General features: G+C 43.5%; 1 protein-coding gene across 1 annotated transcript; it reads left to right on the top strand.

The window, feature by feature from the left end:
* Nucleotides 1–49,586: 49,586 nt before the first annotated feature.
* On the top strand, nucleotides 49,587–122,047 carry LOC126234809 (division abnormally delayed protein-like). The gene is made up of 5 exons (XM_049943557.1): nucleotides 49,587–49,692; nucleotides 56,389–56,551; nucleotides 72,408–72,534; nucleotides 92,503–92,659; nucleotides 121,354–122,047. Exons 1-5 carry the CDS (start codon nucleotides 49,608–49,610, stop codon nucleotides 121,524–121,526), a joined length of 705 nt encoding a protein of 234 aa, XP_049799514.1. The 5' UTR covers nucleotides 49,587–49,607; the 3' UTR covers nucleotides 121,527–122,047.
* The last annotated feature ends 22,132 nt before the right edge of the window (nucleotides 122,048–144,179 follow it).

Genomic DNA, 144,179 nt, shown 5'->3' with positions numbered 1-144,179 from the left:
CGTAAAATCAGTAAGCGATCCTCTGTTCATTCACTCAGCAATGATGCTGGCCCCGAAACGGAAGATAACAGAGAGAAGGCCGAAATGTTGAATTCAGTCTTCCGAAATTGATTCACTGCGGAAGATCGTGACACAGTGCTTCTTTTCAATCATCGTAAGAACGTCGAAACGGCAGATACTGACATAACCGATCGCCGAAAAGAAAATCAGCTACAATCTCTTGGTAGTGGAAAGGCATTAGAACCAGATGATATATCTATAATATTCTATAGAGATTATGCGAAAGAAGTTGCCCGCCTTCTAGCAGCAATTCATCGTAGATCATTGGAGCTACGAATAGTACCTAGCAACTGGAAAAAAGTACAGGTCGTTCTCGACTTCAACAAGGCACGCGTAACGGTTGAACACGATTATCGATCCATATCATTGGTGTCAATCTGATGTAGAATTACGGAACATGTTTCATGCTCAAGAATTATGATGATTTTGTATAACGAATATCTCCTCTATGAAAATCAATATGGATTCCGCAAACAGACATCTTGAGAAACTCGGGTCGTGCTGTTCCTTCATGAGATCCATAACGCTAGAGTCAACGGTGTTCAGGTTTATGCCGCGTTCCTTGACTTCACGAAGGCATCTGTAACGGTCCCGCACTGCCATTTAGTGAAAAAACCACGAGATTATCAAGCATCGGACCAGATTTGCGGCTTGATTCAATACTTACCTACAGACAGAGCTCATCAGGTCGCTCTTAACCCTAGCATTACCAACGGGGGGCCTCGTAGGCCCACTGACTCAGTTTTTCTATGTTGTATCCACACCCTTTGATATATGAACTTGAAAGCAAAGGTAATTGTTCGTTATTGAATGTACTATTGAGTCATTACAGAATTTCGGAATAAAAATGTAATTAAAATTCATTTACTTGATTTCATTCTCTGTGGGCCTTAGAAGCCCACCCGTTGGTATTAGCAAGGAAAGATTTACGAGGTTGAGTCTCTCGTTTCAAATTCTTACCATGAAACGAATTTTGGCATTGTTGCCTTCAGACATATTATTATGAAGCGGACCATTGTTATTTTCAGTGTTTCTGCCGCTGTTGAACCAGCAATATGAGTAGACATCGTTTACGTGATAGTTCCATTGAAAGAGTGCTAGAAGAAGTTTTGAACGAATCAGATTTAGAGGAAAGTGAAGTGGATGATGATGTGGAAGAAATTAGAACTGATTCATCGTCTGAGAATGAAGATGAGGTTGAAGCCAATCCACCAGATGATAATGATACGGAATGTGATAAATTCATTGCAAAAAGTGGACGAGAGTATATTACGAAGCCATCTCGACAATATCGGCGTTCTGTACAAAATATAGTGCGAGAAAGAATGGGGCTAGGACAACAAGGAAGAATTGCGTCTCCGAAAGAGGCTATAGAGCTCTTTTTTACACCTCAAATTATGAATCTAATAAAACTACACTGAAATGAAGAGGCTTCTCGACTAGGTATTCAGCACACAGATGAAGATGAGTTATTTTGTTATATAGGACTCTTGCTAATCATGGGTTCAAATCATGACAATAAGATACCTGTCCAAGATTTATGGTCTTTGCTTCAGGGCCGACAAGTGTACTATGGATCAATGAGTCGGACCAGATTTTTCGAATTGACTAAAATATTGAGGTTTGATGATAAGAACACAAGAGAAATTCGTCGCCAGACTGACAAGTTTGCTCCAATGAGGGAAATTTTTGAAAGCTTCAATTCTTCACTTCCATTGTATTTCATTCCTGGTCTACATACAACAGTGGATGAGATGTTGTCTTTGTTCCGTGGTCGCTGTCCATTCAAGATGTTTCTAAAAGAAAAACCTGGAAAATACGGCATTCTAATTCGAATGCTGTCTGATTCTGAGACTAGATATGTGATCAGCATGGACATCTATACAGGCAAGTCAGGAAATACACAGCATTCAAATGGACCGATGGAAATTGTAAAGAGACTAATAAAACCTATTGAAAAATCAGGCCGTAATGTTACCACAGATCGGTACTATACTTCAGTGGAGCTTGCTGAGACTCTATGGAATGATTTTCACCTCACACTTGTTGGCACCCTACAGTCTAACAGACGACACATACCTGAAGAGCTGAAGACTACAACTGGCCGCAGTTTACACTCTTCCATCTTTGCTTATACTGACCCTCAGACACAGAGGCCACCAGTTACTCTTGCATCAACGCTGGTCCGCGAGAAGCCAAAACGACTGCTGTTGATGCTTTCAACTTATCACTCAGAAGGGGTGTTGAATGAAGACTCAAAAAAGACTAACATAAATCTTTTTTATAATTCTACAAAGGGAGGCGTTGACACCATAGACCAGATGTCAAGACACTACAGCACAAAGAGAGGAACAAGAAGATGGCCTTTGTCCCTCTTCTACACACTCATTGACATAGCAGCAATAAATGCATATTCACTCTTCCTCCTCAACTTTCCGAATTGGAAAAAGAATTTGCTAAACCGCAGAAGAGTTTTTATCACTAACTTAGGTCTCGAACTAATAAGATCTCAAGTAGATAAACGGGCACAAAATTTGTATGGACTTCAGAAGCCAGTAATAATGGCAATGGAAAGCATCACACAACGGAAGCTCAGCTGCACTGTAGAACCATCATCCTCAACAGCAGAACCAGGAACACGTGGACGGTGCCACCTATGCTGCCAAGAAGCTGCATCTAAAAAGATCAAGTACAACAAGCTGGGAAAGTCAACTGTTACCTGCTCTCAGTGCCACAAACACGTCTGTGGGAAACACTGCAGGAAGACAGTGTTGTGTGAAAAATGCGTTGCAGAATGAGACAGTAAATTTTGTTTGCTTCATGTAGTGTATCGAATTAAAAAAGTCGTTTTTATAAGAAAACACTATTTTGAAACATTATTCCAAAAAATATATAAATTGAATCTCGTGATTTGTTCATTTTATTCCTATTATAATAACATCTTTTATTATCCAGTATACAAAAACAATGTCTAAGCATTTTGAATTGTTATTAGAGGTATCAGAAGTAAATAAACTTGATTTATGATAAAATAAATTGTGGTATTCTTTATGGGTCTTTGAGGCCCACCCGTTGGTATTACATGTAACAAAAAATACGTTGGTAATGCTAGGGTTAATGAAACAAAATATCAGATGTAAATGTAATCTCCAGAGTTCATCAAAGAAATGCCTTAGAACCGTTACTGTTTATAATCATTGTAAAATACATAGTAGGAAGCGCAGGACGCTCTTTAAGACTTCGCAGATGATACTGTTGCCTACAAGAAACTAGCAGTACCAGAGGTATTATCGATTTCCAGAATCACCTGCAAACAGTTGGTAAATGGGTTAGGCTCTGGCATTGACCCTAAACGTAAACAAATATAATTTATTGCGCGTCAGTAGGAAAAGAAAACAGGTGCTCTACAATCACACTATTGGTGACGAACTGCTGGAAGCACGTGAAAATTTAGGACTAAGTATCCTCAGCGATCTCCCTATAAACCACCGTTGTTCCATCCGTAAACAGACCGACATAAAACGTCCAGTTATACACAGAACACGCGGCATGCTGGTGCCTTGCAGCCTCGATCACAACAACACAAGAAAGACTACAGACCTGGATGCAAACATGGCGAATTAATCTCAACCCTAAGAAGACTCAGACTGTTCTAATCAAACACCGATATTTAAAAAATATAGTAGGAAAAGCAAACATCAGACTGAGATTCACAAGACGAATCATATGATTGGGAGTGACACCATCTTGATGTATACGTGACGGTTCTTTGCTACAACATCGTTGGTAAAAGGCATTTGTTCATGATGATTATATTGCCCGAGATCTCGGGTTAGCGTCTTTCGTTACTATCAAAACAACCTCGGTGTCGGGTTCGAAACCGCCATCGCAAAAATTTTGGTTAATAATCAGCACTGGCGGCCGAAGACTTCCGGCCTAAGAAGTCACCCTCATTCTGCCAACGGCTTTGTCAAAGAGGGTGGAGGAGCGGGCAGAGGTTCAGGGCTCTCTTGTCCTTGGGACGGCAAACTGCCACTAAAGGCCGGAAGAACCAGCAACGATCAAAGGCATGTGGGTGCAGAAGGCAATGGAAAGCACTGTATTAAAGACACGTAACGTGTATCCACAGGACATATGGAGTGTAATTGAAAAAGTGTCATGCTGATCTCTCCACTGGCAAAGTATTCCGGAATAGTCCATTATTCGGATCTCCAGGAGGGGTCTACCATGGGGGGCGGTGACCATAAGAGAAAGATTAATTAACCAACGGAAGGATAACGTTCTACGTGTTGGGGCGTGGAATGTTAGAATTTTGAACGTGGGAGGAAAGCTAGAAAATCTGAAAAGAGAAATGCAGTCACCATCTAGATATAGTAGGATTCAGTGAGGTGGAAAGGTGGAGGTAGAAAGAAGACAAGGATTTCTGGTCAGATGAGCATAGGGCAATATCAACAGCGTCAGAAAATCGTATAATCTATATGAATAGTAGGGTAGAGCAGAGAGTGTGTTACTGCGAACAGATCAGTGACAGGGTTGTTATCAGAATCGAGAGCAAACTAACAACGACGATAATAGTTCAGGTATCATTCTGTGGTATCGATAGTAAGGATGCCACATAGGTTCAAAGGTTGGCACTACCACGAGACACCGACGGCAGCGTTCTCTAGCTGGTACTGTGCAGCTCTACGAGCTCCGCTACAGATTCAGCCCATTTCATCAGGTGCAGCCAGCCAGGACACTTCGCTTCAGCTTCGCACCACATTCCACGTTATTTATTCTTTTTGCTTGAGTAAAGGGGATTTAAATTCATACAGCAGTACCGACGTGTTTCACGTTTTCCTGATCCAACCCATGCGCCGCCTTCCTGGCGGGATACAAAACATTCCGACGTCGCAAGCTGAAGATGAAGAGATTATGAAAGTATATGAACATATTGAAAGTGTACTACAGTACGTAAAGGGAGACGGAAATCGAATATTCATGAGGGACTGGAATGCTATTGTAGGGGAAGGAGCAGAAGAAAAGGTTACAGGAGAATATGGGCTTGGGACAAGGAATGAGAGAGGAGAAATGCTGATTGAATTCTCTAATAAATTTCAGCTAGTAGTAGCGATTAGTCTATTCAGTAATCACAAGGTATACATGGATAAGTCGGGTTGATACAGTAAGATTTCAGTTATGGTCAAGTAGGTATTAAAATCCATGGAGAAGAAATAAAATCTTTGAGGTTCGCCGATGACATTGTAATTCGGTCAGAGACAGCAAAGGACTGGGAAGAGCAGTTGAACGGAATGGATAGTGTCTTGAAAGGAGGATATAAGATGAACATCAACAAAAGCAAAACGAGGATAATGGAATGCAGTCGAATTAAATTGGGTGATGCTGAGGGAATTAGATAAGGAAATGAGACGCAAAGTAGTAAAGGAGTTTTGCTATTTGGGGAGCAAAATAACTGATGATGGTCGAAGTAGAGAGGATATAAAATGTAGACTGGCAATGGTAAGGAAAGCGTTTCTGAAGAAGAGAAATTTGTTAACATCGAGTATAGATTGAAGTGTCAGGAAGTCATTTCTGAAAGTATTTGTATTGAGTGTAGCCATGTATGGAAGTGAAACATGGACGATAAATAGTTTGGACAAGAAGAGAATAGAAGCTTTTGAAATGTGGTGCTACAGAAGAATGCTGAAGATCAGATGGGTAGATCACATAACTAATGAGGAAGTATTGAATAGGATTGGGGAGAAGAGAATTTTGTGGCACAACTTGACTAGAAGAAAGGATCGGTTGGTAGGACATGTTCTGAGGCATCAAGGGATCACCAATTTAGTATTGGAGGGAAGCGGGTAGGGTAAAAATCGTAGAGGGAGACCAAGAGATGAATACACTAAGCAGATTCAGAAGGATGTAGGTTGCAGTAGGTACTGGGAGATGAAGAAGCTTGCACAGGATACAGTAGCATGGAGAGCTGCATCAAACCAGTCTCAGAACTGAAGACCACAACAACAACAACAACATCAGAGATTCCGAAATCAGATACTGGATGGTAAGGCATGCCCAGGAGCAGATATAGACACAGATCATAATGTAGTTGTGATGAAGAGTGGAGTGAAGTTTAAGAAATTAGTCAGAAAGAAACAGTACGCAAAGAAGTGGGATCGGAAATACTGAGGCATGATGATATAGGCTTGAAGTTCTCAAGGGCTATAGATGCAGCAATAAGGAATAGCTCTGCAGGCAGTACAGTTGAAGAGGAATGGACATCTGTACAGAGGCTAATCACAGAAGTGGGAAAGAAAAACAGATGTAGAAAGAAGGTAACTGCGAAGAAACCATGGGTAACAGAAGAAATATTTAAGATGATCGATGAAAGAAGGAAGTACAAGAATGTTCAGAGAAATTCAGGAATACAGAGTACAAGTCGGTGAGGAATGACATAAACAGGAAGTGCAGGGAAACTAAGACAAAAGGCCTGCATGAAAAATGTGAAGAAATCGAAAAAGAAGTCATTTTCGGATGGACTGGCTCAGCATATAGGAAAGTCAAAACCACCCTCAGTGAAATTTAAAGCAAGTGTGGTAACATTAAGACCGCAGGGTGAATTCCACTGTTAAATGCAGAGGAGAGAGCGGATACGTGGAAAGAGTAATCTGAAGGCCTCTATGAGGGGGAAGATTTGTCTGATGAATAGAAGATGAAACAGGTGTCGAATTATAGGAGATAGGGAATCCAACATTAGAAGCAGAATTTAAGAGAGTTTTGGAGAACTTAGAAAGGATAGATCACATTTCATCAGAATTTCTAACGTTCTTGAGGGAAGTGACAACAAAACGACTATTCGCGTTGTTGTGTAAAATATTTAAGTTTGGCAACATATCATCTGACTTTCGGAAAAATATCATCCACACAATTCCGAAGCCTACAAGAGCTGATAGGAGCGAAAATTTTGTCTCAATCAGCTCAACAGCTCATGCAGCCAAGTTGCTCACAAGAATAATATACAGAAGGATGGAAAATAAACTTGAGGATGTGTTTGATCACGATCAGTTTGGCTTTAGGAAAGGTAAAGTCACCAGAGAGGCAATTCTGACGTTGCAATTGATAATGGAAGCAAGACTAAACAAAAATCAAGACAGGTTCATTCAAAAATTATGAGGAAATAGGGGTAAGCTATAGAGAGAGGGGTAATATACTGTATGTGCAAGAGCCAAGAGGTAATAAAACAATGGACGGCAATCAACGAAGTGCTCGGATGAAAAAGGGTGTAAGACAAGAATGTACTCTTTCGTCTTTACTGTTCAATCTGTGCATCGAAGAAGCAATTAGGCAAATAAAAGAAAGGTGTAATATTGAAATTATAATTCAAGGTGAAAGTATATCAATGAAACGATTCGCTGATAACATTGCTAAGCTGAGTGAAACTGAAGATTTGCATGATTTGCTGAATGGAATCAATAGTCTAATGAGTAGAGTATAAGGACTGAGAGTCAGGCGAAGTAAGACGAAAGTAATGAGAAGTATCAGAAATTAGTAAAGCGAGAAACTTAACGTCAGGTTTGATGGTCTCAAAGTACATAACCTAAGCACCAAAGTAACCATTGACGGACGGAGCAAGGAGGACATCAAAAGCAGACTAGCACTGGCAAAAAGGGCAGTCCTGGCCAAGAGAGGTTTGCTAGCATAAAACGGAGGCCTTAATTTGAGGAAGGAATTCATTGCATGATGGTGAAACTTGGACTATGGGGAAACCGAAATAGAACGGGATCAAAGGTGCACAGGTAGGGTAAGGAATAAGGAGGTTCTGCGCAGAATCGGAGAGGAAATTAAAATGTGGAAAACACTGACAAGAAGAAGAGCAGGATGATAGGACAAGACATCAGGGAGTGACTTGTGTAGTACGAGCTGTAGAGGGCAAAACCTGTAGAGGAAGAGAGTGATGGGAATGCATCAAGCAAACAATTGAGGACATAGGCTGCAAGTACTACTCTGAGATGAAGCGGTTGGCAGAGGAGAATAATTTGTGACGGATCGAATCAAACCAGCCAGACGATTGATGACTCAAGAGAAAATGACGCAGTCCAGCCTTTGTCTACACTTTTATGAACACTAATGCAGACTGTAAGGGCAGTGAATACTCTGCAAGATGCTCCCATGCTGGCCACAAGTTTTGTAATAAATTCTTGTGGTAACGAATTCCCACTGAACCACCAGCGCGGTTGACAACTGATAGGTCACTGGGACATGTGGGCGAGCTGCAGTATGTCTCTACAACTCGTGCTACACGTGCCCGGTAGGATTTAAGTCGAGGGCAACGGGCAGTCCAGCCCAATCCCCGAACAGCATCTCGTCCCCAGAGCTTCTCCACCTGCTCTGAACTATGCGGTCGCGCATTGTAAACTGTAGAACCGAAGTCAGGCAGGAATGAATCCATGAAAAAAATGCACGGGAGAGGTCTACTGTGTCACAATAATGTTGACCAGTGAGTGTGCCGTGGTCAAAGATTTGGATGTTCGGGATGACAATGCAATTTTAGACCTCACCGCAGCATATCACATCGACCACCAAAACGATCATGTTCAGTAATATTGCTGGATGAATTAAATGTTACCACCTCTCGCTAGATGAGGGTACGTCCAGAATAACTATTCACACTGAATCGCCACTCATCTGAATAGAGCACGCGACCCCCCCTCTCATTGGCCAAGTCCTTGTGCTCTCGACACATCGCAAACGATACGTCCGATGCACGGGTGTCAACAGAATACAACATACCAGTGACAGGGCAAAGTGACCACCCTGACTGTCCAGTCACCATACCACGGTGCAGCGTAAGACTGCGCCCCTTGCAGGCCAGCAAGTTGTTCCCACTGTATGAGGTAGATATATTCTTGCCTGTTGCACATGGTGCAGGTCGTCTGCTTTTGTGGTTGAACGTGGTCGATCACCTCACCTCCGTCTGACAGCAGTACCTGCGGTTTGAAACGCTGTACATGAAGATGAAGACAACGCTGTGATCAGTAGCAAACTCCTAACCTACACTTGCTACACTTCGTCCTCCTTCCAGTTTCTGTATGATTCTCCCCCTGTGAAGTCTTCCAAATGTTGTAGTAGGTCATGTAGTGGAAACACCACCAGTGTGTACCGTATCCGCTCGATGATGGACACACATTGGCTTTTCCCGTTCTTTCAAATGCCTCATGTTGTGGAGTCAGATTCATTTGCCACTATTGCCACACTGACGACGTCCTGCTTTTTACGCACGGCTGGAAGACCTCTGCCAACGTGCTCCTGCACTTTCATTCATTTCCAGAGTGGTTAACACATCATCCACTCACAATGCACCAGCTGTGTTCGATGTCAAAGTGCAATAACTGCTCACAGACGACGATTTTAGCTGGATGTGTGTATGACTATAGTTTTAATTGATTATTCGGTAATGAAAGGATGCAACATCTCGGACTCCACTTACGAAATGACCATCGAGGCCAGTAATGGTCCATAAAAAGTGCTGTAATACATAGTTTTGTGTGGGAATTGTTTACACAAAACAGCGATACTGGCACCTGAACTAAAGGACGAATTCAGAGTTACTCTGCCGGATGACTGAAAAGGTAAAACGCGTCTGGGAAAATAAAATATAGTGCAGCAATAGAAGGCGTTTTTATTTTTAAAAAAATCTGTTCTTGCTTCGGAGGATAGCCACTGGAAAGAAATTCGAAAATTATTTCGTCTGATCCGTTACTTCTTACGCTCTCACAGCTATGACTGATAGAAACATCGTGTTTCGAGATGTGCCATGCTTCCACTAGAAATGCTAATGTGAATATCGTTGTAGCTAAGATTAATCTTCGAGTCAATTATTGTTTATAGCTTACATAACATCTTTAGGATTGCTGTGGTGTGTTACGACAAAATACGAAATTTCATCGTCTGGGACCCTTACCAGGTTTGTTTAATGGCTTTAGGTAACAATTACCGCAAGAGCTACTACCACAGAATATTTTTTACTTACAGTCCATTGCTTGCATATGTATAGTTCTGAAAAAAAAAGACATAGGGCAAGTCATCCGCTTAGTGAGGAATGCGTTACAATGACAAAACCCATTGGCTGATCATAGCTCTTTTCTGTTCTTCGTAGGAAACAATGTGTAAGTCAGTCTTGAGGTACATTGAACGTTATGTAACAATGCATACGTTGTCAGAACGCATTTTTAATTGACCCAGTCATTGACTTAAGTTACGGCATATTTGTCTCAGAACGTTTTTTCCTGCAGGCAATTTCACTGCAAGCTTCTTGTGTGGTACAGTGTCAAGAGCCTTCCGGAAATCTATAAATACGGAATCAATTGGAAATTCCTTGTCAAATGCACTCAACGCTTCATGTTTGTAAAGAACTAGTTGAGTTACGAAAGAACAAAGTTTTCTAAATCCTAGTTGACTGTCTGACAATAGAACGTTCTCTTCGAGGTAAATCATAATGTTCAAACACAATACATACTCCTGCTGCATATCGACGTTAATGATATGGGACTGTAATTTAGTGGATTACGCCTACTACCCTTCTCGAATATTCGTGTGACCTGTGCAACAAGCCAGTCTTTGGATACGGATATTTCGTCGAGCGAGAAGTTGTGTGCGATTGTTAAGTGTGGAGCTACTGCATCGGCATACTCTGAAAGGAACATAATTGATATACATACAATCTGGACCGGAAGACTTACTTTTAATAAGTGATTTAAATTGCTTCACTATTCTGATGACAGCTCCTTCTAAGTTAGTCATAATGACAGCTGTTCTTAATTCGAATTCTGTAATATTTGCTTCGTCTTCTTAGGAGAAGGAATTTCTGAGGGCTGTGTTTAGTATGTCTGTTTTGGCAGAACTGCCGTCGATAATATTTCCATTGCTATCGCACAGAGAAGACTATGACTTCACGCTAGCATACTTTACACACGAGCAGAATCTCTTTGGATTTTCTGCAAGGATTCGAGGCAAAGTTTCGTTGTGCAAACTGTTGTAAGGGTCTCACATTGACGACCGAGCTAAATTTCTAGCTTTTGTAAGAGATCCCCAACCTTGGATATTTTGGGTTCGTTTGGATTTGGCATCCATTTTCTCGTTTAGAAAATTGCTTGACAGTTATTGTGTGACAAAGAGACTGTGGTGATCTATTGTTCTGTTCTGTTCTGTTTTGTTCTTGTTGTGACACTAGTGCAGGCGACTGTTTCAGTTCTGACGTCAAAAGTTAATGCCCTCTGCACGTCTATTTCTGTCAAGGCATTCGCTTTTATTTCATTGATTTTCTATTTGATGTATTAATAACATTTAACGATAGTTCATTTATTGTGGCTGACTTGAATCGTTGTCTGACTTTGTAAAGTATCGGAGAAATGGATGCAAGACGTAAATTTTATGGAAATCCCATGTAATGTAAAGTGGTGGAGAGGAATGTAGTACAGTCAATTGTAGAGTACATAACAAATATCGAACGAAATCAAAGAGCGTATCTGCAAGACTGCAAACTTAAAAAAGCGTTCATGCATGCAGTGGAAGCCATCAAACTACACATCGTAGAGTGAATCTTTCATTACTGTTAGGAGTTTCCTTTCCTATTCAACTCACAGCTGGAGCAAGGGTGAACGATTAAGTGCCCTTGTGCACTAGGTGTTCTCTTTCGAGTAAATTTAAAGTATCCAAATGCGTTGAACCTGCGCTCCAAAATTGATCACTAATCCATGGCAGGTATGTATTAAAAAACTTTTCGATGATCGTCATGTGTGTGTTGAAGCATAAAGTAAGTGTTCCCGACTTCTGGTTGGCGTTCAGTACAGCTCCGAGATGTCACCACATTAGCGAAATAAGGAATATCACGACGGATTTATGATTGCAGAGTAGAGTTCCTAGCTACCAGCATGTTGTCATTAACAGTACCTATAAAATTCCATTACCTTCGGAACCATATTCGCTGTTTTCGAGATAAAATTCAGTCTTTTTGTTACACTAATTGTTCTAAAAAGTGCAAGAATACACCTGGTGTTGAACTTTATGCTTCCGTTGGCTCCTGTCTCAATGTACTTGAAGTTCTTCGAAATAGTCAGCTACTGTGAAATTTCGAAACTGAAAAGTGTTTGAAATATCACGAAAGCTTCTGTTTAAGTACCTACTAAGTGACGTACTCCATTGGAATGAACTGCATTTCCCAACACGTAAGAAATACATTTTGACGGTACTATAGTTTGTAAATACGGAAGGAGACGGGAACACAAAGCTCTAAAAGCAGTCATAGTCGTAGCGTGTGGCTGTTAATATTCGTGAAGAACCATAAGGCGCTGTACAGTTCGTATGTGAGAAATAATGAAGAAGACTGTGTTGAGGTATTCAGCACGTATGTCAGTAGGACACTGGCGAACATTTGCCTGCAATCCAAAATGACGTTGCGCAGGTCTTTTCACACTTATATTGGGCAGGTGACAGCAGCTGGTTACACGAGACCAAACCGCCCGCTGGAGCGTCCAGCACGTAAGTATCGAATACGGCGTGTGCTGTGTAGCTGACCGAGGCTTACTGCAAGAGGCGGCTGTGGCAGCGGTGTTGGCGCGGCCAGCGCCTGCCATCATCCGGCACGGTGCTGCACGGCACGGCAGCTGCAGTGGTTAAATCAAGACCCAAGTGAGTGCCTCTCCTGTTGCTTTCCCTCCACTACACACGGCAGTGACGTGTGTTTGACAACCATACAGACCCCATGAATGAGTTACACACAGCTCCGACAACCAGTGGGGTTCCCTCAAGTACTGCTCTATAACAATCATTGTGCTTCGCATCTCTTTGAACTTAGATTTTGAATTTATTGTCTGCTTTAAAACTAGGATTTGTGAATTTTGAAACTTAAGGTTGCTGGTGAGCGGAGCGTTGAATTGTTTAACCAGTAATGTCATCGAGGTGAGCCAGATGGCTGCGTTCTTTGAAATTTAATGTCAGAGGGTTGTTTTCTAGCCACAGGACACTGGTACACTCTAACAACCTTGGAACTTAACGTAGTCGAATGAGGGTGATGTGCCGGTGGAGTTTACAATTTTTCCTGCACATAGCGCCACACTGCGTCGGTTTGCTACGCTTTCCTGGCTTGTCGAATTGCTAGTATCAATATCAGATTTGCTTCTGTCTTCTGTGAATAGTGAACATGTAGTACAGTCAAACCTCCGTACAACGATTACCGATACAATCATAAACCCGGATGCAGCGATAATTTTATAGAGTCCCGGCAGGTTTCCTATATGTACTGTTCTGTATACAGCTCATTATAACGATGGAGTAATTTTAGCAACACCCTGTAATAACGAAGACAAACTTTCGGGAATATAACTATTTACAGCTTCTAAGAATTTTCCATAGGGGTACGTATTGCTCCTAAAATCTCAGGACCTTCAGCGTGATATTTTCGGAAGCTTCGCTATGTACAGAGCTGGCAGTAAGCAAGTAGCGAACTCCTCATAGCCGCGGGCGACCCCTTCTCAGCGTCATAGACCTCCTGCGTTTGAACCATTGTTATATGTTTAAATAGGTGCATTGTCGAACTTGAGTTGCAGTCTTCAGTGTCGGGGGGGGGGGGGGGAGGGGGGTTCAAACGAAGTTTATTTCCGCGACTTTCGCGATTTTTGGATGTTTCTATCTTGTTGCAAATACGACATGGACTTGACTACTAAGATTTGGACGATGGCTGGAACTCGAAAACAGATAAGGTTAGAGACTAAAAAGGAGATTTTCAAAGAGCTCGATAACGGAACCAAACAGCTAGACGTCGCGAGGAAGTATCAACATTATCTGCATTCCTCGATAAACAAAAAGAAATTGAAGAAAGTTCACTAAGTGGTAAGTTTAACCTTTCAAGAAAAAGAATGAAACCGGATCAGGTGACGATGTGGACAGTGCTTCACTTCGATTAAATAATGAACTGCGAGCACCCATCCAATTAACGCTCATTAAAATTTGAAAAACCCTTAGATTGCGATAAGTTGCTTGGCGATTCTAATTATGAGACTAATAACGGCTGATTGCAGAGATTTAGATAAAGACATGAGATCATTTTTAAAGTGATTTCAGGTGAAGAAAAATCAGCACCATTAGGTGATGAAGAATGTTGGCACGTGTAAACTGGTGGAAAAATAAAGTCCCAAAAACATGAACAGTGCATATGAGACCGGGCTGTTTTACCAGCTGGTGCCAGAGAAATCGATGGCCTTTAGAGGAGAAAAGTGCAAAAGAGGGAAGCAATTTAAAGCACTCCTCAGGGTTCTTCTCTGGAAACAATGAGTCACTGAGACGGAAGTTGACACCTCTCGCGATCGGACGATCAACAAATACCTGATGCTTAAAAAAATATGAGAAACCTAGCGGGTAAGAGTACATACATTTCATCTTATCTTCCTTTCATTTTTAAGTTGATTCAGGACATTCAGTTGTATTGTTATGCATGTGCATCAAGACTACATACAGTACAGTACTACACCAGAAAAATTTTATGTGTTTCCCTTACTAGAAATGTGATTTATTTTATTGCATAAAACTACAAGGCATATTGAAAAGCTTGGATGACGTCTGCTTTCTTTAGTGGGTGGCTGCTTTTGCTTGATAACGAGATAAAAGGAGAAATAAGTATACTGCATTTCTGGTAGATAATTGTAGTGCGCATAACAAATTGCCAGCGTTGAAGAATGTAGAATCAAATGTTTTTTATTTCAGTCTTTGATCACAATATGAATTCTTTAGACGATGACCGGTTTCAGTCTGTAATGACCATCCTCAGATCTTTTTTACACCATGTCCTAAACTGATAAAGCCATGGTGTAAAAAAGATCTGAGGATGGTCGTTACAGACTGAAACCGGTCATCGTCTAAAGAATTCATATTGTGATCAAAGACTGAAATAAAAAACATTTGACAGTATTGGATCACTGTTTGTATACGCGACCATGTCGCAGTTGGTGAATGTAGAATCATGCTACTGCTCCCCGAAATGTACTCCGATCTTTCAGTCACTTGACATGGGGATAATTAAGAGCTTCATGACGAAATACCGTTCAGCTCTAATTCAAGACGTGATCGCAAATATTGAAAGAAAGGTGGACAATCCCTAGTGTAGCAAACGCGAAGCAGGCTTGTGACATGATTCTAGAATCCGTCATCGAAGAGTTAAAGGGTAAATTTACCTGCTGAATATTCTGATGATGACAGTGATGTGATAAGCGAGAATCCTTTTCCTCTGATTGAACTAATAGGTCAACTGGAAAATGTTCAGCAAGTAGCATATTCAGTCACCAGTGTTTCAGCGGAACAGTTGATTGCGTTAGAGGAGATAGAGACAATATTTACAACAAAATCTTTAAGGAAAAAGGAGCTAAGGAAAATTAGCGAATTCTTCTCTACATGAGGGTAAGGTACTCTACTGATAAGTGGAGTGAACAAATCGTGTTTTATTATTTGTTTTTAAAGTTATTTTTCATCGGAAACGTGTTACAATTACTGTATATACCGACTCTTATGATACAGTACTGTAGTAGTCGTTATTAAGAAAACCTCATTGTAAAAATGACCCTCCTATAAAAATATCATTTTCTTGGTCCCATGAATATTGTTGTATCGAAGTTTCACCGTATATGATATGCTGGACTTACCATGTTTGAAGTCTTTCCTGAAACTGCAGTTATCTTTTAACGAAGGTAAGCAATAGAGAAAGCATATATCTGAAAATACTGTCGTAGTGTTTTCATTCATACGACAGTGAAGTAGTGTTGATACTGTTGAATATTTGCGATGGATAAATGTCTGAAATACACTCATTATTCGTTACAAATGCCTTACTGCTGTGACCGTTCTGTAAGGAAGAAAGCGGAAAACCGAATGTAATAAATACCACTAATTTTTGGTTGATGATGATCTAATAAATAGGCGGTTACGAGTGATTTTTCTACAAAACGTCGTGACAAATACGCTAACTAATTCATTAGTAATTTGTAGTTAACATTTTACCGAGTCAGACTATAATGTGAGAACAGGTATTACTCCCAGCTAAATTATCCTCTCCACAAAAACCAGCAGCAGCAGAATCTGTTGTGTTTCAAATACATGACAAGTGCGTGCCCTAAGCAAGAAAGCTGCATAATGAAGAGAAGTATCCAAACTGATTAATTATCGGTCCCTTCAGGCATCAATACAGATACGGACAAAACAACAGTTTCAGTATAGAAAATTTCGTTTATGTAACCATCACCACAACGACGTGGAAAACAATGGGAAACTGCTATTCAACCACGATATTATTGCACTTGGCCGTTACCGAAAACACGCGGTGATGTTAGAGTAAACAAGTACAGTGTCGACTGGGGAAAATTCATCACACTGTCAGTGATGTCAGTTCGGTTATTCATATACTATCAACCACGATTACGCCCTGATTCACGATAAGACGACTGTAGCGTCCTGAACACAAAGTGCAATAATATTGTGGTCGACCAATACGGCTATCTGCTCATATTGTCAACATCGTACCTGCCATGCGCGAAATGCAACATAATAATTATTGACTGATGCTCCTACCAGTATTAAAATAATTTAATACTACTGTCTCATAAAAGTAGATTTTACATTTTCTCTAAATTATTCACTTTTAATAACAACTGAGAACAAAAATCTCTACCTAAACCGTCCCAAGTCCTGTTGGAAAAGAGGAGTAACGCCTCATTAAAAAACCTTGGTTCACCTGACCCGGGTGGTAGTACCTTGTAAGGGTTCCTTGCCAGGATAACGGCGAACACCTCAACAGCTGTGTAAGCGGAGCAGCAGATCATCGGAACAGTGGAAATGGCAGAAGAGGCAAGTTTTGTAAAGAAGATAAAGCATATCTAAAAGTCCGGCCACATCTGTGTGGCAAACACCGGTACCCTGGCCAGCGTCTGTTCACCATGTGAGGTGCAGCTCAACACTGAGCCTCAGGAACTAACAGCCCTGGTTCTGTCCAACCAGCATTAGCTGGAACCTAACTACAAGCAGAATAATTCGTACAAGTAACATTGAAGTTACTCCTGTGGCGACAATCAAGCTATCGGATTGTGGGGAGCTTGGGCTCGTACGCGGAAGAAAGTCGGAGTTGTCTGGTAAACTTCCACAAACATCTTACGCATGTATTGGTACTTTTAACTTTGGAACATTTATTCAGACGAGCAAACTACAGAATCTTACTACAGAACTCAACACACAGAAAATCTAAGTCCTCGCACTTCAAGAGATTAGATTCACTGATTCGAAACGAGACTACAACAACAACCGTATCTTTAAAAGCAAAACAGACATAATTTGTTATGGCGTTTATTGTGAATAAGGACAACCTTGAACCTGTTGCAGAAATAAATCCAATCAGCAACAGACTCATGATCATGCGAATTAAGCGCACAAACAAGACATATACAATTATTAATGTTCTTCGCACCGACTAGCATTTACAGCAAAAAATAACGAGGCAAGACAGAAAAATTTTGGGACGAAGTTGAAACTCAGATGACCAAACTTGGAAAGGAGTACATAATAATTCTTCTACGTGATTTCAACGCACAAAATGGTAAAGAGAGGAAGTATAAAAAACTAGTGGCAATTATCCAGCACACAAATTCACGAACAAGAATGGCGTCAGGCTCATAGTTGTGCCAACAAAACAATCTAAAAATAATGTAATCACTTCGAAAGTACCCTAAGAAGCAAAAAACTTGGCGATCCCTGATCTTTAAGCTAGGTGAATTTCAAGTAGACCATGTTGCGGTCTACTAGGGTTTCCGAAAAGAAACACACGACATTGAAATCCGAAGAGAAGCAAATATAGATTCTAACCACTATCTTACCAGAATCAAAATTAAATTCAAATCCAAAAGGAAATACCAAAGGAGAACACCACTAATTCCTAAATTTGATTTAAAAAAAAAGAATCAAAAGTTACAGAGGAATGGAAAAACAACCTACAAACAACTGAAAAGATTTCCAAACAAAAATTAAAGAGGAAGCAAGAGAACTGATCACATTAAAGAAAAAGTCCAAGCACCCATGGTGGAATTCAGATTTTGATAGTGCAATGGAAGGGAGATGACGAGCCTACTAAACTATAACTGTGGTAAATAGGAAATCACACAAGAAAAGTTTTTTGAAGTGAGAAAACAAACAGCTAAAATACTTAGACGAACTAAAAGAAAACACTTAATGAACAACTAAACTCAGTTGAAGAAGACATTAGGAACCACAAAACAGACGACTTTTACAAAACGCATGCAAATCAAATCAAAAGATACACTCCACGAAACCTCTGTTTCAAGAAACAAAACGGAAAATTGGATCTAGCTAACAAGGAAAATTGTCAATAATTAGCCAAATATTTCTCACGACTTCAAAACTGCTCACAACGATGTACGAGATTCCCCAGATTACAACCAGCACATCCGAAAGAAACTTCAGTACCGCCAACTGAAAAAGCATTAAAAAGCTCAATAATAATAAGTCATTGAGAGAAGGTGGAACTGTAGATGAACTACTGAGGAACAGTGGTCCAAATTGCTGAAAAGAGATCAATCAAGTCATCCAAGAAATTTGGCAGACAGAAAAAATTCCAGAGGATTGGAAATGTGCTTTAATTCATCTATTGCACAAAAAGGGTGATTCACCAGATGCAAACAAGCAAAGAGACATTTTACTTTTGCGGTCACTCACAAAATTTTATCCTCGTGTCTTCTAAAGTGAGCACAAAACCAGCTAGAACATACAGTTTCAATTTAATTAGGCTTTAGACCTAATAGGTCGTGCCCGGAACAGATCTTTAATCTTAAAAGTATTTTAAAAATTAAATCAATAAATACGAAACCATTGCTCTGCACATTTGCTGATTTTTTAAAAAAGCATACGATTCTATAGACAGACCATCTCCATGCAATATTCTAGAAGAACGCGGACTAGATACGAAAACTCGAAAACTGTTCGAACAAACACTGTGGGAAACCAAATCAAAAATTAAATTGATATATGAAATTTCGTAACCATTCTTAGTTAAAACAGGGGTAAGACAAGGAGATGGGATCCCGCCACTATTATTCAACATAGTTTTAGACAAAGTAATGAAAGAATGGGAAAAGGAACTAAGAAAACAAAACTTTTGGAATCCGATCGAACCAGGAAGAGGGCAAGGAAAACTGAACTTTCCATGCTTCGCGATTGCAGATGACTTAGCGATTGTAACGAACAAAACAGCAATAAAACAAATCGAGATCCTCGAAGAATGTGCAGAGAAGGTTGGCCTGGAAATCTACTTTGACAAGACTGAATTCATGTGTTCCAAGTTGGATATTCCGAAACTTAAAAAAATGAGGTGAGATCAACAGAGTCATACATTTTAACTACCTCGGTGGAATTATTGAACCAACAGGGCTTTACAAAATAGCAGAAAAAACAGATTGTAGGAAATCAAGTAAGTGGCCAGACTTGTTTTAAATTTATGTAAGAAAAAATGCCTTCCAAAAGACACTAAAATCAGACACTACAACACAGTAATCAAACCGACAGTCGCATATGCAAGTGAATCACACTCATTGAATCGAAAACTATATTTACAAGAAATTCAGAAAGTAGAGAGAAAGTTTATTAGAGAAATTTTTAGACTACGCTACACACAATATGGATACAGACTGCAAACCATCGAGACAACAGAAAAAGTATCAAACATCGAAACTGACGTCTGAAAGAGACGAATAAAGTTATATGGACACCTAGACAGTTTACCCGGAAACAGACTAACCACAAGTCTATTGAACTATGTGATATCCCTCAAAGGATCAATACCTTGGGTAACTAAAGTTAAGAAGGATTTGATAAAAGCAAAAATTGAGGTAACAAACACATCAACCAGGGATACATTCAGAAGCAAAATTGACTAGTGGAAGTTTATTCCAGAAATGGAACCAAGACGATACCGACCAAAGTGGGCTGAAGAACGAAAGAAAGTCTTGAGGGAGAAAATGAGGAAATATTGGGAAAGTAAGAAGAACCCTAAGAAACATCGAAAATCACCTGATTATCGTTCTCCAATGGGGACATTCGCTAATAATAATCATAATATTGACAAGAAACTCGAAATTTTAAAATTGTGAAGTCAGTATGCTCATAAACATTTTTGCACTTTTTTCCCTTAAACAGATCTCATTGCTGCCAATCTCTCATCTTTGACCAATGAAAGGTCTAAGCGAAATACCCCTTTCAGCTTGTCAAGTTATCATTTCAATAATGCACCTAAATATTCATTAATGGACTTGACGTTCTCCCGTAACATTACTGGAGGCAGCAGGTACTGTCCATCAGTGTCATTTGTGAATTTCCTAAATGCAGTGGCGGACTTTATGGGAAGTTTTCTTTCGTACTTGTAAGCCTTTGGTGTGAGAGTTGGAAATGTATATAGTGTCAGAAACAGAAATCCGGCACATTTTTGTTATAACAGTGGGGAAAGCAATTCCAGACTGATAACTGATCTTATGTATGAATATTTAACCCCCTGCTGTACTCAAGCATATAGCTTCCTATGCTCCAGAAGCATAAGAAAAACAGAAGGTTTTCAAGTCCGCTGAATCAGAAGATGCTGCTTGTTTAACACCAGGCTCTCCACTCAGTAGCAGTTCGAAACAGTCAGCTGTCAGTGCTTTGCTGCAACAGGTTGAACTTCACAACCTGACAAGCTCCTGTAAGAAGTGTCGAGGCTAGCAGGGCTTACTAGCGGGCTGTGGCTGAATTTTCGCGGGTGATGTGGAATTCCATCCTTAGAACAAGTGGCCAGCCGCGTTAGCTCCCTCTGTCCTAGCGTCTTGGTTTCTGACGCCATAGAGATTGCAGACAAAAGAGACAGGCCGTGGCGCGTACCTCACGAATGTAGGTCTGAACTCGATCGCTCGCTCAACTCAGCAGACAAAATGCGTTTCAAAATCCGTTAATTCATAACTAGGTGTGTATGTAGTAGCGAGAATTTCATCTTCCACTGGAATCTGCTGTTATGAAGTCTGACTGATTACTAGCCCTGAAATAAAATTTACGATCAATTCTTGACATAAATGATATAACGCCTTTTTTATAGCAGTTAGTCTTTTCTGCATAACAGTCCTCATTTCACACAAGATGTGGTACCTTATGCAACTGGTAGTCATTTGCCATGATTTTTATTTCATTGTACCCCAGTACAGCTGTAACTAATTATTTGTAGGCCCATGGACTTTATATCGTTATGAGACTACTAACAATAAAACTACATAATAGTGGATTCAAGTAGAAGATGCAATTCTCGTTTATAAATGCACACCCAGTTACGAGTTAACAGGTGTAGAAACGCAGTTTGTTCCTGAGCTGAGCGAGCTAGCAAGCGAGCTCGGCCTACCTTCGTGGCGTATGTGCAGCGGCCTGTCTTTCTCGCAGGCCTCGATCGCACCAGCCTTCAAGAGGATTCTACACTTAGGACTAAATCCCCTCTTCCTCAGTGATATGAGAGAAAAACACAGTGACCATCTTGAATTCTGTATTTTGTTAAACTGGCCTATTTCTGTCACTATGAGAATGTGACATCCAACATTTTTTCATTTCCTGCTAATTTATGCTTGGATAATTTATCTGCTCGTACCATGATGTTAGAGGAGTGGAGCAAAACATCTATTTTTTTGATTATCCTACTAATTTTTAAGTATTGTATAAAAATTTATGCGTAAATAAAAATACAGAATATTCTTTCTTCAAAGTCTCTGTCATATTCTATTCAACTACCGCGTCGCGCATTTGGACATTGTTATGTAACAAAACTTTAAAATCCCTAGAATACTGAATCTGAAATAATGAACACTAATCTAATTAAATGCCAAACGTAACATACTCTGCATTCAGCGCATACTATTTAACTGAAACTCAGTACTGAACTAGATTATCATAGTTGCATGACATGACGTCCCATTTCTTACTTGAAATCTTCACAAAAATAAGACGTCGTTCTACTCAGAAGAAAAATTCTGTAAATTAATGTGCTTGCTTGGCTCAACACCTGAGAAATCTGACTATGAACTGTGCGAAGTGAGATTTGCCCTGAAAAAGAGTAACTTACCTCTTGCTCTCGATTCTATTTTATGTCCGATGTACTGGCGTTCTGGAAAGCAAATTGAAATCGTCGGAAGCAACAGCTGAAGAGAAAATAAACTAATTACTACAAAATTTGTTTTTGCTCGTCAAAAACAATCTGTGGCTTCATGTGGAGTAAAGTGCAATGCACACTGGACACAACATTCAAAACTTCACTAAGAATAATTGACATGACTTATACTTTAAAGAAAATCTTTCTTGAAATATTAGCCATTGATTATTGACAAAAAGGGTATATATAATGTAAGATGACTGAAAATTACGAAATCCTCCAATTACAATAATTACAGACATGTAGTCAATAGTGTTATTTGTGACGCAATAAAAACAAAGAGATCAAATTAACGCTAATCATGAATCTTATTTGTCATTTAAGGAACAAAAATTTCCTCAGTTAACAGTTCTGCCGAACAAGCATTTCATTCCTACAGTGCACTGGCTATCTTGAAATATTCCTCCAAAAATCTTCTCTATGAGTAGGATCAATGACATATGTTTACAAACAAGTTGTCATCTCCACAACAAAATATTTCAGATATTTGCCTTCAGATTCACAATTACCGACTCTCTTTCTCTACAAAACTCAACTGCTCACTATTATACTTCAATTAAGAACGCCCTAGCGCTGCACAACTCACAGGCGAGCAAGCGAACCACAGATAAACACAGTCAAGGATATTACTCACTGCTCGTGCAGTGCGCTCATTCAGCTTTTTCACAGTATAGCAAACGTGAATTATTTTCAATGGCAGAAAATATACGAAAACCTTACAGTGTTGAATATCCAGCCATTTTATACATAAGGCAGCTAGACTTTGTCACATGGGTGGAGGGACGGGAGGGAGGATATCTGGCGGTGCCATCGCTGACGCCTTGAGTGAGGTACTTTGGTCAAGAGCCAGCACTGCCCGAATACTGACGTTGATAGTTTCAGGCTGAAATGAAGCCATGATTGTGGCAGCGTGTGTTTCCTTGTTTCTCCTAAGTAAAACTTTCAAACATGATTAAAATGCCAGAATGAGATTTTCACTCTGCAGCGGAGTGTGCGCTGATATGAAACTTCCTGGCAGATTAAAACTGTGTGCCCGACCGAGACTCGAACTCGGGACCTTTGCCTTTCGCGGGCAAGTGCTCTACCAACTGAGCTACCGAAGCACGACTCACGCCCGGTACTCACAGTTTTACTTCTGCCAGTACCTCGTCTCCTACCTTCCAAACTTTACTGAAGCTCTCCTGCGAACCAAGCAGAACTAGCACTCCTGAAAGAAAGGATATTGCGGAGACATGGCTTAGCCACAGCCTGGGGGATGTTTCCAGAATGAAAATCTGCAGAGTGAAAATCTCATTCTGGAAACATCCCCCAGGCTGTGGCTAAGCCATGTCTCCGCAATATCCTTTCTTTCAGGAGTGCTAGTTGTGCATGGTTCGCAGGAGAGCTTCTGTAAAGTTTGGAAGGTAGGAGACGAGGTACTGGCAGAAGTAAAGCTGTGAGTACCGGGCGTGAGTCGTGCTTCGGTAGCTCAGTTGGTAGAGCACTTGCCCGCGAAAGGCAAAGGTCCCGAGTTCGAGTCTCGGTCGGGCACACAGTTTTAATCTGCCAGGAAGTTTCATGATTAAAATGGCTCTGAGCACTATGGGACTTAACATTTGAGGTCATCAGTCTCCTAGATCTTAGATATACGTAAACCTAACTAACCTAAGGACATCACACATATCTATGCCCGAGGGAGGATTCGAACCTGCGACCGTAGCAGTCGCGCGGTTCCGGACTGAAGCGCCTAGAACCGCTCGGCCACCAAGGCTGGCTAAGTAAAACATTGTTTAATGCAAAAACGATATGAGTGACAAGGTAGGCTTACCACTTTGACACGTTCTATAAGTCAACTCAAGTGTCGCTGACTACTTCCACTGTCAATGCCTGAGAACACTGCACACCACCACAATTTACAGAACGTGTGCTACTGCTGTCTTGTGTAATCCCAACCTCATTTAACTTCACACAACACATTTCCTGTTTCCAGTCCAAAACTAGCTCTGCTCATTTGTAAGGAGTTACATTTTATGACAGGGCTGCATCTAAAACACCTTCAGGTCAGACTAGACTAACTTGATATGCGCAGTTACGATAAATTCATGCCAATTAAGTTTTTAATTGTTACATTTATGTCTATGTTTGGGTTTTATGTTCCTTTTTCAGCGCATAAAAGTCGTTGTTCAAGCATTACGTATAATTATGTGAACAGCATTGATAAGCATCCATCTCTGAATTGGATCGTGAGTGATAGCAACAGTCCTGTGCAAGAAACACAAAGAAACAATCTTGAGAATTTTTCTGTATTTCTCACGGTAGTAATAGCTCAGTAACTCTACCTGTATTGCTCGTAGTAGTTGCGATAGTAAGTTTATGAGCTTGTGATACTGCTGTAAGTGGAGCACTAAACAGGTGTGTTACGGTATTGGTAACTAGGTCCAGGCGAAGAAGAGCTGCATTGAGGCAACTCGCTGCCGATTTTGATTTAGGAAGGGCAGTGACATGTTTGTGGAGTGGGACAATGAAAAACGGAGGTATTTCTCGATAGCTCCGGCAACCTGTAGAACAATATTTTCGGCCACACTACTCTTGTTGTGACGGATAAAAACTTTAAATGAAAGTTAAGCGTGTATAAATTTTTAATTCCCCATCTGATCTCTTAATCAGCTTCCAGCACGTATTTGTAAATACACTAATATTAATGTTACCTACAGTGATAAAATATTTCTTTCGAATACGCAGGATAACGGATGCAACTACACGTTTGTTAGATATTACTTATTGCTTACATACTGGTAAGTTACATTTAGTTTGAACATGAACCATCACATGAAAGGTTTTTCTTCATTCTTTACAAGGGAGTGGCAAATTTAATTCATGAAAAAGTCCCTCGGTATCGAGTTCTGTTGCTTCATCTGTTGCGAAGTTTTACACGTACACTGCTTGTGCTGTTGAGGAAGAAATGGCAGCATTGTCAAAAGGTAAACCATGGGTGGTTTTCAGATGAAGTACGACATGGCATGGACCTGCCATGGTCTTTCCTCTTTTGAAAACAATGACAGTTTTCCATTCTTCTGTGTCAGAGTGAACATTTTTAATAGCTGTGTGATATGGGTGAGAATCAGACACCTTGAAGAGAGGGCATTTGGAGATCTTACCGCCTGCACTGACAATGTTTCAGCAGCGTCCTTAAGTTCAAAGTAGTCAGTTGTATTCATCTGAGTCGCATGGAACGAGTACGTAATTTCAGCGGATGGAACTGCTGAGGTATGCAATGCTTCTCACAAAGACCATGTAGCTTCTGGTAATGATGTTGCAAAGATTTCTTCCGTGATTTGACATTTGGAACAAGTCCAATGTCATGAAACGAAGTACTAAAATCACAAGAGCTCTGAAAACGCATTTTGAAAACAAAATATCTTTAGAACGTTGACATTTTCCACTCTTCATATATTTCTTGTCGTGATTTCTCTGGTCTTGAATACCTCTGAAATTGGGAATCACATCCATTTATGTAACTTGTTTCGTAAGTAATCAGTCACTCACATTGGATGGCACAGACGTTTCATACATATTTCAATTTTTAATCTCCCACTGTAACAGAAGAACCTTATGATCATAGACACATAACAAAAGACTAATGTTAATGAAGTTTGTTAATATACGAGTTATTAACCCATGATCTTCAGGAAATTGACAGGGCTGCTTCACATGCATAGATTGATTCAGTTTGTCTCTGTTGTAGCGTGTGTCACGTTTATTTTCCACTGTGTATATCTTTACTGTGTTACTGATGATGCCACAGATGTAGTCTCCCGCTCAGAGGATCTGTGAGCTATTTCCAGTGTGAACATGAAAGCTGAAGGTTTAACAACAAGCTATAAACTGAAGAATTTCGTTACCAAATACTATACCGAGAAACTATTTTCTTGTCTGTTCACACTTATATTATGCATTTGAATTTTGTATTGCATTTTGCGTCGTATACGCGAGTACGGCTCCTGTAAGATGATTTGGTGCGACTTCGGTGAATTTTATGAGGCACTTTAATATTTCGTCAGCAATATAAATCTCCTGTTGGACGAATGATAATATCGTAGACCTGCAACAGAAAGAGGATAATTATTCGCAGTTATACAAGCAGACAGAAGAGAAGACATCCACGTATACAAGTGAGAAATAGAAATGCATTAAAGCAAAGACATAACACAACATTTTCTTAAACCATTTTACGGTATGATATTCACCAAGTGTAGTAGCACTGTGTTACTTCATCTTTAGCCCATGATTCAGTATTTCGTCACTCTACCCTGTTGTCTGTTACTGGTTTTGTATATTTTGTGTTTGGGAAAGTTAAAATCTTAGAATAAGATTACTCCTAATTAGGCAATGGCCTGAGTCAGTTATAACATGGCAGGTCATGTCATGTCACGCCCGATGTCGAGACGTTAATATCGTTGTTGTTACAACAATTATCTAATAATTTGTATAATACATGACAGTAATTAAATGCGTTTCTAGCGTTGGTTGCTACAACTGTACACAGAACGAAAAATCTGCAGACAGTATTAGAATGTTTACTGTTATTTATAAATTTTAATTATGTTTATGCCTGTGGAGTATACACATCTTAAGCAAGTTAGTAAATACATAAACATAGTATATACCGTAACTATCAAATATGTCTGTCACAGGCAGTAAGAAACCAAGAAACCGGGATTTAAAATGCTGCATTAGTAGCAAATATGTAATTACAGGATATGAAAACAGATTCCCTAAAGTACTTCCAATTTTGTGAACAACATTTATGCTGTCATCTGACATGCAAGTTTTCAGGGTACAGAGCACTCATTGTTGTTAATTGTTACTAGATGACTAAACCCGATGCACTCGCAGGGGAAGGTCGCAGCAACCTTGGCTGAAACATAAGTTTTGCCTTCCAGCGGCAGTTAAAACGCATTGGACAAGAAAATAATTGGACGCTCCCCGAAGACATGGTGAAGTTTATACCGAGTAACGCTTCCTACGGCCTTGATAACAGCCTCACTTTCCTTGACATGGATGCATGCACAGATTCGGTTAGGAAGTGTGCCGTAAGGACGTTGTGTCCTCTGCTGAGGCATGTTGGCTCTCAGTAGCGGCTCCTTGATACCCTGGAAACTCGCAGTGAACGGGGTGTACGACCGAGCTGGCCACATGCATTCTTTGTCCAGGAGAGATCTAGAGGTATTGCTGGCCAGAAGAGTAACTCAGTATAGCCCAGGCACTTCACAGAGCCACTACCATGTGTGGAAGTACAGTGTCCCGTTTAAAAATGACAACAAGATTTTGTTGCATGAGTGGAAACTCTGCAGTCAGAGTTTACTCAACGAAGACCAGCCTTGACCTGAACTCGATGGCTCCTCAGACGAAGAGTTAGCAGTAAAACCACTTGCCTCTCCGAAACACCGGAGAAACGGGACCTCTTCCCAGTGCGCCACCATATTCGCCAGCGATGGTCGTCCGGGGTCGTGCAGAACTACGGTTCATCCCTGAACATTGGGCGACGCCATTCGTCAGCAGTCCATGCTTTCTAGTCACGGCACACCTCGAAACGCACCCACCTGTGTCGCGATGGTAACTTTATCCTATGCAGGGGACGGTAATTCCCTAGTCTGCCTGCTGCTGGCCTCTTAGTAATGGTAAGCGATTAGACAGAATGTTCAGTACCTTCTCTCGGATGGCAGGTGCGGATGTGTGCACGATTTGGCAATCCTCCCTTTCCGTGGTCTGTTGTAGAGGCCCGGAATCTTGATAAAATGTAGGCCCTCCCTCATATTCCCACGCCGTCCAATGCAAAGCAACATCGCAAATCTGGACAGTGCACTATTCGACCTTGTGGCCAAATGGAGACATTTCGTACTTTTGTCACGTGCTGATAACGCTGTATCACTCGAGTACGTGGTATCTATGTGGCTTTCACAGCGATCGCTCAACACTTGGCGTTGTTCATGCACCTCGCAAACCCTATGAGGACTGGTAACAGCGCTGGACATGAACGACACTGACGCACCGCGGTCCCCGTTCTAACAGTCACAAATTTGGAAGTCTGACCATTGACATATCCACCGATGGTACGAAGTTACAGTAGTATACGGTCATGTGTTCTGAGTGCTTCACATGTTTTCTCAGGAAGTACAAATGATTATAAGAAAAAGGAAGAAACTAAAAATTCTCGCGAAATAGCGATCGATAGAGTTGAGTGGTTTGGTCGTGAAAGTGATTCCTGTTTATGTGCCCCAATAGCATGTGAACAGTGCAGGCCTGAGAAGAAACAGCTTTCAGAATAGATCTGATGTTACCAGAACTGAGTCACTGTAACTGACGTTGTAGTAACCCATCTCTCTGTGTCCAATGTTTGCATTGTTATGAGACATTCCAGCATTTCTGCAAACGACAATGCCACGGAGTAGGGAACAGATCTTACTGAAGCTTCAGGTAGGTGAAATAGGTTGCGGCCGTTAGAAAACTGTTGTAACATCGACGTGTGAAAGATATTCGTTCTACAAGACTTTCCTTTTCCGTAGTACAACCAAATGCAAATTTTTTACTGTTCATTCAACACAATCGGCATGAAGTGGCAAGCATTTTAACTGAAACAACAATAGTAACCGTCACCTGACGGTCCACAAGAGGGAATATCATTTAGCGTTGTTACTATCACGTTCCTTCAAGATTGTTTATTTAGCAATAAGTGTTCACCAGCGTGTCTATCAAAACATATTTTATACAGCCATTCTTTAGGCTGCGTACCTTTGATATTATTTTTCAGTATTAGCCAGTATTAAATTCCTGTTTCCCTTTTTCAGTGAGCCTCTCACTCAAGCTACGATTTCTCATTTTAATTAAAACTGTTTCTGTATGAATAACTATCCGTGCTGATTTTCTGGGTCACTATTTGGTGCACACTCGCGGTTAGTCATCTAGAGAGCAACGCTGGGTGTCCCTGCTGCTCGCAAATGCCCATTCGCTCCGACATTCTGGCCTCCTGCCCGGCAGCTGCTGAGAATATGTGCGATGTCTTTGATGTGAGAGAAGTACGGATCGGTCGCAACTACAACCCTGCCTTGCTCAGAGTCAACTCTATATCCAGAATCCAAATCACAATAACTTTATTTTTAACAATACTCGCAGCACTTTCCCTTATTGAGACTGAGACAGAACTGTATCTTCATCTGTTCTCTTCACACACTACATCTTGGCAGGTGAGATGAAAAGAGAACGGGGATAGTCGAGCGTGGACTGAGAGCGGCCAAATCATTTACGTAATTCCCGTCAAACCCCAACAGCGTTCACAGAAACATCTACACTCATGAGACATTTTATTAGGACCAGCTACTTAGCTGCGTATTCGTCCATCTTTGAAGCGCAGTGCAGCAGCCATTCAGCGTGGCATGGATGTTGAACTTCTTGATAGGTTTCTGCAGGTATGGGGGACTAAACTGGAACGTACAGGTCAGGCAACTGCCACAAATTACGAACCTACTGTTTCTGGGAACGGAGCTGGGCTCAATAGTATTCCAGACGTGTCCTATATGTTTCAGATCAGTTGAAACTGGTGATCAAGGCAGGACAGTCATTTGAATGCACTGTAACATCACTCAGACAACTTTAGCACAATTCTGGACTTGTGACTCGAACAGTTATCCTACTGCAATATGACACTGCCGTCGAGGCGGCCATCAAGCAGGAAGGGATGCAGGAGGTCCACAGAAACGTTCACGTAGTTCACAGTTGTGAAGGTGCCTTCGGTAACTTCAATAGTTTAATATTTCTTCAGTATATTATTAAGATTTGTGGTAATTTTGTGTCCTGAGTTGTTTATGAGATCTACAATTGGACGCATAGGACAACCACTTTTGTGAATCTTAAGTTGAGACCTCAGCCTCGTGGATTGTTTATTCATTACAACACGGTACTGGGCTTCATTAATGGTTAGTAGAAAATTTAAATTTAAAAATTTTTTTCAGCTGATTCTTGTAATTTAGGGGCGTGGTCTGTTTTTAGTATAGTGATACTATTAGATTCTAAAAAGTCAAGTGGTTTGGAGTTGTAGTCACACAATAACTGCTGTGTTGCTGTTATCCGACTTTTCAAAATGGCGCCATACCTAGAAAAGTTCCTGTTGATGTCTGTATTATCTCTTTAATTTGAACTGATATTGAAAATTTGTTTTCCTTAAGATTTTCTTTTACGGTTTTATTTGCTTTATGAGCTATGGCAGTCTATGTGTTGCAGTTAAATGTAGCCGTGGCACAGGCTATTTTGTTGATAATAATTAAATTGTTCACATTATTGAGTAAGTGTATGGTTCTTTAGCATCAGGTGCAGTCTAGTGTGGACTTTATTACATTACTCTTTGATCAATGGCTGTACTTGAAAAAAACCCTAAACACCATGTTTGTAGGCACCAAAAGTACTACTTGTTGTGCTGGCCGCTTCTGTAATGGTAAATCGTTGAAATTTTTGCCATATGTCCTTAACATGATGATCTCTGGGAACTTCTAAACGTTTTTCAATTTTAACATGTGTTACAGGGATCCAGAGGTTCATATTCACTGTACATACTCATGTAAAACATCTGAATGAGGAGTAAATGCAGTTTTAACTGACGTAGAGACAGCATGGTAAGGGTTCTGGGTTCATTGCGATGGTTCTGACGCCACTATCTTGACCTGGAAACTATTCGTTGGTGCTACTTGACATCGTAGGCACCTTACAAAAAATTTTCATACTAAATTTTTGGTTCTTGTAAATCAAACACTGCATGATTTGGAATACTATAGGCGTAGCCTAAAAATATTGCGCTCTTCTGTGTAAAGTACTGTAAAGTGAACTTATATTGAACGGAAAACGATTCTGTTTTAACCTTACGATATGTGTATTTATTTTTCGTTTACATGTGTGGAAGTATGTAAATATGTCAAAGTATACAAGTAAAATGTCAAAACTTTGCTGAGAAACAGACTTCATCTTATACAAGCAGCACACCCCGCTGTAACAGGCAAAAGAAGGGAACTAGCTGAACAATTCTTCTGTCGGAGCACACAAAAAAAAAAACAAATACGCTTACCCAGTAAAAGATTCAGAGAGAAGTGGGGAACCAGCTGCCGCAGTCCCCTTTCCGCCTTCCACACCAAAAGTTTTTGGCATGTGAACATATTCGTGCTTTCTTGTGCTGCAAGACAGTAGCAGAGAGATACTGACATTAGAAAAGAGAGGGAGGGAGAGGGGTTGGGGGAGAAAGAAATGGATGAATGTCATAATAGTGGAAACTAAAGACAGAGGAGACAATGGAAAACAGAAAGTGAGATAACTGGAACCACACATAGGCTTAGGGGTCTGCAACCTTCCCATTCTCCCTCCCAACCAGCAAAAGTTGACAAGAAAAGCCTGCCCACTTTCTCCCACCTCACCCACGCTTTAAAGTTTCCTAGTCTAAGGCCAAAGCCTCAAGGAAACCACCCCCAAGGACACAAATGGAGAGGAGACAATGGTGGCTGAAAAGAAAGATAGCAATGGTAGTGTGACAGAGAGAGACAATGAAAGTGAAAGAGGGAGACAGTCGTAAGGAAGAGCGAGAGAAAGGCATGAAGACAATGACAATGGGAGACTGACAGACAGGAGAAAGTCCAATGGGAGAAGAAGTAGACATGGGAAGGAGACGTATGTATGTAAAGAGTAGCAGTGAGAGGGAGATGATGAATATAATGGCATCCCTACAATGAGGGTTTTGGGTAAAAGGAAATCGAATGTTCTGTATTAAAAGAGTACGAATAGTTCACATGCCAATATCCTTGGTGAGGTCGTCGGAATGAGGATTGACGCAATTGGTTACCCACTTTTCAGTTAAAGTCTTTTATAGAGGATTACATTTGCCTTCTTTGCGCTCAAATAGTGGTATTTTACTTCTGGTATATACATGCTACATTTAACAACAAGTCGGAGTTTTTCCAATGTGATCGTGGTAATGTTGCCGACCAAAGCTTCTTTTCTTTTTCACAGGTAAACAGAAGAAAATTCTCTCCTATTGTTCTCACCCTTTTTATACCCTCCTTTATTTCCTTTTGAATCAGCTGAAGTAAATATGCCACTTTTGTTTCTTACCCAATAACTTGTTTCCACTTTGTCAATTTCAACTGTCACACAAAATCCTCCTGAGCACTACTACACTGTCAATATTCTACATCCTATTATAGTATAACAAGGTGGTTCCTCAATTATTATTATTAATATTGTTATTATTATTATTATTATTGGCCCTTAATATAAATTTAATATTTATCTGAAATGGGCTGTGTGCGTTTGTAACAACCAATGTTTTATTTATTAACACTATAAAACTTAATGAAACTTTTATCAAACTTTGAACACATGTCTTTCCAGTTTAAAAAATCTGTGCGAGATGTTGGATTAACTATGATAGTCTGTAATTTTCTTAGGAGGAAGAAATTCCTACTTAAATATTTTATACACAGAAAAGGTTATCTGCATCTTTTGCGACCATTATCAGTACGTACTTGAACACGTGGAGGTTGCGACAACATATAGATAACTGCATCCGCTATGTCTTCAGGTTCCATCATAGGCGTACGCATATTTTCCAGTGCTTCAAGCGAACACTTTTTTAAGTTATTGTATATATCTGTTTTCACAATTCCTGGCGATGTTTCCTAGAACAAAAATCAAACCTTAACAAACAGAAGATAAGGTTTAATTTTCAAAACTGTTTTATTTCCCCTTCAAATTTAATATTTATCGAAGGATCATTTATATATTTCTCAAACTTATTATCCTAGTTGAAGTATATTACACGTACGACGGTTATTCGGCAAGTAAGAAACAATCGGTCACAAAGTGGAAACCACAGTGAAAATCAAAAATGTTTTACAACAGTTAGTTACAACTTCCACCTCCTTCGCTACGTAGTCGCCGCTCCGACTTAGACGTCTGTTTTATCATTGTACCAACTTTACAATACCCTCATCAAGAAGACAGCCTGCTGTGCTTTCCGATAATTTTCTACGCTGGTCTGCAGCTTGTTGTCTGTGCCGAAATGTTGCCTTCATAGCCGGCGGTACATTTAAGCAGGGACGAAAATCTTAGGGAGCAAATTGCGGGCTGTATGGTGGGTGATCAAACACTTCCCATGGAAAACGCTGCAGGAGTGTCCTCAGTGTCCCTGAAGTGTGCAGCCGTAAACTGTCATGAAGAAGATAATGCATGACAGTTACATTACGTGGAGTTGCATGAAACCAGGCCAAAAACTCCCGGTACGCATCATATTTTGTGGAAGTCATCATTCTCTAGGCATCTCTACGCGCTCATTGTGCGCTCAGAACTGAAAAAAGCGACCTGACACTATCTTCTGGCATACTAGAGACACTGTCCAACACATTTGCGCAAAGTTTGATCGGATGGTTTCCATTTCGCGACCAATCATTCCTTATTTTGCAAATTAGCCCCCATACATTGTAAAATAAAGACTAGTCCAGTCTAGAAAACATAAAGTAGAGTTGCTAGGTCAGATGCACTTTTCAAAAAGTGTTAAACTCATAAATAGTGAATAATTTCTATTACATAATTACTGTTCCCTAAAGGTCATATTTTAGATCCAAAGGAAAGTATGAAGTTGACTTTAGTAAACGTCTTTATTTGGTGATGGAGTCTCTCTTGAGAATTCAGTGGGTCAATTTGATTAGAATATTGTGCGAATTCTTCTTTGACAATCCTGAGAGTTGCGTATGTTTGTCATATGTACAGTAAAGTTCATGCCTGGTCATACTCAGTCAGCTTACTGAGCTACTATTTTTCCAGTCGTATGTAAGTACTGTGAGAAAGATGCTTTCGAGTAGGTGTGTACTGTATCCACAGAATGGTGTGTGCTCTTAGCTAATGAAGAACTTGTACATGCATCATTCGCCCAAAAGTCTTCAGAAATCCATAGCTGTTAGCTATGTTACGAAGGTAAAATTAGATAAAGACTCGCTTCGCTACTTTTAGACAGTTGAACTTTCATTGTCAGTTTTCCATTACGTTTTCAAGGCATGGATTTGTTTTAACTCTTCCTGAAACATAGGTAAAATTTATACGTGCGTCTTTGGGTTGGCTGATCTGGCAAGAGAGTGAAACGGAAATATAGGGACAGAGCTTTATACACTCATGCGCGCGCGCACACACATACAGTATCCCAGGAATACTGCAACAAACTTCGGTGGAATGGGGTAGGGGTTTGGAAAAGGGATTGTTGAATGTGTCTCGAGGAACAAATCTAGAATAGGAACCCGCGCTTAGAAACATCAGTAGTACAAGAATGCAGTAGTTTAGGAACGAAGTCAGTATTTTCCAAAATCCTAATGTGGAATACAAGAGGCAGATCGAACTCAAATGCTTCCATCCATTAAAAAATTCTTTCGTTGCTCCCCGAAATTGTACTGGATAGGCATTGCAAAATTTGTATGAAACTCTGTTTGGCAGCAATGAATCAAATCTGGAAGTCCATCTAGTTGGGAACAGTTTCCTCAGGGCCTAACTCGTCTGTTAGTCATCAGTTTCTTTTATTTGTCATCACTGAAGCACACATATATTCATGGCCCTTTGTCCTAAAACTGTTGCAGTTCCTACATATTCATTACGTAATCATTTAGTAGAAAATTTTGTTGTGTAATGAGCAACATGTAAACTCAGTACCTAGGTAAAATGCTTTACTTCCTGACTGCATACCGGAATATTTCCCATTCATAGATACAGCATAATCGTATTATTGACCACTGCTTCTATCTAGCAGTGTTTTCATCTTCGTTAAATCATTTTATTATTTACTTTTCAAAACACATAGGATCATAGCCACTTAACACCACTGCTTCCCTCATTTCAAACTGATTTCCATTTGAATTACTAAAATTTAAGTGCAAATATCTTACCACAGAAAGTTGGTCCATTCTAGAAGTAGTAGGGCAGGGAGAGAAAGAGACATCCTTGAGCCCAACCTAGAGGCGATTCTGGGGAATCTCATGCAATTGAGCTTTTCATATTTTGCATTAAGCCCTCCCCCTCTCCTTCCCCCCCCCCTCCCGCCACACACACACTCAGCACCCCTTGCACTCGTGGGAGCGAGATTCAGTTCACACTTTCAACAGCCCCCCCATTACACTACTGTTTGCATGAAACACCCCGCTACACCACTCTCCAACATTCCGCAAACCTTGGCTTCCACTCTGCAGCTATTTTTGCATTACTAACTTCCAAATATTGGTTTAAGGACTGCCTATGCCAGTCCTCACGTTGGTAGCTAAGTATCATTTGCCGTGGAATACTGGAACAAGTAAATTGCATACTTATTACTTCACAAATAAAAATCAACATTTGCTCTAAAATATAAGTAACGAATTACGAATTCTTATTCACTGAAAATGAGATTTTTACTTTAAATACTATCCCACAAGGTCTGGAAACATAAGTAACCGCAATTCCATTTTCACATCCTACTTGCTCCTCTTACTTACCAGACGGCTGCATGAAAAATCGATATTTCTTCTGTAAATAATTAAAAATCAACATTTGCTTCGAAAATATAAATAACATATTAAAAATTCGTATTTGTTGAAAGAGATCTGTAAGTTAAATGCGACTCCACAAACCCAGAAAACGCGAAATAATTGCAAATCCTAATTCCTCCAATCACCAGCAGAATACTGCACAGTAAAATCGAGACCATAGTTCGATCTTTGTACCACGCCAATAGATGGCTCCAGTGTCAATTAAAAAACAGTAGCAGCACGAAAAATGCAAAATTTACATTTCTGTTCCTGGTTAAAATTCTGTCTGATGTGGCAATATTGCAATACTGCAGTGTAAAAGAAAGTGTGAGTTAATTTCCACATATATACAGTCGTTAAATTAATGACCAAAGTCTGAAGTATGCACCCCAAGGTAAAGATCAAAAGTCGTCATTTTAGAAATTAGGCCTTAAAATTCGATATCGTAAAACTAACCTATCCAGGCCTATAGCTGCCGCAAAATATGTGCTACGTTGGCATTCAAATAGACACTGAATCTGCTGTTTCTATCATCTCAACGTAATGACGCCGCAGTTGGTTCACCTACTGACACTAAGTAGAAAACAATTATAAATTTACATTATAATGGGACTAAAGATGGCGTTGACACGATAGATCAAATGATAGGGAAATATTCAACTGAGAGGTGTTTTCTGTACTCATGTGGACATAGCAGCGGTAAATTATACACTATTTTTGTTGAACAACCCAGGTAGGAATAAGAAAAAACGTAATAAGCGACGACTCTTTCTTCAAGAACTGGGACTACAGCTCATGAAACCATACGTTGAAGAAAGGGTTACAAATATTGCAGGACTGCCAAAGGGTATTCTCGGACGGAAAATCAAGCAGAACTTCGGTGCAAAGAAAGCTCATGGAGGTAAAGGTAGATGTCGTTTGTGTGTTAGTGTAAGCCATTCAAAAGCAGAAAAGTACAACAAAGTTAACAAAACAACAATAATCTGCAACAATTGTAACAGATACTCTTGTGACAAACAGAGCAAAAAAACTGTTGTATGTTCCAAATGTGAGTAGATTCCGAAAAAAGTGGTGAATAATTCTTGTCAAAAAACTAGATTATGTACCTAAACTATTTGTACATTACCTTAAGTTTATATTTTTAATATTATATTATATTATACTTTTTTATATTATTTTATAATATTTTTTTAAATTGTAGTGTAGTGTACTTCAATAGTACTATAACGACTTTTACTACTAATTTTTCTCCAGATAATTAGACTTCCTAAACTCAACTGAAACATGTAAAACGCATTTCAAAAAACAGTTTTAAAAGAAATGTTCATGTTCTGGATCCTAATTATCCATTAATAGATCTTTCAGGAGTATGTCACTAATGTTTATTCAAGTACAATTAATGAATTTTATTTATTTTTAATTTTTTTGTGATTGGCACAAAGTACGCCTGTCTCCCTTGGTAATACACGTTACTGAAAATGGCTTGGTATTGCCAGAGTTAATGACCACCTGTTCACGTTGTTAAATATTTACTGCGAGTATTCGATCTCTACAGTTGCATTTCCGCAAAATACGCCTTGCGAAAATAGAAATCAGTAACTATCTACACTACCACAAACATATTTGTAACATAATTGTCTTATTAGGAAAGGAAGCAAAGAACAATTTTTTTTTTTACTACCAAAAATATTACTTTGGTGACAGAAGAAAATGTACAGCTTACAAAAACATACAACGAAATACGGTAACACTGGGATATGTGACGATTCCAAAGATAATGTCAGAGTTGAACCTCGGGAAAAAAAATGTGCACTATAATATACTGCGAGGCGCCTCGCACTTCGCAAGCACAGATTAAATACTGCCGCATCTAAGTTTTCTGTATAATTCATTAAAACACATGATTATCGAAATACAAACAAAATCGCCACGAGTATTCGAATTGGTACGCTTTGTATGAATACACTCCATTGCTATAAAGACTAAACAAATGCCACAACACGTATTAACGAGATGCTATTATCTATAACGTACAGATATGTAGATGTGGAAGTCGTCATGCTCTAGAAAGAAATTAGTGGATCGCAACCATAGGTTCTACCAGCCCATGATGCTGCCTCAGCTAGAATATACGCTTAATTGAAACCCTCTCCCACATCATCCATACCAGGACTTCCAATAAGAAAAGCTTACACAAAACAGCTGCAAATATTATGAGGCACGTACCTCAACATCGCAGTGTAGCAGTATGACGGTGCCGCTCTGAAGACAACAGAGCCACACTACACGGGAAATAATGTGAGTACAGCAGCAATAGTAGTGCGGAATTTCCAGTTGCTGCCCATATAACGTAATTATATTCCATAACAGAGTAGTTGAAGAGACATCAAGTTATTACCTACACTGTGTTGCACAGATATCAAACACACGACCATGTTCAGCCACGTGCGTGGTCACTTCGTAAAACCTATAAGCTGGCTACTAATAACGTTGCCTGCTTCTGGACTTCTGATTTGACACATATATGAAACATAACTTTTACTCTACATTTGTAGATCATCCATATTAAACACTCTTATCGTATAGCACAACCCTACGTGTCGCTTATATGCAACATGTCCCCTAGAACATCCAACGCTCTGCACTGCAACAACTTTACAGAACTACCGAAGCAAGCTGGTTCCGTTAATGTAGATTTATAGTGCAGTTTCGTGAGGCAGGATACGTGTGCTGTGTGCAAACTAACGGCTTCGTCTAATATTCAGGAAAAAAGAAATGCTGGGCAATAATAACGTAACGGCGTAATTTAATGGTAAATTCCGCGATTTGTGTGACAGAGTACCAAATAGCGACGTACAGACAGTACCACCGACGGTACTGCGGAGAATAACGCTTCCGCTTGTTTTGGAGTCCGAGAATCTTATTATAATAGCATGCGGGCAGAATATAGTAGTTAACGGTCTACCTTTAATCCAGTAGACAAATTGCGGAGGGGCTTCCGACCCAACGCTAGCAGCATTGGAGACACAGCGTGCAAGAGCAGGAGACACATTACCAGACTGTGTGCTCGAATACAGTGAGCGGCATCTGCTGTAAGTGGGTGATGGTAAATTGTCATGTGTTACCCAGTTCTCATGTGCTGTAAACGATTTGACTCCAGCAGGAAGGTGAAGCCGCAGCGGTGTTAACGATCAACAACAAGCCGATACTGCTGACATAGTGCTCTCAAACTATGTCACTCTACCTGTAATGCGTCATAAAGTTCGGGTATATAGCACTTCAGCAAGCCTACCGGCATGTGTAACAATAGCACCATACACCGGTGGCGATGTTAATACTGCTTGCTTATATGGATTTCCAAATCAGGTCCCTACCTCAAAGTCTGAGTGTTGCTGTATATAATTCAGACACTCCGTACAGCAGTTTTCAGTGGGTATGTATAAACACGTAATTTAGTTCGTGGGCAGGGTTATGAATTAAGTGAACTTGCTTACAAAAAATACATTTATTGCGCATTACAGCAGTTAGATATCAGTTAGATGAACTGTGAAGTTTAACATCTTGCAAAAAAGAAACATGCAACATTGGAGGAAATGAAGAGTGCACAATGCACATTTAACACAGGTGATAGCATGTCGACGTCAATGGAACATTGCGCTGCCCTCGTCTTGGAAGCAAATTTTGCACAGACGGATATCCTCGTTGCTTTATTCAGAATATCTGCCTCTGGTTTAATATTTCACACATCGTTTGCAGTAATTATCGCCTGTTTCGGTCGACAGATAGCATCCACAGAGTCAGTGTCCTTCACACGAATCCGAAACATACATTTGGAGAACCACAGAGTCTGTGCTGTCCTCGGATCATCGTTTTTCACGCTTTAAAACACCATCACAATGAAAACACACTGTTCCATTGCCACTGCCGGTGTAAAAGTACTCCTCTTAACTTAGCTCATCCGCGTGATGCTTAGGAGGGAGGGACCACTCACTGAATGTTGTTAATCCAACCTCCCGCGTGCTGTATTAAGACCAAACTTTTCCCGGCACAATTTAGGCAGAACTGTATTGAGGCCTTTATTCTGGACAGGAATTTGGACGCATTTTCGCTCTGCACAATTTACCTCCTACACCAACTGTATAAATATAGACGGGAAGGTTAAATGACCTTTATAGCTCTGCAGCTGCCGTGAGCTGGAACCACAACGCATACTGCTGCATCACGTGCAGCTGCAGTCGAATTGGAAAACTTATGACTCATAAGCAGCAGTATCATGCACGATACGACATTCTGATGCAACCTGAGACACAGATCAGGTCCAAAATACTCTTCTCGGTATCACGAAAGGTCCAGAAACTGAGAACAGCCGACTTGCACCGTGGGTTTTCTGACCTGCCTGCTGCAACTAGAGATCAGGCCGATCTTCCAGTTTGCAGCAATAGCTGTGCCGTGCCTGCTGGAGACTTCAATGCCGACCGGGCGGGATTAGCCGAGAGGTTTGGGGCGCTGCAGTCATGGGCTGTGCAGCTGGTCCCGGCGGAGCTTCGAGTCCTCCCTCGGGTATGGGTGTGTGTGTTTGTCCTTAGGATAATTTAGATTAAGTAGTGTCTAAGCTTAGGGACTGATGACCTTAGCAGTTAAGTCCCATAAGATTTCACACACATTTGAACATTTTGAACATCAATGCTAGGACGTGAGTTTACATTCCGGACCCTGGACCCTGTGTACACATTAATTTATGTTTTGGACGATTGGGATTTTAGATACACAGAGAGGCTTTCAAGGGACCATTGATGCAACTAGCAATCGACCACTAGTACTTTAATCGTCGTACTGACGAAGTATCCAAAATTGTTTCTCCTATGACGTGACGTACGTATTACGAGTGCGTCCACGTAGTGTATTTAGTAAATTTCGTGCGTTTCTATGTTTAAGAGGGTTAATCTCGCGCTTTTGTAAATGTTATTTCATCCAGTCATCAGCGCAATAGTTGCTCACTGAACAGCCAGTAACGTAGCTCTTGAACGCAGCAGCGACCATTGATGATACATCACGAGTCTTGCACGTCACATGGGACACCTCAGGTGTCACTTGTTCAGCCCATGGGCTCTGTTTCGCCGTCACAGAGGGTGAGTGGCGGGTAGTAACGCTGTCACGTCGCATGAGGTGAAGGGCCTATGTGGAGACTGGCAGCCTGGCCTCGCCCATTCACCCTGTGAGTGGACAGGTGGACGCTCCTTCAGCAGTGCCCGAGCAGGGGGAGCTGTTTATTGGTTATTGGTAGCTGTAATGTTAGGCGCGTTATGGAGCCCATTCGACAGATAGCGTTCAGGGCTGGAAAGAAAGCCAATGTGCCCTCTGTATGTCTGCTGGGGCGTCCTCATCCGAGATCTGGAGGCGGCCTTGCCTGTGGCTACAGAGCGTACATGTTGCAATCGTCAGCAAGTTGTGGCTCACGTCAGCACCAGCGATGCCTGTCGCATGGATCCTGAAGCGATCCTCAGTTCGTAAAGCCATCTGGCGGGGATGGTGGAAACTGTTGGACTCGTGTGTGGGGTGCAAGCAGAGCTAGCAATTTGCAACATCGTTCCCAGAGCTGGTCGGTGTTCTTTAGTTTGGAGCCGAGTGGGGGATCTCAACCAAATTCTTCGTCGACTCTGTGACGATCTTGGCTGCAGATTTCTAGACCTGCGTTTTTGTGTGGGGATTTGTAGGACACTCCTTAACGGGTCAGGGGTGCCCAACACAAAGGAAGCAGCTGCTCAGCAGAGTACTTGTGGAGTTCACATGAGGGTTTTTTGGCTAGATGGTAGGCTAAGGTCCCTGATGAACACTCGTCAGTAGATCCACAGAAAGGGGAGTCAAACTGACTTCAGAGTAGAGCCATTTCGTCTGTCACAATTTTATCAGTAAACTGTCGACGTATGTGTAATAAAGTTCCCAAATTTACTGCCCTCCAAGAGAGTTGTCGCCCTCAAATTATTCTCTGGACCGAGAGCTGGCTGAAACCCGAAGTGGAAAGCTCTGAGATATTTAGCGACTCGTGGAACGTATATCGTAAAGACAGATTATGGGCCATATGAGTGGGAGTGTTCATTTCAGTTGGCAAAAATATCGTCTCTTTTGAGGTCGAAGCGCCGGCCGCGGTGGTCTCGCGGTTCTAGGCGCGCAGTCCGGAACCGTGCGACTGCTACGGTCGCAGGTTCGAATCCTGCCTCGGGCATGGATGTGTGTGATGTCCTTAGGTTAGTTAGGTTTAAGTAGTTCTAAGTTCTAGGGGACTTATGACCACAGCAGTTGAGTTCCATAGTGCTCAGAGCCATTTAAACCATTTTTTTTTTTAGGTCGAAGCTGACTGTAACAGTGAAGTCACCTGGTCGAATATAACAGGTGTAGGTGAATCTATGTTCAATGTTGGACTTTTTAACGACCGCCCCATTCCGCTTTGACAGTTCTAGAATGACTCAAAGAAAATCTACGGTCTTTACTGCGTAAATACGAAGATCAAGCAATACTAGTTGGTGGCAACTTTAACCTGCCAAGTATAGGTTGGGATGTCTATGCATTCATTGTGGGGGTTACAAAACGTCAGTCATGTGAAATACTTTTGAAGAGTTTTTCTGAAAATTGTCTTGAGCTGCTAGCTAGGCAGCCCACAAGCGATGGAAATCCTTAGGCCTTGTAGCAGAAAATAGGCCGCACCTTATCGACAATGTCAGCATACAAACGGGGAGAAGCGGTTACGATGTCATTGTACCAACTACGAAAGTTAACAAATGTCAAGAAGGCTAGAAGAGTGTTTCTGCTGGATAGAGCAGGTAAGCAGATAGTAAAATCTCACTTAGGCAGTGAATTGGCATCACTTAGTTCCAGTAAGATGGATGTGGATGAATTGTGGGAAAGGTTTAAGCAGATTGCAAATTGTGATCTGGACTGGTGCGTGCCTAGTAGGTGAATAAAGGATGGAAAAGACCCACCATGGTTTAAGAACGAAATTTGCCGGATGCTGATGGTTCAGATGGCTCTGAGCACTATGGGACTTAACTTCTGAGGTCATCAGTCCCCTAGAACTCAGAACTACTTAAACCTAACTAACCTAAGGACATCACACACATTCATGCTCGAGCGAGATTCGAACCTGCGATCGTAGCGGTCGCGTGGTTCCGGACTGTAGCGCCTAGAACCACTCGACCACTTCGGCCGGCCCGGATGCTGAGTAACCAGAGGCTACTGTACCCTAGGTTCAGAAGGGGACACACAAATGATGACAAGTGCGTCTGTGAAAAGTTCTATGCGCTAAGCATACAACAACTACCAACGTCACACCTTAGCGAAAGATCTGGCATAGAACCTGCTAAGCAGATCTAAGGCTTCCATTCAGTCCCTTGTTGACCAGTCTGGTGTGGCAATTGAAGACAGCACAACGAAATCCAAAGTTTTATATTTCACATTCAAAAAATCGTTCACATAGGAGGAGCATACGAACATACCGCCATTTGACCATCGGGCAGACTCCCGAATGGACGACATAAAAATATCCAGTAAGACAACACGTCATTCGCGCTCGCAAGTAAAACGCGTTATAACCAATGGTGCAGCAACATAGGTGTAAATCAGGCGGAGACGGAAATCATTCAGGTCACTCCAGAGATCCAGAGCCACCTCGGAAAGTTTGATTTAATGATGGCTCTGAGCACTATGGGACTTAACTTCTAAGGTCATCAGTCCCCTAGGGCTTAGAACTACTTAAACCTAACTAACCTAAGGACATCACACACATCCATGCCCCAGGCAGGATTCGAACCTGCGACCGTAGCGGTCACGCGGTTCCAGACTGAAGCGCCTAGAATCGCACGGCCACAACGGGTGGCGATTTAATGATCATATGATCTGTAGTTTGTAAGATTTGAGATATAGATGCAAGCATCCATCTGTATCATATTTTTTATAGCACGATACCCAAGCAGTTTCTGGTTTTCTTGACGGCTAAAGGGCTGTGGCTGCTTTAGATAAACCACGATTCTTCTTTTTCTTTTTTTTTTTTTTCAACACAGACACAAATCGCTGTTGCAGTCAGTGTTTTGACGTTTTTCTGCTGTAAATACATGAGTACAGCCCTTACCACACTATCCCCCGTCGCAAATCCCACTATCACGCTACGATACAGCGCTACACTATTCTGTCCACTCGTGGGGGTTTCAGCCTGCCTCCCTGCGTCCCACGGAAACCGTGCACACAAAATAGCGCAATTAGGCTATGAGTTTACAGTTAGATTGGAAGCACTATTAAATTTAGATTGTATAGCAAAAGATCACGTGACTAGAAGTGAGGTCATCGTGGACAATAAATAGTATAAGAGGAGACTTGACAGCCACAACCGATCAGTCTTCTGTGGTAGTTGAAAGTGTCAACATGCTTTCCTCCAAAGTGCTTAAAATGCAAAGATTATTATGGAGGACAAGACCAGCTGACGAACCCTTTGGTTTATGGTTATTAATGGTGAACCTGGACAATCTTGTTTCTGTCACTGGCAACATAAAGTACACTGAAAGTGGTACACTTGTCAGCAAGAAGGACTTAAATGTCATTAGCCCCATTACAGAAACGTTTTGCGATAAAATTATGGTAGTTACAACTGTGACAAAGCGGACTGTCAGGGTCAATTAGAGAAGGGATAGTCCTTAATGTAAAGGGAAGACATGTATAGCTCATTTAGTTATTATCTACGTAGTAAATTGTCGAAGTTAGTCACGCCAAGACATGGTGTCCAGGCGAAGCTACCACTTCTCCTACAAGAAATACTGTGATCGAAAGAGGAATATTGGATAAGATCGACAAGGAAGCCCTGGATACCATTTTGAATGAATACAAAAATCCTGTGGCTATACCATATGAAGTGGAATTAGCTATCATTGAAATGTATATTCGAATAGAATATTGCAGCAGCTACGTGCAGACGATTATTAAAGTGGCTCTGAGCACTATGGGACTCAACTGCTGTGGTCATAAGTCCCCTAGAACTTAGAACTACTTAAACCTAACTAACCTGAGGACAGCACACAACACCCAGCCATCACGAGGCAGAGAAAATCCCTGACCCCGCCGGGAATCGAACCCTGGAACCCGGGCGTGGGAAGCGAGAACGCTACCGCACGACCACGAGATGCGGGCTGCAGACGATTATTACCTTTCGGATTTAGACATAACATAAGATTTCACTAGGAATTCTAGATTATCAATATTGCGTCCAGTATTTTAATTAGTTTGCTTCCTCCGCTCGTAGTTGAAGTATATCATTAAAAAGGAAAAGTGGTAAACTAATATAATTTAAAGATCGTTTACAAAGGTAAATTGTACGATGTGTGAGAATGCAGAAGAGATGTCATAATATATGCTAGTGCGAATTACACTCCTGGAAATGGAAAAAAGAACACATTGACACCGGTGTGTCAGACCCACCATACTTGCTCCGGACACTGCGAGAGGGCTGTACAAGCAATGATCACACGCACGGCACAGCGGACACACCAGGAACCGCGGTGTTGGCCGTCGAATGGCGCTAGCTGTGCGGCATTTGTGCACCGCCGCCGTCAGTGTCAGCCAGTTTGCCGTGGCATACGGAGCTCCATCGCAGTCTTTAACACTGGTAGCATGCCGCGACAGCGTGGACGTGAACCGTATGTGCAGTTGACGGACTTTGAGCGAGGGCGTATAGTGGGCATGCGGGAGGCCGGGTGGACGTACCGCCGAATTGCTCAACACGTGGGGCGTGAGGTCTCCACAGTACATCGATGTGGTCGCCAGTGGTCGGCGGAAGGTGCACGTGCCCGTCGACCTGGGACCGGACCGCAGCGACGCACGGATGCACGCCAAGACCGTAGGATCCTACGCAGTGCCGTAGGGGACCGCACCGCCACTTCCCAGCAAATTAGGGACACTGTTGCTCCTGGGGTATCGGCGAGGACCATTCGCAACCGTCTCCATGAAGCTGGGCTACGGTCCCGCACACCGTTAGGCCGTCTTCCGCTCACGCCCCAACATCGGTTAGCCCGCCTCCAGTGGTGTCGCGACAGGCGTGAATGGAGGGACGAATGGAGACGTGTCGTCTTCAGCGATGAGAGTCGCTTCTGCCTTGGTGCCAATGATGGTCGTATGCGTGTTTGGCGCCGTGCAGGTGAGCGCCACAATCAGGACTGCATCTGCATACGACCGAGGCACACAGGGCCAACACCCGGCATCATGGTGTGGGGAGCGATCTCCTACACTGGCCGTACACCACTGGTGATCGTCGAGGGGACACTGAATAGTGCACGGTACATCCAAACCGTCATCGAACCCATCGTTCTACCATTCCTAGACCGGCAAGGGAACTTGCTGTTCCAACAGGACAATGCACGTCCGCATGTATCCCGTGCCACCCAACGTGCTCTAGAAGGTGTAAGTCAACTACCCTGGCCAGCAAGATCTCCGGATCTGTCCCCCATTGAGCATGTTTGGGACTGGATGAAGCGTCGTCTCACGCGGTCTGCACGTCCAGCACGAACGCTGGTCCAACTGAGGCGCCAGGTGGAAATGGCATGGCAAGCCGTTCCACAGGACTACATCCAGCATCTCTACGATCGTCTCCATGGGAGAATAGCAGCCTGCATTGCTGCGAAAGGTGGATATACACTGTACTAGTGCCGACATTGTGCATGCTCTGTTGCCTGTGTCTATGTGCCTGTGGTTCTGTCAGTGTGATCATGTGATGTATCTGACCCCAGGAGGGAGGAAAGGGTTACATCTAAATGAAAGGAAAAATGCAAATGAAACTGGTGGAAATTAATTTTGAAAAGGGGTAAAGTTAATAAAGAAAGTAAATGTGCGGCCGTTACGTCAACAATTAACTAGCGGTAATTAGATATTTGAGATTTGGGGGAAATCACGGTCGCCAGTCCTAAGGACAATTACTATAGTAACTGAAAAAGAAAGGTTATTACACATACAATTAGCACTAGAAGCGTGGCAACTGAGGGTTGACACGTGTAGTGTGAAAACTGAAAGTTTGTCAGAAGTAATAAATTTCGCTACACTCTGACTTAATTTAGCAAAAGAATTAATAAAACCGGAAAATCGAAAGTTAATTTAGTGACTGAAGTTAATAGTGAGCTTTCTTTCTGAAGCACATCGAAATCCAGCAGAATACGGTTAGTCTTGGACTACCTCAACAATCATTTCAAAAGCAACTTGACTCTACGCAATTTAGAAACAAGAGATTTAACTTTGAACTTGAATTAAATGATCCTGAATAATTAACAATAGTAAAATTTAGTACGTACCAAGCTGAGCTGCAGCCACAGGTAAGCTAAAATATGCTAACAAAACTCGCACTCTTAATTTGTGCTTGTGTAATCTAACTATTGTAGCCAGCTATGCTTTAACTGCACTTGGAAACTAAAGTAATGAAATGCAATGATAGTACTTTAATGCTGGCGTCTGAATTTCAACGACACTCGGTTTCATTTCGGAAAAGGAAGGGACCCTGCTTGGTAATGCAATTGGGACAATGAGCAACAAAGGTTCATGCTGAGTTGCTGTATTTTTGCGAGGCAAATGGAACAATTTGAAAAGCTGAGGTCTGCCATACAGTTCTGAAACTTTACGTGCTTTTAGTCTTCCTTGTTAGTTGATTGAAGGTTTGAAGCCGTCGATCGAGGAGGTGGCGACGGTCACTCATTGTCGGCCGTCGCTGTTGCAGAAGCTGGATGTTGGCGCGCCTTCTTCTCGACACGGTCACCAAACGAAACGGGCTCTTGATGTGCGCCGGCTAATGCTTCCCGTCCGCGACACCGTGCCAGAAACTAACATCGCGAGTCGAGCGCAATTACATGCTGCCAAACCCCGAAAGCGCGGCAACTCGCGGGAGCGTCACACAACACACCTGCTCCACTCGCTACTCCAGCCAGACCCCGACTGCCCTGCCCGCGCTCCACGCGGCAGAGTTAACACTACCAAAGATCCTACACACTTTGATTCTTCACACGACCTATCGATGTAATCGTTCGATAGCAGTTTTCCCTAGGCAAGACCCAGCGTAAAAATACAAATAATATTTACGAAACAAACCAATTATACATCGACATAAATGCATAAATATATATATATATATATATATATATATATATATATATATATATATATATATAAAAATAGTAAAACAATTACAATATATAAAGGCACAGAAATGTCATATATTCAGGTAACAAAATAAGGAAAAAACTTACAGTACAATAGATGGAAATAGGAGGATATGCATTTCCGGCGTTACAAGTTGAATTCAGCAGTTCATCTAAGTCCGTAAACGTATTCGGAAGGAGCGGTGATCGAATTCCCATCAGTTCCTGATTTTCTCTGATTATTTCATCTGCTGTTTCGTTTTATTGTTTTAGTTTTCTAAGCTTTTTCTTCAATTATGAGTTAATATAATGCCATAAGACATTAGTGAATAGGAAAAGTAAGTTATGTTTGACATTTTCATCTCCTACATTTGATTTTACCCGCAACACAATGGAGTTCAGTCGTTTGAATGATCTGTAACACGTGGCGATTTCAGGTTCTCATAAATATAAATACAAATTTATAATACTATCATATTTATTTATTCACTCTAATGTATTATTTCTAGTGGTGTGATCAGTTTCTTTGCAGTAGAGAACTGAATGTATTCTGCTTTTTCTATGTTCACTAACAGTTCATTTGCAGAGCGATCAGTTAGTAGTTTTCAATAAATTTTATTTGCATCTTCAAATGAACTTTTTCCATTAGGCTTTATTTAGTTATTTGTTTATTTACTCTTCACAGCCACTTTCTATGATCTCAAAAGCTAAATTAGGTCACACTACTGGTATTTTTGTGTACAATGAAAAGTGAATATCATTACTACCAGACACTTTGTCAGTGAATCTCAAAACTGTTTCCCGCTACATAACTATGAATACCCATACTTACACATGTAACAGAATTTCCCTTCTTGCTTCTGTCCATTCCTAATCCATTGCTTTAAATTCTGTCGCCCTTCATGGCTCAATCAGTTTCCAGCTCCAATAAACCACGCCACCTTTCCATTTTCTCCAAATCAATAATTACTCCATACTTCGAATACCTACAAGAGAGCTTTATTTCCATCCTTACAGCCAGCTCGATTTATAAAAGAAACACTTAACATTATACGCAAAACTTCTTATACTAAGATAAAATCAAAATACTTCAACAACACTACAAATTCTACAGAGGGAAAACCCTAACAATACAACAAATAAACACAAGAAAGAAAAAAAGTTTCTACCGCTGCAAAATTACTATTAAACTCTTAACCAATTACCCAACAACTGATACTACTGTCGGTACTACCGTTTCTATAGTTAAGATCGGTACATTTTTCTTTTTGTTCATTAATCAGAGTACATAATCGTGTAGAGCTTTATGAGGCTTGATTACAATACTTTCATCTTCAGCAAAGCGAATTGTTTACGAATCATTTATATATGATCAAAGATCATTTTTAAACAGTAAGAACAAGAGCGACCCCAATATTATTCTCCACTCTGAAGATGGTTCTGCATTGTCGTACCTACAGATTGTGCTTCTGATAATTAAAGCAGTTTCCAATCAAGTTGTTAATCATTCTTATTTCTTGTACCGTAAGTATGTCTCTTAGCTGTACCTTAACTACATACAAATTTCTTTCTCAGGTGAAGAGAGTGTGCGGACCACACATGTGGGACTATGGTGTTACGGACGAGAACACTGCACACGATGGAGTCCGTTCCAACGGCACTGCGTTCCAGCAGAGCTTGCCTGGTGAGTACGTGGCTCCACCCAGTTGTCTCAACTTTTCTCCTGCCTCAGAAATCTCGACACTCAGGTTATCCCTCTAATACATGCAATACAATGGGGTGTCTCTAACTAGAGATATTTCGCGGTGAGCGAGCGCCGTTACGATCAGTGTATAAACTTTACTGCCGTGAGCCACAGCGCTTCTTAGCGGTTTAACTGAGTCGTTTCGACTACACAGATTTCTGATGTCGACCAAATGGCAACACTTGCAGCAGTATCGCAAATACAAGTAAAATAATGAGTTCAAAATTATTATTATTATTATTATTATTATTATTATTATTATTATTTTCGATTATTCCCATTTAAGAGAGCGTTTGAACTTGAATTCCTTTATCATGATTGTTTATGTTTTTTCTGAGCCCAAATTTTCTTCATGTGTTCACTGTGTTGTTTCTTTCGCTCCGCTGTCAATTTGCATCCTGGTCTCTTCTGTGTTGTGGTGTCAAATTTATGTTTTTTGATGATGTTCCTGAATTCAGTTCTATTTTCTGCATTGTTTACTGTTATGTGTGCTTGTCTGAGGTCCTCTTCAACTTCTTTTATCCATTTTGTTTTTCCCCTGCCTGAGTTGATGACTTTAAGAATTCGCTTTGAAATTCTGTTTTCATTCATCCTGTGGATATGTCCGTAGAACTGCATTCTTCTTTTCCTTATTGTATCCGTGATCTTGTCTGTGTATTTATATAATTCTGATGTTGGTCTCTTCTTCCAGATTCCTTGCTCTTGTATCGGGCCAAAAATTTTCCTGAGAATTTTCCTTTCTTGTTTCTCTATTTCTTTGATTTTAGTTTGCCCACCTATTTGTGTTGTTTCAGATGCATACAGTGCCTCCGGAAGTACGACAGTGTTGTAGTGCCTCAATTTTGCGTTAATGGATATGGACGTTTTGTTATAATAGTTCCACGTGAGTTTATATGCTTTCTGTAGTTTTTTTATTCTTTCCTCATTGGCCTTTAGGTTGATCCCTGATGGCTGGATGATTTCTCCCAGGTACTTAAAATGTGGTACTTGTACGATTTTCCCATGGGTTGTCACAATAGGCAATTTGTCTTGTGGCACTCTTTCTACGTACTGGGTTTTGTCATATGAGATTTGCAGGCCAGTTCTTTGTGCAATTTCGTGTAACTTCTCTATGGCGTTAGTGGCTTCTTTTCTATTATTTGTGAGGATTGCAAGGTCATCTGCAAAAGCTAAACACTTCACATTGAATCTATTATCTTTTCTAATGCCAATCTGGATTCCTTTGACTTCTTTTTCCCATGTCCTGATGATTTTTCCAAGAATGATATTAAAGAGTAATTTTTATTATTATTATTATTATTTATTATTTCTGTTAATTGACAAATAAGCCAGGATAATGTCAATAGTCTTGTCTTCACCACACCAGATCATAAACTTAAATTAACTTTACTGCATAAGCTATCCGGTTCACCCACTTTCAGTTATCAAATCAGGAAGTTTATTTATACGTATGGCTCAACTTATATAAAGTACTGTATCCTACTCCAGATGAAAATAAACAAGGACAGTTACGATGCCACAATAATAACAGCTGTAATCAAGCAAACAGTGTGGTAATTAAAGCATTTCTGTTTTTGCTGCTACTTCCGTAAACATGGTGTAGTGCAACAAAACATGTTTTTCAGAATCAGACGCCACCGTTGCTGGTATTGCCGATTAGTACGGTAATGTCGAACGACAGTGACGATAATGACTTTGCCGGGCTCACCGGTTCGCCGCTGTCTGCGGTGTATTGTTTCCTGTGACTACAGGCTAATTCACAAGTTTCCCACCCGCTTGCGAGGCTTACTCATTGTTTTTACTCGTTTACATAATCTACTGGAGAACACTAGAGATGGCTACGCGTGGAGTTCGGTTACACTTCCAAAACAGTTCGTAAGACAATCTGCTCCCAACGTTACAACGCATTTTATAGCCGTGACATGACTTACATGTCTCAATAGCAATACGTTACAACTGACTGCCGCAAACACAGATACAATGAAGCGTGACTTATAGGTAATGTTTGAACAGAAGATACAAAAATGTTGCCACACGGAGTGTTTACATAGTGAAGTATTAGTTTTTTGTCGCGCAAATTGCGTTCATTAACTGTGAAACGAAACGTGCAGCTTTTTAACAACTGCTGAAAAATAAACATTGACAATTTCAATGCAGTACTTGTAACTAAAACCTGATTTAACAGAGAGAAAAAAGGAAAATGAGTTTCGGCATTTAATACTTAGCTGCCATTCTTCGTCATATGTCTGCGCTTTCCTGTAGGATCTTTTTCCCGCTTTTCTTATCAGAATGTAAAACTTCGCATTCTAGATCATATGAGTGGTTTTGTGTTAAAAGGTGATCTGCAAAAGTTGTATGCTCCTTTCTTAATCTCCAATTTCTTTCATAGAAGGCTATATTTTTCGTAACTTGTTAATTCTATCTCCACATAAACTATATTTTTCCTGTTGTAGTTAATGTAACTGTTTCCGTGTGAGAAAAAATTAATAGTTTCCTATGTAAACACTCTACATGTCTTCATTTATGTGCCTTTTGTGTCTTCTGTTGAAATGACGTCTACTTAAAGTCGTACGCCATTTTACTTGTCTTTGCTACACTCACTTGTGACCTGAAGAGGGCCTAAGACACTGAAAACCAGTTCGTTACCAAATAAATATCATTTTCTAGAATATCAAAAAATGTTTCCTGATTAACATTATAAACATTACACCATAAATGGTGTTTCATGTTTCAAAAGAGAGGAAAAGATTAAAAATGCAATCACCCGTCAAGCGTCGTGACTCAGCTCGCTCTACTACTGTGGAAGTTAGTCTGTGATGTCTTAACAGAGGTCCTGTCATCCGCTCCTTTCTTCTTGTCAGTGTTATCCATATACTCCTTTCCTCGCCCTGTCCCCCGAGAACCTACTCATTCCTCACCTTATCAGTCCACCTAATTTTCAACATTCGTCTGTAGCACCACATCTCAAATGCTTCTATTCTCTTCTGTTCCGGTTTTCCCACAGTCCATGCTACAGTGCCATAAAATACTGTGCTCCATATTGCATTCTCAGAAATTTCTTCGTCAAATTAAGGTTCAAATGGTTCAAATGGCTCTGAGCACCATGGGACTTAACATCTGAGGTAATCAGTCCCATAGAACTTTGAACTACTTAAACCTGACTAACCTAAGGACATCACATACATCCATGCCCGAGGCAGGATTCGAACCTGTCCGCAGCGGTCGCGCTGTTCGAGACTGAAGCGCCTAGAACCGCTCGGCCACACCGGCCGGCTTCAAATTAAGGCCTATGTTTGATACTAGCAGACGTATCTTGGCAGGAATGCACTTTTTGCCATTGCTAGTCTCATTTGATGTCGTCCTTGCTTCGTCCGTCACGGGTTATTTTGCTTCCTTGGTAGCAGATTTCCATGACTTCATTTACTTGAGGAACACAAATCCTGATGTTAGGTTTCTCGTTGTTCTCATTTCTGCTCCTTCTCAGTGCTTTCGTCTTTCTTCGATTTGGTCTCAATTCTGTACTCATTAGACTGTTCATTCCATTCAGCATAGCCTGTAATTCTTGAACCTTCCTTTTATTTCTTTTATTTGCTTGATCGATGTATAGATTGAGCTGTATGGGGAAAAAGACTACATCTCTTACACCCCTTTTAACCCGAGAACTTCATTCATTTTGTCCCATTCTTATTGTTCTGTCTTGTTTCTTGCACATACTGTGCATCACTCGTCTTTCCCTACAGCTTACCCACATTTTTCTCAGGATGCCGAATGTCTTCCACCATTTTGCATTGTCGAACGCTTTTTCCATGTTGACAAATCCTATGAACGTGATTTCATTTTTCTGGAGTGTTTCTTTCATTATCATCCGCAATGTTATAACTGCCTCTCTTATGCCTTTACCTTTTCTAAAGTTAAACTGATCGTCATCTAAGAGATTCTGTTTTCCTTTCTAAGCTTTAGCCTATTATTCTTGTTGACAACATGGATGGACGAGCTCTTACGCTGACTGTGCGATAATCTCGCACTTGTAGGCTTTTGCAGTCTTCGGAATTGTCTGGAGGAGGTTTTTCCAAAAGTCTGATGGTACATCGCAAGTCTGACATTCTACACACCAACGATACTGGATCCTCTATCCCTTCCCCATCGACTCTTGTTTCTTCTTTCATCACGTCATCAAACAAGTCTTCCCCTCTTAGGGGTCTTCAATGTAGTCTTTCCATCTATCTGCTCTCTCCTCTGCGTTTAACAGTGAAATTCGCACTGCACTGTAAATGTTCCGCCCTTGCTTTCAATTTCACCGAAGATTGTTTTGACTTTTCTGTATTGTAAGTCAGTCCTTCCAACAATCATTTTTTTTTGATTTCTTCACAATTTTCATGCAACCATTTCCTCCTATTTTCCGTACACTTCGTATTTATTTCATACCTGATTGACTTATTTTTATGTTCCTGAATTTCTCTGAATATTTTTGTACCTGCTTCTTTCGTAGAACAGCAGAACTGTTTGCTCTTGGTTTTCTCGCCGTTGTCTTCCTTGTACCTATGTTTTTCCTCCCAGCTTCTGCTGCTGCCTTTTTAGAGATGTTCGTTTCTCTTCAGCTGAACTTCCTACTGAGCTATGCATTATCGCAGTACCTGTAGTCTCGGAGAACTTACGGTGTATCTCTTTACAGTGTAGTGCTTTCATATCCCATTTCTTTGCATGTTGGTTCTTCCTGACTAGTCTCTTAAACATCAGGCTACTCTTCACCATAACTAAATTGCATATATTAAGCAGTAGATACTAAGGAGGCCTTAAGAAGGCTACTTGCAACAGTGAACGATGTCAGTTCTCCAGTTAAATGGCTTGACAGAAGACATTTGAACAACAGTTTTTATTTAGCAGTCTTGCACCGCCATTTTTTCCTCATATGGCCAGTTTTCGTTTTACAAATAATCCATACTGAGATCTATCCTCGAACTAATTAGCTCCACATCGTACCAACTGACAGGTACTTTGTGAAAAGTATACATTTGACAATGAGTTGTTTGTAACTGCGGAACCGTCATACGCGAAAAAATGTAGGCGACTCCAGACTTGTAAAGCGGAGATGCTATTGATGAGTGCTAGCCTTCGCATCGTACCTGACGCTACATAAGGTGTATGTCCTCATTAGATTTTTTCATATGGGGTATCATAAAGCCCACGGGGTGTGAAAGCTCAGTATAATCCGGACAGCAACTGTTTCATAGGTTCTGGTTGCCTGTCTAACTGCACACAAAGAGGTTACTTTAGGGAGTGTGACGAAACGTAATGCGCCGGTGAGATTGACGGTCTTCTCCTTGAACAATTGCTATGAGGTTAAGGTGCTGCTGTAAACTGTAATTTGTTTGTGTCGATCAAAATCTAAACATTCATTTCTGTCGATTAGTTCCTAATCTTGAAGTTATCAGCGTATGATCCTCTTCCACTTATATAATTTTGGCCCTAAATATTTTGGACCTTCAGATATATACTCTAATGACACCTATGGCGGGCACAGTGGAGTGTTGGGAAAATTTCATCATACTGCACGTAAGCTACACTTTGTATACAAATATAAAACTTTTGTCACTTTGAGAACTCAAAAGCCTAACTTACGAAAAAAATGAAAGATTTATAAAATGCACTTTAAGACAAAGAAAAGATGCACCACGAAAGAAATATCGTAATGAGATGGAAATCGAGAAATGTGCTGTACGTGTACAGAGAAATAAATCGTCGCATTTTCAGAAAATTTAATGATTTATCCAGTAGAAAGAGCTGCGCAAACTGAGCAAATCAATTGCGGATTGGTCCACCTCTGTCCCTTATGAAAGCAGCTATTCGGCTTGGGACCGGCTGATAGAGTTCTTAGATGCCCTCCTGAGAGATGTGGCGACAAATTCTGTCCAATTGGCGAGTTGGATCGTCAAAATCCCGAGCTTGTTGGAGGGCACCAAGCCACCAGTTGCCTGGACACAACCTTGTTGGCAAGTGGGAGCTCGATACAACACAAGCCGGGACTCGTGACACGCCGCCGCTGATCTGGGGTCCAGTGTGAATGTTCACTGGTCCATGCCAGTAGCTGAGCTCCGTGTCGAGGTGTCAGAATTTGTGTTCGTGGAGTCCTAGTTGAAAGGGGCTTCTCAAGTCAGGAGAGCTTCAGCCGCCAAGTATGGCTCTGCGGAGGAGAAGTAACGCCCGTTCGTCAAAGATTTGTGCACTTCCTGTGTGGGGGTTTACGCGTGTGAATACATTGTGTCCCTGATAGCGAACATCCACTCTCTACAGTGCTGACCTACGCAACACGATCCGTAATGTCTGATATTCTATCACGGATTCTTGATTAGATTGTCATGCCACATTCAGAGTCGGTTAACTCGCAACGTACTGCCACGTTCAGTACACAACTGTCTGTAATAGACCGCGTAGATATCATGTCTACACTCTAACCACACTCAGCATATAGCTGCGACGTTCGGACGTCAACAAGGCACATCACCTTTCCTGTGACTTCAGACAACCCAACTGACATCCCCAAAGTTCACGAGTGACGTGCTTTATATTAATCAAGCAGTAAATTCAATTTAGTTCTACTAAGTACCTGAAGATAAATGCACTTTGGTTTGTTGACAGCACCAGACAGTGATCAGCTATCGTCGAAGCTGCAGCCCTTCATGGCGAGCCTAAGAAAGAGCCGCGGCTTCTACGCCAACCTTGCCGAGTCGCTGTGTTCCGACGAGAGCTTCGCTGAGACCAGAGACACGGCCGACTGCTGGAACGGCGAGCGCGTCGGAGAGTGAGTTCCCAGGGCAGGCAGGCGCTGGCGCTGCGCTGGAGGCTGAGAACATGGTGCCTTGTAGGCTCTCCTCCTACAGTGTGTGTGTGTGTGTGTGTGTGTGAGAGAGAGAGAGAGAGAGAGAGAGAGAGAGAGAGAGGGGGGGGGTCGGGTGAGGGAGAGGAATTTAGAGAGAGAGAGAGAGAGAGCTAGACGAGACAGAGACAGACAGACACATACAGCAGCAACTGGAACACAAAGAAAGCTGTCGGAACGTTCAAATTGGGTCTGAGAGATGCCTTCTATTGACAGAACCAGTCAGTTAGTGGCAATAAAGGCACTTGATAATGAGAATAAATTCTCGAAATGCACCGTGCTCAGCATGAAGAAATTGTAACTGGTGCGACGTTTTAGTATTTAAATCGCATAGTTTTTATCGCTTGCAATATCTGTTACACTTCCGTCCATTGTCTTATACATTTTTTTCTTTTAGTCACTAAGTGCACGAATTGAAAGTCCATTGCACTGTTCCGCATACTGTCTCACCAAAGCAGTACCATAAACTATGATGAGACAGTATGAGGAACAGTTCAATTGACTGTCGATCTGTGCACCTAGTGACCAAAAGAATAACTGGTAATGGACGCATGAGTGGCAGATGCTCAACTCAGGGGTTCCCAACGAAGTTTTCTCGAGGACCCCCTCATCGTGCATGGTTGGTACCCTGTCACATCACAGTATCAAGTACCCAAAAAAGCCAAATTAAGAGTCTTTTTATACATTTTCTAGTTTTGGTACCTAGAAAAAACATTGACATATTCATTATTGAAAAAAAATATTGGGCTTAAAACTGCTCGTGCAGGAAGCGGCCAAAACAAAAAATCTGATATAATATGAAATATATTTAATATCTCGCGGACCCATCTGGCATAGCTCGCGGGCCCCTGGGGGTCCGCGGACCACCTGTTGGGAACCACTGCTCTAACTGGTAATAATTACTTCCTTTAGGCGAAGAAAACTTACCTAACCTGAAGTAATGGTATCCGTGACTTGAAGGAAGATCAGAGTCTAGCGTGCCGTCGACGGCGCGGGTATTAGAGACGGAACGCAAGCTCGGATTACGAAAGGATGGGAAAGGACATCGGCCGTGTCCTTGTCAAAGCAACCATCTGGGAATTTGCCTGCAGCACCTTAGGAAAATCACGAAAGCCCAAAATGTGTATGGTTGGGCGGGGATTTGAACCGTCATCCCCCCCAAATTAGTGTCTAGCGTGCTAACCACTGGGCCACCTCGCTCTGTTCGTGACGCGAATCTGGAGGCTCGTTCGAAACTCTTTGTCGATAAATAAACATACATTACTGCGGCTTTTGCTTGTTTCGTGACGCTGTTATTTGAAACCAAATTAAACTAAACTCCGTCCGAACAGGCCTTGGAATGCACAACGGTATCACCGGCCGCCGTGTCATCCTCAGACCACAGGCGTCACTGGATGCGGATGTGGAGGGGCATGTGGTCAGGACACCGCTCTCCCGTCCGTCTGTTACTTTACGAGACCGGAGCCGCTGCTTCTCAATCAAGTAGCTCCTCAGGTTGGCTCACAAGGGCTGAGTGCACCCCGCTTGCCAACAGCGCTCCGCAGACCGGACCGTCACCCATACAAGTGCTAGGCCCAGCCAGACAGCGCTTAACTTCGGCTTTCTGACGGGAACCGGTGTTACCACTGTGGCAAGGCCGTTGGTTACGCTGCTATTTGAATAATGTGAAATGTTGCTGACCTCCAGCTGCAGTATTAAGAGGGCATATAAATCCAATCTAGCGTATGGATCTCGTGAAAGTGACTAACACGAGACACAGCCCATATTACTTTCATCTTAATTTATTGACTTACCAATATATGTGAGAAGTGGAACGGTAATAACAAAACATTTCAGTTTGTAATTATTTAAAGAAATTAGCTCTTCCCCAAGATATGAAAGTCCAAGGAATATCTACCTCTGGCACATGTGGATGCGGCACGGAGGATCATGTGGTCAGCACACCACTCTCCCGGTCGTTTTTCAGACTTTCTAGACCGTGCAGCCGCTACTACTCGGTACAGTAGCTACTCAGCTGGCGTAATGAGCCTCAGTGCACCCCATACTACTCCTTCCGAAGGAAAAATCCATGGCAGTGCCAGGAATCGAACTCGTGTCCTCTGCATGGACTGATCAGCCAGATTATTATGACCACTTACCTAATACCCGGTATACCCAGCTGAGCCGCGCTGGGCCGGGTTATGCGTTGGTTTAAATCTTGACTGTTACTCTGCGTTTGGTTTCCCGCGGTTATTGCGGCTATGACGTGGTTCTTACTCTTTCTACGTGTGGCAGCAGCGGTGTGTATCGATATTCGCACCATCTACTATCTTTGGTCTGGTGCATACAGTTTCCGGCTAGCCGGTGTGCGGCAGTCGGTCGGATGGTGTGGATCAGGCAGGAAATCTCCGCGCGACGCAGTGGTCCGGGTCCGCTGGCGGTCCCTACGGTGTGTCGGAGTGTGTGGGAGCTGTTCCGATTGCTACGAGGTTCGTGGCTCAGCGACTCAGGACATAAAAGTTGAGTTGTGATTTAATTACCGAAGCCAGTCTGTTCACATTGTGCCGTTGGTTTTCACGGTTGGCTGTTGGGGGTATTCCCGTGAGCAACAGCGAGTGTTCGAGTTGGAAAAAGTTTGGCCAATATCCGGTGGAGTTTAACTGTATTTTGGTTATTTGAAGTCCAAGTGCCCCAGCGGAGTTTTCTGCCCTGTGGCCGTTAGCTTTCCGGTAACCTGCCCTGGCCGCTGACGTAAAATTCAGGCAGTGTCCGTTCCTCACCGTGTTGTCGCTGTCCAACACGTGTGTGTAGTTTTGACAGCCTTTTATGTTTTGTCACTGGAGTTCCTTATGTACTGGTCGGGTGGAAAGCAAGTCGTCTTGTCGGTGGGTCTGTTGACTCTCTCTTGGTTGGGTTGCTGGTGGATCGGATATTGTTGGGTCGGCTACCCGTCTCCACTTAGCGAACGTTAACTTCTGAGCGCCGCTGACTTTACTGCCTATTCTTATTGGTGTTTGACTGTGTATTTTGATGGCTCATAGCCGATGGTTTGAATTTGAATACCTTTAGTTGGCTTTTAAGTAATGGGCCTTCAGCCGTTTTAAAATTAAAAGTTCCTTACTTGTCAAGTCTTAGATTGTTTGGGCCTTCAGCCTCTTTTGAAATATTATTTAAGGACAAAACCTTGCGCCTTGTGCCTTTTCAAAATTTATTGTAGCTGTGTTTTAAATCATGAGCCTTCAGCCGTTTTAAAAATTAAAGAGGTTGTGTCCTTAACCCATAAGATTGTGTGACATATTCAGCCGATAGTTAAGCTCGGAAATTGCGATGTAATGGTTGGGTGACTAAATAAAGTTATATGTGTTCAAATGTATCTGACAGCCTCTCAGTTTTGGCTCCTTTCGACAATTCCAACTACCTGTTCTGTCCTGCGGATTTAACCAGGCGGTTTCACCACCTTTGGCACTGATAACAGCTGCGAGGTATCGTGACATGAAAGCAACGTGGCCTTGGAAGGTTATTGGAGGAAGAGGGCACCACATCTGTGCACACAAGTCGTCTGATTCCCGTAAAATCCGGGAAGGGGAGCGATGGAGGTCTGACGCCACTTTCAGTCACATCCCACAGAGGTGTTCAATCGGGTTCAGATGTGGAAAGTTGAGTGGCCAGCACATCAGCTGGAACTCGCCGCTGTCTTCCTCGAACCACTATCACACTCGTAGGCTTGTGACATGACGCATTATCTTGTTGAAAAATGCCACTGCCGTCGCAAAACATTCCCGTCATGAAGGGGTGTACGTGGCCTGCAACCAGTCTACGATACTCCTTGGCCGTCACGGTAACTTGCACGAGCTCCACTGGACCCATGGATCCCCACGTGAATGGCCTCCAGAGCATAACGCCGCCGCTCTCCCACTGACACGATGAAGACGGTATCGGGATTAATGGGACGATGAAACTGCGCTCTGCCACTGCGCCAACATTCAGTGACGATGGTCACGCGCACATTTCCGTCGTAGTTGCCGATTCCGTGGTGCTAACATTGGCACATGCATGGGCCATCGGTTGCCGAGGCATATCGTTTGGAGTGTTCGGTGCACTATGTGTTGAGACACACTCATACCCTCCCCATCTTTAAAGCCTCATGTTAGTTCCGCCACAGTCCACCGCGTGGCCTGTTACCAGTCTGCCCAGCATAACGTCCAACTTCCGTATTGAAGGGTGGCCACCCAACCCCAAGGAGTCTGAACGTGGTTTCGCCTTGGTTTCGCCACGTGTTGAACAGCGTTTCTCGAACGCCCGACTAGTTGTACTGTTCCCAAAATGCTCGTGCGCAGCCTCCAAGCCATTAAAATCTGCCCTCGGTCAAACTCACGAGGGAATGGTCCAATATGACTTCGCGAATCACTCACGCGGCGCCGCGTAGCGGAATTATCCAGAGTCCACAGGGACCAATTTTAAGCAACTAAAGTCTGGTTTACAATGGAGCGAATGGAAGCGAACACATGCGAATGAGCACTTGCAGAAAATTCACTATCATTCGCTTGAATATAGATAGAAATGTTTGGAGCCGGCCGCGGTGGTCTCGCGATTCTAGGCGCGCAGTCCGGAACCGTGCGACTGCTACGGTCGCAGGTTCGAATCCTGCCTCGGGCATGGATGTGTGTGATGTCCTTAGGTTAGTTAGGTTTAACTAGTTCTAAGTTCTAGGGGACTAATGACCACAGCAGTTGAGTCCCATAGTGCTCGGAGCCATTTGAATCATTTTTAGAAACGTTTGGACTAGATAGAACGGAAGAGAACACGAGGTAGCGCACATTGCCTACGAACGCTGTCTTATTAGTTTTTAGTTTTGGAGCTAATATGCGGCATACAGGATACAGCTCTATCTCTTTAGAGCCACAATGCGAAACTTTGTTGTTCAGTGAGAATTATTTTGAATGGTGAGTGCACTGTTCTCGACGGAGTATGAAAAATGGCACAGGGAAGATAGAATTTAAGTGTCTCAATTTGTATGGAAGCGTGACATGCGTGGAGATCGTGCACTTTACACGGAATTGCATCCTATCTCTCCTTATCAGTGGTCCAAAACTTTTCTTATATGTCGGCTGCCATTTTTCCCTAGCTTCTCATTACCATTGAGGGGAAATTTATAATCAGAACACCAATTACCGACGTTGAGCATCATCTCAAGAGGTGACACACCTAGCGTTTCCACTACGCATGTAAGGTCTAATATTGATATGCTATTTTCTTTTTTCTAAAGCAAAAAGCGCACGCTTCTTGATCCAGGGAGCGCGGGACCAAATCCCGTTCAGACCACAACTTTTTCATTATGATTTTAGCCGAGCATTCACTTCTCACGGATGGAGTAGCCACGAAAGACATGTTGTTCAGCCGGCCGGAGTGGCGGTGCGGTTCTAGGCGCTACAGTCTGGAGCCGAGCGACCGCTACGGTCGCAGGTTCGAATCCTGCCTCGGGCATGGATGTGTGTGATGTTCTTAGGTTAGTTAGGTTTAATTAGTTCTAAGTTCTAGGTGACTGATGACCTCAGAAGTTAAGTCGCATAGTGCTCAGAGCCATTTGAACCATTTGAACCATTGGAACGATGTTGTTCGGATTCCACGTTAAACTGCAGGTCTCCATTTTCCGATTAGGCAACTGGGGAAGGTTAGGGACACATAAGGAGGTGCAGTTACGTCCTGTTGAATGGCATGCAAGAGGAAATTACACACTCTTTTGCTCGTGCTTGTTAGCTTGTTTGCTCCGGTGAAAGCCTAGCTTAAACTATGCAAACATTTTTAGAATTACTTCATATCGACATTCAATTCTTGCACATGTAATTCTGATAAAAGTGGCTACCAGAGAAAATAAATTCATGGCAGTGTCTGATGCCACAGGCGACTTCAATCAATGAGGACTTGTAATTTGTTGAAATGAAATGTGTCTTGCAGTACCACATTTCATAAAAATTCCTGTAGGCCATTCCTTATAATAATGTTTGAATGTTGTACATTTGACTATCAGTGAAACAGTTCTTTGTTTATTTTCCCTGTAGTCGTCACAAAAATGCGAAGTGTCTATTGAATCACAAAAACAAACATTTTTCTTGCACTAGGCACACCGGAAAAAGGAAAAATTGAGGCAGTCAGGCACTTCGCAGTAAGAACTAGTTTTATTTAGACAGAACTGGGATGGATTCAGAAATGCTCCCGGCCGTTATCCTGCATATTGCGCTGGATACCACGCATACTTCATCAAATTCATAAAGCACAGTGAAGCGAAGAAAACTGGTAATGCACAAATGACTGGAGCTTAAGAATACTGTTCCGCTAATACACCTGAAATAAATGAGAGGTATTGTCTGATAATTTCCTGACAAATGCTTTCCACTGTCGAAAAAATTCTTTTCGAGCGGTTGAATCGCACCGGTAGTTCCATATGGAATCCACATTATATCTATAGATTTTTCGTTGTCCTCCACAGAAGCAGAGGCGTCGTTATCTCCAGACCCTGAGCCCAACAGAAGCAATGAATTAGTTTCTCCAGCTGGTAGGAATACGTTTCGAACGAAACGTCGAAAACTTTTCTTTCCCATTTTTCCAGATTTTGATACGTCGATTACAAGATTTTTGCAAGTAAACAGTCCATTCTTTTTATTTTTGGTCCTAATTTGTCTTGCGGTTCTTGAATACAGATATACAGCTGCGGAAACAGTAAACTATTCATGCTTATCAGTGGCATTATTGTAAATGAATGTGTCATTGCATTCATTGTTTGGGTAACCGACTCCGTCTTTTTCCCACCCCCACAGTGCGGTATGCATGCAGTTATTTCACGAAACCTGACTGACCAGCGCTATAAACAGCAGTTGCGGGGATAACGGCAAGTTTCGTCTTTACATCAGCTACGAGTTTCTCTATAGCATTGTCTATCACTGGCAGCTGCTCTACACGTTTACGTGACGTAAACTTGGTAATTTTGCGACTTTCTAGTCTGTACGATTTCTTGAACCTGCATAGCCAGGTCGACGAAGCCTGGAAATTAGCAATGTTTATGTCAGATGCAATTCGAAAAGCCCAGTCTCGTCGACATCCATCTGTAACGGGGCATAGCTTCTCACGAGCAGTTCTAAATCTTGCGAACAGTTTTTCATTCAGATGGTTTCGGGTTTCCGTTTGGTGCATATTTCTTACTTCATGTAATTCATTCTTCCATTTGTACAGTTCATGCACCGATTTTACGAATCGAAAACGCCACTGCGTAACTTCAAGCGTATTCTCCCACCTACATTTAACCAATATTACACTGGCTTTTCTTTGTCGCTGAATGCTGTTGCAGTACGTGTTTCTTTTTTAGGCTTGGAAGGCATTCTTCTTCTTCTGAACTGTTACTGGCAGAAGTGACGTCCGAACCACAATTCATGGAATCGTCAAACGAAATGTCGATATCATTCGAATGAATGTCAAGGAAATCAACTAACAAATGACACATATGTACGCGCTCATGAGAAGTAGGTGATTTCGGCTGGGAACCACGTTCTTCATATTTCATCATTGCTAAATTGAGAACGTTAAATGGATTCCATATTACAGTGAAACTGGAAGAAAAAAAAGTACCATTAGCAGGCATGCCCTTCGAAAGCACAATAAGTATTGAACTTTATCTGTATTGTCAATACTTACCAGTACTTCAAAAAGCAACTGATAATTTGTAGTAGACGTTACTGGAGTGGCTAATTCGAGAGAGTAATAACTATGTACTGCAGTGTCAGAGAAACTGCCAACGAACGGTAACCTGAAACGTCCTTTACAAATTATGATCGGGTTGTGTCGTGTTTCCTGTTTAGAAATGTACCGCCGACCTCGGCTGTGTGTGTGTGTGTGTGTGTGTGTGTGTGTGTGTGTGTGTGTGTTCTACCGCCTCCTGGCGAGCTACGAATTTGGCTACTTTTAGCTATTTTTTAAGTACTTGCAGTGCTTCTCAGCAGCTATAATTTTGACAGTACATTTCTTTCGTTGTATTCTTCCTGTGTAAAACATTTCAGGGTAGGTTTCGACATGTTAAAATATTGAACCATTCCTTTGTCAGACTGCGCGCCTTCCCCAGTCTACACACGACATATTTCATCACTCCATGCACCGTGCGTGTGTCTTGACTAGCGGTTATTCCTCAGGAGATGACGCTGCTATCGCCTGGACGGGACTATATCGATAGTAGGTTGATTATGTTCTGGCCGATCAGTGTATGCTGACCACTCGGCTACGGAAGCGAACTATAAATATTTAGCCGGCCGGTGTGGCCGTGCGGTTCTAGGCGCTTCAGTCTGGAACCGCGAGATCGCTACGGTCGCAGGTTCGAATCCTGCCTCGGGCATGGATGTGTGTGATGTCCTTAGGTTAGTTAGGTTTAAGTAGTTCTAAGTTCTAGGGCACTGATGGCCACAGATGTTAAGTCCCATAGTGCTCAGAGCCATTTTTTTATAAATATTTAATCATATTAATTAAGCTCGACGCCCTTAGCGGAGAAACAGGGTAACACTTAAAAAGGTAAATATGTCTGTTGCTGTTGCGTAGGCTGAGCACTTTTACTTATTCACGAGTAGACATTCGGTTTCATGGGTCGGACCGTCCTTTGTATGAAATCTGCACGTAACGTTAACTTTACATTTGAAAATGCCGCAACTTTTCAGCATCGTCATCGGCAGGCGTTCGTCATTCACTCGTCGAGATAGGCCGTCTACTGGTTGCTGCGGCCATTAGGCCTTCAGCTATACCCGCCTGGCACAATGTCGTCTTCGCGGCCTTTCCGTGTCTCTGACACACTAAAGAACTTTACTGATCTATCTACCATCTATCCGCTTAGCTACATGTCTTCTCACCTGTACTTCACTTTATCTGGCAGTAATTGTTTGTTCCTCCCTAGCCTACTCCCTGATCTCCAAGTGATTCCCAAAATGCACCTTTCAACTGCTCACCGCAACCCTGAGTTTTTCAATGGTTTTCAAATTAAAAGTTGTGTCTCACTGTCGAAAGTCAAAGCTGGAAGTACACACTCATTGCAAAATTTTCTGTTCGGACGCATCGGAAACTTAGGTTTGAAAATGATATTTAGTTTACGAAAAGCGCTGTAGGCCAGTTTTACTCTTCTATTTATTTTTTGAGATAAGGTCTTTTTGGCATAACTTGACAGAAGGAAGGGATAGGTTGGCAGGAAACATTCTGAGGAACCAAGAATTTTCGTAATGAAGAGCTGTGTGCCAAATAACTGTAGATGAATACCAAGGTTTGGGTACAGTACGTCAAGTGTATGCAATGGCAGTAGTTATCAAAAAGGTTAGAATGGATGTGAGTTGCAGTAGTTTATCCGGAGATGGAGAGGCTTCCACAGGACAGAGTATCGTGGACAGCTGTGGCAAACGAGTCTTCGGACTGAAAACCACGACAACATTTCTTTTCCTGTCCGTCCTGTTGTTCTCTTAATCAGCGGTAAATACACAAAAGTCTTCACCCGTTTTTTTGGCATATTTGTTAATTTTTATGCTGATGTTTTCCGTGCGCTGATCATACGAAGGCTTCCAATAAGGAATGCAACACACTTTTTCCCGACCAATTTCGGTTGCAAAAATGCGAGGCTTGTGGGATATCGTGAAATATTCCGGCTTCAGCGCCCGTAGTTTCATGAAGTTCCGATAGGTGGCGGCGCTGTACGTAGCCTTCAAAATGGCGTCTGTAACAGATGTGCGACCCAACAGGGAGATGTCACTGATTTTCTTTTTTGGTGGAAAACCAGAGTATTGCAGATATTCGTGCCGTTTGCAGAACGTCTACGCAGACCTAGCAGTGAACAAAAGCACGGTGAGTGGTTGGGCGAGGCGTACGTCATCATAGCAACAAGGTCATGCAAACTCGTCCGATCTCCCACGTGCTGACCGGCCGCACCCAGCTGTGGCTCCTGCAGTGCTGGAACGTGCGGACACTCTCATTCGAGGCGATGGACGGATCGCAATCAAACGCCTAGCTGCGCAACTGGACGTCCCTGTTGGGAATGCTGACACACTCGTCCACCAGTTGGGGCACTCAAAGGTTTGTCATTCCTCGTCTACACTACAGCCCGGCTCTCGCACCTTCCTCTGACTTCCATCTGTTTGGCCCAATGAAGGATGAACTCCGCGGGAAACAGTACGCAGATGACGGGAAGGTCATTGATGCAGCAAGACGTTGACTCCCACGTCGACCAGTAGAGTGGTATCGTGCGGGCATACAGGCACTCCCAGTAAGACGGCGTAAGGTCTTCACACTGAACGAAGATTATGTTGGAAAATAGGGTTTTGTGATCGAAAGAGTGGGGAATAATACGGTGTCCTGTGAACCTGAATAAAACCGACCTGCTTTCAGAAAAAAAAAAGTGTCACATTACTTACTGAACGCCGCTCGTGCATTAACGTGGGCTCGTTATAGTAATCAAGCCTGCTTCTAAACTAGCTTTATTATCAAACTTCCTGGCAAATTAAAACTGTGCTGTACCAGAACTCGAAACTGAGATCTTCGTCTTTTGCGAGCAAGTACTCTACCGGCCGATCCATCCTACGGGATCTTGACACATCCTCGGATAGTTCAGTTGATAGATTGCTCGTCCGCGAGCAGCAATGGTCCCAATATCGAGTCCCACTCCGGCACACAGTTTTAATCCGTGACTAAGTTTCAGATCAGCGTACACTCACCTGCAGAGTAAAAATTCGTCCTTCCTCTATTACGTTCTTCCACTGTCGTATGAAGTCTATCTCCAAGACGTCTAAACTGTACAATGTTATGGGAAAAACCTACGTTCCATTAGCACGTGTTCCTTATTCTTTTTCTCATTCAAGCGATCTGAAAGCTTATATAAGACTCCAGAAGTTGGTTTTTGTGATACAGAACTTCTTTGCTGACAGCTCATTCAACTCTGAATTTTCCTTTATTTGTGGAAGTTTAATGGAACTGTAGCATTTATGTTGATATTCTTCAGTACATTAACGTAGACTGAATCATCGCCTAAGCAGGTTAGTAGAATTTTCGTAGAAATTTAGTCCATTACTTGGTTTTGGTGTTACTCCAGTGGCTCTTTTACCTGCTGTTGTGAAAGTCAGTTGTCACGACATGATGGCCTAAGAATCCTATAAGAAGTTAGTGGTTAACTAAAAGCTGTCGCTGGGCAACGAGGCAAATGTAAATATTTAAACTTGTTTTTAGGATCTGATGAAAGACGCTTTCATGAAAAACGCCAAAAGGTGATAAAAACTTTATTGTACTGTAACTGGTTTCGACAATTTGTGGTATCTTGCAGACTTCATACCTGAAAATGGTGTATTCAACATGTCTCGTACTTTCAAATACACTGCAAGACGAAAAAAATGACGCACCGCGGTGGAGTAATACGAATTGGTCACAAATTGATAGTCATACAGATATCGGTGGAAAATGCAAAACTGTAATACAGGGTGATTCAAAAAGAATACCACAACTTTAGGAATTTAAAACTCTGCAACGACAAAAGGCAGAGCTAAGCACTATCTGTCGGCGAATTAAGGGAGCTATAAAGTTTCATTTAGTTGTACATTTGTTCGCTTGAGGCGCTGTTGACTAGGCGTCAGCGTCAGTTGATGCTAAGATGGCGACCGCTGAACAGAAAGCTTTTTGTGTTATTGAGTACGGCAGAAGTGAATCGACGACAGTTGTTCAGCGTGCATTTCGAACGAAGTATGGTGTTAAACCTCCTGATAGGTGGTGTATTAAACGTTGGTATAAACAGTTTACAGATAATGGGTGTTTGTGCAAAGGGAAAAGTTCTGGACGGCCGAGAACGAGTGATGAAAATGTAGCACGCATCCAGCAAGCATTTGTTCGCAGCCCAGGAAAATCGACTCGCAGAGCTAGCAGAGAGCTGCAAATTCCACAATCAACTGTATGGAGAGTCCTACGAAAAAGGTTAGTTATGAAACCTGAACGTCAACTACCCGAGGCGATGGATTGGCCGCCAGGCAGCCCGTGACAGAGCACTTCATCACAGGCCTCCAAGAAGCCCTGATCTTACCCCCTGCGATTTTTTCTTATGGGGGTAAGTTAAGGATATGGTGTTTCGGCCACCTCTCCCAGCCACCATTGATGATTTGAAACGAGAAATAACAGCAGCTATCCAAACTGTTACGCCTGATATGCTACAGAGAGTGTGGAACGAGTTGGAGTATCGGGTTGATATTGCTCGTGTGTCTGGAGGGGGCCATATTGAACATCTCTGAACTTGTTTTTGAGTGAAAAAAAACCTTTTTAAATACTCTTTGTAATGATGTATAACAGAAGGTTATATTATGTTTCTTTCATTAAATACACATTTTTAAAGTTGTGGTATTCTTTTTGAATCACCCTGTATTTGGCGGTTGATAGATCAATAAAGGGCATAGAGTATTTGCGATTCTGTGTAGTCACTTGGACAGTATTTGTACCTCTCAAACAGGCGCGTGAAGAATATTCGCAGAAGTCGCCATTTGAGAGAGTAGGCGCAGTTGGGCTCAAAGAAGCCCGTTGGAGTAATCGGCGGATCGCACCACATTTGAATAGGAGAAGTGCCACTATGATGTTGGGAAGGAATGGGTGAACCATGGCCAAACACAGCGTCAAGAAGGAAGCAGTCGAGGTGGAGAGATCCGGGGCGCAGCTGGAGAGATCCGGCGTGCAGCCGGTGCTCCAGTGACAGCAGGGACCACTAACAGGAGGCTCACAGGAACGGCGCTGAGCTCACGGCGGCCCTTACGCTGACTGCCGTTGACCTCTGTACACGAACGAGCACGCTTGCAGCGACGTCGGGCGCTTTCAGCCTAGAAGCTCATTGACTGGAGTAGAATTGTCTTTAGTGATGAGTCCCGCTTCGAATTGAGCCCCTATGATCAGGTATGACATCTCTGGAAATGCGCCGCACAGCGGCGGGGACCATCTTCACTGTCGTTCGCCTTAGGCCCGACAACCAGGAGTGGGGTGCCATTTATTTCCATAGCAGGAATGCCTTTGGTTGTCAACCGTGGCATCCTTGCAGCACAGCGGTACATCGACGCTATTCGATGCCACGTTTTGTTGTCCTTCATGGCAAGCCATTATGAGCTTATATTTCAGCAAGATAACGGCCGCCCGCACACGAGGAGAGTATGTACTGCCTGTCTCCTTGCTTGCCAAACCCTGCCTTGAGCAGAAAGGTATCCGGATCTCTCCCCATTTGATAAAGTTCTGAGACTATGGGCGTGATGCAACCAGCTCGGAATGTTGACAAGCTAAAGAGCCAACTGGACAGAATTTGGCCCGAAATCCATCAAGAGGGCGTCCAACATCTCTTAATTAATGTACAACCGAATAACTGCTTGCATAAGGGCCGGAGGTGGGCCAACGCGTTATTCACTTGATCAATTTGTGAACCTCTTTCTCGTGAATCAATCATCCAGTGTTTCTGAAATTGTAATCATTTGTTTGTCTAAACATGTACATCACATCTACCTATTTCCGTGCCATTCTGATAGTTCCTTCGTGTTGCGCCTTTTTTGTCAGTGTGTGTGTTATGTAACAAATTTTGCAATAATACGCCATTGATATACACAACTTTAAGTCCACTAGCTCACTCCTGTAGTAGCAACAGTAGTCGTGTGTTGTAATTTAAATAAGAAAATGGCCAGTTCGGCAGAAACCGGCAATAATAGTGTAATAAAAACATGATGTAGATACTTTTGTTCATAAAATGGAATGATCGTATGTCTGTATTGGTCGAAAGACCACATCTGGGCAGTTCGGCCGCCTAGTGCAAGTTTTTCTGTTTGATGCTACTTCGGCAACTTGAATGTCGGTGATGAGATGAAAATGGAGAACAGAAACCACTAGTCCACGAGGGCAGAAAATTTCTGACCCGGTTGGGCATCGAACGCGGGAACCGAGGACCTAGCGGCAGCAACGATTAACATTAGACCACAGTCTGCGCACCATAAAATAATAAAACAAAGTGATTATTATATCCTGTCAAATAATGGTTCTAATGGCTCTGAGCACTATGGGACTTAACATCTATGGTCATCAGTCCCCTAGAACTTAGAACTACACTCCTGGAAATTGAAATAAGAACACCGTGAATTCATTGTCCCAGGAAGGGGAAACTTTATTGACACATTCCTGGGGTCAGATACATCACATGATCACACTGACAGAACCACAGGCACATAGACACAGGCAACAGAGCATGCACAATGTCGGCACTAGTACAGTGTATATCCACCTTTCGCAGCAATGCAGGCTGCTATTCTCCCATGGAGACGATCGTAGAGATGCTGGATGTAGTCCTGTGGAACGGCTTGCCATGCCATTTCCACCTGGCGCCTCAGTTGGACCAGCGTTCGTGCTGGACATGCAGACCGCATGAGACGACGCTTCATCCAGTCCCAAACATGCTCAATGGGGGACAGATCCGGAGATCTTGCTGGCCAGGGTAGTTGACTTACACCTTCTAGAGCACGTTGGGTGGCACGGGATACATGCGGACGTGCATTGTCCTGTTGGAACAGCAAGTTCCCTTGCCGGTCTAGGAATGGTAGAACGATGGGTTCGATGACGGTTTGGATGTACCGTGCACTATTCAGTGTCCCCTCGACGATCACCAGTGGTGTACGGCCAGTGTAGGAGATCGCTCCCCATACCATGATGCCGGGTGTTGGCCCTGCGTGCCTCGGTCGTATGCAGTCCTGATTGTGGCGCTCACCTGCACGGCGCCAAACACGCATACGACCATCATTGGCACCAAGGCAGAAGCGACTCTCATCGCTGAAGACGACACGTCTCCATTCGTCCCTCCATTCACGCCTGTCGCGACACCACTGGAGGCGGGCTGCACGATGTTGGGGCGTGAGCGGAAGACGGCCTAACGGTGTGCGGGACCGTAGCCCAGCTTCATGGAGACGGTTGCGAATGGTCCTCGCCGATACCCCAGGAGCAACAGTGTCCCTAATTTGCTGGGAAGTGGCGGTGCGGTCCCCTACGGCACTGCGTAGGATCCTACGGTCTTGGCGTGCATCCGTGCGTCGCTGCGGTCCGGTCCCAGGTCGACGGGCACGTGCACCTTCCGCCGACCACTGGCGACAACATCGATGTACTGTGGAGACCTCACGCCCCACGTGTTGAGCAATTCGGCGGTACGTCCACCCGGCCTCCCGCATGCCCACTATACGCCCTCGCTCAAAGTCCGTCAACTGCACATACGGTTCACGTCCACGCTGTCGCGGCATGCTACCAGTGTTAAAGACTGCGATGGAGCTCCGTATGCCACGGAAAACTGGCTGACACTGACGGCGGCGGTGCACAAATGCTGCGCAGCTAGCGCCATTCGACGGCCAACACCGCGGTTCCTGGTGTGTCCGCTGTGCCGTGCGTGTGATCATTGCTTGTACAGCCCTCTCGCAGTGTCCGGAGCAAGTATGGTGGGTCTGACACACCGGTGTCAATGTGTTTTTTTTTCCGTTTCCAGGAGTGTATTTAAACCTAAGTAACCTAAGGACGTCACACAACACCCAGTCATCACGAGGCAGAGAAAATCCCTGACCCCGCCGGGAATCGAACCCGGGAACCCGGGCGTGGGAAGCGAGAACGCTACCGCACGACCACGAGCTGCGGACCTTGTCAAATAATGCTGTCTTTGTGTTTCATTCCAGTATTTAGGAGTAATGACTCAAAGGTGCAGCTGCCTCTTTTCCCTGTACCCCGCCTCTTGTCGGACTCTGATGTATGTGTCTGCTTGCAGGTACACAAAGACGGTCGTGGCGTCCAGTCTGATCGCGCAGAAGTACAATCCAGAGCTGGAGTGGGTTCCAGTCACGCCCGACCCGCGCATTGCGGAGCTCAGCGACCAGCTGCGACACTTAAAGCAGGTAATGTAAGGCATTGCGCATCGCAATAGTTTATGTGCAGATTCCGCTACAGAAAACTCTAAAAGAAGAAACAGACTTGACACCGTCAATAAAATTCTTCTGAGTTTGAGACTGCATTGCCAACTATAAAATTCCTACGTTTCGGCGACTATTGCAAGACGCCTTCCTCAGGTTATATTGCTAACTGCGACGTTTACGTACAACAGACTTGACACCATCCACAGTACGATGGACATCAAAATAGAATTTCACGTCCTGCAATGTCCATAACTTCAGGAACTGTAATGAAATACCATTTCCTTTCCTTTTTTTTGCATATTAAAATGCCTTGCAACAGAACACATCCATAAATGGTGTACGGGCTTTTTTCTGTTAAACTGAAGCATGATGACTTGGTATGGAATCTACGAGTTGGTATCAAATATACACTGAAGCGCCAAAGAAGCTGCTACAGGCATGCGTATCAAATACAGAGATATGCAAACAGGCAGAATACGGCGCTGTGGTCGGCAACACCTATATAAGACAATAAGTGTCTGGCGCAGTTGTTAGGTCGGTTACTGCTGCTGCAGTGGCAGGTTATCAACATTTAACTGAGTTTGAACGTGGTGTCATAGTCGGCGCACGAGCGATGGGACACAGCATCTCTGAGGCAGCGATGAAGTGGGGACTTTCTCGTACGACCATTTAAAGGGTGTGCCGTAAATATCAGGAATCCGGTAAAATATCAAATCTTCGACAGTGCTGCGGCCGGAAAAAAATCCTGCAAGAACAGGACCAACGACGACTGAACAGAATCATAGAGCGTGTCAGAAGTGCAACCCTTCCGCAAATTGCTGCAGATTTCAGTGCTGGGTCATCAACAGTTATTAGAGAGCGAACCATACAACGAAACATTATCGATATGAGCTTTCGGAACCGAAGGCCCAGTCGTGTACCCTTCGTGACTGCACGATCTGAATGATCCCTGGACGTCGGCCCTGGTTGTACTGTGCCACTTCCCTTTCATGGGTGCTCTGAATATTTGCCCTGGCCCTACGCCAGTTATCCTTGATTATTTCAGGACTAATATCATTGGGCAACAAATCATGAATGGACCAGATATTTGATGAAAGGGGAGTTAATGGGGTAGGCAAACATGAGAGAAACAGAGGTAACCCTGTGCGCCTCATGTGTGGCGGTATTAAAGGCTGTATTCAGCCATGGCAAGGAAAGATTCCATTTAGTTTGAGCCTGAAAGTGGAAAACAATCAGAGAAGACTTTAGTTTACGAGTAACCCGTCTCACGAATGAATGATGGGTAAGAAAGTGTCGTGGTGATGTGTTTAACCCGTGATCGGAACAGAAGTTTCGAAACTCCCTTGCGCATCATCGCTGTCCTTCAGAAGACCGAAGCAAGAGAAAATCTTACTCAAAGCTTAATACTTTGTCTTGCAGTAAAACCGCTATTCGGAAGCAACCAGCTGAACTGAATAAACCCATCAGCCAACACATGGGATCTGCGGAAGAGGACTGACATAATAAAACGACGCTCCTTGGGAACCTCTGTCTGAGTGGATTGAAGCAACTCCCTATGCCCATCGGAACTCAGATTAGCCATCTTGCATTCCCGACACTAACCCTTTGTCGAACATCAGGATACAGACTGTGCCAAGTTAGGGACTCACAGACCTTGTGGCTAGTTTTATATACCCCAGATGGCCCCCCACAACAGAATTTTGATAATATTTGAAAACAGCCGGAACAAGGGCCGTAGGTACACATTTTAAGATCGTCATACCAGTGATCGCGTTGGCAGAGAATGTCCTTCTGTAGTTCATACTCAGGAACTTGATGACCCACTCGCAACTTCTCCCTGATGGAGACCAACTTGGGAACCTGTTCTCGTTGCGCAGAATCAGCAAACAATATTCGAAACGTGGCAAGCACTGAATTAAGGAGACCTACCACCTCCTACACGTCGCACATTCTGCACAAGGTATCCACTACAACGTTATCGCACCTCCTGAAGTGGCACACATTGAAATGGAAGCCAACCTCGCATTACGCCTAATTTTACGCAGACGAGCCAGAACCCAACTAAGGGCCTGGTTGTCAGTGTAAAGTGTGAATTCCCGGTGTTCAAGGTAGTACGCGAACAGGACAGTCAGAGCTTCCGACTGATAAGCAGAGTATTTCTTCTCAGCTGGAGACGGGCACATACAGATACAGGCTGGGAGCTCTGCTCTCCACGTTGCTCCTGAAGAAACACGGCGTCAAGCCCTGAGTTAGAAGCGTCGGCCTGGACCACGAAGGGTTGACCGAAGTCAGGAACAGCCAGACCATGGGAACTACTCAAAGCGATCTTAAGCAAATCAAAGACAGCCTCCTCTCCCTTCTTTCGCAACAGACTTAACAAAGAAAACTTCAGAAGAAATTTTCGGAAGAAGTCAAACATTTCAATGACACGGGCTACCGCTTTCTTAGTCTTAAGAGGGCAGAAACTAAGTGCTCTGGTCCTAGACTGACCAGTCCTGACCCCCTAAGCCGGGACTAAATGCCCGAGAAAAGATACCTCACCACGAGCTAAGGTAACTTTAGACGGTTTAACAGGCCCACTTGCCTCAGACGCTCCAAAACAAGTCGCAAGTGCTCCAAATGCTCGGAGAAGGTGGCACTGTAAATGACAGCGTCCTCCTAGAAGTTATACACACGCTTGAACTTCAGATCTCCGATCATGGAATCGAGTAACCTTAGAAAGAACTGCCACTCGGTGGAAAGGCCGAAGGGCACTTGGTTGAATTCATATCAGTTCCAGTCAGTGCAAAAGGCAGTGGCCGCCTTGAATTATTCGGCAAAGGGAAGCTGGCAATGTGCTTGTTTGAAATCGAAAACGGAAAAAATAGTAGGCCGTGGAAAACCATGGAAAACAACCGTCTAGACCAGAAAGAGGGACAGACGCCAAGATTAGTTTACTATTAATGATACGATAGTCCAAAATGGGTCACAACCTCCCCCCCCCCCCCCAATTATTCTTAGGCACTAAAAATTGTCGATGATGCATATCGCGAGGTGGACGGCCTTATAACCCTCTCAAAACGCACTATATATACCAACTCAGAAATACCTTCATCCTACACTATGTGATCAAAAGTATCCGAACACCCCCAAAAACATACTTTTTACGTATTAGGTACATTTTACTGCCACCTACTGCCCGGAACTCCATATCAGCGACCTCAGTAGTCATTAGACATTGTGAGAGAGCAGAATAGGGCGCTCCGCGGAACTCACGGATTTCGACCGTGGTCAGGTGATTGGGTGTCACTTGTGTCATACGTCTGTACGCGAGATTTCCACACTCCTGAACATTCCTAGGTCCACTTTTTCCGATGTGATAGTGAAGTGGAAACGTGAAGGGACGCATACGGTACAAAAGCGTACAGGCCGACCTCGTCTGTTGACTGACAGAGACCGCCGAAAATTGAAGAGGGTCGTAATGTGTAATAGGCAGACACCTACTCAGCTAATCACGCAGGAATTTCGAACTGCATCAGGATCCACTGCAAGTATTATAACATTTAGACGGGAGGTGATAAAACTAGGATATCATGGTCGAGCGGCTGCTCGTAAGCCACACAACATGACGGTAAATGCCAAACGACGCCTCGCTTGCTGTAAAGAGCGTAAACACTGGACGTTTGGACAGTGGAAAAACGTTGTGTGGAGTGACGAATCGCGGTACACAATGTGGCGATTCGATGGCAGGGTGTGGGTATGGCGAATGCCCGGTGAACGTCATCTGCCAGCGTGTGTAGTGCCAACAGTAAAATTCGGAGGGGGTGGTGTTATGATGTGGTCGTGTGTTTATGGAGAGGGTTTACCCCTTGTTGTTTTGCGTGGCACTACCACAGCACAGGCCCACACTGATGTTTTAAACACCATCTTGCTTCCCACAGTTGAAGAGCAATTCGGGGATGGCGATTGCATCTTTCAACACGATCGAGCATCTGTTCATAATGCATGGCCCGTGGAGGAGTGGTTAGGCGACAATAACATCCCTGCAATGGACTGACCTGCACAGAATCCGGACCTGAATCCTACAGAACACCTTTGGGATGTTTTGGAACTCCGACTTCGTACCAGGCCTCACCGACCGACATCGATATCTCTTCTCAGTGCAGCACTCCGTGAAGAATGGGCTGCAATTTCCGAAGAAATCTTCCAGCACCTGATTGAAAGTATGCCTGCGAGAGTACCAGCAAGGCTAAGGGTGGGACAACACAATATTGAATTCCAGCATTAGCGATGGAGGGCGCCACGGACTTATAAGTCATTTTCGGCCAGGTGTCCGGATACTTTTGTTCACTTAGTGTAGGTGGAGACAGCCGTGAGGGTGACTGCCTGACTGGAAGACGGTCGCAATGTAAAATCCCATATTCAATTCGACGTCACACCCGGTTTATCTGTCAATACTTCCTGGGAACCATCAACATTTTAATGAGAACCTGTCTGGAGGTAAGTGTGCAACTTCGAACACTGCGGCAGTAGGCCTAACGCTGGTATTACAAAGAGCTGCCCTCCTAGAATGGAGTCAAGTGAAAGTTAAACTCAAGACGAAATCCAAAATAAAATTTCCCATGGATATAATCCAAAACCAATCTCACTTTGCTCATTAAAATCACACTTGAAGAGGTCGGTGCTTGAACCCTCCGCCACCGACACCTTTATGGACCAAGAAAATTCACCGAAGTGACAAGAAATGCACATGGATCCTACCAAAGGAACAGCTTGACCATTAACAATTCTACAAGTTCTAGGTACAGGCTTTAAATTGGGAAACATACAAATGACCCGTTGTCGGGAGTACCACCGACTCATTAAGGGAAGACTGCTGCCGGAATCCAGCAGCGCACAGGGCGGCTCATGACTGATGTACACGCACACAAACGGGAGAGGATTATAGGTCACCGTTTTTACGTTATTACACTCCTGGAAATGGAAAAAAGAACACATTGACACCGGTGTGTCAGACCCACCATACTTGCTCCGGACACTGCGAGAGGGCTGTACAAGCAATGATCACACGCACGGCACAGCGGACACACCAGGAACCGCGGTGTTGGCCGTCGAATGGCGCTAGCTGCGCAGCATTTGCGCACCGCCGCCGTCAGTGTCAGCCAGTTTGCCGTGGCATACGGAGCTCCATCGCAGTCTTTAACACTGGTAGCATGCCGCGACAGCGTGGACGTGAACCGTATGTGCAGTTGACGGACTTTGAGCGAGGGCATATAGTGGGCATGCGGGAGGCCGGGTGGACGTACCGCCGAATTGCTCAACACGTGGGGCGTGAGGTCTCCACAGTACATCGATGTTGTCGCCAGTGGTCGGCGGAAGGTGCACGTGCCCGTCGACCTGGGACCGGACCGCAGCGACGCACGGATGCACGCCAAGACCGTAGGATCCTACACAGTGCCGTAGGGGACCGCACCGCCACTTCCCAGCAAATTAGGGACACTGTTGCTCCTGGGGTATCGGCGAGGACCATTCGCAACCGTCTCCATGAAGCTGGGCTACGGTCCCGCACACCGTTAGGCCGTCTTCCGCTCACGTCCCAACATCGTGCAGCCCGCCTCCAGTGGTGTCGCGACAGGCGTGAATGGAGGGACGAATGGAGACGTGTCGTCTTCAGCGATGAGAGTCGCTTCTGCCTTGGTGCCAATGATGGTCGTATGCGTGTTTGGCGCCGTGCAGGTGAGCGCCACAATCAGGACTGCATACGACCGAGGCACACAGGGCCAACACCCGGCATCATGGTGTGGGGAGCGATCTCCTACACTGGCCGTACACATCTGGTGATCGTCGAGGGGACACTGAATAGTGCACGGTACATCCAAACCGTCATCGAACCCATCGTTCTACCATTCCTAGACCGGCAAGGGAACTTGCTGTTCCAACAGGACAATGCACGTCCGCATGTATCCCGTGCCACCCAACATGCTCTAGAAGGTGTAAGTCAACTACCCTGGCCAGCAAGATCTCCGGATCTGTCCCCCATTGAGCATGTTTGGGACTGGATGAAGCGTCGTCTCACGCGGTCTGCACGTCCAGCACGAACGCTGGTCCAACTGAGGCGCCAGGTGGAAATGGCATGGCAAGCCGTTCCACAGGACTACATCCAGCATCTCTACGATCGTCTCCATGGGAGAATAGCAGCCTGCATTGCTGCGAAAGGTGGATATACACTGTACTAGTGCCGACATTGTGCATGCTCTGTTGCCTGTGTCTATGTGCCTGTGGTTCTGTCAGTGTGATCATGTGATGTATCTGACCCCAGGAATGTGTCAATAAAGTTTCCCCTTCCTGGGACAATGAATTCACGGTGTTCTTATTTCAATTTCCAGGAGTGTACATGTACTCGGCAACTTGAAAATGGTGCACGTCGTCCTTGCCAATGACTTCAGCTGGCGAACCCCCTTTTCCATTGACCTCACACTGACGAGCAAACTGCTCTCGCCGACCGCAGCGATAACACATTCCTTGGGAGAACATCTTGCTAGCGGAAACGGCACCCGAAGTGGGTTTGGCGTAAGACTGAGATAACGCCTTCTCACAGCCTCTCCATTGATCAGCTTGTTTAACCCCTCCACAAGAGTGATTAAACTATCCAAGTCACGATAGGTAGTCAGTCTCTCCACAAACAAGACACTGGAACAGTATTCTGGTTTAGTCCCTTGCAAAATGGCGGCAACAATCTCATGCTCAGCTATCTATATATCACAGGCCACGGCTGCCCTGCGTACATCACGAATAATCTCAACTGCTTTCCCTTAATCGTGTTGGACACGAAAAAAATACTGATTAACGAGACGGCTCTTAACCCTGGCAGGCATGAGCTCCCTTAGCTTGGGGGCGCGAAATTACTTTAAACAGGCCTTCCTCGCTAAAACTTCACTGACGATTTCGGCGAAGGACTCTTGAGATAAAGGACGCACCAATTAAAAAATGGTTTCCCATGAGATTTTAAAAAGTTAACTTGTTCTTATAAGGTAACAGTAAACCACAGAAATTTAACCAATTCCTGTTGGGTATGGGCGGCAAGGTATTCTATCCCTTGCAACACATTCAAGAATGGATTTTAGGTAATTTAGCAAAACTGGACTGCGGGTTCTCTGTATCAGTTCTTCTGCGCTCCGGAGAAATTTTTCGTTTTCCGGACCCACCAGATTTTCCAATTCACCAAGCCGCTGATCACTCTTCCACTCTTAGCCATTCAGACTATCATGCAAATTTATCACTGTTAGGCAGCTGCTCAACCTCAGCTTTGAACTGCGAATGGGTGATTACCGAAGCGAGGTCTTCAACTCTAAGCAACCTGTGCATAATTTGCGCCTGCGTCCAGTGGAACTGAACGCGTGATGGGGCACTAAACCGAAGACTGTAATGTCTGCTCTATCTCTGACAGGAAAGTGATGCGGTGCTGCATGGGCACGCTCTCCTGACAAATACGCTCTGCCATCAGCTGAACCGAAGTCCCTACAGCTGAGCGAAGACGCACCGAGTGCTCTGCGAGGTATTCATCCTCTGCCAATCCTTGCATTTTATTCTCGTATCTCAACTGGTCATTGCGAAGACAGCTCACTCTCACCCTGACGTGAGTCTCCGTAACAGATGAATACACCTGAATCCCAAAGCGAAAAAAACAACAGATTATGCGCATATATGATCAGTATAATTCAATCCAACTTCCAGAAACAACCACGCTACGCTCTGTTACGAGAATGGTACACTGGTACACATAGCTGATGCAAGGTTGCCTGGCGGTGGAAGGACTGGGCAAATTAAGGATTCGTGTCACTCCTCAGAAAAAATAGCGTTACCAATTAGGTCAACAGGTCCTTGACATACTGACACAAAACTATCGAACGGTTAAAAAATAATTTAAGAACAATTACTGATAATCGATCAACAGTGTCATCAGATACTTCAGAGAGATGAAATAACAAAAAGAAAAAAAATTGTAGTGTTCATTCAAATACCTGCTCTCAACTCTCCAAAAGTCATACATGGGAATATGAAGTGAGAAAATTTAAATTTACGACAAATGTTTTTCTCTATCCAAAGGTATACAAATTTTGTGCGCCACAGGTTACTATTTTTTAAATATTTACATGAAATTTCAATAAGAGAAGCATGATAATATTTCACTAATGGAAGTTACGTAACAATCTCTTCAAAGGTTCTAAGGAAGTTTTCAAAGCGGGCAGGCCACAAACATGTTTAGAATGCGTGTGACTAAAATACATCAAATAATTCAGGTTTGCCTAAAAAGGAGTTCATTAAAACAAAAACAAAAACAATATGAAACCACCGCGTTCGAGCAATGTGGTCCAGCCAAACGGACCCAAAGTTACTAAGGGCAGGCCCGATATGCTGCTCACCACACTCTGTTTCCAACCGGCCAGTGGGAAGACGCCCCAAGGCACAGACATACAATGATAGCCTGATGATGAACAGAGAAGTAGTTTTTAAATTAAAGCGGCGCGGAGTGGCCGCGCTGTTTGAGGCGCCATGTCACTGATTGTGCGGCCCCTCCCGACGGAGGTTCGGTCCTCCCTCGGGCATGGGGGTGTGTGTTGTTCTTAGCGTAAGTCAGTTTAAGTTCGTTTAGGTAGTGTGTAAGACTAGGGGCCGATGACCTCATCAGATTGGTCCCTTAGGTTTTCACACACATTTGAACATTTTAAGTCAAAACTTAAATCACCTGATTACACACTGGCAGCGTAGGCTAAATAGTTGTGGGAAGTCGATAAAAGATAAGGTAACTGGCAACGCGGTCCTCATATCGCCTGACTAGACGCAACAACAAGAAACAACAACAACAACAAGAAGAGGCTGAACCGAGTCCCATATAGAAGCAGCAAGCCTCAAACACGCGCAGGAACCGAACCAGTCACAATTATCACAAACACAGCGGGGAACAAAATCAGTCTTCACGAATGCTGCGTGGTCCCGGCACCGAAGAAACGAACTGGAAGTAGCCCACCCAGCAAACAAAGTGGAAAAACTTGGAGACGCCCGAAGATGTGTGGATCACAACGACGCATCGCTCGCCTCCAGACCTGGTTGGCCAAAGGAATATTGTCTTCACTCCCGGCCGACCGAGGTGGCCGAGCGGTTCTAGGCACTACAGTCTGGAACCGCGCGACCTCTACGGTCGCAGGTTCAAATCCTTCCTCGGGCATGTATGTTTGTGATGTCCTTAGGTTACTTAGGTTTAAGTAGTTCTAAGTTCTAGGAGACTGGTGAGCTCAGAAGTTAAGCTCCATAGTGCTCAGAGCCATTTCAACCATTTGTCCATTCCCGTTTCCGGTGGACTTCCCTAGAGTCCGGGAGATGCTCAGCCAGACTAACTTGGAACTCACAGGGCGGGGCGGCAGAACACACAGCCTCGCCGACCCGTGCTGCCCGTGGTGTCTTCCTGACCCCCGCTTCCGGAAAACCGCCTCGACGGCATTCGCGGCAAACGCTCCGCCACCCCTTCACTCCAAAGAGTTTGTTTCAGGAGGCTTGGCGTGAGTTACCGATCGCCCAACTGTTCACTCTTCTTTTACAATCATAACTCTGCCAAGGACATAGACGCATTTTTGTGCTGTGGTAGGAGCAGTTTTCATTCTGTTAATATGGTTTGTTGTAATTCCAAGAACTTATTCACGAATATGTGATTACATGTTTTCCCAGATATGTTTATCTGTTGTCGTGACGTTCAAACTTACAAATTTAATTTTTGAAATTCTGTGAAATGTCTTGGGTGCCGACTGTAAATGGCTATTTACTGATGGTATACAAAAAGAATTATGTTGGTGCAGGCACGCTGAGGGCATGCATAGTCTAAACGATCTTATGTGGTTTGTTTTATGATGCGGCATCAAATCAAGTATCATACTGTTGTGTAAATAGTTCCGCGTAGTCAGCGCGTACACAACTTTGCCAATAGAGCGCGCCCCGCTAAGCACAACAGCGCAGGCGCAGCGCTCGTCCGTCTCCGCACTACGAGATGGCGCTGTCTTAGAGACGGACCAAATTCTGCTTCCGCCGATCCGCGTATTAATATGTAACGCAGCCAATGAGATTGCTGCTAACGTAGAACCTTTTCTCCTCGCGGATCACACTCGCGCAGTGATACCTGAACGCTCGAGTTATTATAACGAGTGTACAGACCTCCGATTAGTCAGTCTGCATTAGTCTGCACCAGTGTATAGTCAAGTTTCAGTCTGCTCCTAATAAGATTATCATATTCCTGTACATAGCCACGAAGAGAAATGTATAGACACTTTGTCAACTATCAGAGATATGTGAGAATAAGATTAACGTACGAAGACCAAAGGAACTTCAGATTGTCAATTGTAAATAGCATCCAGAACCAAGTTAAGTTATATTTATGCTTGTTATTATCACGGTCAGTCTGCTACTCTAAGCGTGCAAGTGGCATTTCTATCGTCTGACCTAACGGCAGAAGATAAACACGCCACGATAAGACCACGAGACATATTGCTGACACTCGCTTACTTCGTTAGAGCGACAAGTCAGATAATCTGATGGTGTGTGTACCGAAGGTCTTACAGTACGCACACCATACATACAGAGAAAATAAAACTTCTGCAAGTTAATTGTACATAGAAAAGTGGACTGTTTGAATCATTCAAACATAATTTTCGTGTGAGATCTAACTAAACACTATGTCATTCTTACGAGATGGTTCTCAGCAAAAGTTGTTCTTAGAGTACGTACCTGAGAAATGTGAAGGTTCCGCTCCTGCAGTTTTAATATGCCAGGAATTTGTTCTTGTTACGCTACGACAAGCATTCAGATAAAACCGTCATGAAGTACTGAATTGGTTATGGCCATTTTCCGCACCCATTGTGTATGTAATATACATTTTACAAATCCAAACGCTTTTTTTGTCGATGCAATATAATATTTTCCAGATGAGCTTCCCCTATTAAACTAGAGCCATCTTCAGTGAATTTTTTTAGTTGCTTGTCCGTTCTCTCAAAATCTGCATTCCTCTCACTGGATCATAGTTTAGAAAACGCACTTCCACTTCACTTAAGAAAATTCAGGATGTATTCCGGTAGAGATAATTTTCTCGTTTCCAAACTTTTCGTTAACTCAATTTTGTGAGATACTTCTTACTGATCTGGCAAGAATTTAAAATTTATAGTGCAAGAACTGTGACTACCGTCGGAGGTTTACTCTGTGAAAAGCAGAATGCGTGGGGCATTGCTGTGCTGCAACCGAGCATAATGCCTGTTTCAAAGCTACACTTCACAGGGCATTGTAGAAAACTTGAGTGGGAAATATGGGGTCCGTGTGAATATCCTTGCGACTTGGGACGCCATCAGTTACAAATAAAATGGTGACAGAACTTTGTGGTTAGATGTTCAAACAATGAAAATATATTGCTAGTCGCACAAATCACAATTCATGTCACACAAAGTCGCAGTCGTCTTATGGTACACACCCACTTCCAGATTTTTCTGTTCTACGCATGAACCCCACGGCGCACACAGACGGGTAGAACAAAAATTTGTCACAGAACCATTCGTTTCGATAGACCTGCGGTCGGTACTTGTTACAGAATGCAGCGTGAAGGCTGTAGCCTGTACTGTCCACTTGCCTCGTTTCGTGGCTGATGCCTCCCCCCGTACATCAACTGTCCATGGCACGAGGCCAGAACAAACCGCAGTATCTTCAGGAATATAGTGGTAAATTCCAGTTGATGTGATGGTGCACGCATATCCTGCATGTCAACTCTACTTAATACATCTGGTATATCATCTAGTGCCACAAAAGAGCTCATAAACATTCTACATAGTCTACAGGTCGCGGTTCATTTGGGTGTGATCAGCTTGCAGCCTCCACTTCCGACCATTTCTTGACGGATTGCCTGACGAACTGCAACTGTTCTCCAAAATGCGTATCAGAATGTTTTTATGTGGGTAATCATAATGTTCCGACCAGTAAGTGCAGTCGAGAATCTGGAAAATAAAAATATGTGAGTGATAAATGATGTGAATTGGGAGAGCGGGTGGGAGTCACACGTTACTTTCTCTGTAAGATCCTATGCAACTACGTGTCCAGACTTTGTGCTTGTGGATTTCCGTGATCTCTCCAATTTGCTTACGGTGAATGCTGGGGTGGCTACTTTCATGAGACAATGGCTATTTCCCGTCATTGGTTCATGAATGAAGCCAAGGGAATTAATTAAATGTATAGTAAAAGCCATACGATAATGATGATACTCTGCATGACAATTAGTAAAAAACGACTGACACTTGCCGAGAAATAATTTCCAGTTTCTACGGAACAACCAACAATTCCTACGGAATACCCGGCTAACAGTACTAAAAGGAAATGTAGAGGTCGGGACGTGTTAACTGCAGCGAAGCCTGTGTACGAACGCTCTGTGTGCAATCGACACTTGGTCCAGTACGGCGTTTGACGAAGGTGGTTGTGGAACCGATTAGCGCGACATTCCACTTGGTACAGCAACAGGAACAATCTGCAAGACATCATGTGAATGCTTACGATCGTGGACGAGCAGGCGGACTCCTCGAAGCCAGTCCAAGTCTAACTGCTGTGGCCACAGTAATGCGTTACAAACAATCCTGTTGAATCTGAGCATTATACCAGAGGTTGACAATACCGCTACAGTTGTAAGGTTCTTTTATTATTATAAATATTCATTTGCTGCCAGTTACTATGATATATATATATATATATATATATATATATATATATATATATATATATATATATATATATATATATATATATCAAGCCAGTAACTGTTCTCTAAAGAACAGAATACTGTTGGTGACCGTGCAGCTTTTCCCTGGAATAAATGATGACTAACTGAAACCCACAGCTGCCGACAGGTGTTGTTGATATACCTCGATGTGGACAGCTGAAAATGTGTGCCCATTTGCCCATTCACGGTCATCAACAGTATTCTGTTCTTTAGAGTACAGTTACTGTCTTCATATATATTGTTAAAGGCTACCCAGCCATTGACCTTCGTCTGTGCGAATGCGCACAGGTTGCCCAAACTCTTACGGGAATCGCCAAAACGTGCGCGAGTAATGAGTGAATGGGCAAATGTGTATAATGTACATTATATACGTATAATTGTGGACAGTTGGGAATGCGAGTCTGACGGGAAGCGTGCAAGGGATAACTCCCTGCAGTCGCGCTATTCATCTGTGTCCTCGGTGGCTCAGATGGATAGAGCGACTGCCATGTAAGCAGGAGATCCCGGGTTCGAGTCCCGGTCGGGGCACACATTTTCAGCTGTCCACGTCGAGGTATATCAACAACACCTGTCGGCAGCTGTGGGTTTCAGTTAGTCATCATTTACTAATGTCTTCGATATGCTGGTGTACTATGCGCGTGTTAGGCGACTGTGGTGTTACGCCCATCTGCAGGTGGGTCCGCCGCGGCGCTCGGGGTCACAGAAACAAGTTACGACACCTGAAGATGGGAGTATAAGAGCCCGAAACCGGTCGTGTCTTAAATAAAAGAACCTTACAACTGTAGCGATATTTTCAACCTCTGGAGTAATGCGTTTGTTCAAAAGTGCCACCTCAACATTTAAAAAGGCCAGTGACGGTGGAAATGCTATGCGAAAGCACACCGACCGTTGTGGACGAATGAACCGCAAGAAGGCCGTTAGTAGCCCTCGTGGCGAAAAAAAAAAAAAAAGACCTCTAGGCAGATGGCTGTAGACCTTGAAAGCGCTACCAGGACCCATGTCTCTGCCACAACGATTTAGTGTTTCGTTGCGATTAATGTGATTAAATCAGGGTGGTTTGTATGCTCGAAGGCTGTTAAGTGCATCCTACTTTAATGACGCCATCGTCGAGAAGACACTATTTGGGATAGCGAGCACGTTAGTTGGGGTCAGCAACGGCGGTCCAGAGTGATGTTCTCCGACGAAATTGTGGCAAGTGATTCTGGCCATGATTCTGGCCACCAGTCAGTGTGGAGATAGGGAGGGACACATTACACATCACAGAATGTTTATAGATGTCATCGGTATGTCCTAGGCGTTATGGTGTGGGCTGGCACTATGCACAATGGCCGAACACTGCTGCATCTCTTTGCGACAGGTACCGTTACACAGTAGTGGCACTGCCAGGAGATTATTCTGGATCATGTCCATCCATTTAGGTGTTTATGGACAATAATGCCAGTCCACGTAGGACTGCAGAGATGCCGGACACATGAAAAGTGAAGATATTGAGCGTATAGAATGGCCTGGGAACTCCACGGACCTAAGTCCTATAGAGGATGCCTGGGATGCTCTTGGCAGAGGTATTTCTCAACAAACACCCCTCCTCGAACTGCTAAATTGGGGGACTTCAATGCCCATAATGTGCTGTAGGGCTTAGCTACTACTTGCTACAGGGGTCGACTGACCGAGCGACTCGTCCATTCTGATCTGCCTTCTGAACGCGGGTCAGATGACTAACTTTTCCACAGATACAGGGTGTTTTTCAGCTATTGATCTTTGCTTTTGTTCCTCAGCTATTGCAGATTCAGATCAGTGGGAAGTGGCTCCAGATTTACATTCTAGTGACCACTGCCCAGTGTGGATTCATTTGCCGCCTAGGACAGTGACCAGCAAGAGACCATGCAGGTGGATGATACAAAGTGCAAATTGTTTTCAGTACAGTCGACAGGCTATTTTTGAACTAAAGGTTTGTGCACAAGAGGCAGTGGCCCATATCACTCCTGAGATCCAAAGGGCTGCCGCAGAGTCCATCCCCAGGTCTAGTAATCACCTCGGACGACGGCCTGTACCTTGATGGAATGACGACAGTCGATTGGCAATCAGGGCCAGATGGACAGCTCTTCGGAACTTCAAACGGTGTCCTACTACAGACAATCTTCAAGTCTTCAGGTCTGCGAGAGCACATGCAAGGCGAGCGATCAAAGAACGGAAGAGGGCTTCCTGAAGGGAATTCACGACTTCCATTTATCGGTCCACTTCCGCTGCGCACGTTTGGGGCTCAATAAGACGGATTTCAGGCAAGGGTAGTCCATATTCCCTTACGGCCTTGTCAAATAATGGGGTACTGGTGGACACGCCGAAGAGATGGCTCACGTTTTAGCTGAACACTTCTTTGCTGTTACTAAGTCATCCCGACAAGCTACTGCTGTTCAGGTATTCCGTCGGACTGCAGAGATGAGGAAGCTCAATTTTTTCTCGCGTAATGAAGAAGTCTACAACCTTCCATTTTCCATGTGGGAACTGGAATCAGCTTTATCTGCAGCCAGAGACACTACTCCAGGACCTGATGAGATCCATTATACCATGCTTCGTCATCTGTGCCCTGAACCGAAAGGTCAGCTCCTCTCTTGTTTCAATCAGATTTGGTTTGATGGACAGTACTCCTCGACATGGAAGGAGGCAGTCTTAATTCCATTCTGGAAACCAGGTACGGACCGTTGCGCCCCTAACAGTTATCGGAGTGTCGCCCTTACCAGTTGTATCGGTAAGACTCTTGAACGCGTGATCAACCCCGCCTCGTCTGGCTGCTCGAGTCCCGAGGTTACCTGAGCCGCTCCCAGTGTGGTTTCAGGCACTACCGTTCCACTCTTGACAACTTAATTCTACTGGAGACGGTGATGCAGGAGTCCTTCTTACGCCGAAACCATTTAGTCTGTGTGTTTTTTGACTTCCAAAAAGCGTATGACACTACTCGGAGGTACAACATCCAACTTCATGAACGGAAACTACGTGGACACCTGCCGCTTCTGATCCAATCCTTTCTCGAGGACAGGCGTTTTCGTTACCGCATTGGCGATGCCATTTCTGATTGCTGTGTTCAGGAGAATGGTGTGCCCCAGGGCAGCGTCCTCGGTGTCACATTGTTTGCCATCGCTATCAATGGCATTTCCTCTGCAGTCAGGAGCCCTGAAAACGCTCTTTGTTTGTGGATGACTTTGCAATCTTCTACTCTTCCTCTGATCTTACGACAACGACGAGGCAGCTACAGCTGACCATTAGGAGGCTGGAAACCTGGGCCCAGACGTTTTCGGTTCACACTTGAGAAGACTGTGTGTGTCAATTTTAATCGAGCTCGTCGGAGTTTTAACCAACCAGAGCTTACAATGGGGGACCGTATTTTACTTTTGCAAGACACAGTGCGCTTTTTGGGTTTATTATTTGACACGAAATTAACATGGCTCCCACCCCTGGCGTACGAACAAAGGGCTTCTGGTTGTTGAACATTTTGAAATGCCTTGGCGGAAAAACATGGGGAGCTGACAGGTCGCGCCTCCTACAGTTTTATAGGGCATTTATTCGATCAGGCTTAGACTATGGCAGCGTGGTCTATGGATCGGCCCGTCCTTCCTAGCTCAGGATGTTAGATGCTGTCCATCATGCGGGCATTCGGATATCGACTGGAGCCTTTCGGACCAGCCCAGTTCAGAGTCTGTGTGCAGAGGCTGGTGAACCACCACTCTGGATTCGGCGACGTATCCTTTTGGCTCGACAGGCGCTTGAAATCTCAGCGTCACCCCAGTCGTTGGCATTTAGTTCAGTGATCCAACCTGCCTTCGAACGACTGTTCAAGAATCGTCCCCAAGCGACCCAGCCATTGGTATACGTGCTATGGCCTGGCATGAAAAGACACACCCAGGGATGGAACGCACTGCAGCCTTGGTGTCTTCGGAGGCCCAAAGTGATTTCAAGCCTGACGCAGTACCCGAAAAATTGTACTCTAGATATGGTTTTTGCAACTTAGTTTTCGTCTATTTTAAGTATGTATCATAGTTTTATCGTTATTTATACAGATGGATCCCAGCAGGGGAATGCTCTCGGTTGTTCTGTGGTTTTCCCTGATAGGGTTTGTAAAATGCGTATTCCAGAACAATTTACAAATTATGATGCGCAGTTATATGGCATTCTAATGGCACTGGAGACGGTTTAGAGACATCACCTCCGAGTTTTCTTGTCTGTTCCGTCTCTCTTAGTGCACTGCAAGTGCTTCACCAAATGTATGCGGGAGACCCTCTCATTCAGCTCATCCATGACTCCTTACAGCGGCTCCAACGCCGTGGCAAGGAGGTGATCTATTGCTGGGTACCTGACCACAATGGTATACAGGGTAACAATATGGCTGATAAAGCTGCCAAGGAAACATGTTGGGATAGTGCTGTCCATCAATGTCCCATCCCGTTGCATGCCATTATCTCATTTTCTGACGGATGCATCAAGCGTCAGGGGGAGACTGAATGGTTGCAGGTGACAGACAACAAACTGCGGCGGCTCAAACCGACCACAAAAGCTTGGCGGACTTCCTGTCAGCCTCGCCGCTGGAAGGAGGTTTTGCTTACCAGACTGTGCATCGGGCATAGCCCTTTCACACATAGTTTCCTCCTCCGGGGGGAGGATCCACCTTTCTGTGAAGTTTGTGGCGTGCCGCTTTCAGTTCAGCATATTATGGTTACTTGTGTCCTGTATACTGATAATAGGGCAGCCCTCGGTCTCGTTGGAGATCTGCCCACCGTCCTCGCAGATACCTATACCAGTGTTAACAGAGTGGAGAAATTTTGTGAACTATCAGGCCTCATCCCTAAACTGGTGGGAAAGGGCGGCAGACTTTAGTACGTTACGAACTGCTCTGCATGTGGGGACAGCCTTCGTCCCCACCCATGAGATGTCATGCTGACTTTTCGTCAGGGCGCTGATAACCGTGATGTCGAGCGCCCCCTCAACGCATCTCATCATCATCATCATCGTCGAACTGCTCAAGAACTGAAAACCGCTTTGACAGAAGAGTGGGGCAATATCGCCCAAGGGCTCCCCAACAGTTTGGTAGCCAGCATGAGTAACAGGTTCAAAATGTGCCTTAATGCCCGAGGAGAGTCCTATATCAACCTTTATTTTGGGAGTCTGACCTGTGCCAAACATGAAAGTCATTTTTGTCTGTTATCCTCTTTCCCATGTCGTAAAATCTCTACCATTTTTCGTTTTAAATATGCAACCCTTCCTCTGTTACTTACGTAGTGTGTTTCATGTATTGATTATTCCTGTCCAACAATGTCTCCTTTCCTTAGGAACTGTCAAGAAGTGTACTTTGTAGGTATGCTGAGTTGTTATAGGTGAATGGGACGGTGTGGGTGCTGTAGTTGTCAACGCTGTGGTGCGGATGACTGTACCGAGTGCGCTTGCATTGTATTGTAGTATGGATCAAAGTGAGTGAAACAGTATCGTGCTACAGGTACCAAACCTTTTCACTTTGAGCAGCACCGATACTGGCGTAGGTGTACAGCTCACCGCCAACAGCTGTCAAAAGTCTTGCCTAACACCACCATCACCACCCCCCACTCATCCCCAACTTGTCTCTTCACAAGACAATTCGTATATTATAATCACTTCTCGACTTCGGTATCAGCCGTGAAAGGTTTCTGCGCTTACAGAGTTTTGTAGTCATAACTAAAAGTTTGTTCCAAATACAACGAAACTTTTAAGTTCCATGATCATATTTTAGGCACTACAAGTTCGAATTAATCAGTCAGAACATATATGAAGAGCCATCTAGGCACTGCTTTCGCGCTCAGTACTGTTTTTTAAGCTATATACGGCCAGACGATATTTTGTAGCTACTGCAATTTCTCTCTTTTTCGTTCTGTTTACAGGGTCCTTCACCACCAGAATCAGGTCATCATGAAGCTACAGTGTGTTCGTTTTAACTTCAGATAACTCAGTATCTTCTGAACGACGCATCCTACAAGCAAAATGTTGTAGGTGAAAAGTTAATATTGGTAACGGGTACGTCTGTCTCTACCACAACTGGCGACCTCCCAAGCACCCATCCTGCGTAGGGGGAGGGGGGGGGGGGGCAGGTCAGTTTCTATTTTTCAACGGGAAACCCCGTTTTTACTGCATATTCGGATCCTAAGCCAAAAAATACGTACTGTTTACTCAAACCATTCTTTTACTTTCGCGGTAGATAGCGCTGTGATTGATAAATACAAAGTGTGCCTGTCGTTGCAATTAAGAACTGACGCGTCTGATTACACATTTCATTTACTACCTAAATGTAGACATTTGTGTTCTAACAATTCATATTTATACTATGCATTTACTTTAATTTTGGAAATTTGATTGATAGTACGATATTATAAGCCGTTTCAATATCTGAATATCCTTTCACTATCGCTTCATGGACATATTACCTTATTGCAATGGTCGTGGTTTGTATTTCAGCGGCCAGCGCGAAATTAACGGTGGTTGGGTGGAAAGACACATCGAAATCAGCCACTGTGGTGGCGTTGTTCGAGGATGGCCACCGAAACAAAGCATTCCGATTCTCTGCGGGCTCACCACGGTCAACCCTTTAGAGAACAAAAAGCTACGCTACCGGTCAGTTAGTTTATTTGTCAGAAAGCTCGATGTCTATATCTAGTATTTGTACTGTACAGCCACATTTGCAACTCTCAAGTAACGTCTGAACACTAGTATCAACCGTTAGAACACAAAGGTTTACATTTACCTTGTAAATGGAATGTAGAATCAAATGCATCAGATCGTAATTGCAAAAAGAGGCCCACTTGATATTTGTCGATTACAGCGCCATCTACCACAAATGGAAAACAATAGTTTTTAGTAAACCGTAAGTATTTTTTCGGCGTACACCACCTGAAAATACAGAACTGACTCCGCCATCGCAGGAGGGTGGTTCAGAGGTGGCGAGTTATCGTACAGACAGACGCCCCCTTTCGCAATATTAACTTTTTACATACAACATTTTTCTCGTACGATGCGTCGTTCACGAGATATATAACTGCCAGAGTTTAAAACAAACATCCTGTATATTCTTTAAGTAAAGTGGTTGCTACTTAATGTTACCAAGTTGTGACCGTGAGCAGCTGTAGTGAGGAGACGACTTTTGACGTGCGGCTGGTGCGCAGGTGGTGGTCAGCCAGCTGACGGAAGCCCCCACGGCGCTGTCCCTCGTCCGCTACGTGGAGGGCAGCGGCGGCGACCGAGGCCCCCCTGGCAGCTGGGACAGCGAGCCGGAGGACGCCTGGAGGGGAGAGGGCTCCGGCTCTGGGGAGAAGCCGGTCGGTAAGTGTGCGCCGGCTGCAGCCTGAGCTGGCTGCGCGCATTCCACCACACGGTGTGCGGACATTTGCCACGCCGGACATTTGCCACGATTTTACCAGCTCCGAAGGGTTGGGTCCCTTGCCTCCCCCTCCTCCTCCTCCTCCTCATTGCTTACTGAGCCTTTCCGCTGGTTTACTTAACATAGAACAAGAATCTCTTTGGATTTTCCGCCACATTTCTAGAGAAAGTTTCATTGTGGAAACTATTAAATGCATCTCGCATTGAAATCCGCACCAAATTTCGAGTCTCAGTAAAACTTCGCCAATCTTGGAGAGTTTGCGTTCGTCTAAATTATACTTTCTTTCAACTTAAGCCACATATGGTCTTCACTTACATAGTTTGGAAGGATTGGAGGCTGTCTCTTAGAAAGACGTCAACCGAATTTTGTAGCTGCTTTTATACATAGATATATTTCGCGTTTAGTTTTCGTGAATTTCTTCGTTACGGAATTGAGGCTCAGGACGACTGTGTGTTCACAAATCCCTGTATCCGTCGTGATGCTCAGAATTATTTGTGGCTAAGAGGTTAAGTGTGTTTTCGTAACCATTTAAAATTTGAATGGCCTCCTGAACTAATTTTTCGAAATAATTTTAAAAGCAGCATTTAGAAGAATTACGGAAGTTGTTTTCTATCTACAGTAGGGTCTGAAAATGTATTTTTGTCAACATACGGAAGGTAGATTGAAGTCACTGCCAACTATAATTGTATGAGTAGGGTACCTATTTGTAATGGGACTCAAGTATTCTTTGAACTGTTCAGCAACAGTTTCACCTGACACCGGGGGTCAGTAAAAGCAGCCAGTTATTAGTTTATTCCGGTTGTTGAGTATAACCTCTGCCCATACTAAGTCACAGGAACTATCTGCTTCAATGTCGCTTGTGAGCTGGAACACACATTACATAATTTTTCCTTAAGTTGTGCTTCTTGTTTCTGTTGTAGTGCAGATCATTACAATTACTGCTTATCCCTCCAAAACCTTTCTCTGTGACCCTGTAAATACCAGAGCTAAACAATGTAGAACAACAACGTACGTTACAAGCATAGCATTCTTTATTACTTCATTTCCTCATTTCTAACATTTTAAAATTGTACGTCGACTTTAGATGACATGTCAATCATAGATGTTCTTATCTCTATTTAGTGAAAGTATTTTCAGTCATGTTTTGGATATTGTCCCGCTACACTTTATTAACTAATGTTTTGCCGCAAGGGATATCGCATTTTAGAGAGTAAATTAATTTGGAGTATGTCGTTCTTCTTTTCAAACATTCACATACCCTTTTCTTCGTTCCTTATTGTCTTTTGGGCATGCAGTTGTAGTAATTAAAGTAGGCACAAATGCAGTGATCAAACAGAAATGATTAGCGTACATTCGCATTCTCTTTACATCGTTCCTTTCTTGTTGCTCCCCTGCCGATGGACTGTTTCTATCGCAATCAGTAAGCGTGAAAGGAAGCTACCGTAGAGACAGAGGAATCTATATTTATACTTGGCAGAACTAAGTACATACTGACATAATCGTCGGTATTGCTTTCGTTTCCCAAAAGTTATAAATATTTCGATTTCGGAAAAGAAGCTCTGTATTTGGCCAAGATGTCGAAGAAGAAGGTCCCTTACGTACTGGTTGTATCGAGTAAGATATGGAGACGACGGTTTGAAAGCGGACAGAAGTAGTACGAGGAAGGGCGTCCCTTACCTGAGGGATCGCTACCTGGCGAAGGGGCAAGTGTGGCAAATGTCCGGCATGGCAAATGTCCGACATTCCACGACACACCCCACACACTATGACGTCGCAACTCTTCTTCTACTTTCAGAGAAAACGAAACGTACACAGGCTGTCCGTAAAGTCCTGCTATAATTTCAAAAAGTTATAACTTGGAAACTATCAGAGTCAGAGCACCGTGGCTCTTTTTAAAACGTTTAGCAGCCGTCAAACCTATTTCCCGTTATGACGGAATTTCAATAAATGTCCCACTCGTCGCTTGTAGAACGTCAAGCCGATACTCGATTTCTGGCCATGTACGTGTCAGCACTGCAGCATCAGCAGTTCTGACTGCTCGATTATTGCACGAAGAGCAACAATTTCATTGATTGGTGACACGTACACGCGATCCTTGCGGTAGCTGTACAAAAAGAATTGTAATGACTGATGTGTCATTAAGCATATTCTGCAAGCTCAAATTCGTATATGGGGGCGCTTCACCTTGCTGGAGCCGCGCGGGGTAGCCGCGTTGTCTCAGGCGCCTTGCCACGGTTCGCGCAGCTCCCTCCGTCGGAAATTCGAGTCCTCCCTCGGGCAAAGGTATGTGTGTTGTGCTTAGCGTAAATTAGCTTAAGTTAGATTAAGTACACTACTAACCATTAAAATTGCTACACCACGAAGATACGTGGTACAGACAGCAAATTTAACCGACAGGAAGAAGATGCTGTGATATGCAAATGATTAGCTTTTCAGAGCATTCACACAAGATTGGCGCCGGTGGCGACACCTACAACGTGCTGACATGACGAAAGTTTCAAACCGATTTCTCATACACAAACAGCAGTTGACCAGCGTTCTCTGGTGAAACGTCGTTGTGATGCCTCGTGTAAGGACCGTCACGTAGCCTATTGCGATTGCGGTTTATCGTATCGCGACATTACTGCTCGCGTTGATCGAGATCCAATGACTGTTAGCAGAATATGGAATCGGTGGGTTCAGGAGGGTAATAGGGAACGCCTTGCTGGATCCCAACGGCCTCGTATCACTAGCAGTCGAGATGACAGGCATCTTATCCCGATGGCTGTAACGGCTCGTGCAGCCACGTCTCGATCCCTGAGTCAACAGATGGGGACGTTTGCAAGACAACAAACATCTGCACGAACACTTCGACGACGTTTGCAGCAGCATGGACTATCAGCTCAGAGACCATGGCTGCGGTTACCCTTGACGCTGCATCACAGACAGGAGCGCCTGCGATGGTGTACTAACAACGAAGCTGGGTGCACGAATGGCAAAACGTCATTTTTTCGGATGTATCCAGGTTCTGTCTTCAGCATCATGATGGTCGCATCCGTGTTTGGCGACATCACGATGAACGCTCATTGGAAGCGTGTATTCGTCATCGCCATACCTGCGTATCACTCGGCGTTATGGTATCGGCTGCCATTGGTTACACGTCTCGGTCACCTCTTGTTCGCATTGACGGCACTTTGAACAGTGGACGTTAGTTACATTTCAGAATTACGACCCGTGCCTCTACCTTTCATTCGATCCCTGCGAAACCCTACATTTCAGTAGGATAATGCACGACCACATGTTGCAGGTACTGTACGGGCCTTTCTGGACACAGAAAATGTTCGACTGCTGCCCTGGCCAGCACATTCTCCAGAGGTCTCACCAATTGAAAACGTCTGGTCAGTGGTGGCGGAGCAACTGGTTCGTCACAATACGCCAGTCACTCTTGATGAACTGTGGTCTCGTGTTGAAGCTGCATGTTTGACTCAATGCCAGGCGTATCAAGGTCGTTATTGCGGCCAGAGGTGGTTGTTCTGGGTAATGATTTCTCAGGATCTATGCACCCAAATTGCGTGAAAATGTAATCAGATGTCAGTTCTAGTATAATATATATGTCCAATGAATACCCGGTTATCATCTGCATTTCTTCTTGGTGTAGCAATTTTAATAGCCAGTAGTGTAGTATGTAGGCGTAGGGACGTTGCTGGAAGGTGATGGACGGCTGCGGCTGTTCGGTCTGCAGTAACAGAAAATGTGTCATCATGTCCAGGTACTCATTTCCCGTTATGGTTTTCTGTGAGAAGAAAAACGGTCTTGTCACCCTGACGTGCATTAGGCCACAACAAAAATTAAGCTTCTCTCTGCCACGAGAGTGTAAACTAGCTCGCGTCCGTAGTCGACCACTACATGTGCACCCCGGGTAATGCTAAATGAGCTAGAATGAATAGGCAACCAGACTAGATAATAAATTTCCTGGCTACAAACATGCAGACAAATCGAAATCAAAAAGCTTTAAAAAATGGACCTTTCCAGGACCAACTGATTAAAAGACTTGGTCCTGAAATCCGAATATGCCATTTAAACATAGAAAGTACTAGCCGAGCTAAAAGCGAGTACCTATCTAAACTCCTTGCAGATAATGATATTGACGTTGTTCTAATCCAGGAAACACATTCTCCAACTATGGAAGATCTGCTTAGAAGAGGTAGGATCCATGGCTACGATCTTATGGGTGCTACATATCGAGCATGCTCGTCTCATTTCGACAAATACGGAAAATGATATCCATTATGTCTCTATGCAAGTGGAGGAGACAATTATAAACCATATTTACAAGCCACCAAATGTGCCACGGCCACTGGATGTCCTGCCGGTTACTGCCCATCCGTCGATTTATGCTGGAGATTTTAATGGTCACTACCGTCACTGGAACTGTGCCTGTGACAGTGAGTGTGGTGTTGCACTCAACGACTGGGCTGGAAATGAAAATCTATTCATGGTTTATGATGCCAAGGATTTGGGAACTTTCAGATCGGCCGCTTGGCGAAGAGATTACAACCCGGAGCTCTGCTTCGTGTCCCGGGGCTGCGGAGGGTGCCCAGCGCCTATATCCAGAGAGGTCTTACCTAATCTCCCACACAGCCAGCACAGGCCAGTAATCCTCTATATGGGCCTCTCTGTCCCAATAGCGAGATCTGTACCACGACCCAGATGGAATTTCCGTAGGGCTGATTGGCGGAGTTTTGCTGACCACCTAAATAAATATATCTGTTTTATTCCACCAGAACCTAAAAACTACCCTCGATTGGTTGTGGCTCCCTACTGCTGCTAAGAAGTTTATCCCTCGTGGGTACAGAAAGGAATATACACCAGGCTGGAATGAGCATTGTGACAACTTAATGAACAGTGTAGCGAAACTGGCGACAGCAATATTGCGGACGACCTCCTACAATGTCTTGACGCTGCTAGAAGAGTGCGATGGTGTGAGATGGTGGAAAATGTTAACTTCAGACTTTCAAGTAGAAAGGCATAGAGCCTTCTGCGTAAGCTTGGCGGAGCCTTCAATAAACCCGGGCAGAAACCTGGTATTTCAAGGAACCAAACCGCTAATCTTATAGTTGAAACATCTAGATCGTCCCGTGACAAAGAGCATACTTCTAAAATAAAACAAGAACTCACCTCTCTAAAAGCACAGTGCCCAAACGAATCCAGTTCCTCTTCACCATTTACTCTGGCTGAATTGGATGAGGCCTTGAAACAAACTAAACATGCTAAAGCGCCTGGTGTGGATAATATACACTCGGAATTTCTGATAAACATGGGTAATGGTGGAAAAAAAATGGCTGATCCGCTTCTTCTCCAACATCCCAGATAGTGGAACATTTCCTATCGAGTTAAAGAAAACAAAAATAGTGGCAATTTTGAAACCAGGCAAACCAGCTGACCACCTGCAAAGCTTCAGACCAATTTCCCTCTTGAGCTGTACTTATAAACTCTCGGAGAGGCTCATCTATAACAGAATTAGCGGCTTCATTCTGGAACGTATTCCAGCTGAGAAAGCAGGGTTTCAGGCCAGAAGTTGCTTCGGCCAAGTAATGGTCCTGACAACTTTCACAGAGGCTGGTTTCCAAGAAAACGTAAAGACACCTGTCGCGTTCGTATATCTAACTGCGGCATATGACACGGTCTGGAGAGAAGGGATGGTGTACAAATTACCAAAAACAATCCGATGCCGGAAAACAGTAACTCTCATCAATACCATGATAAACAAGAGAGGATTTGCTGTTGATAACGCAACATTGAATCGATTCTTTACATTTTATTTTGTATTACCATTCGTTGTTGCAGCTATGGCAACAATTCACTTATTCTTTCTACATCAAACAGGGTAGATATTTCCGTGTTTACTTGGGAGGAAATGTGAGCAAGGAGAGGAAATTAAGTAATGGTCTAACGCAGGGCTCCGTCTTAGCGCCCCTATTATTGGACATATATAGCTCCGATCTCGCCAAAACCAGGTCAACAAAATTCTGCTACCCAGACGATTTCGCTCTTGCTTGTAAAACCAAGGATCTAGGATGAGCGGAGACAATTCTCACAGAAGATCTAGGCGTCATGAGCGCCTATTTTAGCAAGTGGCGACTTAAACCCAGTACAAGTAAAACTGAAGTATGTACGTTCCATCGGACAGACAAACTAGGTAATGCGGAGCTCAGAGTGAAACTTATCGGAAACACTCTTTGCCGTACAAAGTATCCCAAGTACCTCGGTGGCACCCTTGACTGCACCCTTTCATACAGAAAACATGTTGAAAATACTGCTGCCAAGATAAAAACTCGTAACAGTATTATTCAAAAATTGTGTGGAATGACGTGGGGAGCTTCAGCAGATACCTTGCGCACATCACCCATTGCGCTGGTGTTCTCAGCAGCCGAGTATTGTCCCCCGGTGTAGCTAAACAGCTGCCACACAAACTTGATAGACGTCCAGTTGAACCACACTATGCGGTTAATAAGAGGGGCAATCCGACCAACACCGATTTACTGGCTTCCTCTGATGACTAACATCTATCCACCCGCAACCTGCAAAAGCGAGGCCTTGCTTAAGGAATACGGCAAGATGGAGGAGAACCTGAAATTACCCAACCAAGTTTACTACGAAATAGACTCCGTTCAAGAAACCTTCCATTGCGGCAAGCAGAAGAGCTAGATGCCAGTAACACTGGTGTGAGAGACCTGTGGGACGAAAGCTGTCAACGTATTGAAAATCCTGAAGAGCCTGAGTGGTTCCGAAAGTGTAATTGTGATATTGCCGGCACAGAACTGGACAGGAAACTGTGGGTCACATTGAACAGAGCTCTCATTGGGCATGGCCGATGCGCAGACTCTCATTGCAGATGGTGTGCTGCAGAGTCTCCGGCTTGTGACAGCGGGGCTCCGAAACAGACAATCGAGCTCATTAGGGATGGATACCCCTTACGCTCCTACCAGGAATGTTGGAGCGACCTCATAAAAGCTGATGATACGGCTCTTATATGGATTGGGAACCTAGATATTGACATTTAGTTACTTTTATATGTAGTTTGTGTATTTTCATATTCCTGTTATACATAGTATTACTAATGTTATATACCTGTAATTTTAAACTGCATGTGATCCATACGAATAAATAAATAAATAAATAAAATCCCTATCAGGGATGTGCTCACGTGCGTTGTGTGGATTTTTGGAGCCCCAAATCCTAATGTGAAGACTCACATGACGAGAATTGTAGAATGTTACTTCATCTGGAAACGGGCACTTTTTCAAATAGCGACCTTGAAGGCCAGAACAGAACACGCGAATCCATACCACAATACTTCGACCATTTGCACTTTGTATGCTAAAGGCATAATAGCTTATCTAATGCTTTATGCTTCCTATAGTTCGCGCGATCCATGACGAATTGACTTACGGGGGCTTCGTCGAAGTGCTGCTTGCACTCTGACAATACGTGCCTGAGACACAGGAGGACGTCCACTTCGACGGAAATCTTTATCACTCCCCGTCTCTGTGGGTTTCCTAACCACTTCATTATGTTTGTTTTTGCAGTGGTGCCCTCCCTTACTGGTGTCGATAATTCCGCAGATTTACGTTCTGCATACCACACTGCACATTGCTCCTTCTTCTGACCTGTCGCTATTTTAATGAACCCCCAAGACAAATCTACAACAAAGCACAAAGAAAAAACTATAAGAGATTAAACGTTTTACAGCAAACCCCGATTCTGTATTTCTAATAGTTTCCAAGTTGCGATTTTTTAAAATCACAACGGAACTTTACAGACACTCTCTGCCTATTAAACGAAACGAGTGTACACTGGAATTCATCGCTGTGCTTAAGCAACTCCAAGTGTAGTAGTTTAGAAACTGGTTCTCATGTACAACATTCGCGCGAAGCTTTCAGCGAGGGGCGAGCTTTTCCTGAAAGCAGGATTCTAATACGCCGTATTATTCCTCGCTATTTTTTTCTACAAAACCCTGTTTTTCAACATAATCTCCGTTCAATATCATGGCCTTACTGCCTTACTGCATGCCCACCTGGAACGTCTTCATGTTTCAGTAACCTCGTTACACATCCACCTACTGCTTCCCACGGAGTGCATTCTTCATTGGGCTAAACAGGTAGAAATTGCAAATCCGGGCTGTAGCGCGGATGAGGAATAACAGTGCAGTGAAGCTTTGTGAGCTGCTCTAGGGTGCGCAGACTTGTGTCGTGGAGAGGGAGACGTTCGTTTGCACCTATGCAGAGACGAACGCGCTGAAGTCGTTTGTTCAATTTCCTGAGGGTAGCCTCTCCGATCCTCCGCGTGCTGGCCGGCCGGATACAGTTATCACTCTTGCCATGCTGGAACGTGACGACACTCTCACTCGATGTGACGGATGGATCACAGTCAGACAGCGCGCTGGTCAGCTGGAAGTCTCTGTTGGCAGTGTCGACACAGCCGTCCACCAGTCGGGGTACTCAAAGGTGAGTGCACGCCGGGTTCCTCGCCACCTAACAGTAGACCATAAAGAGCAATGAAGGACCACTTGTGCGGAATTGCGCGACCGTCACGAGGCTGATCGTGACAATTTTTTGTCGAACAGCTTCACAGGTGATGAAACATGGGTTCATCATTTCGAACAGGAAACAATATGGCTATGTAAGGAGTCACGCCACACCACCTATCCTCCGAAGAAGAAGTTGCGCGCCACACCCTTCAGCCCGTAAAGTCGTGGCGACAGTCTGTTTGAAATATTCTCTCACGCCGCAACGATCAACTCTGAAGTGTATTGTGCTACCCTCACGAAAATGAAGAAACAACTTCTACTTGCTCGTCACCACAAAAATGCAAACGAACTTCTAATGACAACGCGAGGCCTCTCTTAAGTTTTTGCGCCCGAGAGGAACCCACAAAACTTCACTGGACTGTTCTTCTCCATCCACCCTACAGCCTCGATCTCGCACCTTCCGACTTCCGTCTGTCCGGACCAATGAAGGATGCACTCCGCGGGAACCAGTACGTGGATGATGCGGAGGTTAGAGATGCAGCGAGACGCTGGCTTCGGCGTCGACGAGTAGAGTGGTGCTATACGGGCAACCAGACCCTGCCAGTAAGGTGGCGTAAAGCCGTCGCAATGAACAGAGATCGCGTTGAGAAGCAGGGTTTTGTAGTCATAAGAGTGCGGAATTACATGGTGTATTAGAGTCCCGAAAGAAACAAACCTGTTTTCAGAAGAAAAAAAAAAATGTGCGGCATTACTTACTGAACGTTCAAATGGCTCTGAGCACTATGGGACTTGACATCTGAGGTCATCAGTCCCCTAGAACTTAGAGCTACTTAAACCTAACTAACCTAAGGACATCACACACATCCATGCCCCGGCCGGATTCGAAGCTGCGACCGTAGCGGTCACGCGGTTCCAGACTGAAGCGCCTAGAACCGCACGGCCACACCGGCCGGCACTTATTGAACGTCCCTCGTAGCTTTTCTTTTACTTTCGCAGAAAGGGAAACGTACAAGATATTCATAAATTTCTCATATCGTTTCCGAAAATCATAACTGCGAAACTATTCGAGAGAGAACATCGTGATTTTTTTTATAAATATGTCCTCCCTGTACGGGAATATACGTAACGTGCGAGTGCAGCTTGTGACACAAGGACGACGACATATCGAGGTTTGGGTCTGGCCATGATTCGTGCACGGGTAGCCGAAGCCGTTAAGGCGACCGCTGGCGTAAACCGGGCAAACCGGGTCAGAGTCCAGGTCCGACACGAACTTTCACTGTAGCCATGCGCGCGTGTCAGAACGACTATTCCATCGCACTTCTTAATGACACAGACACTGTTGTTTAGTATCACGGTTGTGTTCATGTGTGTGGTGTCGGTGTCAGCAGCCACAAATCCCAACGTTGTGGCGGCTCACATATCCAGAATTGTGAAACGTTACTTCATCTGGACACAGGCATATTTTCAAGAAGTCATTCTAAGCGACTATGGAGGCCAGTACAGATCACGCGGATGGATACCAAAATGGACGATTGTTTGGCTGTATTACCTGTAACACTTGCACTTTGTGGTACATAAAATTACGCGACCGCTAATATAACACGTTACGAGCAATCGTCCTTGGTTCCTGCAATTCGCGCGATGCACGACGAGTTGACTTGCTGAGGCTGAATTGAAATTCAGTCATCAAGTCTGTCAACACGTCCTTGAGACCTAGTCGTACTTCCACTTCGACAAAAATCTTTAACACTGCTTGTCTCTTTAAAGCTTTTGAACCAACTCATTGTTGTGTCGATTCCCTAAGGTCTCGACACAATGAGTGGCTAGATGCACGCGAAACTAACGCAGACGGGCGTAAATTCTGAAACAGGAGACTGGATGAAAAACTATAAAGAAAAGAACGTATTGGGTAGATTACTTAACTTTTAATGATGTTCTTCTTGTTGAAATACATCTCTTGCATAGTAGTAAGCAATTAGCAATGATACACATGGCGCCTTGCTAGGTAGTAGCGATGGACTAGCTGAAGGCTATTTAATCTGTCTCTCGGCAAATGAGAGGAATACTTGGTAGGTCTAGTCGCAAGCTATGTCGTCCGTACAACTGGGGCGAGGTCAAGTCCGTGTCTTGTGACCTGCCATGTGGTGGCGCTAGGTTTGCGATTACATAGTGGCGACACGCGGGTCCGACATGTACTACAGGACCGCGGCCGATTTAAGTTACCACCTAGCAAGTGTGGTGTCTAGCGGTGACACCACATTCCTCCCCCGCAAATCGGCGAACGGTCGTGAGATAAGGCTTCCGCCCGCCGTGGGGAGGACCCCATGTTGACGTATGCGATGAGGTGGGGAGCCCAACAACAGGCGAGGCTGTGCCACCCGCACCCGGCCATTCGGTCCGAGGGGAGCTAGGAAACGCCTGCAAACCTAGTCCAGGGTGCACGTCAACATGAGGTGTATGCGCACGTAATGAGACAGAAGGGTCGACCTCCATGTGGTCGGAGCACCCGACGGGCGAAGACGACATCTGGTCCGGAGCGGGCAAGAGGTCCATGGCGGAGGACGGCTGGTCACGGGAAGCAAGCGGCGGCGCGTGACCCAGGGAGGCGCGAGGCGGCTGCAGCGAAGCGTCCGCTGCTGGCGGCGCCGGCGGCGGCTGCGGCGGCGCGACGCCATGAGGCAAAATGGAAGGCAGCGTCGGTAACACCTGGGGATGAGGCGAGCCAGTAGATGGGTCCCCAGGGCGCTGACCTGACGGCTCCGTCGCTGAAAGCAGACGGGGAGCGGCAGAACCCAGGCGACGACAGAGGCGCAGCTGATTGAGATGCCGACGCACCTCACCAGAGGCCCCCAAAACCAAATACATCGCGCGGCCGAGGCAGCGAAGAATGCGCCCTGCGAGCCAACGCTGTGAACCGCGATAGTTGCGATAATAGACAACGTCGCCAGGAGCAAAAGCAGGAGTCTGCCGCTGCACAGGAACCTGATGTGGCGGATGCAGCAAAGACATCAGAGTTCGATGAGGACGACCATGGAGCAACTCAGCCGGCGAGCGACCATCGCGGGGCTGAGAGCGATATGAGGACAAAAAGAGCAACAAAGCGTCCTCCCGTGAATGCGACTCTTTCAACTTCAACATCTGTGACTTGAAAGTCCGGACCAATCGTTCCGCGGCACCGTTTGACTGAGGCGAAAACGGCGCGGATGTCAGATGTTGAATACCATTGGCCTTGCAGAACGACTGAAATTCTGCGGACATGAATTGTGGGCCATTGTCGGAAACAATAGTCTGCGGAAGACCGTCAATGCAAAAGATAGCAGACAAGGCTTGGATGGTGGCAGAAGACGTCGTGGAAGACATCCGGACAACAAAAGGAAAATTACTGAAAGCATCGACCACAACCAACCATCGAGCATTCCAGAATGGACCAGCAAAATCGATGTGCAAGCGTTGCCAAGGGGAAGTGGCTTTCGGCCATGCAAAGAATTTCCGCGGCGGTGCGGATTGTTGTTCTGCACACGCCACGCAAGAGGAGCACATATTCGTAATCGCAGCATCGATTCCGTACCAAGTACAGTGCTGTCGAGCAAGTTGTTTAGTTCGCACTATACCCCAATGTCCTTGGTGAAGAAGCCGTAAGACAGAGGACTGTAACGAACGCGGGACCACGACTCTGGATTGATCATTATCAGAACGCAACAACAAAACACCACGTCGTACAAAAAGTCTCTCCTTGTGAGCAAAAAAACGGCGAACCAAAGGATCCCCGATCCGTGACTTTGACCAGGGCCATTGCGTAGCAACAAAACGCAAAACGGGAGCAAGGACAGGGTCAGCAGCTGTGGCTGTAGCTACACGACGAAAATCAATCGGAAACGATGCGACCACGTCATCGGTTTCCGAATCAATGAACATGCAAGCAAGTTCGGAAGAATCGAATGCTTTATCCTCAGCAACAGGCAAACGGGACAACGCATCAGCGTTGCCGTGCTTAGCAGCGGACCGATACAAGATATCGTAGCGGTACTGCGAGAGAAAAAGTGACCAGCGAATGAATTTCTGCGCTGTACGCGGAGGTACAGGCGTGTTCGGATGAAAAAGCGATGTCAAAGGTTTGTGGTCCGTGATGATGGTAAAGTGACGACCATACAAGAAGTCATGGAACTTTGAAACACCAAACACGAGAGCCAAAGCTTCCTTCTCTATTTGTGAATAATTTCTTTGCGCAGATGAGAGCAATTTGGACGCAAAGGCAATAGGGCGATCATGCGAGCCATCCTTGTGCGCAAGCACAGCACCGATCCCGAAATCCGATGCATCTACCATCAACAAAAGGGGTTTTCGGGGATCGAATGGCGTAAGGCAAGTATTCGAAAGTAACGCCGATTTCAACTGGCGAAAGGCGCGTTCGCATGCCGTCGTCCAGACGAACGGAACACCTTTACGGCGTAAGCGATGAAGCGGAGCTGAAATGGAAGAAGCATTGCGCACAAATCGGTGATAATAATTTACCTTACCCAGCACACTCTGTAGCTGTTTTAAGTTCTGCGGTGACGGCAAGTCCTGAATGGCACGAAGGTGCTCTGGACTCGGATGTATTCCTTGGGCATTTATGACATGCCCCAGGTACGGTAAGTCACGAGCAAAAAACACACATTTGTCCTTCCTCAAGCGAAGACCATTCTGACGCAATACCTGAAATAATGTTCGGAGATTCTGCAAATGTTCGGCTTCTGTCTTTCCTGAGATTACAATATCGTCCAGATAGTTCGCAGCCGTAGGGACCGACGCACAAATAGTTTGTAAATATTGCTGAAATAAAGCAGGGGCGGATGCACACCCGAATGGCAGTCTTTTGAAGCGATACAAGCCAAGATGCGTGTTAACCACTAAGACGCGCTGGGAGTCTTCGTCCACAGGTAGTTGCAAGTACGCATCTGCTAGGTCCAATTTTGAAAAATATTTTCCCGGGCACAGTTTGTCAAAAAGATCTTCCGGGCGGGGCAAAGGAAAAGTAGCAGTCACAAGTTGTGGATTCACAGTTGCCTTGAAGTCCACGCAAAGTCTCAATTTTCCGGAAGGTTTGGGCAAAATTACTAAGGGTGAGGCCCAGAGAGAAGCCTGCACTCGTTCAATGACACCTTGAGAATCTAATTCGGCTAATGTTCTTGCGACCTCATCACGCAATGCGTGGGGAACATTGCGCGCTCTGAAAAATTTCGGTTGCGCGTTGTCTTTCAGTTCCAAATGCGCTTCATAGTTCTTAGCGCAACCAAGGCCCGGTGCAAAAATGTCTGCAAATTCTTCACAAAGACTAGAAACACTGGCGGAAGGCACAGTCTGATTCACTGATAGGACCTGATTCACTATAGACAAATTAAACAATTGAAACAAATCTAAACCAAACAAGTTCACTGCACTAGAGGAACGAAGAACATAAAATGACACAAGTTTTGTCTGTCCCTTGTATGTTGCAAGAAGGCTGCACTGTCCTAACACAGGTATATGCTGTCCTGAGTAACTAGTTAACGTAACATTTGCGGCACGCAATGGCGGGGCGCCCAGTTGTTTGTACGTGTCGTGAGTGAGCAATGAAACTGCAGCTCCGGTATCGAGCTGGAATGGTATCACTTTTCCTGCAAAGTCTAAGTCCACAAAAAGTTTATTGTCTTGTTGACGACAAGAGCGACTGTCTCGTGCAATTTGAACTGATACAGGTCCAGAAGCACTTGCAACTTTACGGGATTTCCGGCGACGTCGACGCACACTTTGGGTGGGACGAACACAGTCACTGTTAGCTAAAGTGTCACTGGACGGGTGGGAATGTACTACATGGATGTCCATGGGTGAAGGTCCACGAGCCTGATTGTCCTGGGTTCGATTCCGGCGCGAAGCAAAGGGCCTGGAATTTGTGTGATTGTCTGATCTAAGCTTTTTCTGGCAAACACTTTGTACATGTCCTTTCTTTTGACAGTAAAAGCAAACAGCTTGGCGTGACGGGCAATTTTCACGCGAATGTCTAGTTGCACACCGCGGGCAAGATTTCACTGCATTTGCTTGCTTACGCGGCGCACGTGGTTGCAAGCGAGGCGGCCGCAGCGAAGTCGGGCGCGAGGGCCGCTGAGCGTCCCGTGCAGCGGGCCCGGCGGGCCGATTAATGTGACACACTGCTGGCGAAGTTTCAAATGATTCCTGAGCAAAGTCAAGTGTGTCTTGCCTGTCCAATATGTCTATCACTTGTTGCAGGGAGGGATTAACTAGCTTCAAAATCTGTTCCCTTATGCGAACATCAGAAACGTTCTGTGCAATTGCATCACGCACCATAGTATCTGAATATGGGAGGCCACATTCACAGGCAAACGCGCAGTCTCTAGTAAGGCCTTGCAAAGTTGCTACCCACTCCCTATTAGTCTGACCGGCCGTACGTTTTGTACGAAAAAACGTATACCGTTTTGCAACAACATTAACTGTTTCTTTGAAATAGGCATCTAAAGCCGACAAAATTTCTTCGTAGGACAGAGTTGCGACGTCGCGTCGGGGAAACAATTTCACTATCACACGGTAGGTAGACACACCGACACAAGAAAGCAAAAACGGCTGCCGCTCTTTACCTTGAATTCCATAAGCTGTGAGGTGGAACCGGAACTGATCGGCCCACTCAGTCCAGCTCTCGTTATGGGCCTCAAAGGGCCTAAATGGCGGTGCGACAGCGTTGTGTGGCTGCGGTAGCGATGAAGCGGCTGCCGCCGCATCGGTTTGCAGCGCACGTTGACCCTGGACGAGCTGTCCAAGGGCTTCCAATAACGCCTGCGTCTGCTGATTCTGCAAGCGAAAAAATTCGGACAGTACATCTGGAGAATGCGGCGAAGCCATGACACAAGCAAATTAGAGCAAATAGAACACAAAGACTGCAACGTGGGCGCGGCACCACACCTCGTCGCCAAAATATTGTTGTGTCGATTCCCTAAGGTCTCGACACAATGAGTGGCTAGATGCACGCGAAACTAACGCAGACGGGCGTAAATTCTGAAACAGGAGACTGGATGAAAAACTATAAAGAAAAGAACGTATTGGGTAGATTACTTAACTTTTAATGATGTTCTTCTTGTTGAAATACATCTCTTGCATAGTAGTAAGCAATTAGCAATGATACACATGGCGCCTTGCTAGGTAGTAGCGATGGACTAGCTGAAGGCTATTTAATCTGTCTCTCGGCAAATGAGAGGAATACTTGGTAGGTCTAGTCGCAAGCTATGTCGTCCGTACAACTGGGGCGAGGTCAAGTCCGTGTCTTGTGACCTGCCATGTGGTGGCGCTAGGTTTGCGATTACATAGTGGCGACACGCGGGTCCGACATGTACTACAGGACCGCGGCCGATTTAAGTTACCACCTAGCAAGTGTGGTGTCTAGCGGTGACACCACACTCATTGTGCTTGTTTTTTTCCTGTGTTGAGCTACCATACTGGCAGCGATAATTCTGCAGTACCATTGTAACAGATTTAGGTTCTCCATACCAGATAATACATGGAACTTTCTTCTGGCCTGTCGCTATTTTGATGCACCCCAAGTCAAATATGTAACATAGGACAAAAGGAAAAGAAAAAAGGTATGACAGCTGCTAAACTTTTTACGAAAAAGCACGATTCTCTATATCTAAAACTTTGAAACCATAGCGCGACTCTGTGGGCTCCCCGTACGTATTGCGTTAAATGAATCTATCGCTTTTGCTGAGCAGCTCCTAGTATACTAATTGAGAAACTGGTCGTCGTATACCACATTCACATGAAGCTTTCTAGATACTTGCTGGACGCACTACTTTGGTCTCACTTGCGTCTACAATTTTTAGCATTTCAACAAGTAGAATTTTGTGGCAAGACTGTTTTAGCTTTATTACGCATGTCATTGTTCCCAACTGCAACACACTGGCAAGTAATCTTTCAAGCGATTTAGCCTCACTTGACCAATTTTCATTGGCCCTAGTAACCTAGCTGTAAGGTGCATTAATTACATAATGAAGTAACCATCCATTTTGGTAACAATGGGACTTGATCGTTGTATAGCTTACTATGGCATCTGCACCTCTCATTAAAACATTAGCAGTATCAAATTCTAATGCACTACAAGTTGGCTGGTCAATCTGACTTTTGTCAGCGGTAACACACATATCTATAATACAATTTCGCGTATTTTTCATTTTGTAAAGGAAAAACGGGAAGACAGTTTCATCTTATAATCTGTCATTATAAAACCAAACTTCTCCAGCTATTAGCTGTCCACCTGTGAAACGGAAGGCTCTGTAATGACGCCGAGTTCTGACATTAAGAGGACAGACAATGTTGGCGTTGGCATTTGAGACAGCCAGCTCTCACTACAGGTTTAGCCTGGGTCGCCTTCTTCACCCTCTTAAGCGTTGATATTTCCAAGTGCACACAGAACTTTTTCATATTTGAAAATTGCTTCATTTGGTAACTACAGTCCTTTGCATTAGTGTTGTCCTAACGTGATCATGTTATTCGACTTACGGGGTATACGAGGGTCGCTGTTGAGATATGACATACTCTCTTTCCTAGCACCTCCCAGTCATTCAGCGTGCGCTGTTTCCAGGATTACGTAATTTTCATTTTGAACGTAAACTCTTCTAATTGGTTAGGCAGGATGATTTTCCTCTTTAGTTTTTTCTTGCACAATAGACTTTTCGAACCTTCAGTTGGGATCCTCTTCAGGTTCACCTGGTGTTCCCAGATAGCTGAACACTGTCTAAGAGCAGTGTCGTGTTTACTTATCAGAGGCAGTTTGCCTGCACTTACTCTGAAGAAGTGCGGCTATTGGGCGAAACTTTTCAGTCTATTATTGCTGGTAACCCGACGAGTAGAATAATATGTGCTCTTATGAACGTACAAAAAGGATTCTGCTGAAATCTATTAAAATATTGAAATTAACTGTTCACCTTACTTTATAGCAAGTCATTTATTGAGGAAATTGAGACGTCTAGTTGTAAGCATAAATACTTTTGTGAACTACTCGAAAGATTTGTTAGTAATATTGAGCACGGTGAAAATGTACATGAGTGACAGACATTCTTGTAAGTTTTGATATGAAATGAGTATCCCAGTAGCAGGTACTTTGGAGAGCAGAGGGGAGGAAGTTGTTCCGTATGTGCGTGACCTGGTCCAATTATGTCTGTAAACGAGCTGTTTAAGTGGAACGTAAAATTTTATCAGAATTGGTATTGCCATTGGTTAACCTTTATAGCCAGTCGCAGCTGACATTTTTATGCAACAATCTGAACAATATGCATTAATCAGTGCGCCACTAAAGTCTTCCGCTTGTCTCTACTATGTGAATGACACACAATAAGAGCTTGATACATTCCACAATGTGTCAGAATAGATTCATCACGCAATGAACTTCACCAGGGAGGTAGGGAATGATGTCAGTCTGTTGTTCCCACATGTGGTGATCCAACAGTAGTCTAGACATGGTGTGTAGAAAGCCTAGAAACACAGATAAATATCTAGACGCCACTTCGTATCAGCACTCAGTCGAGAAGCAAGCATTGTTAAGCACTCTGCCTTCATGTGCCTTCCGTATCAACGGTAATAACAGCTTGAAATCGCAGCTGAATCTGTTAAAGAAGACACTCAAGGCCAACGACTGTGATGGTTTATCCATAGAAAGAGTTTTCAAACGACATATCGTTAATTATGCTAATATGTAAGATGACGAACCGCCTTCTTCTCTGTTACGCTACCGTTCATTTCTAGACTTACAGCCCGCATATGCGGACTTATGTTTCCGTCATAACAAAATAAAAATCTTTTTGTGTGGGGGTGGCAAAGTGCATATAGAAGAAACGGGAAGGACTGGAAAAGAATGTACTGAACGGCACGACCGCGACAGGCAGTTAAAACAAAGTGTGATATGTGCGGGAAAGGAGCACTCGAGGAAGGTAGCCAAAATATAGATTTCAACAACGTACGAGTGCTAGCCGAGAAAAGCAACATTCAAGGAAGGAACTTCTGAGAAACGAGCGAGATTTATGAGAACGAATATTAACTCGAATAGAGAAGGCGGCTATAGGCTTCCAGTTTCGTGGCCTCCCGCAGTCGAGGAAGTAAATACACGGCGACGGTGCGCGAGGAATGCAAACAAGGACCAAATGCCAGCTTTGAGGCTTGATAATAATATCTGCATAAAAGTTTCCCGTCTCCTGCTCTTCTAGTTTTGCTATCTGTCCAATGACGGCGGCCCACCCACAGCGGCCGCAAAAATTTCAACAAATAACTTCACTTATTCAGAATGAACACGGGAAAACTCCGTTTTAAAATTTGCAAGGTACGCTTTATGTCCAAGCCACATTTTATTTCCTTATTTTCCTGTTTTACAATGTCGTATCACTTCTTTAGATACGATCAGTGAGTAAAGCGGTGCTGCAGAAAGCACAAGGTCGGGAGTGAGTAAGATTTCAGTTGCTACGCCGGTCGAAGGAGCTGGTGGACTGTAGTGTCGGCAGACTTGCCAACACTACGCACACTAATTGAAAGAGGCGGCCAAGATGCACGCGCTAACTCACGAAGGATGGAGTGAGGTCTGAAACAGGATACGTAATGAATGTTATAAAGAAAAGTACGTAGCTCCTTGAATACTTAACTTTTAATCCATCCTTGTATACATCGTTCTTGATGAGACATCTGGAGATTGTGGCGATACAAGTGAGACTCTTTAGATACAAGCTATCTAAGGCTAATGGCGCCTTGCTAGGTCGTAGCCATGGACTTAGCTGAAGGCTATTCTAACTGTCTCTCGGCAAATGAGAGAAAGGCTTCGTCAGTGTAGTCGCTAGCAACGTCGTCGTACAACTGGGGCGAGTGCTAGTAAGTCTCTCGAGACCTGCCTTGTGGTGGCGCTCGGTCTGCGATCACACAGTGGCGACACGCGGGTCCGACATGTACTAATGGACCGCGGCCGATTTAAGCTACCACCTAGCAAGTGTGGTGTCTGGCGGTGACACCACATGGACCATATGGCGCTGCCGGCGGGCGGCGGTGCAAGGCGCTGCGGATGGACGGGAGAACGCCCGTCACGTCAACTGCGGGGTGCCAGGGGGAAACAAAAACACAGTTGTCCTGGCGCGATGCAGGTACTCTCACTTAGGGAATATTCACTAATAAAAGTCTCCTTTTCCAATACAGATGTTAGGAGAAGCCTACGGGTAAATACTTTTTTACAACAATACCACAGTGCTAGAAATCGATCATCGTAATAAACAAAAGAATAATGTTTAAACTAACGAAAACGTACGAACGCGTACGAAAAATTACGAGTGTGAGTACGAGATACAGGCTGCGCGCCATAGGCGCTTTCTGATCTAGTTCTGTCGTAAGACCACACTCTCAGGAAATTGCTAGTTTTCAGTTAATCATTATTAATTGTGTCGATATTATCAGTTTATGGTGGTTAGTAAATAAATAAATCATAATGACACACGTTTTGAACGTTATTCCGAATAATACACCTTTCCGCTTCATCAGTTAGTATCACAGGAAGCATAACTGCTCTTCACAGAGAACCAGACGGCACTGATACTGCTTCTGCGAGGGATATAAACTTCGAGAGATTCTCAGCAAAACAGCTAGAAAGCATCCTATACGACGACTAACTAAGACATTCCAAGGACAGATTGTCTTAACCTCCGCAAAATCTGATGCAAAAGCTCATGGGTCGGGGGTCGGGAGCGTTCTTGCAAAGCGAACGTGACACTGGTCTTTGAAACTATTCTGCTAATTTGGAACTCCGGAATACCCTAGAGGAAATCTGAACAGAACGGTCGAAACGGTGATTGTGGAAGAAACGTGCTACCAGGTTTTACCTCCAACGACAACAATCACAAAAGCGTGCAGAACCACATAGTTTTATTTCTGTTTTCAAGTCTCTGTGAGCATTGTAAAGTGTATTCTGTGTGGTAACGTATTTTCACTGTTTATGGATCGTATTTTCTGTAGTCTACGTTGGGGACCAAAATACTGACCGAGGAGCTGTAAAATCATTGTAGAACATCGAAACAGGATCGTACGCTTCAAAACACCGAACGACCGAACGGTCACAGAATTATGACTAAAAACGTATGATACAGAGTATAAGTACAGAATCATCGTGAAAGACTGGCAGTACTTGTATGTCATTTATAAAATAATAAATATGCAGAAAGGGAATTAGTCACAAAGATATTTAAGACAAAAAATGGTGATGGCGAGCCACTAAGGGCTGCTGGTTACCTACGCGGTTACAGGTTGCAAACGGACTAGAGATTCTGTACTATACTCTGTATCACACGTTTTTAGTCATAATTCTGTGACCATGTTATAGACCATTCTTTGATTTAAATTCTGACGAAGACACTCCTAGCAGTGTTGAAACCCGGTTAATTCGTTAAAAATAGTGACCGAGGGCTGTTTTCTTTCAATTGTAACTATTCACTGTCTCTGAACGTGCAGCCATGTACAAAACTTTGTGATATACTTCTATTTCGGCCCATTTACATACGTTATTATGTCTTTCATTTATCACTATATGGTATTCAACAGCAGACAAATATTTATTATGATCGAAGAGTCCACGGGTGTATTGCCGCTTCATAGTGACGGGCACAACATTACGGCTATCAATCATGACGATGGAGATCGTCAGGTGCGCTGACGAATTGAGCTCCTGAGGGCGGGTGGCCGCCTTATATCCCCCCCGCTAATGGGCCGTTCCTTCCGTGGAGTATTCTTAATTATACTCAGTGCTGGTTCCATGCCTTGATACAATTATAACCGCAATCACAGTTGATGAGTTCGTCCCAGGTGCGAATTTCGATGGCCTCTGTCTGACAACGAAAAATTCAAAATGGTTCAAATGGCTCTGAGCACTATGGGACTCAACTTCTGAGGTCATTAGTCCCCTAGAACTTAGAACTAATTAAACCTAACTAACCTAAGGACATCACAAACATCCATGCCCGAGGCAGGATTCGAACCTGCGACCGTAGCGGTCTTGCGGTTCCAGACTGCAGCGCCTTTAACCGCACGGCCACTTCGGCCGGCATCTCTGACAACGCTGTCCCAGTATTTAGCAGTCTGGGCCGAGATCTTGGTACGATCGTAATCCAACTCTTGTTTTCCGGACAAACAGTGCTCTCCGACCGCCGACTTGTTAGGATACTTCAGTTGTGTGTGCCTTTGATGTTCTCGGCAACGATCTTCGGTGGTGCGCACTGTCTGTCCAATACAAGTCTTACCACACTGATAGTGAATCTGGTATACACCAGCCTTTCGCAATCCGATATCATCTTTCACACTTCCCAATAACGCTCATATTTTATTGGGCGGGCAAAAGATAAACTCGATGTTTCTTTAATATGCGTCCGATATTCCCCAATAGTGCGCCAGTGTACGGAATAAATGCAGTGGCTACTTCTTCCTCTGGGACTCCTTCCGTCCTCAAAGGTTGTACTGTAGTGGTGGGGCAGAGAACGCGCCTAATCTGCCATTCCGAGTACCTGTTCTCTCGGAATACGGTACTGACTGGTTCCAGCGCCTGGGGCAGACTCTCTGCGTCTGGGATGCTGCGAGCCCTGTGTACCAGTGTTTTTAGAACCCCAGTTCTCTGAGAAGGGTAGTGACAGCTGTTTACATGCAAATACAGATCAGTGTGCTTTTTCTTCCTGTACACACTGTGACGTCCAGGAATGGTAATCGTCCTTCTGCTTCGGTCCCCATTGTGCATTGTATCTTGTGATGTATGGAGTCCAGGAGCTTGTCCCTACCATGGGGCCAGGTGACGAACTTTTCATCCACATAACGGAAAAAGCAAGTAAGTTTCCATTCGGGTGACGCCGAGGCTTCCTCCTCGATGTACTCCATGTACAAATTCGCGCCCACGGGTGACAGTGGGCTACGCATCATGACTACTTCCGTTTGTTCACCGTATTCTCCATTAACAGAAAATACGTGGAGGTCAGGAAATGTTTGATAACGTCGGTGGTCGTCTCGTCAAATTTCTGGCTATAAGCACGACTATAGCTAACACTTGGTTCAAGAATCATAAAAGAAGGTTGTATACATGGAAGAATCCTGGAGATACTAGAAGGTATCAGTTAAATTATATAATGGTAAGACAGAGATTTAGGAACCAGGTTTTAAATTGTAAGACATTTCCAGGGGCAGATTTGGACGCTGACCACAATCTATTGGTTATGAACTGTAGATTAAAACTGAAGAAACTGCAAAAAGGTGGGAATTTAAGGAGATGGGACCTGCATAAACTGACTAAACCAGAGGTTGTACAGAGTTTCAGGGAGAGCATAAGGGAAGAGTTGACAGGACTGGGGGAAAGAAATACAGTAGAAGAAGAATGGGTAGCTCTGAGGGATGAAGTAGTGAAGGCAGCAGAGGATCAAGTAGGTAAAAAGACGAGGGTTAGTAGAAATCCTTGGGTAACAGAAGAAATATTGAATTTAATTGATGAAAGGAGAAAATATAAAAATGCAGTAAAAGAAGCAGGCCAAAGGGAATACAAACGTCTCAAAAATGAGATCGACAGGAAGTGCAAAATGGCTAAGCAGGGATAGCTAGAGGACAAATGTAAGGATGTAGAGGCTTGTGTCACTAGGGGTAAGCCGGCCGCGGTGGTCTCGCGGTTCTAGGCGCGCAGTCCGGAACCGTGCGACTGCTACGGTCGCAGGTTCGAATCCTGCCTCGGGCATGGATGTTTGTGATGTCCTTAGGTTAGTTAGCTTTAAGTAGTTCTAAGTTCTAGGGGACTAATGACCACAGCAGTTGAGTCCCATAGTGCTCAGAGCCATTTGAACCACTAGGGGTAAGACAGATACTGCCTACAGGAAAATTAAAGAGACCTTTGGAGAGAAGAGAGCCACTTGTATGAATATCAAGAGCTCAGATGGAAACCCAGTTCTAAGTAAAGAAGGGAAAGCAGAAAGGTGGAAGGAGTATATAGAGGGTCTATACAAGGGCGATGTACTTGAGAACAATATTATGGAAATGGAAGAGGATGTAGATGAAGATGAAATGGGAGATACGATACTGCGTGAAGAGTTTGACAGAGCACTGAAAGACCTGAGTCGAAACAAGGCCCCGGGAGTAGACAACATTCCACTGGAACTACTGACGGCCTTGGGAGAGCCAGTGCTGACTAAACTCTACCATCTGGTGAGCAAGATGTATGAGACAGGCGAAATACCCTCAGACTTCAAGAAGAATATAATAATTCCAGTCCCAAAGAAAGCAGGCGTTGACAGATGTGAAAATTACCGAACTATCAGTTTAATAAGTCTCAGCTGCAAAATACTAACGCGAATTCTTAACAGACGAATGGAAAAACTGGTAGAAGCCGACCTCGGCGTAGATCAGTTTGGATTCCGCAGAAATGTTGGAACACGTGAGGCAATACTGACCCTACGACTTATCTTAGAAAATAGATTAAGGAAAGGCAAACCTACATTTCTAGCATTTGTAGACTTAGAGAAAGCTTTTGACAATGTTGACTGGAATACTCTCGTTCAAATTCTAAAGGTGGCAGGGGTAAAATACAGGGAGCGAAAGGCTATTTACAATTTGTACAGAAATCAGATGGCAGTTATAAGAGTCTAGGGGCATGAAAGGGAAGCAGCGGTTGGGAAGGGAGTGAGACAGGGTTATAGCCTGTCCCCGATGTTATTCAATCTGTATATCGAGCAAGCAGCAAAGGAAACAAAAGAAATATTCGGAGTAGGTATTAAAATTCATGGAGAAGAAGTAAAAACTTTGAGGTTCGCCGATGACATTCTAATTCTGTCAGAGACAGCAAAGGACTTGGAAGAGCAGTTGAACGGAATGGATAGTATCTGGAAAGGAGGATATAAGATGAACATCAACAAAAGCAAAACTAGGATAATGGAATGTAGTCGAATTAAGTCGGGTGATGCTGAAGGTATTAGATTAGGAAATGAGACACTTAAGGTAGTAAAGGAGTTTTGCTATTTGGGGAGCAAAATAACTGATGATGGTCGAAGTAGAGAGGATATAAAATGTAGACTGGCAATGGCAAGGAAATCGTTTCTGAAGAAGAAAAATTTGTTAACACTGAGTATAGATTTAAATGTCAGGAAGTCGTTTCTGAAAGTTTTTGTATGGAGTGTAGTCATGTATGGAAGTGAAACGTGGACGATAAATAGTTTGGACAAGAAGAGAATAGAAGCTTTCGAAATGTGGTGCTACAGAAGAATGCTGAAGATTAGATGGGTAGATCACATAACTAATGAGGAGGTATTGAATGGAATTGGGTAGAAGAGGAGTTTGTGGCACAACTTGACAAGAAGAAGGGACCGGTTGGTTGGACATGTTCTGAGGCATCAAGGGATCACAAATTTAGCATTGGAGGGCAGCGTGGAAGGTAAAAATCGTAGAGGGAGACCAAGAGATGAATACGAGTACATTAAGCAGATTCAGAAGGATGTAGGTTGCAGTAAGTACTGGGAGATGAAGAAACTTGCACAGGATAGAGTAGCATGGAGAGATGCATCAAACCAGTCTCTGGACTGAAGACAACAACAACAACAACAACCACGACTGACTCTTGTAGAGGCAGCTTGGTGAATAACGAAACAAACTGTCGAGACAATTTTTAGCTGCAAGACTCAGTTATCCTGGTGAGCTTCTACGTTGTTTCATTATTCACCGGGTAGCCTCTATTAGAGTCAGTCGTGATTATATCCAGAAATTTGAAGACCACCGACCTTTTCAAGCATGTCCTGACCTCCAAGAGAAGAGCTGATGGCACATTGGATCACGGTGTGTACAGGAAGTAAACGCACACTGATCTGTATTTCCACGTAGTCAGCCGTCACCAACCTTCTCAGGGAAATGGGGTTCTAAAAACACTGGTACACAGGGCGCGCAGCATCTCAGACGCAGAGAGTCTGCCCCAGGAGCTGGAACGCATCAGAACCGTATTCTTCCGAGAGAAAGGGTACTCGGAATGGCAGATTAGACGCGCTCTCTGCCCCACCACTACAGTACAGCCTTTGGAGACAGAAGGAGTCACGGAGGAAGGAGTAGCCACTTCATTTACTCCGTACACTGGCGCACTGTCGGGGAAAATCGGACGGATATTAAAGAAACACCGAGTTAAAACTGTCTTTTACCCGCCCAATAAAACACTAGCGTTACTGGGCAGTGTGAAAGATGATCTCAGATTGCGAAAGGCAGGTGTATACCAGTTTCACTATCAGTGTGGTAAGACTTGGATTGGACAGACAGTGCGCAACATCGAAGATCGTTGCCGAGAACATCAACGGCACACACAACTGAAGTATCCTAACAAGTCGGCGGTCGCAGAGCACTGGTTGTCCGGAAAACGCGGGGTGGTTTACGACCGTACCAAGATCTCGGCCCAGACTTCTAAATATTGGGACAGCGTTGTCAAAGAGAGGCCATCGAAATTCGCACATGGGACGAACTCATCAAATGTGATTGCGGTTATAATTGTAGCAAGGCATGGAACCAGCACTGAGTATAATTAAGAATACACTCAGCAACGAAAACGATCTGGCGAGCTGGGCGGACGCAGCAACTACACCGACCCCTACGTCTCCGCGACTACCGACGCGCGACTGTGGGCGCGGACCGCGGAGGGAACGGCACATGGGGGGAGGGCATATAAGGCGGCTGCCCGCCCTCAGGAGCTCATTTCGTCAGCGCACCTGACGATGGCGACATGATTGATCGCCGTAATATTGTGCCCATGGACCAGCAGTATACCCATGGACTCTTCGATCAAACAAATTCCCCGGGAGAAACTGAAGAATCACATTATTTATTATTATAATATGATTATACGAGGGTTGGAACTAAAATAGTGGCAACTATTTATTCACAATCAATACAAAAGAGTTACATGTTTGCACCTGTTACTGTCCTTCAAAGTAGTCACCAGCGTTGTGTAGAACCTATTGCCAGCCATGTGGAATGCGTAGTACACCGTTAGCAGAGCCTGTTCTGTTGGTGTGAATGGAGCGGTCTACTGCCTGTCGAATCTCTGATACAGTTCTGAAGCGGATGCCACGTAGTGGTACCTTCATCTTGGGAATCAAATGCACAGTATGACTGTTCGTTTTTGGAGCATCACCTGCGACCACCTTTGCAAAAGAAGCAGCGACACTTTCTGCGCAGCCCATCCATCATTTCACACGACAATGCGCGGCCGCATACAGCGCAAGCTGTGGCTGCTCTGTTTGGTCGATGGGACTGGGAGGTACTGTATCATCCACCATACTCCCCGGACTTAGTCGTTGTGACTTTGATTTGATTCCGAAGATGAAGAAACCACTTCGTCGCATTCGCTTCAGAACTGTTCCACAGATTCTCACCATCAATAGAACAGGCTCTGCTAACGGATACTACGCCTTCCACGTTGCTGGCAACGGATTCTACACAGCACTGGTGACTACGTTGAAATACAGTAACAGGTGAAAACATGTAAATCTTTTGTATAGGTTGTGAATAAATAGTTGCCACTATTTAAGTTCCAACCCTCATACTATTGGCACAGACGGAAGTACACTGCTCAAGTCGTACAAATCATCGACTTTGTACACATACGAACAAACACTCTTTCACATACACTACGCTTTTAATTTTCTTATCTGGGACAGACAGCCGCACAATTAAATCAAAAATAGTTTCCATCTTTCGGTTCCGACCATGGGTAGCGGCATGCTGTAGAGCAAATACCACAACTGGAAATCCCCCTCCCATGTATTTCCTATTGGTATTCCCTCTGCCTCACTTCAAGCACACCTGGTATTTCGCTGAAACGTTTTTGACTTTAAAATGGGTCTTCACTCAAACAGCCCGCTTCTACCCAGAAAAATAGAAAAAGAATACAAGGTCTCCTTTATCTACGCCCACACGACTACTCTTCAGTACACACTTAAGTGCCCGACACAGGATTCATCAAATAACTTTCAGACTATTTCTCTGCCGTTCCGCTCTCGAATAGCACGTGGGAAAAACGAACACTGAAATCTCTCTGTGCGAGGTCTCATTTCTTTTATTTTATAACGATGGCGATTGTCCCCTTGTGTAGGTGACGGCGAACAAAAATATTTTCGCATTCAGAGGAGAAAATCGGTCATGGAAATTTGATGAGAAGATCCTGCATCAACGAAAAACGCCTTTGTTTTAATGATTGCCACTTCAGTTCTCGTATCACGCCCGTGGCACGCTGTCCGCTACTCCGCGGTAATACAAAGCGAGCTGTCCTCCTTGAAGGAGAGGGTCCCATACCGCACAGCAATACTCCAGGAGAGAACGCACAAGCGTAATGTGCGTAGTCTTTTCTGTAGATTTGTTGCATCTTCTACGTGTCCTTCCAATGAAACGAGGCCCTTGGTTCGCTTTCCCCCAGCATTTTCTATATGATAATTCCAGCTTAAATTGTTTGTAATTGTTATCCTTAGGCAAAAAGTTGAATTGACGTAATTTAAATTTGTTTGATTTCTCGTGTAAAAGAAACTTAACGGATTTCTTTTAGTACTCATGTGAAGGACCTCACACTTTTTACACTTTAAAGTCAATTTCCGCTTTTCACACCACACAAATATCTTGTCTCCATCATTTCGCAACTGATTTTGAGCTTCTGATGACTTTGTTAGACGATAAACGATTGCATCATCTGCAGGCAATATGAAGGGGCTGCCCAGATTGTCTCCTAAATTGTTTATGTAGATAAGAAAAGGTGTGGGTTGGTAACACTTCTTGAGCTGTACCAGATATCACTTCTGTTTCACACAAGCATTATTGAAATATATTCACTAATCGTAATAAATGTTCAAAAATGCAATTAATCTTATAAACGTAGGCTTCTGGGCCCTTTGTCACTCTCAATAAAAAAATTTCTGGGTTTGTGACCACATTGTCAATATGTAAAACTACCGACGTTCCGGTCACTGTTACAAGTGACCTTCTTCAGGGCGGTTTTGTTTCCGGTCACAAATCCAGAAAAATTTTATTGATTGTAATTCATCTTCTTCAGTTTACTATTTCATGCACTCATTTTTATGTTTATCTTTGTTTTTCATGTTCTAGTTGTTGGAGGTGAGACGATGTCAACAGACAATACTGTTTATCCCTCTTCGGATGAAGAAAGTGACAAACAAGGGACGAGTACTTCCAGCAACAGACTTCCAGCTGACACGGTGCTCGCTGTCTGCTGCGTTATGCTTACAAGTCGTGTTCTGTACGTAGCCAGTATGTGGTAATCAGCACAATGCCTTCCTTAAGCCGTGTGCTTCAAATCTCTTTCCGATTCTACATTTAAAGAGAGGTCAGAAACGACATTATGCCTATGGAAATCCAGTATATAGAGCGAATCACTCTGTGATAACGTAATTAAAAAGTTATACATTGCGCTCAAGTGGCAACTGTACCAATTTTTTTTTGAAGGATTTAATCACTTTTGGAAACGGTGTTGCCTTTGGATGAGAAAATGTCTAATAGCATCAAGATACTTCAGAAGATTTTATAGCTCTTTGAGTAGCAGATCGAAGTACAAAAGCCCTTGATCTACGATCTCATGTGTAAAGAAGGTGGTATTCATATCGTTGATAAAAATTTCGTAAGCGTTATACGTTTCAGAACTCACCATTTAGGTGCTGAGTGTTTATTTAAATTATATACTTTGTGGTCTGAAAAGAAGACAAAAAACTGAAGAATGTGACACATCAAAGGAAACATGAAATATCGTTTTCATTGAAGTGTGTCTCACAATGTAATCAATAAAAGCTGAAGAATTTAACGATGTTTAACAATAAACTCTTACAAACTTGTACAAAATCAGTCAAATATTTTTGTACAAACTAAACATCACGTTTAGAATGTAACATTCTTCTGTATCAATAGATCAACTGCTTGTGTACAGCAAATATAATGCCAAAAAAATGACGTGAACAGCTTGTTATCTTTATGTGAATCTCTTTCCACATTAAGTCAGTTCACTCTGATTGTTTTTATTGCAGGTTAAATAATCCTTTTCCTTGGGACGAGAATTGTTTCAAACATACAGAAATTCAGGACTATTTTGCGTTCACTTGTTACCAAAAATGTATTGTTTAAGATTACATTTAATTTACATTAAAGAGGCGCTGTCACGCCCAGTCTCCCGTATGACTACATTTAGGTTTAAGTAGTTCTAAGTCTAGCGGACTGATGACCTCAGATGTTAAGTCCCATAGTGCATAGAGCCATTTGAACGAGAAACAAAATCAAGGTTCCTATTATTTGTGTAGTTCCTACAGAGTCAGTGTACCATCGCGTGCTGTTTCTTTATACAACACTAAATGCATCCGTATGAGTACTGTAGCAATCATGTGGTCTTCTTCTTTCATTCATTGCGTGAAGTGGGAAAACATTTTTGAAAGACCTTTGTAAGTTGTCTGTTGTGTAGTAAAAACTGTGCGCCTGACGCCCGAGATCCAACTAACAATGAACTAATTAAAAAGGAATACACAATAGTAATGTTAAAAATCTGTAGGCACCTGTTTACAAGAGATGATAGAAGTGGTGGCCACCGGCATTTCGAGACAGAGTTGCCACTTCACAAGCAATTCCACAAGAGAAAGTTAACCGGCACGTGAGGTGTACCGGTTTTATGTTGGCACCTTGTGTAAAGTTGTCGTGTAATATATGATATGTGCAGTTTAGGTCCTCATATCAGTAATCACTGAAATTGGGTTCAAAATAATAATTAAACAACTACACTCTTGAACCACTAAGATCAGAATATAACTTCAAAAAAAGCTCTCGCTATTATGAACTTCGCAAAACATCTCACTAAAACGTCAGATCACTTCGCGTTGCATTCAGAATCCATCGATCTACCAGGACAGTAATTGACGATTTAACTTTGTCTGAAACTTACATCCATGCAAGGGACAAAGTGGTTATTCGTAACAGTTTGCAATAGCAGATTGTAAGTAATTCAGTTGGCATATCTGATGATTTACCTGGTGAGACCAGGAGCAACATGTTTGCACAATATGGCAGCCGTGCTGCATGCAGCTAACTACTCAAGGTAATCAATGAAATGGTATGGGCACAGCAATATAATTTAAGGAAAAGCTTATTAATGTAAATTTACACATTTTTACCTAGATAGTACTGTTGACTCACAAAGTTTACAAAAAAATGTTCAAACGTGTGTGAAATCTTATGGGACTTAACTGTTAAGGTCATCAGTCCCTAAGCTTACACACTACTTAACCTAAATTATGCTAAGGACAAACACACATCCCCATGCCCGAGGGAGAACTCGAACCTCCGCCGGGACCAGCAGCACAGTCCATGACTGCAGCGCCTAAGACCGCTCGGCTAATCCCGCGCGTCACACACAGCTTACATGGCTTCTCAAAGTAGCAAAAATAAATAAATAAATAAATTTCGTGCAATGAATAAAGAAATTACAAACTCTGAAATACGATTTCTAGCACGACAATAACTCTTTAATGCTGCCGGAGGGGATAGGAAGCTTGAACTTTGATTTCATCCTTTGTGGATATGATATCGTGGTTGTAAAAATCATTTCTAAAACGGCGGCTCAATCACCTATTTACAGCGTAAAACACACTACACTTTACGCATACTGAAGGTCAAGCCTTCATCTTCAGAAATACTGTACAAGAAACTTCTAAGAGCGACCAGTATGGCCTACGTAGTTCTCAATGCAGGTATTACGTTGAATTTTGTAGACACCAGTTCTCTCGTATTTTTCATCGACGTTAAAAGATTTGAAAATATTTGTCACTTTCTGAAGAAGATTACTGAAGTGTGGGATTGTGACCTTAAGTATTCCGGGCGGCATTCTCCTTTACATTCTTGCACTGTTTTTGTACGGAAATTTATGAATAGAGCGTTTCGCGACAGTCGTTAGGTCTGGCTAGCTTTTTTATGATGTTTATCTCCATTATCCTGTCTTGTTTATTTATCGGAACACTAAATTATTAGACATCTAAAGGCAGAAAGATTTTGGTTATTGGGATGAGAAGAGTTATTGTGCATTAAAATATCTGTTGTACTCCACTTCCTGAATACTTTGAGGGAATGTCTAATATCTTGCTTCATAATATTTAAATTGGAAAATTGCGGGTCACAATTTTTCTCCCGTTTTACATTGAATCCAGTTTTATCGTGTAAGTCAGTAAATTCATTTACAATTTCAGCAACTTCTTTTTCCCTCCATCATTCAAAAGCAGCATATTGTCTACACAGCGCTTGTAGAATAAGATTTTGTCCGTGCGGTGTTGCATGTTAATGAGGATCTTTTTTTTCATGATGAATAGCGAAAATGTCTGTTACAGTTCCGTACATGCCTACTTTCACGTTTCGAATGTTACCTCCTATTGATATTAAGAGATCTTGCCACACATGTCAGTAAAACAGAATCTCGATGGGCAATTCTTACATTTGATATGCAGTGAGTGGAAGACGTTTGAGGCATTATAAAACCACGCCATCTTAAACATTTTACGTCTTTAGTCCATGGATGTATAACTAATAGAACGCAGTGCGCTATACTGGATAGTGAACATCATACATTTCAGTATACGTAACTATTCAGCAGATTGGATGATTAACACTAAAAGATAGTTCGGAGATAGTGGTGTTGTGTAGAGGGGAAGTATATTTTACGAAATTTTATTGTGTTTCCTTGTAATTTGAGTGGTATGAGTTTCAGCAGATCGGTCATGTGGACTCGGAAAACTTCCTCAACGCTGTACAGATATCCGGATGTGGTAGATAAACGGTATGGTTCACACACTCGTTACCCATTTTTTCTTCAATATGGTTAACGAAAATGTTTGCTATGGTTCCATAACATACTGGAGCCTAAACCGGTCCGTCTTTTTGCAGATAAAATTTATTCTTAAATAAACACAGTTTTATTTGAGAACGCGTGCTAGACGTTTAATAAATTCGACAATTTCCTGCTGACATAGTCCTTCGTTCTTCAGAAAATTTTGCTTTGGTGACCTCAACGGCCTCATTTACAGGTAAATACACATAAAGGTTTTTAATGTCTATTTTTAATGTCTACAGGTAGAAGGCAAGTACTATCAGCAATAGGCTTAACCTTTTTTTTAAAAATTTTGTATTAAAAGACGGTCTTAGTATGGGTTACAAACAGAACGGCGAAAATTAAAAAAGTATCGCCTCGTGGTTCCAAAACCGCGATCGTCTTCCATTGGCTGACGGCCTAAAACGGCCTCGAAGGAACCTGTTGTGACTAATCAGAGCTGGTTGTAGTTCGATGGCGTGCGGAAAAGTAATGGTTCTGAATTTTTTATGTGAAAACACTTGAAGCTCTTTAAACAAACCAAACTTTTATTAACATTCTACATCTTTTCTCCTCACGAGTACATATTTGCAGCCCTCTGCCGCTAGAGGGCTCCGAATTGTAGCGTCTAACATGGCGGTGTGTGATGTAACTATGTCGATGCGTGAGAAACAGCCTGCTGTAATCGAGTTTGAAACTCGAACAGTTCGTCCACACTTGGAGCCCTCTCTCCTTCAGAATGACAGCGTCAGACATGTATAACAATCCGACCCCTTTGGGGCCGCTGTCGCCGATCATCCTCCATACGGGCTCGACTTGGCGCCATCCCATTTTTCAGCCGTTTCCAAAACTTGAAGATCACCTCCGAGGACTTCTTTTGAATAGCGATGAAGCGGTGCAAGCAGAATAGTGGCTGTGGCTCCGCCAAAAATATCAAACATATTACAGTGGCGGTATTAACACACTGGGCTCTCGTTGGGAGAAATGTGTTCGTCGCCAGGGTGACTGCGTTCAGAAATAAAGAATTATAATAATTTTTATTTTATTTAAGAAGCTTTAAGAGTTTTCAAGTAAAAATTAGGAGACATTACTTTACGGCACACCCTCGTATAAACACGCAAAGGGTTGCAAAGGTAAACTCGAATTTAAGAAAAGTAAAAATATTCTTAGAAAATAATAAAATTGCAAATGAACAGGTAGCCTTCAGTTCGTAGTGAAAACAGAAGTATGAGTATGTGAGTATAAAGCCACAGTTCGAACTGAAGTAATACAATAACTGCAGATCCAGGAGAAATCGTTAATTTGCTGATTTCACCATACGCCAGGTAACGGACGCCTAAGCAACGCCTGGATAGTGGAAAGTGGAAAGTAGCTAGCAGCAGCAGACGAACTTCCACCCACTGCTACACCTCAGTCTGTGTCCACAGGATTAGGTAGTTAATATCTCAAAATTATGTTAGTGTGACAATGCTCAACGTGGAAGAAACCGATTCGAGTCCCGATGATAGACAATATTTCCAGCACCTGTTCGAAAAAGGAAGAAGAGAAGGCGGTAAGCAGTTTCCTTATGATCAGCCTATGTGTAAATATCATGGAATAAAGATCGAACCTCTCTCTCTTTGGATGGCATGTACGCCAGAAACTGCGGCCTCTTTGATGATGTTCAGTTCCCGGTCGGCTGTCTACTAGCACCGTGCCCACACTCATCATGCTCCCTCATCGCCATCAACAACGCCATCGCAACTCTACCATCTGCTGTACGTACACTCATCTCGACACATGTACTAAAATGTTTACATTTAAAACATCTAACTGCAGTACGACGTCAACTACAAAAGCCTGACCAGGTCACGAGGCACGTGGTATCGACTGAGTATGCACAAACGAGGGCCTTTAAATAAGTTAGGCAACACACTTTTTTCTCGGGTAACTTGGGTAAAAAGTGCAGGATTTGCTGTGGGACATTATTAGTTCAGTCGTAAGATAATTTAGTCCCGCTCCAGCCCCGCATAGTTTCATGATGTTCCGGTAGGTGGCGGTGCTATACGCAGCCTTCAAAATGGCATCTGTAATGCAAGTGCGTTCCAAGCAGACAGCTGTCAATGAGATTCCTGAGGCGGAAAAAGCATAGCATCGCACTTATTCAAAGGCGCTGGCAGAACACCTGCGGAGACCTGGGAGTGAACACAGGCGCAGTGACTCGTTGGACGAGGTGCCTGTTGTCATCCCAACATGGTCTGGCAAACACGTCCGGCCGCTCACAGCTGTGCTACCTTCAGGAAATTGTAGAAAAGACTTCAGCGTGTTGGCCGCCACGGAAGTGCAAAGGAACTCCCACTTCTTCAGGAAAACGCAAGGCCCAAAAAAGTCTGTGCTCCCGAGGAGAGCTCGCAAAACTTCATTGGACTGTTCTTCCTCATCTGCATTACAGCCCGGTTCTCGCACCCTCCGACTTCCATTGCTTGAGCCGATGAAGGATGCACTCTGTAGGAAGCAGTACGTAGAAGTTGCAGAGGTTGTTGATGCTGCAGCAACGCGGTGGTCTAGCGGTTCTAGGCGCTTCAGTCTGGAACCGCGCTGCTGTTGCGGTCGCAGGTTCGAATCTTGCCTCGGGCATGCATGTGTGTGATGTCCTTAGGTTAGTTAGGTTTAAGTATTTCTAAGTCTAGGGGACTGATGACCTCTGATGCTAAGTCCCATAGTGCTTAGAGCCATTTGAACCATTTTTTGGTTCAGCAAAACGTTCGCTCCGACATCGACCAGTGATGACACCATGTGGACACATACGCCCTCCCAGTAAGGTGGCAAAAGGCCGCCGCACTGAACGACGATTGTGTTGAAAAATTGGGTTTTTTAGACAAAAGAGCGGGGAATAATATGCTGCGTTGGAACCATGAATAATACCAGCCTGCATTCAGAAAAAAAAAAATTGTTGCACTACTTACTGAGCGGCCCACGTATGAATTTATACATATTAATAATAATAATAATAATAATTGTAATGTCCTCAGATATAGTTTTGGTACACAATGGTTTCATTAACTCCTCGGATGCTGTTTCGTACAGCATTTCAGATTGCCGCTAATCGGGCGCTGCCGACAGTCGTGTATCCTCTGCAAGTGGCATCAGTGGATGTGGTATGGATGGTCGTCGTTGGGCTTCTTGTCCATGGAACCGCAACTAATCGGGCGGGCAGCTCCTCAGTTGACCTCACGAGACTGATTCCACCCTGTACCAGTCTTCTCACCAGGGAAAAGTCCACAGTAGCAGCAGGAACCGCACCCACGTCCTCCTCTTGGCAGTAAGCCACGTCGACCAATCGGCGACGGAGGCGGACTACGACTCGTATACTGTCGATCAGTACATATACCACACACTCCAAAAAACCTAAACTGACTTTCTAAGAAACAATATTTTAGTTTTTGGACCAGGATGGATGGAAGAGGAGGAAGTAATTGGCTTGGACCTGTCCCAAGAAATCAAACCGGCATCCAACTCCAGTGTTTAATAGGTACACGATGGAAAACTTAGATCCGGTGGTGAAAGAGTGTTTGAATAAAATAAGCGTGCAACTTCGCGTCTTGGCCTTCGTACAAATTTGACTCTGGTTGACCAGGACTAATCATTCGTTAGTAATAGATTTTGCAAATAATGAACGAACCGAAACTTACCGTATGATTAAAACTAAGGCCGGGAGTCGAAGCAGAGACCTTTGCCTTCAGCGGGCGTCTACCGACTTCTTCTTTTTTGATCTCTCATCTCCCTTCTAGCCCACCCTGTCTCTCTTCAAAAATGCCTTCTTTGAATAACTTCTCACGCTTTATTCCTCCACTTCACTTTATTAACGCGTAACGTGTAGTATTCCTCATCATCGTAATATAACAACCACAGTTCCTCTTCGAAACAAAAATAAAAAAAACTATTTTCTAAAATATAAACACGATATCTCTTGCCAAACGAATAAAACTTATTTTCTAAACCAAGCAAGATTACTCTTTTATAATAAGCACTATTTCTCTCCTAAACGCAGACAAATATTCTCTTTTGAAACGAAGATTGCTCCTTTTCTGAAACAAACGTTGCTCCTCTTCTGAAACAAACTGGGCATCTCTTCTTCGTCTCAAACACACGAGTCTCCTCTTTCATATTAGCGCTTCTTTTCTAATGTGAACAAGATGCCTCTTCCATCATAAACATTGAAGTTATTCCGAACGAAACAAACAAAACTTTTCTCTTAAGACTACGATAATCCTCTTGCGAAACAACAAATCTCTTCTTCTAGAACAAAGAAACAAATTCATTTTCTAAAGTGAACGATTCTACTTACTCTAAGACAAACAAAGGTACCGCTTCCACAAATTATGTTCGTTTTTTAATACCAACTACACCATTCTTTTAAATCAGACAAACATTTCTTCTATGACGTAGGTTCTCCTCCTATAACAACCAAGGCCTCTATTTTAAAACACCAAGTCTCCCCTTTTAAGACGGACCGGGCCTACTTTTGAAAATTTCTCGAACATATAGTAGGTGACACAGGTGCTCATTTAGCGTATCATCACTCCGATGCACTACTGATCTTCACGCCTTTCCCGTACTATAGTTTGTTCTAGGAGTTCATATGGCAGTACAGGTGTCAAAAATCAGCAAAGTTATCTTTTTTTAGTATATTTTAGCAGTTTGTTGTGCTCCGCCGACATACAGCACCCGGGCTCCTCATGACATGTTAGACAATGATGTATCGTATACACACGGTGGTTCAAAATGAATATACAGGCTACATTTACCTTACAATTATAAATAACACACCAAATTATAGAGAAACATGAACATTTTTTTCTGACAATTATTCAATATGAACACCGATCACACATCGAGTCGATAGGCGAGTTGTTCCGAAACCATGATCAATGTGTCGCAAATAACTGTTGCAATAACAATGTTTCTAGAGTCGGATAGATCAGTTGGTATCGGAGCCTCATACACACGATGGCGCCAGATCGTGTGTGAACGTGGAGGTCGTGCATAAAATGCTGTGTCGACCGGCCCCTTGCGCCCGATCCACCGGTCGGTCGGATTCAACGCCGTTCAACCAGTCGCGTACTGAGTTACGCCAGGGAGGCGGCGCACCATCTTGCTCCCAAATAAAGATGTGTTGTTCAACTTCTTTCCATTGAGGGACATACGTGTAGCACATCAAGGTAAGAAACATCACTTACAGTTGATTCACCGAAAAAGAAAGGCCCATAAACTTTCCGCGGGGATATTTCTTGGGGCTAAGCGTGAAAGACTCGCACTTGTTCAACACGTTTTTCAATCACTCTTTGTCATTCCATACTCTTCCCATTGCGCACAGGCATACAAACAAAACTGTTTGAGTTGCTCTTTCATTTGGTGTGTTATTTACAATTGTAAGCTGAACATAATAAATACGACAACGCCTTAATGGTATGTTTATTTTGAAACACCCTGTATATTGACAAGGGGCTATGCCGTATTTGATGTAGTTTGCTGTTTCTGGTAATCTTTTGATTGTGCATTTGAAGTGATCAATGGGTTTTGTACGATTGCACATATCTTTTTCCAGTCCTTGCAGTTCTTATTCTCAGTTTCAGCTTCGCTCCTATATTGTTGGCGTTTCGCATTGTATATCTCACTAGCTTCTTTTTACTTCCCTCAACTTATTTATCTATACAACCATACCAAGAAAATGCGTAGGTGACTCAGATGCCTCTTTGTCTTCGATTATCTCATAAGGCTTCTTTGAAGCTGTTGACTGTGATTAAAAAAATCTTTCTCAGGAACAAAGCAGTACATGGCGCCCCGTTGGTTATCGGTTATGATCATCCTCTTGCACAAGAGATCTTCATTACGTTCTGAGCAATTTTAAATGTTTCACCGTTCTCCACAAACAGCTGACAACCATTTCCGTTCAGTGCGTTATTGCCGCTGGTATTGGAAATATGTGTGCTACAAGCCACATTTTGGGTATCGTAATTTATGCACTGATGGCATTGAATGCTCTGTGGCATATCTTTCCAACCTCCCTCGTTTGCTCCTAGCCCTGTTCTGCAGTTGATTGCACTACCTTGCTGTAGGTGCCTTGTCAAGCGCAGATCCAATGTTTTCATATTGTTAATGGCTTCCATCCAGTCAGTTAAAATGCAATTAGCGTCAGACCCCTCTGTTATTGTTGCATTAGGAACTTTGCAGCAGCTGTCAGCTAGGTCCTAGATCTTGTTTATGTCTTCGTTATGTGCTGCTAACAGGCTGACTTCATCATTGTAAAAGTGCACACTGTTAATTTTTTCCCCCTTGATATGGCAGTCCATTAGTTTCAACGATGAATAGCTGTAAGTAATGGCTCTAATGCGCAAGCGAACAGTAGCATGGAAATCGGACAGCGCTGTCTAACCAAACGGTTAATCCTGTTCGCTTTCCTATGATTCCGTCTATCTGAATTCTTGACTAGGTTTAAAAGTATTACGTTGAAAAGTCACGCACATAAACCCATTTTTAGAGTCTTTTTTAGGCAATAATGGTTCATACGATTACGCTTAGTAAAAATCAATTGACGGAAGTGCAGCACATAAAACTTCTACCGCATTTCTGATGTTGGTTAGGGTGTGAATGATATTCCATTCTTCCAGAAGTTATTTGGGTAAATATCTTAAAAAAAGAATTAAATAGTGTTGGTGGTCTATGGTTTTCAATATATCCTTTTCAGCACCTTTAGGGGAACTTCAGTAGGAACACGACTCATTTGTAGCATCTCATTACATATTTTTCAGCAGTTCCCAGTATTCCGCACTAAATTCTGTGGGTAGTTGATCAGGGACTGGTGCGTTGTTCTTGGGGCTCTTCACAATAACGTCCAGATCACGTTTCTCTGTGATTTGCTCCATCAATGATACATTTCCTCGTCGCTGACGCCTACTTTAAGGAAATTCTATTTTTCGGCTTCATTTTCGTCTGTCGATTTTTCTTAATATCTTTCGAATTTTTAGTTACATCGTTTTTCGTAGATAAGTCTCTGAGGGCGCGGACCGGAAATTCCTTTGTACTGTTTTCCCAGTTTCGTTCAGTTCTAGACTAAGGCATTAACGTCCTTCGTACATTTTATCCACTACTGAGTTATACTGGGTGGTTATAATGAAAGTACAATTGCTCAGAGAGGTCCAATGTGGACTGTAAAAGTCGTTTGGCAGGGAAACTTGGTAGATATTCTAATACGTTAACGCGGAACGGATTTGCCCTGAAAAAAAGGAATTACTTCCAACTTTGGCCAGTAGGTGCGAAACTGGCGCTGCGAATACAAGGGAGAAGTAACCTATAGAAATGTTTCTATAGGTAATGGATTAGGAACAGGACATGGACAGAAAAAGTTAAAATGAGAAAGACACAATGTTGATTTTATTATAAACTGTAACTAACATAATTTGCTCAATATAAGCACCAGAGACGTCGACAAGGTGCTGCATCCGTAAAACGACTTGATGAACAGGTCCTCGCTGCAGTACCGTTGAATTCTGAGGAACGTGTATCTCTGGTAAACGCGTTCTTTCAGATATCTCTGGAGCAGAATGTCACATGGATTCAGGTCAGGTGATCGTGCTTGTGAATCCACCACGCACAGTGACATTCGACAAGACTAATGGCTCTTAATGCGCAACATGTTGTTTAACAGTACCCCAAATTCGGCAGTTTCCTATATTCACTACAGTGTAAAATGTGCATCGTTACTCCATACAATACTGCCCGGCTACATGTTATCAACTTCGATGCGTGCCATAAACCGAGGAGCAAATGCGCAACGTTGCTACGGATCGTGACGTTTCACTTGCTATGCCGTTTGGATCTCGTAAGGGAACCAGTGTAAAATAGACCTCAAAACTTTTCGTATTGTTGACCATGGGAAGAACAATTCTTGTGGGGCTGCACGAGTGCAACCAGTACACAGTGTACGTGTTGATACAGCAACAGCAACACCGCCAGTAGATTCCACCGGGGTAGGACGCCTTTCTGTTCCAAGAGCCACGCCGAGCTCACCCGGTTTCAGAATTCCATTATCATCTTTTTTAAACCCTTTAATGACGTCGGAACTCTCCTGAAATATTACCTTCTGCGATACTCTCTCACGCAGTACTGTAATTGCTGTCGTTCGTATAAAATAGATTTCGTGGAGATATGTTCCGCCTATGCAACTAATCGAAGGCAGTTTGTTTATTGCCATACGCGTTTCGTTTCTTTTACTTGTGAAACATCATCAGTGGCCTGTGATACATGTTTCTTTTTATACATATAATAAACGTATTTTATGGTAGCTACAATATGTTTCTACATTACATTTTGTCGTGTCTTTCTCTTGTTTTATTTTATTTGATTTTTTTAAAGGCTAGAATAAACATTTGTAGCATCAATTTCGTGTGGTGAAATTACCATTCGGTGATAGGATTTCTAGCGCTGTTAGCTCATGCGTGTAGTCCTGGAGATGTATTCACTGACTTTCATGCTCCAATTGGCCGGTTTCCGGCGTTCTTTCACCCTCATTTCATTCGACACATCGCATGCATAACTTACACTTTACATTTTGTGATCAACATATGTGTGTTTTCGGTGTGTAGCGTTGCCATCTGTCATTTTGTGTTTATCTGTCTTCGTTTGTTTGTGTTGTGTGTGCGGTTCGATATTTCTCATTTGTTATGTGTGTATATTCTGCTGTGCGTAAATGTATCATAGAGTGAGAGAGAGAGAGAGAGAAGGGGGGTGGGGGTGGGGGGAAGATTCATTAATTATTTTTCTGGTCATGTTTCGGATCTCTGTTTGTTATTGTTTTGGTGGCATGATCAGAGAGTTGTTGCTTATATGGATTTGGTCACTGAGTACCTTCTTTTCCATTGGAATGGCTCTTTGTTTATGAAAATTTTCTTGCAATGTCAGGAACTTTTTGTTGTGATTATTCACTCTGCTAAGCGTCATGTCGCGTTCCATGTTGGACGATTCGTGTCCATATTTTATCAGATGGTCTGCTATTTTCATATTTCCGACTTATTGTATGTTCTTTATGCCTAGTTTTGAAGTTCCTGCTTGTCATCGTCACATATACTCATTTAAGTTCTTGCACTCTAGCTGGTATATACCTGCTCCTTGGTACAAATTTCACCCTGAATTAATACATCTCACAGATACAGAATTAACAGAGAAAGAAACGCATCTATCAGAGAATGGGCTCAAACGCAGCATCGGTACAAAAATAGATAACCACTACATAGAAAATCTGTTGTAGAAACAGAAAACATCCTGACAGTGGAAGAGGCACAAGAAATAAATACTGGACTAACACGAGAAACAGAAAAGAAATAAATAAATAATATAACATCACAGAAAGAGCAAAACCGCATATTTCAAAAAAAAAAAAAAAAAAAAAACGCCACTAAGATATTAAAACGAAAGCTACAACCCAACAACATCACAGTGACAGGAGCTGATAAAGGGAATCGCACTCTTCTGATCATTAATGAACGATATGTAGAAAAAACTAAAGGTTTCATCTCCTCCAAAAATATCACAAAACTGAAATCTGATCAAACTGCATGTTTCCAGACATGCATAAAAAACAACTCCAAAGACAGCAGATACATACTCACAGATAAACAAAAACAACACGCCACGCAGAAGAACGCAAAATTACCAACACTCAGAAGCCAGCCCAAGGTCCACAAACCCCATATTCCGTTGAAGCCTCTTATTAATTTCATGAACGCACCATCACTTCATGTGGCAAAACACACGAACAAAATTATAATGCAATATTATAAAATAAAAAACAGCAGAACAGTGTAAAACACAAATGAATTCGTAACATAAATAAAAAACTTATACATCCCACAAACAGCATCACTCATCTCTTTCGACATAGAGAACATGTACACGTCAGTACCTACTGCAGCCACAATAAACATATTGAAGAAAATTTACCGACGTACAACAGACTACCTTCAGACAATATTAATGAAATAACTAAAACCCTCAAAGCAATCACATCCCAAAATTACTTCCAATTTGAAAGGAATTTTAGTTACAAGAAGATGGGCTTCCAGTGGGGTCTCCATCAGGAACATTGGCAAACATATTCATCAACCACATAGAAAACACCATCTTTGGTACAGTCACAACAAAGAAAGGATACAAATTTGTTTACTGGTACACATATGCGGATGAGATAATCTGTATGGTTGATGAATCAACAGAGAAAACTGATAAACTTCATACAGACATAAACAACATACATAAAAATATGCAGTTCAGCACGGAAAAAGAAACACAAAGCAAATACATTTCCTGGATACAACAATGAAGAGAGATAACAATAAACACACATATGACATCTTCAGAAGGCCAACAAGCACAGACATAATTATACATACTTCATCCAACCACCCACAAAATCAAAAATTAGCAGCTCTACGACACATGTTACACTAACTAAATAACATCCCACTCAGCAAAGAAAACTATGAAAAAGAATTACAAACAAGATAACTCATAGTCAGAAACAACGTTTACAACACCCATTTAGTACAAAAAACTCAACCAAAAACTTAAAACACTGTTAAAGAAAAATAAAAACATGCAGGGAACACCAAAGTACTCCACAGACACTGCAGCACACACGGAAACTCAAAACAGTAACACTGATGACATGACTACCGAAATAAATGGTACACTCGTACATATAAACACAAAGCAACTCTCTAGGTAACAAATATATTAAAGAAACAACCACACATATATTACAGAACAACAAACACTGTCCAATAACATTTATAAACAAGAGACAATCAGATAAATGCCAAAGGAACAGGTTATACCAGCTACAGATCCAAGAATGTAAATCAGTATATCTGGGGACAACAAGCACGGAATTCAAAACTAGATATGCAGAACACGTAACAAGTTGGAAATATGAAATAGGCATTCTACCTTCGCCGAACGTCTGATAAAACATAGACACGAACCATCCAACATGGAACGTGACATGACACTCATCAGAGTGAATAATCACATCAAAAAGCTCCTGAAATTGCAAGAAAACTTTCTCATACAAAGAGCCATTCCAATGGAAAAGAAAGTACTCAGCGACCAAATCCATAAAAGCATAATTCTCTGTTCATGCTAGCTTCTTGGCTGGTGAGTAGAAAGTTAATGTTGTATGAAATGTGTTTAATCTCCTTTTGTATTCTGGCTGTTGGATCTTTATGTATTTCAGTTATGTTGCTGGTTTTCTATGTATGTTGTTCTGTCCATCTTCCATACAACCCCTTTCTAGGTAACATTTCATACCAGATTGCCAATGTCTTCAAACTAAAAGGCATAAGCATATCCTTCACAACAGACCACAACATTGGACAGAAGTTATCCCACAACATCAGCACACGGAACCCACTTCATCACACAAGTGTGTACAAAACTGAATGTTTGGACTGTGACTGCTTCTACATAGGCCACACAGGCAGATCATTTGAGATTAGATTCAAGGAACACATGGCAGCCCTAAAAACAAAAAATACCACACATCAGCAATAGCTACCCGCCTGCATGAAACAAAACACCGTGTTAACAACACAAGTATTAGCATCCTACACATCCAACCAAAAGGCAGAAAACTAGACATCCTCGAAACACTTCAAATATACGAACACCAAACGAAACAACCAGAATCCATCTTAAATGACAAAAATGACAATATTTACAACAGTATCATCTCTGTTTTCTGCAACTGCCTACACGCTTAAAAATGCACACACACACACACTCACACATCTTAATATTTACTATAAATATTGACAGCCGCCAAGAGTACAAGAGATTGACCTCATTCACAGATAATTCATCACTTGTACCCCTTGTCAGCTTGAAACTATATGTACATCAACTACTGGCACAAATTGTATATCTATCTGCATATTTTATAGCATTAACCAATGAATTACCCCAATCTTTAGGCAGCTAATATATGTAACATGTAAGCTTAAGACTCCTTGCCATGTAAATGTTTGCTCTCATATAATCACTCTTTCCCCCCTCCCCCTTCTCCCCTCTCTCTCTCTCTCACACACAAACACTTTCTCTGTGTCTTCCTCTCCTTCTACCTCCAGCCTCTCACATCTGTTTATTAATCCCAATCAAATAGTGTCATCTATATATGATTTTACTGCTGTAGCCAATATGATCATTGTACTTCAAGTCTGTAACACTTTACCTGATTGTTATTAACAAGTATGAAGTTTAAGCCATTTTAACATTTCACCTGATTCTATAAACGAGTACGAATGTTTAGCTGTTTTAACTTGTCAAAATTAGATTTATATACCACCTGAAGAACACACACATATATTCGACACCTCAAAACAAACACCTCCAAATGCTTTAAACAATTATTCTGTAATAATGTTGTTACGATGTATAGTTTTTGCACTTTGCGATTATGTCTTCTCTTCTGCTATACGAACCTTGCACCCAGCAGATTCCAGACGCCATATTTGTTTACAAATGTGACAGTATACAAGTGATGTATTACGACAGCAAAAGGAACCTGTGACCACTGGAGGTACTCTAGTATACGTATTTTATGTTTACCATTAGATATCAGTTTAATTTTTTGTCAGAAGTAATCCTAAACCATATTCTGAAATAGTGTTTTGTTTCTCCACTAGGCAGTGCCATAAGTTCCTCCGAAAAATCGTAACACAGCGCACACACACAAATGTCATACTAACTAATGTAAATCCACCCGATGATGGAGGCGTAAAACTTTGAAACGCCTCGTGGAAATAAATAAAACGGTGACTGGTAACAGTAAACTTGTTGCCTCATTTAACCTCATGAGTGATTAAATAATATAAACTTTTCGTATTTACTTCACTCAGATAATAATTGAAAGCTACATTTAATGTTTAAATTCAGCACCATTGTGATTTACCTGGAGCAGATTCTACAGTATTGTTTATATCCTGCAAGGTGGCTATAAATGCGGTGAAACGCCATCTCATCTGAAGCTCAAAGTATTTCATACTTTTCCATTTTACTCAGAAAGAGACAAGTGAAAATTGCTCATGGACTCAAAAGAGAAAAGACCATGACTGATGTATGCCATGCCTTACGTCATCTGAAAGACCAGACAAGTTTATCAGTTGTATTAACAGAAAGCTCTACTGACGATGTTGCCATTTGAACATCACAGGGAGTTATACAGTAAACTTGGCAACATGTGATCGCAAGAATGGAGTTCTGTAAGAAGAGGTCTCAGTTTAACTCTACTCTTCCCTTACAAAAAATGTAAAAGGTATGAGAAAGTGGTTTTATTGATTACATTTCTACTAGTTACAACATACTATTGTATCTGCACTTGAACTAATACAAATAAAATTCAGTACCTCGGTGTGTTAAGAGCAACTGAAGCAAAAACTTTCTCCTTGGCGCTTAGAATCAGTCACGCATGTCAGTCACGTAGAACTTTCTTAATAAATTATTTTTTTTCTAACTTTTCTCTTTTTTTTTTACACCCATGAAGTGAGCAGCATAATTTTGTAACATTACACAACAGAGTGGTACAAACATACCGTCATTTGACCATCGGACAGACTACCTTATGGACGACAAAGTAATAGGCATAGCAGGCGTAGAGAAACAACTCAAGGATTTGAAAGCAAGCAAATCACCAGGTCCGGATGGATTCCCAGTTCGATTTTACCAAGAGTACTCTACGGCATTGGACCCCTACCTAGCTGGCATATATCGCGAATCTCTCCCCCAGCAGGGAGTCCCTAGCGCCTGGAAGAAAGCGCAGGCGACTCCAGTGTGTAAGGAGGGTAAAAGAACAGACCTAACATGCTGCAAAATCCTTTAACATATTCTCAGTTCGAATATAACAAACTACTTGTGACTGAGAAGCTTATGTGTACGAATCAGCATAGTTTTAAAAAGCATAGCTCGTGTGAAACTCAGCTGGCCCTTTTCTCATATGATATACTGCGAACTATGGATGAAGGACAACAGCCGGATTGCATATTTCTAGATTTCCGGAAAGCATTTGACGCGGTGCGCGATTGCAGGCTGTTAACGAAGGTACGAGCATATGGTGTAAGTTCACAGATATGTGGGTGGGTCGAAGACTTCTTAAATAGTAGAATCCAGTATGTTGTTCTCGACGGCGAGTGTTCATCAGAAACAAGGGTCTGGTCAGGAGTGACCGAGGCAAGTATGACAGGATCGCTGACGCTTTCTACATGCGTAAACGATTTGGTGGACAGAGGGGGGAGGGGGGGGGGCAGGCAGCAATCTGCGCTCTGTTTGCTGAAGATGCCTGGTGTACGGTAGGGTCGCGCGGGATTAGCCGAGCGGTCTTGGGCGCTGCCGTCATGGACTGTGTGGCTGGTCCCGGCGGAGGTTCGAATCCTCCGTCGGGCATGGGAGTGTGTGTTTCTCCTTAGGATAATTTAGGTTAAGTAGTGTGTAAACTTAGGGACTGATGACCTTAGCATAAGTCCCATAAGATTTCACACACATCTGAACATTTTTGTATTGCAGGGTGCTGAAGTTGAGTGACTAAAGAAAGACGCAAGACGATTTAGACGAAATTTCCAATTGGTGTGATGAATGGCAGCTAGCCCTAAATGTGGAAAAATGTACATAGTGCTCAGAGCCATTTTTGTGGAAAAATGTAAGTTAATTCGGATGAGTAGGAAGATCAAACCTTTCACGTTCGGATAAAGTATAACCAGCGTCCTGCCTGACACAGTCAGCTGGTCTGATGTCTGGGCGTAGCGTTTCAAAGCGATATGAGATGCAACGAGCATGTGGGAGCTGTGGTCGGGAAGGCGAGTGCTCGACTTCGGTTTATCGGGAGAATTTTACGGAAGTGGGGTTCCCCTGTAAAGCAGACAGCATATGGGACGCTGATGCCACCTATTCTTGAGTACTGCTCGAGTGTTTGGGATCCTTACCAGATGGCATTGAAGGAAGACTTCGAAGCAGTTCAGAGGCGGGCTGCTAGATTTGTTACCGGTAGCTTCGAACAACACGTAAGTGTTACGATGATGCTTCGGAAGCTCAAGTGGGTATTCCTGGAAGGATGGCGACGTTCTTTTCGAGGAATAGTACTGAGAAAATATAGAGAACCGGCTGATGATGCCGAAAGATTCTACTGTCGCCAACATACATTGCGGATAAGTATGCTCCATTTGAGAGTGGAACAGCAAGGGAAATGACAAGTAGTGGTACAGGGTACCCTCCGCCATGCACCGTTCGGTTGATTGTGGAGTATCTATGTAGGTGTAGATATCAGAAAACATTCTCAATTTTTTTTGTTCTAGTTTAGAGTCCCGATCCGGCAAACGAAGTTTCAAGAAGCGCAATTCCGCTGAGGAGTGAAAATTTATCCTGGAAACAAGCGTGTCGTTAAGAATAAGACACATAATTAAAGTTAATGCATCGAGAAACTCACCGACTCGTGCACATTGAGAAATCTTAGCGGTTAACATGGAAATTACCGTGAGTAATAACAGAAGATTGCCCATCCCGAGGCTATCTGAAGTCTGGTTTTCCTACAAAGCAGAAAAACCAGAGTGAAATATTTACAAGAGTTTAAGTGCACCTACTACATATACTGCCTCACAAAAAACGTGAAGCATCCAAAAGACACGGTCGGATGTGAATATTACAATAGTAATGACAATGTTGACACTAAGATCAGGCTTTTTGCTGGTGATGCAGTTACTTGTAATGACATGCTGTCTGAGAGAAGCTACATAAATTTTCAGTCAGACCTTGCTAAGATTTGAACATGGTACAGAGATTGGCATTTTGCCCTAAACTTTCAGAAATCTAAAATTATGTGACTCAAAAAATGGCTCTGAGCACTATGGGACTTAACATCTTAGGTCATCAGTCCCCTAGAACTTAGAACTACTTAAACCTAACTAACCTAAGGACATCACACACATCCATGCCCGAGGCAGGATTCGAACCTGCGACCGTAGCAGTCTCACGGTTCCGGACTGCAGCGCCTAGAACCGCAAGACCACCGCGGCCGGCTATGCGACTCAAAAAACGAAAAAAAAACGTAGTATCCTACGACCATAATATCAATGAGTCACTTTTGGAATCGGGCAAATAACTGGGTGTACCATAAAGGGTATGAAATACAATCCTGGAAATGGAAAAAGGACACATTGACACCGGTGTGTCAGACCCACCATACTTGCTCCGGACACTGTGAGAGGGCTGTACAAGCAATGATCACACGCACGGCACTGCAGACACACCAGGAACCGCGGTGTTGGCCGTCGAATGGCGCTAGCTGCGCAGCATTTGTGCACCGCCGCCGTCAGTGTCAGCCAGTTTGCCGTGGCATATGGAGCTCCATCGCAGTCTTTAACACTGGTAGCATGCCGCGACAGCGTGGACGTGAACCGTATGTGCAGTTGACGGACTTTGAGCGAGGGCGTATAGTGGGCATGCAGGAGGCCGGGTGGACGTACCGCCGAATTGCTCAACACGTGGGGCGTGAGGTCTCCACAGTACATCGATGTTGTCGCCAGTGGTCGGCGGAAGGTGCACGTGCCCGTCGACCTGGGACCGGACCGCAGCGACGCACGGATGCACGCCAAGACCGTAGGATCCTATGCAGTGCCGTAGGGGACCGCACCGCCACTTCCCAGCAAATTAGGGACACTGTTGCTCCTGGGGTATCGGCGAGGACCATTCGCAACCGTCTCCATGAAGCTGGGCTACGGTCCCGGACACCGTTAGGCCGTCTTCCGCTCACGCCCCAACATCGTGCAGCCCGCCTCCAGTGGTGTCGCGACAGGCGTGAATGGAGGGACAAATGGAGACGTGTCGTCTTCAGCGATGAGAGTCGCTTCTGCCTTGGTGCCAATGATGGTCGTATGCGTGTTTGGCGCCGTGCAGGTGAGCGCCACAATCAGGACTGCATACGACCGAGGCACACAGGGCCAACACCCGGCATCATGGTGTGGGGAGCGATCTCCTACACTGGCCGTACACCACTGGTGATCGTCGAGGGGACACTGAATAGTGCACGGTACATCCAAACCGTCATCGAACCCATCGTTCTACCATTCCTAGACCGGAAAGGAAACTTGCTGTTCCAACAGGACAATGCACGTCCGCATGTATCCCGTGCCACCCAACGTGCTCTAGAAGGTGTAAGTCAACTACCCTGGCCAGCAAGATCTCCGGATCTGTCCCCCATTGAGCATGTTTGGAACTGAATGAAGCGTCGTCTCACGCGGTCTGCACGTCCAGCACGAACGCTGGTCCAACTGAGGCGCCAGGTGGAAATGGCATGGCAAGCCGTTCCACAGGACTACATCCAGCATCTCTACGATCGTCTCCATGGGAGAATAGCAGCCTGCATTGCTGCGAAAGGTGGATATACACTGTACTAGTGCCGACATTGTGCATGCTCTGTTGCCTGTGTCTATGTACCTGTGGTTCTGTCAGTGTGATCATGTGATGTATCTGACCCCAGGAATGTGTCAATAAAGTTTCCCCTTCCTGGGACAATGAATTCACGGTGTTCTTATTTCAATTTCCAGGAGTGTAGAATGATCACAGAGGTTCAGTTGTGGATAAAACAGGTGCTAGACTTGAGTTTATTGGCAGAATACTGGGGAAATGCAATCACTCTACGAAAGATATTGCTTTCAAATCACTGTAAAACCGATTCCAGAATACTGCTCAAGTGTGTGGGACCCGTATCAGATGTGACTAACAGGCGATATTGAACATATACAGAGAAGGACAGCACGGAAGGTCACAGGTTCGTTCAATCCGTGGTAAAGTCTCACGGAGATACTGAAGGAACTGAACTGGTAGACTCTTGAGGACAGTCGTAAACTGTCCTTAGAAAGTTTCAAAAACAAGGTTTAAATGATTACTCTATGGGTACACTACAACCCCTACGTGTCGCTCACATAGGGATCGTGAGGGTAAAAATACAATAACTACTGCAGGCACAAACAATCATTCTTCCCGTGCTCCATACGAGAATGGAATATGAAAAACCCTAATAACTGCTACAGTAAGACGTGCCCTCTGCCATGCATCTCGCGGTGGTTTGCAGATTACAGTTGTAGATGTAGATGTAGATGTAGTTGTAACTTCACTACCGGCGGGTATGGAAATGATTAGTGCTGTGATTCTCTGTGGCAGGTAGAACGCCCACCAGAGTGCACTATTGGTGTTCGTGTTTAGTGTTGTTGCGGGCCTGGTAATGTATATACAGGGCGCGAAAAGCGTAAAGTGTTGAGCGAACACTGTGAAGGGCATAGAGATGCCGCGTACTCGTGTGAGACAGCGTTACCAGCACGTGACAGCTTGAAAGGAACCACATTGTACGGCTCCATTTGGCCGGCTGTCGAATCGTGCGCTATTCCGGCGCGACTGTGGCCCGCAGGCGTACTCGTCATTAAGGTTCTGGTTCACCAAGTGCGGCCACCGAAAAGAAGGATCGCCGTTCTGTGCACCAACCACATCGCCACCTCTTCACATCCGTGTCCTGCCACTCTCACCGAGCCAGCTGGTACCGTGGTTAGCACATTGGACGGCGGTATTAATCCTATTCCGACATTCTCCGTCATTTCCCTAAATCGCTCCAGGCTAATGCCGGGATGGTTCTTCTGAAAATGGCGCGGCCAGTTTCCTTCCCCACTCTTTCGTAATTCGAACTAGCTCCCCATCTCCAGTGACTAGCGTCAGCTGGATTATGGAATTACTGCCCCACGCGTAGACTGCCTGCCGTCAACACTGCAACACAAACGGCTGCAATCGCTGTCGTGCCTTGAGCGGGAAGCACGTCTTGCTGATGAATGACGGCGCATTGTGCTGAACGACGAATCCAACTACGCTGGGTGACCATCGTCGGTGAGCAGAGCGGCCACCTGGGGAGAGGTCCCATTCTTACAATGCTGTGTACTGTCACAGCATTGTTACTCGTAGCGTCATGGTGCGGAGAACCGTGAGGTAGAACTTCACGTCACTGCTAGTACTGACTGTGGGA

Source organism: Schistocerca nitens, chromosome 2 (genome assembly GCF_023898315.1).
Source record: "Schistocerca nitens isolate TAMUIC-IGC-003100 chromosome 2, iqSchNite1.1, whole genome shotgun sequence".
Lineage (NCBI taxonomy): Eukaryota > Metazoa > Arthropoda > Insecta > Orthoptera > Acrididae > Schistocerca > Schistocerca nitens.
This window is presented reverse-complemented; position numbering and strand designations above follow the sequence as displayed.

Coding starts and splice junctions, on each gene's coding strand:
- LOC126234809 (XM_049943557.1), top strand. CDS start 49,608: ATGTGGGACTATGGTGTTACGGACGAGAACACTGCACACGATGGAGTC. Junction 56,552..72,407: donor AACGGCGAGCGCGTCGGAGA/GTGAGTTCCCAG, acceptor GTCTGCTTGCAG/GTACACAAAGACGGTCGTGG. Junction 72,535..92,502: donor AGCTGCGACACTTAAAGCAG/GTAATGTAAGGC, acceptor GCTGGTGCGCAG/GTGGTGGTCAGCCAGCTGAC.